At 43.8% G+C, this 144179-nt stretch overlaps 1 protein-coding gene across 2 annotated transcripts; it reads left to right on the top strand.

Annotated features, from left to right (window-relative positions):
• The first annotated feature begins 24272 nt into the window (after positions 1-24272).
• Positions 24273-121806, top strand: LOC147461995 (DUF21 domain-containing protein At2g14520-like). Of its 2 annotated transcripts, XR_015187662.1 has the most exons (13): positions 24273-24943; positions 25081-25157; positions 25234-25317; positions 25390-25503; positions 26409-26495; positions 96852-96991; positions 97077-97164; positions 118676-118752; positions 118859-119019; positions 119223-119506; positions 119722-119944; positions 121246-121292; positions 121371-121461. XR_015187662.1 is itself a non-coding variant. In XM_086509460.1 (12 exons), the coding sequence occupies exons 1-12, from the start codon at positions 24772-24774 to the stop codon at positions 121456-121458; spliced, it is 1419 nt and encodes a 472-aa protein (XP_086365586.1). In that variant the 5' UTR covers positions 24276-24771; the 3' UTR covers positions 121459-121806. The 2 variants fall into 2 exon arrangements, 1 of the variants encoding a protein (XP_086365586.1); XM_086509460.1 differs by lacking the exon at positions 119722-119944 and having other exon boundaries at positions 24276-24943; positions 121371-121806.
• Positions 121807-144179: the final 22373 nt, after the last annotated feature.

The following is a 144179-nucleotide window of genomic DNA, read 5'->3' as shown; positions in this document are numbered from 1 at the left end:
ATGATTCTTAGTATGCATACTACTTAAAAATTTGTGCACAATAAAGAGAGAATTAGTCTTATAAGACAAAAACATTAATCATTTGAAAGAAACGTGTACATTTGGTTACTCTAATGTAGCATTGTAAGCGTTGACAAGGTTCATACTATCCTTAAGCTGGATTCCTTGCATCCATCTAGCATCTTCAAAAGGATAATTTTTGAAGTTAATAAGATACCGTCGGATAATCTTACCATGTCGTAGTACCTTGTCTTCATGCCGAAGAATAGCTCCGGGTTGTAGTACCTCTTCTTGATCTTCGATTTCGGGAGGGTCTTCAATAATTGGTTCATTTGGAGGTTCTCCTTTGTAGGGCTTGAGTAGGCTCACATGAAAAGCATTGTGTATGAACCACTGGTTAGGTAACTTGAGTTGATAAGCTACCTCATTGATTGGCTTCAAAATTTTAAAAGGACCATAGTATCTTTTTGCTAGTTTAGCATAATACTTTTTATGGCTCCACGAAGAGGAGGACTAAACGATCGCCAACTCCTCCCAAGAGGAAACGATTAACCCATAGATTTAGTGTGCGATAATCCACACACATGCGGTATGTACCATCTTTCTTTTGCACTAAAAGGACCGGAGAGCAAAAGGGAGAGGAGCTAGGCCTCACCATTCCTTTGTCTATCAATTCTTGTACTTGCCTCATGATCTCCTCTTGTTGAGCTTGCGAAACTCAATAAGGAGGTTTGTTAGGCGGTGAGCTTCCTGATAGGAGCTCAATTCGATGGTCATCATCCCCTCGTTTTGGAGGTAAGTCCATAGGGATATCATCAATGAACACATCTTGGAATCCTTTTAGAAAGTTAGACAAGTCTAACTCTTCTTGATTCCTACCATTCACCTTTGATGAAACATTAGGATCTTTTTTGGGATTCTTTGACAAAAATCATGTACACAGAAATTGAGCTTTTCATTGATTTATCAAGGGCGAGAGGATTTACAAGTGGTATAGTACGACCAAACTCATTAGCATCTATATACATAGTCTTTCCCCTGTAGGTGAAGTAGATTCTCCTTTCAGGGAACTTCATGTTGGCAGCCATGCGGTTGAACCATGGTATCCCTAGAATAACATCCTCATGCTGGAGAGGAGAGATGAAGAAGTCTTCTTTGTCGACATAGCTTTGGACATGAAGCCTCAACTTCCCAATCAAGGGAGTAACGGAGGCTTGTTGTCCCTTGAAAGCGGCATCGGCCGTTACAGCATCTCCCATCTCAAAATCTTGAATGCCCAACTTGGTGGACAACTCCATTGATATGAAGTTGAGACCAGAACCAGGGTCAAACAGGATGAAAGCATCATGCTCCCTTACCTTTCCCCAAGCATAGGAGAGAGGTGATCCTTTGCAATGAGTATCCTCTTTTTTGAAGCTTCGATAGTGGAAGCTCTAGGAGTCTCATTGCGAGCATTTCTTTTGGGACAAGAACGATAGCCATGTCCTTGCTCCCCACACTTAAAACATTTGTGAATTTTGCGAAAAGTTTCAAGCTCTTCAAGAGAGAGTTTATTTTTACCTTTGTAAACTCCTTTCTCCTTGGACTGATTGTTGTTGTTGTTGTTGTTGGAATGGCCGTGGGAAAAATTTTGCGCATTAATTTTTCCCTTTGCATCACTTTGTCTTTATTTTCCATGGGTTTGACATTCCGTCTAACCCCTTGTTGGAAATTGATGCGTGAAGCAAACATGGTATGGTGGATTACTTCGCTGATAGAGTCAAGCCATTGAGAGTTGACATACTCGGCCATCTCCTCAGGTAATCCTGCACAGAATTGTTGTTTTTGCTCAGCAAAGTCTATCTTTTGAAAGACAGTAGCCTTGAGATGTAAATCCCAAAACTTGTCCACATATTTGTGGATAGACTCATGAGAGAGGAGCCTTAAACTCCGCCATTTGGTGAGCACTTTGTCCTTTGCATCACTTGCAAGGAATTGCTTCATGAAGGAAACTCGTAGAGTTTTCCATGTCTTTGGTGCTTCACCATTGCCTCGAAGACTAGCCCACCATTGACGAGCCGATTTTTGGAAGTGCATAGCTACATGGCGTAGCTTGGAGGACTCCATGAAGCCCTCGTCTCCAAAGGCTGCATCAAATTGGTGGATGAAGGCCAATACTTTGTCAGTAGCACCAAAGGTTCCATCATAGGTGAGAAAAGACATACTCTTTCCTCCCTCTTTGAACTTCTTGAGCTTTTGTGACCTTCGCCATGCAGGGTAAGATTTGCGATGTCCTCCCCTCTTATATTCTCTAGGAGAATAGCCATAGCTTTCATCGGTAGAGGAGGAAGGTGAAGAAGAAGGAGAAGAGGGTGACCTCTTTCTTGGCCTTTTCTTCCTTGGTTTCCTCTCTTCCCTGTTGGAGTGACGAGGAGAAGGACTATGGGTTAACCGTTTCCTATTGGGAGGAGTTGGCGATCGTTTACTCCTCCTTCTTCGTGGAGCCACATCTTCGGAGGAATTCAGGGATTCATTGCTTTCTTGATCTTTGGATTCCTCCTCTCGTATGGGAGAGAGTCTTCTTTTGGGGGTCTCTTCAAGAGGCCTCGTGAGCTCTCTCTCCTCTTGCAGAGGAAAGGAAATTCCATAAGCACGAAGTTGAGTAACTTCGGCTTGCAAAGTGGGGTTGCCCATAGCTTGTTGCAACCTAGTGACAAGATAATTAACAAACATGGGAGCATCATCATTGGCACCTTCATGTGCAAAATCAAAGTTATCAATGTTCATTCTCCTCTCTTGATTATTGTCAGCCATGCTAATTAAACTTACGTGTTTACTTACTGTATGCTTTGGCAATTCAAAACCTTAGTTGCTACTCCTCTTAGCGTTTGAAAATAGGCACTTAAGTATCTACACCCACGGCTCGAATTGGTTAATTATAGAGATTAGTGGAGTGAGTCTAACATAGCCAAGTTGTCGAGGGATAGCTCCTTTCGGACTTCTTATGGCTCAATAATGGTATAGCCATAGGCAAGTCTAAATAGACTCCATTATGAAGTCCAAAGCTCGCGAGGTGTGCACCATATCCCACATAGTGGGCTCAAAAAAACCGATAATAGATCCCAGTCCCACTTACCCTAATATAATTAACAAAATCAACCATTAATAGGCTACTTAAGGACCTCTCTTCTTAAGCAAGAAAAGAGAAACCAAATGCTCTAATACCAATGTAATGGAAGTGGCCTATGAAATTTGAGAGTAGCGGAATTAAGAAAGTAGGTGAAGCACTTTTAAGAGATTACTTTGTGAGCATAGCGGGTGAACTTAATTGATGGTAGCAACATAAACATGGTACTTAGTTAACTTGGCATGAACAATACTTTTGCAAGAGAGAGAGTTTAGAGGACATGACAATAGTTGAGGACCGGATTCATATGGACCCGGTCCCCCCTGAATTAGGCATTTGTATTAGAGTTTCTCCCATCAAGAGAGACTTGGTACAATACAATCTTTGTGTTCTTTGTGACCTTGGTGATGCAATGAAGATGGAAAGCTTGATGCATCACAAACATAACATAACATAAACTTGAAGAAAGCATTAACTATCCCAAGCCTCAGTGCCAAGGCCTCAAACACCTTCGAAGGTGGAGAGAGCTAGCGGGGAATGAGGGTAGGGAAGAGGAAGAAGAAACATTCCATAGGATAAAGAAGTAGTTCCTCACTTATCATTACTCTTCTTGTTAGCATACATAATAGCATAGTAATGGAGATGGACAAGATGGCAAGCTTAAGAATTGAAGCATGACTCTTGGTTGGATTTGCATTCCATAGCCAAGAGTGTTGGTGTAGGCTTTCACTCTCACAAGCTTGGAGAAGGAGGTGGTGTTCCTCAACTTTCACCAAGTGAGAATGGTGTCTCCAATGAGTGTGTGTGATGGTGTATATCCCCCTAGCATCCCCCTTTCTTGCTTTGGGAAAAAATCCTACTTGCTACAAGCTCATTGGACCCCTCTCCCCTTAGCCAATCACATCCAGCATGCAGTCAAGCATATGGGTAGTCTTTTGACAAGTGTCCTCCTTACCCCTTAGAGAGAGAGAGAGCTTGAAAATATCTAGATATTTGTTAGGTGGAAGTAAAAGCTCATTGGACCCCTTTTTAGCCCAACCAATAGCATTCAAGCACCCATGTGGTTAAGCTTAGTGAGAGTCTGACATGTGTCCCATGTGCTCTTTTAGAATTCCCCTAACTTTGAGATTTTTATGCATAGGAAGTTTCTCAAGCAACTTCCTTATTAAGTGAGTAGGTTCTCTTTTTTACTCAAGCATCTTACCCCCCATGCATAGAAAGCTTCTCAAGCAACTTCCTCATTAAATGTGACAAGTACCTCAAGTACCTTAGTCATCAAGCATGACAAGCACCTTAGGTGGAGTTCCCACCTCAAGCACAGCCCTAGCTTGCCTAAGTTTAGGTCGGGTTCCCACCTCAAGCACAGCCCTAGCTTGCCTAAGTTTAGATCGGGTTCCCACCTCAAGCACAGCCCTAGCTTGCCTAAGGTTCTCACCTCAAGCACAACCCTAGCTTGCTTAAGGTCAAAAGGACTTTTAACACTAACCATTGGAGGTCTTTAATGAAGCTAACCTTAAGGTCTTTTAAGCTTCAATAGTTAACCTTGCTCTTTGGCAAACCATCTCTCATTTGGGCCCCTTTACCATTGGCCCCGTGTTGAGATAGATCCGTAAGCACATGTCTATATTCTAACCCTTGTTCCCGTTTGTTATCCCATATTAAATGATCAGTTTAATATGAGAAAATCATTTGGGTTGGTGAGATATAGATATTTGATGACATTACCTCTCTCTTGAAATCATAGTCGTCCTCGACTATGAGGTAAAAGAAATAAAGTCATGGCCATTAGTCAATTTGTCTTAGCGGGTAGAGGATCCCTTTGTACCCTACGACATCATTCCAAGATGGATGACTAATCCATTCGGTGCTTGGGAGACATAGCTGTCGCAAGCATGGCTGCTCTTTAGTCCATTTCATCCTTCCAAGTAGAGTGACAAATTCTACATGGTGTTTGAGAGACGTCGTCATCGGAAACATGATTATTAGCATGCATACTACTTAAATTTGTGCACAATAAAGAGAGAATTAGTCTTATAAGACAAAAACATTAATCATTTGAAAGAAACATGTACATTTGGTTACTCTAATGTAGCATTGTAAGCGTTGACAAGGTTCATACTATCCATAAGGTGGATTTCTTGCATCCATCTAGCATCTTTAAAAGGGGAGGGAGAGGGAGAGGGAGAGAGAGAGAGAGAGAGAGAGAGAGAGAGAGAGAGAGAGGTTATAGAGGGACTAAGAAAAGAGAGAGGAAGAAGGGAGTAGGAGATAGGAGGACTTTAGGGAAGGGATGGTGGTTTCTAGAAGAGAAGCTGGAGAAAGGGAAGGTGGTTAGAGGAGTAGATGGAGAGAGGAGGTGGAGGAGAGGAAAGATTTTGGAGGAGGAGGCTGAGGAGGAGGAGGATGGGAAGAGGAGGAAGCACATGGGTGGCAAGAGGAGGAAGGGGAGGTAGAGAGGGTGGCACTCCAAAACAAAAAAAAAAGCTCGCTCCGTTGAGCTCGCTCGAAGACCTAACTCAAGGCCATCATAGAACGTGGGTCACCCTCATCTGGCTCTCCAAGTATGGCAAGGGTAGGAGAGAGTCGGTCGTGTCCTTGACTACCTTAGCCTTTTGCTTTCTCTTCAGATGATCCTTAGTATTTCCAAGAGACTTTTGTTTTGTTCTTTAAATGGCATGGTGGGATCTGTCATCAACATTTACAAGGTTCACATGGATATTGATGATGCATGCCAAGATGGGGGATGTGAAGCATTGGAAGCTCAACTAAGCAAAGTGCACATGTGTCCCAAATCTCTTTGCCCTTGACTGCAATGATGTTTACAATAGAAACCCACAGGGCAAAGTGTTTATCAAGCAATAGAGATCATCACAATGTGTAAAGGTAGTGGGGACATCACCTCTTCCTTTTGGCCCTTTGGCACCTCTTATAAGAAAATAATATTTGAAAACTGCCAAAAGTGTTTTATTCCTTTGTAGTTTGGGTGCTTCGACAAAAACAAGACCTAGCATGCTTGTATTGTAGCATCCTTCAAGAGGTGTGAATATGTACATGTAGTGAGGGGAAGCTTGTCAACCCCATGCCATAACCAATTCATGTCATAGTAAGAGTGTGGCCTCTTACTTTCAAAAAGAGATTCAGAAGCTCATGTACCATACCTACAGGTGCATCATCCGGTAGGTCAACATCATCCAACGCTATTAAACCCAATTTTTGCAACTAATTACGGGAGAGGATGTTGCAAAGAGATGGAGTAGGTGGATGCAAGTGAAAATTTAGGGAGAACTTTGCATGGCTTTCGTTTTTGTAGGCCGATTGATCTCATGGCTTACTAACTAAGTATTTCTCTTCTTTTTACCTTTGGAATCTTCTTCTTGTGCATTGTAGCTACACGTTCCTGCGCCAAAATCTGAATCCAAATCCTGAGTAGACATTCTTGTAACTTTCATCACTAGGGGCACTCAAGGTCACGTCTATAATGCCATGGCTAGTGTGGTCCGATTCTTCTTCATCTCTAGAACTAATATGCATTTAAGCAGGGGCAAGCCTCTTCCTCAAGGCTTACCTACACAAATACCTGTTACTTCTTGCCATATGGACATGGACCCACTCAAGACTGTAGTACACTCATACACATAGTAAATTGTTGGTAGATTGATGTACATTAGAATGCGCTCTAGAAATACAAAAGTGTGCACAAGGCCGCAAAAGCTTACATGTAGCACTCTCATATAGTGTCAAAACCCCACATTAGCATACATGGAGAGCTATACAACCTATCTGACATCTTGTACAGGACTTTCCTCAAAATTTGGTGAGAACTTGTAGGTCGCCAAGTCTAGAGAGATGTAGAACACGATGTGGACAGGGGTGAGGGATGGTGTGGGTAGGGGTGAGGGAGTGTGTAGAGGGGTAAGAGAGTGTATAAGGGCAAGGGGGGTGGGTAGGGGCGAGAAAGAGTGTATAAGGGTGAGGGGATTGATTAGGGGTAAGGGGGTAGGTAGGGGCAAGAGAGAGTGTAAAGGGGCAAGGGGTGTGTGTAGGGGCTAGAGAGAGAGAGAGGGGGGGTAGGGGCGAGAGAGAGTGTAAAGGGGCGAGGGGGTGGGTAGGGGAGAGGAGAGTGTATAGGGGAAAGTGGGGTGGGTGGGGGGTTGGGGGGGGGGGAGAGTCCGGGAGGGGTAGGGTGAGGGAGAGTAAGGGGTATTGATATTGATGTGGGGGGGGGGGGGGGGATCAGCCTACAAGCTCCTACAAGGCCAGCTAGTGGAAGAATATGCAAATGAATTATTTAACCTAGGGCAGTGTTGCAAGAGTGGTCAAAGAAAGGTACATAGCAGTATAGCAGGCAATCTGTAAATTGATTAAGTGGGCTAGGGCCACAAGGTGGGTTGAAAAAAGGGGTACAATACCAGGTTGAGGTGAGTGAGTATAATTGAGATAGCAAGTACTACCTCATTTTCCAGAGAGAGAAAACCTGATGCTCAAGAAAAAGAACAACATATCCTGGCCTATCTCTTCTATGCTCACAAGGTACTCCAAAGCTTTGTAGTCTTCCTTTGAAAAATTCATAGATAGCATCAGGTGGATGAATCCCAAGCTGACGAGTTCAAGATTTAAAAGAAACAAGCTTCGTTGCCCTTGCAAGAAACTCCTCATGCAAATTTGAGAAAGGAGGATTTGCAATCTGTCGCCACTGGTTTTATCAAAAGTTTTGCAAGTCAATCTTTTGCAAAATCTATGCTTGACTTTGTTGACAATTCAAAATAGGCTATTGTTATATCATGGGGAGGATAGATAAATTGTGGTGTGCAGAGTGGAGCAAGAGGATGGAATTCAATCACACTAGATGGAGATTGCAATGGTGGATGAATGCATGGACAAATAAAAGGCTAGAATGAGTGAATAGATGAGACACATGAAAGAGGAAGTTTGTGTAGTTTGTTGCGATTAGAGATTGGATTACAAGGTTTGAGAAAGATCAAACATAAAAATCAAGCGATAAATACTAAAAAGAGCTCAAAAAACCAACTTACATTATCAATAGAGTAGTGGAAATTAGATAGGTTTAGAAAATGACTTTGCACTATCAACAAGATCAGTCAAGAGAGTACAAGAACTCATAAATGATAACACTATGGTTATGGATGAGGAGAGATGAAGGCGTGGTGAAGAGAAGAATGCTAGGTGATGACAGAGGAAGAAGGACACAAGGATTAGCTGGCATAGAACAAGTGAACTAGGAGAATAGGGATGCCACAATTTTAAAGTTCTAGCTGGGGAGGATAATAGACTCTTTCTACAAGGGGGATATATTCTTTGGGTACAAGCCAATGGACAGAAAATACAACACATTGCCATACCATTTTTCAAGGGTGTGTCCACTTCAAAGAGACTGCTATCTAGGAAGTCATCATCGACACGTGTAGCTTCTTCACCTATTTGTATGCAAGAGAGGTGGCCATCCATGGCGTGACGCTTGAAGGAACACCTCAAAATCAAACTCCTAGAATAGAAGTAGCCACCACCAAACCCATCCCACAACTTGTATCTTATTCATCAGCAGATAACGCAAAGCATGATGATTAGTAATAATGGTGAAGTGAAATCCTGATAAATAATGTTAAATTTTTTGCAAGGCATAAACAATAGCCAAACCTTCCCACTTCTCTGTGTTGTAGTTGTACTTAATTTTAGTGAGCAGACAGCTTGCATACTGAATTGAGCATTCCCAAGTTCAATTCTTTACTAGGCTAAGTCTCAATAGCATCCACAACAGTCTGACGAGCATCAATATGTACATGAAAATGAGAGAACAATCTGGGGCAACTAAAATGGGTGCATAAGTCAGATATATTTTAAGTAAGTGAAAGCTTGTGCCTCAGACTTGGACCACTAAAATGGTACAACAACACTGGTCATGTGATTCAAGAGTTGGGCAACATCAACATATACATACATATACATACATATGAACCAACAATGATAACCTGTGTGGCCTAAAAAGCTCTAAACACTGTTGGGGGTTGTTTGGGGGAGGCAACCTCAGAATGGCCACAATTTTATCAAGTTCAAGAGCTAAAACTTTAGTAAACATTGCATGACCCAAAAGCGTACCTTGAGTGACCACAAAGTGGCAATTGTGAAGATTGAGATTAAAGCGTGTCTCAAGTCACTTGAGGAAGACTGCAAAGCTGAGTTAGATGCTCCTCCAAATTCTCCACTAGAACAAAACATTGAAAGCCGGAGAATGTCAAAAAACCATCCATGAAGAATCTTGAAGATTTGAAGATGATCAGTGACCAATGGATAAAAGATGATGTAGATTGTATGATTGACAAAAGGAGGGGACTTTTCAACCCAAAAGACATTCTTGTATAAATGAAAATACCCCATGGAGGCATGAATGTGATCTTGATGTGGTCTACAAGCCTAACTAATTGTAGCCACTAAACCCATCCATGGAACTTTAAATTATGTGCCCAACCACACCTTCAAGCATGCATCGATGAAAGGTGTTGGAAAGCCATTTGGTAATGTCACCTTGTTCAAAGCTTGGTAGTCAACACATATATGGATTTTATTAAATTGCTTCTTGGGTTCTATGATCATGGGTGACAACCACTCAGAGTGCTTTATGAGCACGATGATACCTTCTTCTTGCATTTTCTCTAGCTCCAGTTGAACAACTTCTACATACTTAGGTCTCAGCTTGTAAGCACGGCCTTTGACTGGCTTAACCTCCTTTACCAAAGGGATAGTGTGGACTCCTAGCTCTAGTGGGATCCCTTCCAAATCTTTGTAAGACTAGGCAGAGTGCATAAAATAAACTCCTTAGTCCTTGAAAGAGTGCATAGAAGAAACTCCTTAGTCAAGTAGCGCAGAGTGATCCCACAGGCTGAGGGTTGTAAGGGTTCCTGAGGTTGAATTACCTAATATGTTCAGGAGAGGGCACTGGCTAGGTTGTCTCAAAACATGAAGACATTATTGCTTCATGGAGTTTTGAGACATCATGAGTCCATGTATGATCAATATTGAAATCAGCATGAGTCTTCTTGTAACCATCCTTGTGGAAACTCATCAAAGGGTACTTCATCAGAGATAGAAGAGAGCTTTGCCTTGGTTGGTGAGTCATACATGGAGGAGGTTGAGAGTTGGGGAAACTCTTGTAAAAGTGATTTCTTGCCTCTTCTTTGATGTTTGATAGGCTCACCAAGCTCATAGGCCTTGACAATAGGAGCATCTGAGTCAACAAGTGTCGTGAACTCGACACCTGTTTTTGCGACGCTAGGCATCACACTAGGCCCGAATAGGTGAAGATGGGGGTATCTTCAAGAAAAGATTGAATATAAACCACATAACAAGGCATAGACTTTGTAGATTTCAACCACTCAAGCACGTCCTCCTCTAGCCTGTTAGGTGGGGTAGATTGTTCCAGCTTGAGGTTGGACTCCAGTGACAATGAACTATGATGCAGCACTAGATCCATGCTCCCTTCAAGAAAAATGGGTGTCCTGTGGGAGCCAGGAGTATGTATCAACACTGCATGATTTCCCCAATAATGTAATTCTTTTGTGTGTCATAGCCTTGATTGGCCAATGAGCCACTAGGGAAAGCCACATTTAACCTGGGGAAGGCAAACCATGGCAAAATCCAAGCTAAATGTGAAGTCATATACTAGGGTTGATTAGGTTTTTCTTGAGCCTTTATAGGCATTACAACATGTTCACAACATATGTGATTGTACAAGTTGGGCTGACCCCAACAACACGGTGGTCTTTGCTCTTGCTGCATGGAGGTGGATGCTAAGGTGTAGAAGCTCTGAGGAGTTGGGGGATCATTAGCATGATAAAAGTTTTGAGATGGAAAAGTGCTCTACATACCTTGCATACAAGGTGTAGTCAGCAAAGGCGGCTTGTAGTTTGGAGGGCCAAGGGGGAAACCATGTTGGATGTAGGTGCCAACCTTTGTTGAAAAGTAGGAGCAAGGCTCTGCTATAGTTTTTTCAATCACTTTAGGTAGTAGAAATCCTTGTCTTCATGTCTAGATTTTTCATATAGGTGACAATAAGCCCGAAGGGGGCATTTGTGTGGAGGATTCCCTAGAGAGTGACGTGAGCTACACTAGACCACACCCTTAGACTCTTGTTGATCCTTGAGCTCTTCTAGCTCCTGATTGATCTAGTCCAAAGCCTCTTGATGTGCAGACTTCTCCTCCCAAAGAGAGAAGGATAGTCTAGATGTCCTATTAGGGAGCTATTAGGACTCTCCATAAGTTGGCATGAAAAATATAGAATGGGAGAACCCATCAACTTAAATGGAATAATAATCGCTACCCATATTGTTGTACTATAGCTTTGGATTTCTCATCACTTGCCCTTCTTTTGTGCTACCCCACTATGGCCACTTACATTTGCATGATCCAACCATGAAAGAAAATTGCATTCCATTAGTAAGTGACTATTATTCTAGGACCCTTTGCATAATAAGTCTTGGATTGCTTTCTATTTGAACATGAGACAAAATCACAAAGCATGCCAACCATAAGATGCATCTAAGCATGTTTAAAGTAAACATCGGGCTTCAAAATAGAGCAAAAGCATTGACTAGAATGTTCATACACTTACAATCTAGTGCAAGAATTGGGTTGTGTGTCATACCTATGATAGTGAGTTGTGAACCAACATAATTACAATATATGGATGTGATAATTTTATATGGACACATTAGCTTGATGAAGACATGTCATACCTATTGGGTTGCATGTCACACCTATGATAGTGAGCTATGAACCAACATAATTAGAATATACGGAGATGATAATGATAGCGGAACACATTATCTTTTTGAAGACGATAAGACCACTTCCTCTCGTGAGTAGCAAATTCATTTATGCTTTAAAACCATATCATTCAAGCCTCCTTGCAATGTAGGTACTTGGTGGATCTGGGAACACATTAGTGCAATCACGATCATGTGGGTTAGATTGATAGACCCAATATTGTAGTACACTAAGTTTACATAGATCATTCATTAGATTTGAGACCAAAATCATGGACATCCCTAATGCATTGACTTTGGCTACTACAATAAAGGCTCCTCTTTAACCTCAAAATCCTTAAGAGAAACATGTTCATAGCTCTTTGAAACAGGATGGGAATGTCGTGAAAGGAGAAGGGGTCACATTTCATGCCAAGAAATTCTAGGAAATACCCAGGAGAAGCACTGTCAACTAGACAATGCTTTTTTTTTTGTGAAGAAAATTAAATCCATATTTGATGGCCAAGCAACTATATCTAATCATGAGCTAAGATGCATGTTGAGCATGAGCCCCATGGCTCCATGTTAATTCACTGATTCCAGCGCTAGCGCACTTGATTTTACTATGCCTAGTCATGCCAAATCAATAAAGTAAAGTTGTCAAAGAATGGGAGGGAGAGATGAGTGAGATCTAGCCTATTGAGTTTAGAGCTAAAGAGAGAAAAGGCACACAATAAATTATTAAAACTATAATATGAATAATAGTGTTAAAAAAATTGAAATGGGGCAGAAAGAAACTAGAGCATTTTGCAGCCAAACTAGCCTATGAAACATCATTCAATTGGCTGAGAATTTTCACATGTGAGTTGAGAAGCTTGGAGGCCATGGCGGAGACAAAGATCGTTCCCTGCATTGAGGAGGTAGGCATAGTGATTAGGTACAACTCCACTGATGCGCTTGCTTGTTAAATTGGAACTTATTTTGACCTTTGATAAGGCCCAAGATTGATGATGGAGAGCATGTGCAAAGGCACCTTCTCTACTATGCCCAAGGGGTAGACAATCCTCTAGTCAACCATTGCCACTGTGAATCAGGTAGGCCTAATAGGCTATAGACCCAATGCCACCATAGTGAGCTCAGGCATCAAGTTGATACCAGATCCACCATCCATGAATACACCTAAGAATTGGCACCCTAGAATAGACACAATGCGATGAGGACTCTTGTGATCAGTGAGGGGAGCAACGACATAGGAGATCGTGTAGGACTCTAAGGGATGCACCGGGAGGTGCCAGCCACTAGACCCATATCCGAGGTATAAATATTGAATGCCTACAAGGGTGTCACTTTGAAGATTTTCATCTAGCCAGAGCATGTTGTAGTACACCAGTGGGATCCTATACCTACTAGAACTTAGCCTGAGGGGCCATCACATGAATAGGAGGTGACGGTTGAGGGATGGTGCTAAGTACTATCAGATTGATTTTTGGAAATGTGAATTATGGTCGGGGGACAAGGTGGTCTTTGCTCCTCAACAACCTCTTCTGGGGTGTTTACATCTGCACCAACCTCCTTGCTCTGTGTCTCCTCCCAAGCACCAACTCCTGCTTGCAGCCCGTGACCTCAACATTACAGCCACTATGTGTTGATTTGTATTGCTCTAGCTCATGTGATAGCTTATCGCCCTCACACGTACACATGATGATACCCACGTGGTTGAGCAGACACCCCCAAGGTCGATGAAGTGGTACTTGCAAATAGACTATTGGTGATGAAATCTAATGACAACCAACTGAACATCAACGTTGCAAGAGATAGAGTGGGTGCCATAACTGTAAGAACTATCAAACGATTCTTCACAAGAGTCAAACCACTGCTTACCACCACAACCATTAGGTTGCCAAGAAACTAGTTTGGTAGCCGAGATAGTCGAATGCTCCCCTTTCCATCCTCAACCTAATTGCTTGCTATCTCTGATTTGGAATTAATTGGCCAAGTTTTGTAATCCTCCAATCATACGAGCACGCTCTGCTCCAAGTTTGATTCCCCTTAGCTCTAATACCACCTGTATAGCTCGCAGTGCAAGGTTAGTGCGTCTCTAATAGACATGGCAAGGGAATGAGGAGTGTGCATAGAGAAGAGGAGAGAGAGAGAGAGAGAGAGAGAGAGAGAGAGAGAGAGAGAGAGAAAGAGAGAGAGAGAGAAGAGAAGATAACACATGGCTACTGCAAAAGTAAGTGCATCATCCTTTTTCAAATCAAAAGAGACACTCAATATGAGTGATTTTGATTGTGATTTTCTTTTATGGTTGGGGCATGCAAATCTAAGCAACGATTCTATAGTAGAAAAATGTTGGAGTGGGAAAAAATTGCAATACAACAACAAGGGAAGCAAGTACTAGAGGAGAAAATTGTGTGCATGCAAAAGTCGGAAGTGATTCCCTCTTGTAGGCAAATGTGGACATCATGAAGGTTAGCTCACAAGCCATCTCTCTCTCTCTCTCTCTCTCTCTCTCTCTCTCTCTCTCTCTCTCTCTCTCTCTCTCTCTCTCTCTCTCTCTCTCTCTCTCTCTCTCTCTCTCTCTCTCTCTCTCTCTCTCTCTCTCTCTCTCTCTCTCTGTCGTTGCAACCCTAAACCTACACGACCCCTCTTGTCTCCCCCTAGGCGAGGGCAGCCCTGTGGGGGGGGCGTTAACTCTCAGCCCTGCCCTGCCCGAGCCAAAGCCCCGTAGCTGGTCGACATAACCTGCAAACAACGTTGCTGCTCACTCTCCTGCTCGTGGAGTTTCGGCAGCAAGTGGGTGCTTCCCGGCTCGGCCCTGTCTCGTGGCGCTCTCCTGCTCGTGGAGTTTCGGGAGCGAGTGGCTGCCCCCGTCCCGTGGCCTTTTGTGCTCGGCCCCAGCAAAACGACCTGCCGACCTGCAAACAGAAGTTTGATTAAGGCTTCATTTCCCCTATTTTTAAATCAAAATAAGCTCATAATCCCGCCTACCACACTCTCAGATCGACAAAGTTGCCAACTAGAGAAGGTATCACTAGCACCGATGTCGTCGTTTGACACTCCCACTGCACGCAAGAGTTTTCTAGCAGTGGCTGCAGCACCAAGGAAGGACCCTGCCGCCCGCCAAGAAGCAAGGTTCACAGCCCTCGAGGCTCGGATTCAAGAACTCATTGGGGAAAATGAGAAACTCAAAGAACGTCTACGCAAGCTCGAAGACGCAAAGGAGGCAGAGAGCCAAACTCTACTTGCAAAAACACAAGAGGTTCAAACCTCACTCACCAAGACTCTCATGGAAACAATACAAAAAGAATCACACGACGCAACATATAAGAAGATCGACAACAAGATACAGGCAGCCATACATGAATGCCGACTACAAGAATTGCTCGGCCTCAAGGTCAGGATTGGGGGGCTCCACCCACCGTGGTGCACCATCGAGGACACCCTCGAGGAGGCAATCTCCAAGCTAAATGACATTCTTCAACCTGTCTACATCAAGCCCGAAACTGTTTCATGGATCAATGACACACATAGGCATGTGCCACCCGAACATTGCATACTCACCTTTAAGGACAAAGATGAGCGTATGAAGCTGTTATGCCAATCTCGACTTCTCAAGGGAAAAAAGCTTTGGATTTCTGCAGAATTGACCACGAATCAACTCAAGAGTAAAGCAAGTGAGCTCAAGAAGATGCATGAAGCACGTAAACAAGGCAAATGGGCAGTCTACCGAAATGGCAAAGCGATCATCCAGGAATTTCGAAATCCTAAGCCGGCTACCCCCTCAGCTGAACCCCCTTAGGTTTTGTTCTCTCTTTTATTTACTTTACCCTCTTGATGGACCCTCAGTCCTTAACTGATATGTATCACGTCCCACTCTAAGAAGAATTTGTTGTAGTGCTCCTTTTTGGTCCCATGGGTCATATATGACCTCCGTGGACGATAATTCAATCAATCTCAATCTCAATCTCTCTCTCTCTCTCTCTCACACACACACACACACACGCATGCACGCACGCACGCACGCACGCACACACACACACACACACACACACACACACACACACACACACACACACACACACACACACACACACACACACACCCCTACAAAGAGCCTTCAAATTCCTAGAATAGGACACTCAAGGGAACCAACCCTCATAAAGCCCAGCATCTTTTAGGGAAATAAAACTTACCCTTAGGCATTGATATGGTCATCCCTTTGAGTCTTTAGAATAAAAAGTGCCATTAAAGGATCCCCCTAGATTGCCTACCTCAAATTCCTACAACTTAAACTCTCAATCTCACCCTCTAGAGATTTACTAAATCTATTGCTATTTAAAAAAATTAAAATGTTTTTACTCCTATCAAATATTTTAACACAAGAAGCAATAAGCCCAACTCATGGGAACATATGCTGATTCTATCACAATTCAAACTAATTAATTTTTGCAACATCTTCCCAATTGAAGCCACTAGGACATGAATAAGATGGTTATAGCATTTTATCACATTGGATTTTAAAGAGCTAAGCTCTGGAGACTGATTAAGCACTAACTTAGAGATTGTGCCAAGTCTAACCACACATCCAATTCATTGATTTTCTCAAGTATGTAGATGTTGGTGGGCCCTAGGACTCCTAACAAGGGGACTTAGTGCCCCCTCGTTTTGAACTACCCTAGCTATAGGATGGATCAAGGGATGCGCACACACAATTCTGTAGAATAAAACACTTGAGGGAACAACCCTTATAAAGATCAACCTCTAGACAATAGAACTTACCCTTAGGCACATACTTGGTTATCCGTCTATGGATCAACAATAAAAAGAACCAAAGGATTGCCCTTAAACTGCTTACATCACATTTATAAGTGTACCAAACGCCATGTAAGAAAGAAATTCTCCATCCTCTATAAGCCTACTACCCTTATCACTCGGGTGTATATGGGAAAGAAGTAACTCTTTTCCAAGAAATGGTGGAGCCATGGAACCCTAGGAATTGATATTTAAAGAATTGGCTATAGAGGAGCTTTATTATGTAAGGGTTCTCACTAGGGATACGTCTACTTGCATACTTTCTGAAAAGTTGCTTTTCCCTACACCTTCTCGAGTCACAAACCTCTAATGGACTACTCCCCTCGCGTTGTTCCATGAAGTCTTTGTTTTTCTAATGCATGTAATTGGTGGATATCAATAACATCAAGGCCCTTGACATTGCCTTCCACAAAGGTAACCCAATTTTTTGTATTTTAATTATGACGGTGGTCGGCAGCAATCCCCACCCTTGCATCTTACAGGACTTGGAAAGAAGAAATCTTAGTTCTATCCACTTTTTGGGCCATGGATTTTTATGCCTTTGCTATTTAACATGTGATATGTTCTTTGCCTTCTATACTACCTTACCCCCTCCCTCTACTCTATAGCGATAGAGATAAGAACAATATGAACAACTACTAGACTATAATGGTTGGTTCTCTTATGGGAAAGTTGTTTGGATATGTTATGGAAATAAAGAAAAGTAATGGGTTGAAAAGAATGGAAAATGTACATATGGAAAAGCACAATTTTAAAAATTATTGATCACCTTGTCACCCTCCAAGTTCTCATGGAGGAAATCATGTTGAAAGGTAAAGCATTGTATTACTGTAAGAGCACAAGCATCAAAGCTCCTCCTTTTTTTAAGTTTGTCGAGCACTATGTCATGCATAACAAGATTTCCATCTTAGTCTAGTCCACCTTCACTCTCATCTAGCTTGGTCTAGTCCACCTTTGCTCTCGTCCAACTTGGTCTAGCTGGTCTAGTCTCTCTTGCCCTTGTCTAGCTAGAGTGGTCTAGCCGAGTCTAGCCTAGCCTAGCCTAGCCTAGTCGAGTTTGGTCCAGTGGATCTTAGACTATCTAGCAAGTTCAAGGGTCTTCATGCATCCAAATAGGCACCGTTGAGGTGCAAGCAAAGTTGGACTGAAGTGGGCTCCGTATGGGGAGTAAAAGCTTGGGATATTCTGGCTGGTCTTTATGCAAGTCGCAATGAGGCTAAAATTTCATTGGTGCGTAAAGAACTGGAGTCGAAGATTATGCATGAGGAAGATGAAATGGAAACTTTCCTTGCTAGTATCAAAGTTATTAATGAGCAACTTATTTGTGCAAGCAAAGTCATTTCTGACAGTTCCCTTATGCAAATTGTCCTTGATGCTTTGCCAGATTCTTACCAGATTTTTGCTAGTACTTGAAGACTTATGACCCAAAGAAATCCTGATGTTATCAAGTTGGATGCATGATGCACATTGTTGTTGCAAGAGTCACTTTCAAGAAAAAACGGGGGTAAACAGCGTGCAGTTGAAGAAGCATGGCATGAAAGGAAGGAGCTCACAAGTGTTTTGTCTAAGGTGAACATAAAGTTATTCCCTTTCAAAGGACTCTCCTCAGAGGATGCAAACAACCAAGCTAGGAGATTTGTATCCCTGTTCTGGGGTAGTGGCCTCAACAGAGAATACGCCTACCTAGTGCTCTTCTCGTCAACCTTGGATGTCTTTGTGGATAAATGGTACAATCAATTTGCTGAGACCCACTTTACTACTTGGGTAACACTAAGGAAAAAATTATGCGAAGCTTTAAGACTAGGTGACTTTCAAGAGCAAGTTCTCAATTAGTTGGCAAGCTTAGTGCTCCCGCTAGATGAAACTCTTGTAAAATTCATGATAAGAACAAAGTCTTTGGTCGCTAAACTTCCCTAGCAACCAGGAGAATTCATCGTCAAGAAGTGGGTGGAGAAGGCTCTTCCCAACAACAAAAACTCCCAGAGAGTCTCTGACCTGAAGCAACTCTGGAGGAGTTTATGAATGTTGCTACTAGGATAGAAGGGGCAAGAAATCTATTCAATGACCCTTCTCAGGTAGAGACTGCCCTAGTTTTCATGGAAATTCCATCTGACCCCGTGATTTCTTCATGTAGGGAACTAGAAGCATTGAAGATCATCAAGCTCTTCAAGGGGAGATACACTTGACATTCTTCTCAACCACATGGAAGATGTTGTACCATTTTAATTCAGTTAGAGGTGCAAACATGATCCCTAGTAATATTGTATCTGTTGCAAAGGATATTACCTTGCATGTGGTTTATATCGTAAAGGCCTACTAGAGCAAACAAAAAAACACCGACTATGTGAATCCAAGAGCCCATCTCTAATTACTCTCCTCCTGACTTTGGACTCTAACAAAAACATCAAAGAAGATTTTGGGGGCTTGCTTCAACACATTCTACATCATCATGATAATTATCTGGCTACACAATGACCAAAGTTTTCTCATCGGTATTCCAAGCACCTCATGGCACTCAGAAGCAAATAGGTGAGGGAACTCCTACTATGGAAGTGTAGAAGGCATGTCAAAAAGGATAATTACGCAGTACCCTTTAGCATTAGGTGATATGTGGACGATGGGAACCAACATTGTGGTAAATAGACCTATACATAGTAGCCATGGCAATAACAAGATACATATCACACAATCAATTGTCCTCAATAGACACACACACACACACACACACACACACACACACACACACACATAGGCGTTGTGTGTGAGTATTGGTGATTAAGCCCGAGAATCCCCTAGCATTGGATCAACATCCTTGATGGCGGCGGTCACACCGGAGCCACATTTTTTGACGACACCACACTTCTCGGCTTTGAGCATCGACAACTACGGCATCGACTCGCTTCTGTCCACCCAACGACAGAAGACAACATCGACGTTCTTATCGTCTTTGACATAGAGAGAGAGAGAGAGAGAGAGAGAGAGAGAGAGAGAGAGAGAGAGAGAGAGAGAGAGAGAGAGAGAGAGAGAGAGAGAGAGAGAGAGAGAGAGAGAGAGAAAGATTTGGCTCTCCTCCGATGTAGCCTCACCATCGCCTTTCCTTCCACACCCATTTAAAGCGGTTTTTCTTTGACAGACCCTTCCTAAGATCCTCAACATCCTAGCCTTGACATAGTAGGAGACACATTGAGAGAGAGTCGCATTGGCGCTCCTCTAGCCCACATTTGGAGCAGCTTGGCTCCACAACATCTCCTTAGGGATAATTTCCCCCCTTTCGGTGACACACATCCGATACATACAGCTCCGACGGACCATTCCAGAGCGGTTTTCCCATTGGCGAGTTTGGCTCTTGGACAACATTTACGACCATAGCTAGCAAGTTGTTCTATGTGTTTGGTTTTTTATCGACAAGTTATTTTGGCCAACGAGGTAGTGTGGCAAATTCTAGGCTATTTTTCTCACATGTTGTGCGATCTTTCCAATGCAGATTATGCGGCATAGGTGTTGTGCTCATGACTGATTGTGTGGGTTACTTTAGGGAGTATTTTTAATCACGGTTTTGTGCAATTCTATTCTATGTATGCATATGCGAATACAACATGAGCTAGTTATAGCTTAAGCTTTTGGCAATTTATGTATACCATATGTTCTTTATGATGCGTTTTTTTGGTGAGATTTTTTAGAATTTTCTCAAGTTTCAAGGGAAACTCTGCCAAATTTATCCTAGAAACTCGCCATGCTTTGTGCATATCTTTAGTTTATTCTCTGATGGTTTAGTGGTCGAGAGTGACTCCCACTTTGACAGTGATTGAGTTCTTACTCTCACTTTGACAGGTTTTGTAAGTTTGGACACTGATTTGGTGTTCTTGTATCCACTCTCGCAAGAGTGAGATGTGCATATGCTTGTGTGGCTACAGATTACAAGCAATCACATGCTTTACACGAATCTACAAGTTTTTGGACCGTTATCAAATCTTTGCCGGCAATTTTCTCGAGGGATGCATTTTGAAGATTGTTTGCTTACCAATTGTGTATATGGTTATGCGCTTTACACTCGGTTGAACTTTTTGTCCCAGCTTAGGCTCACTTGATTTAGTGATATTGTTTATGAATGTAGATTGTGGAGCTGTGTTACACATATGCGAGCATTGGTTTTGATGTGATTGATTATGGTTATGAACGTGTAGTGGTTGAGTTGATCTCCTACTTTGACATTTACGTTTGGCACTTGATATGTGTGACAGTTTTGAGTCCACGATGATGACTCGCGTGAGACAGAGGTCTCATTCATGCCAATTCTTGCATTGTTGGAATTGTGGTCACACATAGCACACTAGGCACCCTTGATGAGGCAGTAGCGGAAATGTATGCGTGATGATGAAAATGAGGTTTTGAGACATGCTAGAGCGGTGGCTCCATATGCCAGTGAAGGTGATGTCATGTTCACCTTTAGCGTCCCTCTTGCTTACATGTCTTCGAGAGGTGGCAATTCTCCCCATTGGTTGTTAGATGAGGATGCATTTTTCCACGTCACACCACATCGTGAATAGTTTAGCCCTTTCTCTAGTGGGAGCTTTAGTCGTGTACACTTGGCCAATGGCTCTATGTTTGACATTGTAGGTACAAGAGATGTTTGCTCGTCATTGTCTAGTAGTGCATCCTATATGCTATGACATGTGTGGTATATTCCTCAACTGAGATAGAGTTTGATCTCAGTGAGATAGTTAGCTGATTATGGGTGTCAGATACTACTTAGAGTGTGGTCTTCTAGATGCATTGCGGATCATTAGTGATTTCTAGGGGAGCTCTCCGTGGCTTGGTATATCATATGCATGTATCTAAGGTATGAGACGACATAGTCTTGGGTTTTGTTGTTGGCATGTGTTGAGCGAGAGATGAGACATGTCTCATTCGCTAGTAAGGTCCAATATGCTCAAGAGATAGAGCATGTTGTTGTGCATGACATGTCAGTAGACTCTGTAGAGATAGACATAGAGCGGTAGTGCTCCAATGAGACATAATAGGTGTTGTCAGAGTCTATGCAAACATATGTAGAGTAGGTTTTCTCCCTAGAGACACATGCAGAGATGATGAACATGGATTTCTTTGATATGCTCATGCTAAAGGCTGATGAGTTGATGCAAAGACACATGGTTTCGCCTATGGACAAGAGGAACGCAACCATCCCAGTGTTAGCGAGTTTTAATGATGCAATGAATGTAGATAGTATTAAGGAGGGTAGTACAACCAGGTTTGCGCAGCTTTTGTTAGCGTTCAAGCATCTCATGTATGAACAACTACTATCAAGGCCCAACCTAGTAGCTACATTGGGAGCATTTGTAGGAGGGATTGTCTGTCGTACGATGATTGACACTAGCATGATGTATTGTGGAGATATGCATACCATATAGAGAGGTCTATGAGATTTACATGCAGGCCATAGCGTGGATACACACGCTCTAGCCTACGTGCGTGGATACGCTTGCTCGCCCATCACTAGAGTTGATACGGTGCATGTAGATCGAGAAAGCGAGCCACCAATGGGCATAGGTTGAGAGAATCTCTCACTTGTTGTTTAGATAGTAGGACCCACTTATTGGCACATTCACCTTTAAGTGGGAGGTTGTTGGGGTAAAGCCAACGTGCCTTTTGCCGGGGGCCGGACACCCGATGCTTGGTCGTCCATTGCCCATACTTTCCTTCTTCCTTGTACATATACAAAAAATAAGGAGCTCCTCATTGAGAGGCTTGCTCCACCCACACAACAATGTGTCTCTTCTCTTCTTCATGTTCCCTATACGCATGCATCCACACACCGTGCACTTTTACAATGCCTCATAAGAAAACTCCGCTAAACTACAAGCATACTAGCTAAAAGGCCTAATACTGACCTTAAAGATCCAATACCAAAACGTAGCAGTATTCATGCACAAACCCTTCAAGACAAACACACACAACCACATACACAAGAAGAGAGAACAAGTTTAGGTGAGAATTGTTTTCTTTGAGTGAAAAAAACTCTCATTATAATATAGGAGTTTGGAGTAAAAGAATGTTAAAAGAAATCATTTCCCACAGTACAAGAAATTACCAAGCAAGCCATTGAGGAGTATACCATGGGAAAAATACTACCTTCCCAATTGCAAGTTGCTAAGACCATGCGAGAGACAAACATCCTACTTAACGCTATATTTGAAAAGAAAAGAATGAATTAAAGGAAATCTTGGTGATCATACAACTCGTATGGTGGGAGCATTTCTCATGCATGGCACGCATATATGCCAACACATCATTTTGGAGGTATATCAAGCTTATGTCCTGCATAAAAATTATGCCCATGCAAGCCATTTGTTGCTTTCAAGATCCAGAGAGATTTGCACCTCAAGATAGCATCAACAAAGTTGTATGGGAGAGCAAAGTATACATAATTGGATAACAGAAGGCCCACATTGTAAATTGAAAGTTGAAAATCGGCCTATCATGTTGGTGCATCACATGAGCAATGATAAAAATTGCATGATACATGTTGTAATGAGTCAATGTCTATTCCTCACGTAAGCATGTTGAGTTTTGAGATACAAAAAAAAAACATCCACTTTGCTACCTCATGAAAAGCACTATAGAAAAGCACTAAAAACGAGAGGAAAAGTTAGCAAAGCTTAAATTGTCACATACATAATGCAAAGAGATTGAAAAAATGCACCAATCCACAACCCCAACCTTGTAAACAATGAGTCCATGCAAGCTTGACACAAGATGCCATGATTGCAAGTCATTTTGACATCACAACAAGATTAGACTCTGCAAGCTTGAGAGTCAAGATGACCATGATTGCATCCACCAACTAAAATCCCTCTGGGCAGACCAAAAATCAGATTCTTAGTTTTAGTTAGCATAAAAAAGGATACTCAACACTATAGCCCATGTCCTTTGGGTGGGTAAAAAAGGACACTACATCGTCTGATTGTCCTATCAAGACTCTCTACCTAATCTTAAGAGGGTTCCCCCATAGACCCTCCACTCGCGAAGGTCTTTGATTGGGAAGTGGATTTGCTTAGAATGAGCACCCAACTCATAGAGTCGACAAAAAGCAAGAACTTTGGAGGGTCATTCCTTGTATCAAACCAACAGAAGCCCGTTAAAAGGCGAAACTTCAATCTCAGGGGTGGTTGAAGCACCCCCTAGCGAAGATACCATAGCAGATTTCGAAGAGGATAGTTGCAGTTGACAACAAGCTATGGGGTACTTTCGCTTTCTTTCAAGGGTTCTCTGTAGGCTCCAATAGCCGGCCTATGGAGGGACCCTCTAAACCAAAGTAGCTAGACAAATATAGAAGAAAGACCCCCATCTACTTAAAAGAAACTAGTACAGCCGGCCGCCTTCGGCAGTCACTCTCTCTTTCTCTCTCCCTCTTTATCGCGTGCACATGAGCTTCTTTCAGTTTTGGAGTTTAACCTTCATGTCGCAGATTTTGACAAGTGCTAAGAGCTCTCCCTTCAGCCATATTATGTTACTTTAGATACTAATAATAATAATAAGAAGCGAAAGTGCGCTTGGGCCCGTTCTTGTCGAGAGTATATTTAAATAAAATCATTCGATTCGAAATATGGTGTCTCAGTCCCGATTGTTGTGCTGTGGAAGTTTCCGTCACTCCATTAGCAATCGCCATTGCCGGAGCTCTGCCATCCTTGGCTAGCTGCTCGTCTCGATAGGCAGCTATCCAATTGGCTTGCTTTCTTTTTTTTCCCATCCTGATGCGAAGTTTGCAAACTCGTTATGGGCTCCGAGCGTGAATGGTGGCCGCTTCTTTTTGCGGTTAAGACTGCTATGAGCATCTGAAGCAAGAGCTTCTCCTCAATGCTTCTATGCTATCCGTTTTGGAAAGATGGGCTGCGGAGAAGCTATTTCCTTCTCAGTATTGTGCACACATGAGCAATTTGTGAATAGAGTGCATCATCACCTTTGTCATCACCATCATCATCATCGGCATCTGATTCAATTTCAGGCTTAACTGAAAATTGAAATTCTTGATTGATACTAAGTGTGTCAAAGGATTGCAAGACTACTTTTTGCAAGAGTTGCGTGACTGCTGTATTCATGGAGGAACATTGCTGTGGACCTGCCTTTTGGCTATACATCCTCATTATTGTAGGACTTGTGCTATTTGCTGGACTGATGTCAGGGCTTACTCTTGGCTTGATGTCTCTTGGGCTTGTGGACTTGGAAGTGCTCACAAAATCTGGTACTCCGAGGGATCAAAAGTATGCAGGTGTGTTGTTGAAAGATAAAGCAACTGTTATTTGGCATTTTTTTTTAACCTTTCATTTATCTTGACATTGTGCCTTCATTTTGTTTCGATCCCTAAAGGCTCAGTTTCTAATGTTTTTTTGCAATGCACATGCTCAGCCAAAATCTTGCCAGTGGTTAGAAATCAGCATCTACTATTGTGCACTCTGCTCGTAGGGAATGCCCTTGCCATGGAGGTAATTTTTTTCTCAAGATATGGAAGCGTCATGTGAGTAATGCTCATAAGGCCTTATGTTATATGCGTCTGAACAGGCGCTGCCTATACTGCTCGACGCTTTGGTAACTGCTTGGGGTGCAATCTTGATCTCGGTGACACTTATCTTGTTGTTTGGTGAGGTCAGTTGTATTGATGATTTGCACCCAGTTTTTACCATATGCTTTCCAATGTTACCTTTTTTCGCTGTTCAGATTCTCCCTCAGGCTGTTTGCTCGAGGTACGGCCTAGCAGTTGGAGCAACAATGACTCCTGTAGTTCGGGTCCTGGTCTTTTTGTTCTTTCCTGTCACGTATCCCATCAGCAAGGTACTTCATGAGCTTGTTCTTTAACCGAATGACACATTGTTAGCGATTTCGCAAGTGTTTTCTGTCCTGAGACTTGGCTTGCTCTTCCTTTGGCCAACTTATTTAAGTTAGTAGTTTCAAGTCCTGGTCTATGTTCTGCTTGCATTTGTGACAGAATTGTCTGCTAATTTTCAAGTCTTTTTTCAGCATTAATTAGCCCAAATTAGACCTGTAAATTTATAGATAGCTTGGAACACTCATGTGTTGGATAATACATTTCTTAAATGGTGAAGAGTTTATAGTTTTCATCATTTGAGGATGAAGTCAATTCAAGTATTTCTGAGCAATGGCTATCAAATGAGAATGAATAGTTTTTTTTGTTTGTTGGGTTTCTCTGCTCTTAATGAGGGACTGGTGGGGTAGTCGTGCCAGTTGCTCCCTGCCGGCTACCCGGGTTTGACACCTGCCACAAATAGCAGCCCCATTTTATTCTATACACAACGGCCATGCTGGAGTTAAAAAGATCAACCTCTTGGTCCCATGCACTCAATTTCTGAGCCAATGCTGGCTTGTCAAATGATCTCTCTCTCTCTCTCTCTCTCTCTCTCTCTCTCTCTCAAAGTATGCTGCTTACTATCTCAGTTTTCAAGGGTCAATACATATATTTTTGAAATTTGAGGGGGTAGGGAAAGGAATTTTACGACACTTATGAGGAGGAAGGATGCAAAAAATAATAAATTGTGGAGTCAACCTTAGGACAGCCACATGTGCAACTGAGGTTGTCTCATGTACTCTGCATTTTTAGCTTTCATATTGTCATTGCTTATACATTTTTAACTCTTAAGAATAGTGCTGCTTTTTCAATTAGCATCACTTAGGTAACTTGCGAAAATCAACTCTTTTTGTGTTCTTTGTGATATGTGCAGCTGTTGGACTTCCTTCTTGGGAAAGGTCATGTGGCTTTATTTCGTCGAGCAGAATTGAAAACTCTTGTTGACATGCATGGAAATGAGGTATTCTTTTGAGTCTATCAAGGGTTTCAGGTCATGCCTACGCTTGAGCTTTTCTCTAGTGCTGATCTGAAGGCGGGGTGCTTTGTTTGGGGGTGGGTACATGGCTGTAGTTAAAGTTTAATATGTTCCCAAATTTTGCATAAGAGCCTAAGGGACAGTTGAGATAAAATTATGTGCTCTAATAATTGAAATCCTTATGGGGGACTGGATGATGTGTCAGTTGGTGAGATACTCCTTGCTGCCAGTTTGGCTACTGTAGACGTTTGCTCTCAAGTTCATAGAAATCATCATGCTGCTATTACTCTACTTTGAAGACTGTTGATGTGACCCAAGATCCAATCTTCTCCACACAATAGTATTACAGCTTGGTGCATCTGGAAGGGTTGTTGTCATTTGCCTGTTCGGAGCTTTGAGCATTCCTTCAGACGTTGTAAACAGTGTGGTCCCTCACAAGACAGGCGGTAACCCATCAAATTGGATACAAACACACAAACACATTGAAAGAAGCACTGGCCCCAAACTCGGTGCCCCTTGTGGGATTTCTGTAATATTTTAAGCTGGGCACAGAGTGCCGGCACAACACCAGCTTAACCAAGCTTAGACACAACATGAGTATTGTTTCCACCTTCGAGTACATGGATAAAGTATGCAGATGTAGTTGTGTCACAAACCGGTGACGTGGCAGGCCCCCGGACAAACACACACACACACACACACACACACTCACACTATGGGTGAACATTATGGAATCTCCCCCCCCCCCCTTATTGGCAAAGTAGGGCCTACATTACTAGCATTGTGCCACCGACTTGGGTATTGGGCAAGGAGCTCGTAAAAAAATATTCAAAACTATCATTACAGAAGGAAGGCGGCTCCTTCCATCCTCGGACCGTGTAAAGGTGAGCTTTCTCCCCTGGCAGTAATGGCATCTGACGGACGAGGCGCTCTCACAGCATGGGGCGGCTCTACTCTCTTCACTTCAGACACTCAGGAAAGCGTGCATACCAAACCTATAAAGGTGAGGGCACTCCTTAGCCCTCACTTAGCTTGAGATTCAGTGTGTATATTGGGTAAACCCGTTCTGTGTTATTTCCGCTTGAAATACCAAAAGCAATGGAGCTTGCTACTCAGTCACCACAGGTATTATAAGTCTTCTTAAACTGTCTTCTTTTCGCCAGAAATCGACTGCTGTTTTTTTTGTAGCATGAGGCCTGATCAAGCTTAATGGTTATTATCCCTTGACCGACTGTGGTTCTGGAGATGTTCTAGCATAGCATATGGTTGCTAAATACTACATAAAGCTCTCAAAGGCTTTGGCAATCGTTTAAACGACTGCAGAATAGGTGTCTTTGGTTTTTTTCTCTCTGACTAAAACGTTTTTTCCCCTAAAGAAAGATTGTAGCAGCATATGGGTAGTGCTACCTACTCTTTTGCCCTCAATTAGGGTGGGACATATTTAGATGGGCTGGCATCTCTTGGGCAGATCAAGGGAAATGACTGGATGTACTAACTAAGGCTTACTTTGATGGATAGTGGTTGTTCTGCTACGGAACCTTGGACAATTTTTTCGTTACTGCATATAATTTTTTTTTTTAATCACCAAGCTCCTATCTACTTGTTTTTTCTGATAGGCCTAGGCATTATTGATGACCTTGGAATCACTTATGCATAGGAAATGAAGGGAGGTATTTTCTGTTTTTGGTTTTTTTTGAAGAGAAAAACTTGTCATAGAAGCCGAGGCTTGCCACAGTATGATGAAATGGCTCTAAAAAAAACCATGGAAAGACTTCACCTCTGCATAAAATTATTAGGTATATATGGGGCAGTATGTTGGCGTGTACAGGTGTATATGGTTGGGAGTATATTGGTTGGCTTGGCTTCATGGCCGTTCTTAAACATCTGTTTCAACTGACGGAAAAATTGGTTTTTTCCAAATATATGAATAGAAGCAGCATTTGAGTGTGAACCTAATGGTCACTTGGCTCGGAAAAAAAACTAGCATGATGGATTGGTTATGTCGCTGTTTTTTTTTATAAAAACTGGTTTTTTTCTGGCTTTTTTCTCAAGCTGTTGCGAGTTATCTCAAACTTGTGGCTTAACTAATCTTTTGACGTTAAAACTGGTTTTTTAAAAAAAGCTAATCTTAGCTTTGTATCATTCAAAACATGGGGTACTGTGTATGGATTCACAATGTGAGGAAGGATGACCTCTTGCTTGGCATAACCCTGGGGTTTTTTTAGGGGAACTACCAATCTTTGGATATTGTGCTCTTTATGAAGGAAAGTATATGGTTTTTTTAGCATGTGGAAAGGAACTGATAAAAAGACGCTACACTTAAAAGTATCTTGGCTAAGATAGAGCTGAATACTGTCGAACTGAATGGAATACTAAGGGCTTAATGAGAAACTCAAAGTTTTTTGAAGGTAAGAATGTGGGGATTACTCTCAACATTGCGGAAAAATTTGACCTCTTTCTCATAAACATAAAAGCTCCACTTGAATAGGTTTTTTTGATACTCTCTTTTTGGAAAGAGAATAGTTGCTACTGTTATTTTTAAGCATAGCTACCAAGCTATGGAGAAAGCTTGGGAAATTGAAGGTAAGTATATGGTTGGTACTCTCAAAACTTGGCATAAATACCGAGATATGACTCGAGAAATGTGGTCTCACGTGATAAGAATGGAGTTTTTACAAAACTATATTGACTAGTAAGTATATGGCTGTTTCTATGAGCTCAAGCATAGCTACCAAGCTATGGCTTAAACAAGTAGACCTCACTGTTTTTAAAAAAAAATCTCTATAACCTAGCTTGTCTAAAGTAATTAAATTCTGTAAAGATGGACATGGATAACAACTGATATAGTCCATTAATACCTGTAAAACACATCCAAGGCTAACTGAATTGTTGTCTTGTTTGGATGGATGCAGGTAAGGACTCTATCTTATCTTGGAGGGTTTCTTTTCTTTGGCAAGCAGCACTTCTGTTATGAAATATCCATTGAAAAACGGGGAAGTTTTTTTACTACCAAACCACATTGAAAGAGGATCTCTTTCTCACAATCTTTGTACTTAGATAATTCTGATACTGAGTTATTTTCGTACAAATCAGTTCATTGATCCTTGGCTAGTTGTCTTTTGAATGTAAAAGTTCAATTATGTCTTATTAAGTAAGATTTAATACAGCTACACACACATCCTATACATAGGGTCTTCCCTCCGGGGATACCGGGATGCTGGCCTAGGATATTCTCGATAGAATAGAGTTCTATATTGGGACCCACAGTCGTTAAAACCTTTTTTGGTAGGTTGGTGTTAGGTGGCCCCTTTGTTAGACTCTCTTCTGGTCCCCTGCTCACGGTTACCATAGTCTCTGACTCAGCCGGTTTAAGGTTTGCAGGACCAAAAAAGACTTTACCTCGAAGACACTTTTCTAATCTTTATATCAACTGTGTTTCAGGACTGCTCACAGTATAGACTGACAGCTCGCATGAGTACAAATCACAACCCTAAAAATCACGCAAAGATCCTTCACCAGATCAAGCTCTTCATAAAAGAACATGCACCAAAAGACTCCATAGCGGCTAGATCTAGACCTTTCCTTCCTAGGAAAGCCAAAACATGTATCACATACTATGGCAAGAAATGATTTACCTTACCTCAATGTTTTTTGCAGACTCTTGTCCTTTCTCAAGGTTTGGAACTCACCTCAGAGCCCCTCTCTGTGGCCTCTTCTCTGGTCCTCAGATGTATTAGCAATTTGGATGCATCACAACTTATTTATGACTCTGCTCTAATTTCAGACAAGAAGCTTTCAGTCTTACATATGTTATCTTTTAATGATTGGGTAAAAATTCTAGCTTCTTTAGACAAAGACCCCATAGAAGGTGTTAATCTACTATCCCAGTACATTGCCCAACTTCCTGTCCTTGCTTCACAATATCAGCAAGAGCTTGCTCTTTTCTCCTCATCTGGTGCTGAGCTGACAAATTTCCTTAGAAAACTCTGTGGACTTAATCCATCATTTGTTTGCACCCCTAATACCCCCGCCATCCCTTCAACAGGTGGAATCTTCTGTCGGGATAGTGCCGCTCTAGAGGCAGTAAAAGAGTTTCAATCTAACCTCTGCTCTCTCAATGATGTCAATCTCCTTGAGATGGTCCCTAAAATCTCAAAAGTCTTTCCAGTCTTACCATTAAGACAAATAGAAATTGAATCTCTCGGGGTAGACCATCAACTCTGGGTTCTACCAAACAAAGCGTTCTTGGCTCCAATTCTCAGCGAAACTTGGGTTTACCTAGCCAACCTCCCTGCATCAACGGTGGAGGACTGCAAACTGAAAATTCTAAAAGGAGGACATTTTCTGGACAAAGGTGAACTAATTAAAGCCCCTTTTAACCTACACCTGATCGATCACTCTAAATGCCCATCGAACACTGGATTGTACATACGCACTAAGGGTAGCATGGAGTTTGCTAAAAGTAATCCGGACTTCTACATAGAGTCTATCTGGAACATCTTCCGACCCTATGTAAAATGTGCTTGCAGATTTCTGGACCCCAAAGCCTCCTGTGAGTCAAGCATTATGTGGTTTGACCATGCTATATGGTTTATCCTCAACCATTTGGAACTCCTATTCCCAGAGAAACCTATTGACTTTCATCTATCCCTCATCTGCTCTTGGCTAGGTGGGCAGGCCAAGCAGATTGTGATTGCTCAAATTGCCTTTAACATCTTCCGAGGACTGATGCATGATATTCTGAAAGAACTAAAAGCTGAGGAACCCGGTCTGTACCTCACCACATATTCAAATTACAAAGGAGTCAAATTCATTACTAATCTGCTAAAACCCTGTATTGAAGAAGATGATTCCCCTGCTTTTAAAAGAGCCAACTCTTTAGCTACTCCCAACTCTTTTACCTCCTTTTTTACACCTAGCTCCTCATCTAATCGAGGAAAATCTCGTAGCATTACTAGAGGGAGAGGCAGATTCCCGGCTATCAGAAGCTTCCCTGAAATCTAACCCTTAAAATATATTGCAGGTATCTACAAATTCATGTGGAAGAAAAGTTCTCAGCAAAGTGGATTCGAATTTTGGAGCCACCTACGTGCATTGTCTCTATCACAACATTCTCCTTGATTGGATCCCACCTAAAAGTCTCTTTTGTGAGTGTTTTGACATATTTTTTGGTAACCATAAACTACTTGACAACATTCTCATTGGATGGAGATATCACCATCCTCTAAAAGGATTAGTTCTTAACAATGACTTTCTTAGACAAAAAACAATCCCTCACTGTACTTGCAATCATTTTTTCGCATTCTGTAGGCATTTTAAAGAATGTGGCTACCATGTCTGTACTCAAGACCTCAACATTATCAACAATACTACAGTCCGAAAGCTCCTTGCCAAAGGACTCAATCACATTCCTAACTATCCAAAAAACCCCAACCTCGCCTTAGCAGCTTTACTTAGCTGCCTCACTGACCTTGTCAGTACTCTCCGACTGGAGATGATAGTCCTACCGGACTTAAAAGAGTTAGTTAAGGAATGCTTCCTTAAAAAAATCTCTCTACTTCCTAGAAAATGGCTTTCTTCTGATAACTCTTGGCTTACACTTCAGTTAGCCATCGACTTTCAAACTATCTCAGAAAATTGGCTAGTAGTAGGGCTTGACAAAAGCTCCAACTACCCTACTATTATGTGTAAACAACTTGCTTGGAAAGCTGCACAGGAACGGGTTGCAGGAAAAGAATTCTATCTTACCATAAAACACCACAAGATATCTCCAACAAAATCTCTATACATCTAGAACAACTAGGCTACACTATCAGTAACGTCAAGTTACCAATACTATTTCCGACATATAAAATCCACAAACATAAATTCAGGTGGATATCTGATGCCTCCAATTGTATCTTCACAGATATCACCAAAGATATTACTCTTTGCCTTGATCTTGTTCTCACAGAATTTGAAATCATCTTTGCAGAAAAACAAAAAATTTGTAAGGATTTTCTTAATATCCAATGTAATCCCCTCTGGCTTACAAAAAATGCTACAGAGGTTACACTTAACCTTCCTCAGCATATTTTTCACATCTTTACAGCTGATATCACACAATGCTATGAAAACATCCCACTGAACGGAGATCTTGGCCTTAAAACTGTACTGGCCAAGGTCATTAACCTAGCATTTACCAATGCCAAAAAAAGAAAGCATTTCTTTATCTCTCTTGCAAAAAAACCCAGATGGATTCTAGCATCTCAATCCATTAACCCTTTACACTTTGATGAAATAAAACTATGCTCCTACATTTTTTGGTTGTTAAACAACTGTATTATTATAGCAGGAGGCGAATGCTATAATCAATGCCTTGGAATCCCGATGGGTTTCTCTTGCTCACCACTTATGTGTAAGATCTACTTAGCTTTCTTTGAATACAAATGGTGCCTGAAAAACATGGAAACCAACCATAAAATTCTCCCACTATTCAAACACACCTTCAGGTATATGGATGACATACTTAGTGTCAACAACAGACTGTTCTCATCTGAGATTGATCAAATATACCCCCAATGCCTAAAAAATTGAGCCAACCTCTATCTCGGAGGATTCAACTCTTGGGAATTTCTGCAAAACAGCCCACTTTCTTAAACTATCGATATCCCTTCACGCCCCATCTACAGGAGGATACGACTTGAGATTCATCTGGAAAAAGGATCTTCTCAAACTACCACACATAGAATTCATCAAAAGAAACAGCAATAGGCTCTACAAATCCTCTATCAGCTCCTGTATTGGACTTCTACACTTAATCTGCTACTCTTCTTCGTCACCTTCCATTGCTTGGGAGGAAATTTGAGTACTTATTAAAAAATACTGCCTGAATGGATTTAATTACAATCAAATCCGTAATATCATCACTCAGGCTCTCATTAGGCACAACTGGCCTGGACTGTTATTCCAAAAAGAGAGTCTTATCACTCTCATTAGGTAGTAGGCCCATACACAATGGGCCTACTACTGACCCATTGTGTATGGTGCCTGGGTTAGGGCGGGTACACACACACACACACACACACACACACACACACACACACACACACTATGGGTGAACATTATGGAGTCTTATATATCTCCCCCCCCCCCCTTCCTCTCTCCCCCCCTATTGGCAAAGTAGGGCCTACATTACTAGCATTGTGCCACCGACTTGGGTATTGGGCAAGGAGCTCGTAAAAAAATATTCAAAACTATCATTACAGAAGGAAGGCGGCTCCTTCCATCCTCGGACCGTGTAAAGGTGAGCTTTCTCCCCTGGCAGTAATGGCATCTGACAGACGAGGCGCTCTCATAGCATGGGGCGGCTCTACTCTCTTCACTTCAGACACTCAGGAAAGCATGCATACCAAACCTATAAAGGTGAGGGCACTCCTTAGCCCTCACTTAGCTTGAGATTCAGTGTGTATATTGGGTAAACCCGTTCTGTGTTATTTCCGCTTGAAATACCAAAAGCAATGGAGCTTGCTACTCAGTCACCACAGGTATTATAAGTCTTCCTAAACTGTCTTCTTTTCGCCAGAAATCGACTGCTGTTTTTTTTGTAGCATGAGGCCTGATCAAGCTTAATGGTTATTATCCCTTGACCGACTGTGGTTCTGGAGATGTTCTAGCATAGCATATGGTTGCTAAATACTACATAAAGCTCTCAAAGGCTTTGGCAATCGTTTAAACGACTGCAGAATAGGTGTCTTTGGTTTTTTTCTCTCTGACTAAAACGTTTTTTCCCCTAAAGAAAGATTGTAGCTGCATATGGGTAGTGCTACCTACTCTTTTGCCCTCAATTAGGGTGGGACATATTTAGATGGGCTGGCATCTCTTGGGCAGATCAAGGGAAATGACTGGATGTACTAACTAAGGCTTACTTTGATGGATAGTGGTTGTTCTCCTGCGGAACCTTGGACAATTTTTTCGTTACTGCATATAATTTTTTTTTTTTAATCACCAAGCTCCTATCTACTTGTTTTTTCTGATAGGCCTAGGCATTATTGATGACCTTGGAATCACTTATGCATAGGAAATGAAGGGAGGTATTTTCTGTTTTCGGTTTTTTTTGAAGAGAAAAACTTGTCATAGAAGCCGAGGCTTGCCACAGTATGATGAAATGGCTCTAAAAAAAACCATGGAAAGACTTCACCTCTGCATAAAATTATTAGGTAGATATGGGGCAGTATGTTGGCATGTACAGGTGTATATGGTTGGGAGTATATTGGTTGGCTTGGCTTCATGGCCGTTCTTAAACATCTGTTTCAACTGACGGAAAAATTGGTTTTTTCCAAATATATGAATAGAAGCAGCATTTGAGTGTGAACCTAATGGTCACTTGGCTCGGAAAAAAAACTAGCATGATGGACTAGTTATGTCGCTGTTTTTTTAAAAAAATTGGTTTTTTTCTGGCTTTTTTCTCAAGCTGTTGCGAGTTATCTCAAACTTGTGGCTTAACTAATCGTTTGACGTTAAAACTGGTTTTTTAAAAAAAGCTAATCTTAGCTTTGTATCATTCAAAACATGGGGTACTGTGTATGGATTCACAATGTGAGGAAGGATGACCTCTTGCTTGGCATAACCCTGGGGTTTTTTTAGGGGAACTACCAATCTTTGGATATTCTGCTCTTTATGAAGGAAAGTATATGGTTTTTTTAGCATGTGGAAAGGAACTGATAAAAAGACGCTACACTTAAAAGTATCTTGGCTAAAATAGAGCTGAATACTGTCGAACTGAATGGAATACTAAGGGCTTAATGAGAAATTCAAAGTTTTTTGAAGGTAAGAATGTGGGGATTACTCTCAACATTGCGGAAAAATTTGACCTCTTTCTCATAAACATAAAAGCTCCACTTGAATAGGTTTTTTTGATACTCTCTTTTTGGAAAGAGAATAGTTGCTACTGTTATTTTTAAGCATAGCTACCAAGCTATGGAGAAAGCTTGGGAAATTGAAGGTAAGTATATGGTTGGTACTCTCAAAACTTGGCATAAATACCGAGATATGACTCGAGAAATGTGGTCTCACGTGATAAGAATGGAGTTTTTACAAAACTATATTGACTAGTAAGTATATGGCTGTTTCTATGAGCTCAAGCATAGCTACCAAGCTATGGCTTAAACAAGTAGACCTCACTGTTTTTAAAAAAAAATCTCTATAACCTAGCTTGTCTAAAGTAATTAAATTCTGTAAAGATGGACATGGATAACAACTGATATAGTCCATTAATACCTGTAAAACACATCCAAGGCTAACTGAATTGTTGTCTTGTTTGGATGGATGCAGGTAAGGACTCTATCTTATCTTGGAGGGTTTCTTTTCTTTGGCAAGCAGCACTTCTGTTATGAAATATCCATTGAAAAACGGGGAAGTTTTTTTACTACCAAACCACATTGAAAGAGGATCTCTTTCTCACAATCTTTGTACTTAGATAATTCTGATACTGAGTTATTTTCGTACAAATCAGTTCATTGATCCTTGGCTAGTTGTCTTTTGAATGTAAAAGTTCAATTATGTCTTATTAAGTAAGATTTAATACAGCTACACACACACACACACACGCTTATTGCTGACGTGGCAGTACGGACATGTGCTGATGTGGCAGTACGGACAGCAGTACGGACCCCCGCGAATTCCGCTGACATGCTGACGTGGCAGTTCCGTACGGACATGGCCGGATTTTGCGTTGGTTGCTGTACGGATTTCCGCAAATCACATTGATGCTTTGTCTGGGCAGATTTTGGGATCAGTTGCTTTTGGAACAAACTGCATTAAGGGTCTAGTTGCTTTTGAGTTTAACTGCTTTTGGGGCTCTTCTTTTGGCATCCCTTGTAAGAATCAAAGAGCCCTTAGGGCCTCACTCTTCAGAGCATCTGGACACAGAGTCTGAGAGCAGAGAACCCTACGGAAGTTGTACTTTGCTCAAAGATTAATATAAAAGAAATAAAGAAAGGGACGCCAGTCTTTGGGGCCAATCTCTCTAGGCACGGAACTATGCCGGGCCGTGTCGACCAAATTGAACTGTGATTTCAAAGTTGTGAAGTATTTTAAGTGATCCTTTCTTATGTCGCGACAAAATCTAGACTTGGGGTGCCCAAGTTTGTTACAGCGGTATCAAATCACGGCCGATTTTTCTTCTACCGGGAAATCCGATCCTTTTTCTCGCGACACTTATGGATTCCAACAAAGATCAGTCGACTTCTTCTGCCTCTGCCAATGCGGGAGGAGATCGCGGAGAAGATTCTCATGAGCAGTTAGAAGACTACGGCCCATCTCGGCTTACTCAGGCTGAGATTGAAGAGATGGAATGTCGACAGCAGGTTGACGAGGCATTGAAGCAGATGATTAAATTTGCTAAGGATCACCAATTTGCAAAATTTTCTACCCAGTAGGCGATGACTGAAGTTCATACTCTGTGGCAGAAAACCACCCAGCCACCAATCAAACCGGCCATCAAGAAGCCTCCTACTCCAAGAATGTTTACTGAAGAAGAAGTCCATGATACGGTCCAGGCCCGAATCAATCAGATTCTGGTTATGAAGAAGCCGACGGAAAAGCAATTGAAGCAACATAACAAGGGAACTAATTTCCCCGGTTACTTGGGTCAAAAGTCCACTTTTGAAAAGGCCAGAAAGCAGAAGAAGCGTGTACGCTTCGAAGTATTGCCCAATTCGTCCTCATCTTCTGATAGCTCGGACACCTCATCTTCTTTCGACTCGAGTGATGAGTACAGGAAAGGCAAGAAACGACGGACAGAGCACATGTTTTATGTAAAAAGAAAACATTTCTACAGAGCCAATCAATATGATCTTCTCGACAACAAGGGCGAAAAGCCCAAAGAAGTCAAAGAGGGAGGACAGGCATTAAAGTTCAGCATTTTTTAGGGTTCCGAGATGCTCCCAAGGCTTTAGCCTTTGTCCAACAGTTTGACATAGCATTTTTTGGAGGCCGCTATACAGAGCACTCCAAGATCAGACGGGCGGCATCCTTTCTGAAAGGCAATGCACGGACATGGTGGTCCACTCTGTTGTTAAGGAAACATGCGCCGACAAAGTGGTTGAAATTTAAGAAATTCTTTATTTCTTCATGTCTTACACAAGAATATAAACGAGATGTGATTACTGATTGGAACCATGTTCGGATGGTCAAGACAGAATCTTTGGATTCTTACTGTGAAAGATTTTGGGAAATTTTTCTACCGGTTTCATCCTTTAAGAAGATCAAAATTATGGAGCAGATTGAACGGTTTTGTTGTGGGCTTCCCAAAGAATTCGAGATTATTGTCTCGAAAGGAAGTCTGACTCTATACAACAGTTGATGGGACACGCGAAGCGGGGATTTGCTATACATTCGGGTAAATTGACTTACCCCTCATATGAACCTTCAACAAGTCATAGCTGAAACAATCGACGAAGAGATAGACGACCTTCACTGATTGAAGACCAAAGAGAGGGCAGGGAAGTGTTTTGAATGTGGAGAACAAGGACATATCGCTACAAGGTGTCCCAAAAGGGCACAGGAAACATAATGACTGGCAGATTGAAAGAACAACAAGACGAGGCAATACTCATTCCAGAACAGCTTTTTAAATTAGCATTATTTTGCTTTATGAATGAAACAAGACTTTTTGGAAACATGATGTTGAATTTTGAATAAAACTAATGTTTTATGAAAGAATTTGTTAATTCTGGAAAAAAAAGAGCAGGATTAAGAATGAGATGGAGCAGTGACAGCTCCTGACTGAACCTGATAACGAATCATGAATCACGGTTGATTCAATGGAATGAATGATTGGACTACTCTGTTTAGTATGAACTTAGTGATGGATTGGGATCCTCGGAAATTATTCTCACACAAGACAGTGCTTGAGGTGACAGATACTTGCACACGATAGTGCTTGAGTCCAAAAAAAATAAAAATAAAAAAATCTCTATAGACATGATCGCAATATGGGATTAGTTAACCCGACATCAATGAAGTCCGGAATGGATCTAGATGTGGTTACTAAATACGTTGCTGACAATCATGGTTTGAGATTTGGAATGAATGTTTCTGTGATTGATTGTCATGTGATGTCCTGTGATGTCATGTGCAGTGATGTGATTGTCGTCTTTGTACATGTGCTAGATGTCTCGTGTCTAGTGCGTCAATACTAACAGTCAGTGTCTACTAAGACAGTTTATGGCCTCTGTCTGTTTTGTAGGCGTAATCGAGGGCGATTACAATTCTTTCAAGAGGGGGGTATGTCACAAATTGGTGACGTGGCAGGTCCCCGAACACACACACACACACACGTTGATTGCTGACGTGGCAATAAGGACATGTGCTGACGTGGCAATACGGACAGATGCTGACATGGCAGTACAGACAGAAGCTCACGTGGCAGTATGGACAGCAGTACGGACCCCCGGAAATTCCGCCGACATGTTGACGTGGCAGTTCCGTACGGACATGGCCGGATTTTGAGCTGGTTGTTGTACGGATTTCTGCAAATCAAGCTGATGCTTTTTCTGGGGAGATTTTGGGATCAGTTGCTTTTGGAACAAACTGCTTTAAGGGACTAGTTGCTTTTGAGTTTAACTGCTTTTGCGGATCTGCTTTTGGCATCCCCTGTAAGAATAAAAGAGCCCTCAGGGCCTCACTCTTCACAGCATCTGGACGCAGAGTCTGAGAGCAGAGGAGTTGTACTTTGCTCAAAGATTAATATAAAAGAAATACCGAAAGGGGTGCCAGTCTTTGGGGCCAATCTCTCTAGGCACGGGACTATGCCGGGCCGTGTCGACCAAATTGAACTATGATTTCAAAGTTGTGAAGTATTCTTTCTTGTGTCGCGACAGAATTTAGACTTGGGGTGTCCAAGTTTTTACATGTTGCCAAAGCGAATTGACTACCAATCGATTTTTTTTTTGGCTTACCAGAACGAGATAAGTCAATTTCGTTCTTAGGAAGTGGAATGCTATTTATAGATGCTCTCTTGAGCGCTTTTTGAGTGCTGTTATATTTTGACACAAGAATGTCTCTTTGAGATGCTTCCAGATGATTGAAATTGCTCTAACGAGAATCAGTTTTGATGGGAGTGCTATGATTATTCAGCGAGCTATGTGGCTAGGCCACTAAAGTAGCAAGCAATCTCCATTAGTAGATTGAAGAATATTGGCATACGGATAGAGTGAACATGGGTTTGCAAGTGTATGATCGGCCAACAGTTACAAGAAGGAAAGAACGAACTTAACTAATTATGGGATAATAGAACCGAACAAGACTTTTAGCATTCCTCTCACTTAGAGCATACTTTTCGAGGATACAACTGGCTAGGATTTTTTCTGCCTGGATGCTTGAGACACGAAAATTTGGTGAAGACACTTTTTACATATTCAGCCAAATTTGGCGAGATGGCAGTTTCCGTTTGCGAAAGGTTTAGATACAAACGAGATGAATGGTCCATAATTTGTACAAGCCCTATGCCCCGAGACATGAGAGATTTTATATTTTCAATTGAAATAACAGAGTAGGACTAGATGTCACGTGACACATCCCAACCCTATGTGTCCGTGGACAAGCTACACCATAGCAGGGTTCCCGTCAGTTCAGTCAGTTTAGATTAGCAGTGATCTGGCACTTTTGTGAGTCTATTCGTAGACCGTGCATGCCAAGTCACTTAGCATAGATGCATATCCTCCGGTTGCACACAACATGATCATCAGTATTCCCTTCAGGATGCATCAGATTAAGTCGGGGGAATTTTCTAGTGCATTTAGCCTATTTTCTATTTTTGGTTATTTTCACTTATTATTTTAAAGTGACTTTCCAACAAAAGTAGGTAGGGCAATTTTGCTAAGTTAATATATAAGCAAACCCAAGTTAGCACTTTCTGGCAAAAGAGGCAGCAGGAGCTTCCCACTCAACAGGCAACTTCTCAACAGTACCCCCTCAGACCATCTAGCGTTTTTGCATCTCCCACCTTCCCTTGGCGCTTTCCCTATTTCAGCCATCGCCATCCAAGTGCTCCTTTGCCTGGCGTTTTTACCCTTTACCAGCAGCAACATCAAGCTTGTACTAACGCTAGCCATCCTTGCAATTCTTCAGCGATTTCAGCCCCAAGCCCAGCGTTTTTGGGATTGCAAAGCATCAGCAGAACCAGCGTTTTACATCAGCTTTCAGCCCTTGAAAAACGCAGCCAATGACAGTGATTACAGCAGGGATTTCAGCCCATTAAAACGCTGCCCTATCTTGCAGATCCTCAGCGTTTCAGCCTATGATCACAGCTACAAAAACGCAGCCAAAAAGTGCATCACTTCAGCGTTTTTATTCAGCCTAGAACCTTGACAAAAACAGAGAATTTTAGCCATACGAATCAGCCCCAAGATCACTTGGAACCATCAGCATTTCCCCCTTTTTGGACAGCAGATAGAAGTAGACCAATTTCAGCCCTAAAGTCATCATCGTCGTCATCAACATAGACCCCATTTGCATCAGTATATGCATCATCATTGTACACCTTTGTGCAATCAAAGTTAGACCACTCTCGCCGACGAGAGTGGGGCCTTCGGAGGAGGGTTTTACAACCTCTCGGGTGTCGTATCTCTTTTCTCTCCTTCTCTCAGTCTCATTCACTTGCACGCACAATATCCACTCACTTTGTTCGTGATCATAGCACTCTCCACAAGACGGAAGGCTCTCTCCTTCCCTAAGAACTAAAAGGAACCTTGAGCAATAAAGATCACTAATCTTGAGAAAATACAACATTCATTCCGCTGCACCTTACACTAGAGTACCATAGACACCTAAATGGATTTCTACGTAGCTTATTTTTCTCGACGATATTGAGGAGGAGGAACGGAGTTAATAGATTGCGGGATAAGGAATCCGATATGTTCAAAAGACTGGAATATAGAGTCGCCTATGTGAGTCTTAGATGATGAGCGTGTTTGGACTTTAATATAATCTCCGAGTGAAAGATGTCCTCAAAAAATCAGAGGAAAACTCTTGATCGAGTAGCTTAACAAATCCAGCTTCTAACTTGTAAGATAAGTAGAGCATCGCAAAGGATTTGTTTCGTAAGTTCGGTGTGTGACTAAGTGATTGGAATTCGTGATGCATCACATGGTGGGTGACGGTAGCATCGAGCAAGGAATATTCCATAGTCTGATTAGATTCCAAACTGAGTTAGAGTTGCACACAAGAGAAGCACTTGAATGAAGATGGGTTTCTAGTCCTCTAAGGCCCATTGTCAAGTCATAAAAAACGGGGCTTCTTGGGCCAAGAAACGAACCGGTAGTGTGAAGTTTTGGACCGGCATAAACGGAGTTTCTTCCCTTCAATTTTGGGGAACCCCTAAAATAGGTTGCAGATCGTTGTGGTGCATCCTTTACATCTAGTGAGGACAGTCAGGAAGAGGTGGAGGATGAGGAAGGAGATGATTCTCAGGACTCAGATGCTTGAGCCTTGATTGTTGTTCCTAGTAGTTATGAGTATGTACTACCTTTTTTTGTATTTGCGGTGATTTATGTATTTGGGACATATGATATATCATGACAGTTCTATAACAGTTTGTATATCTAGTTATTTTTTTAGTTAAAAGAAACTGTGTTTCTTAACCGGTTCAGTCTCGGTTGAATTGCGAAACTGTGTTTTTTCCGTTTTTGTTTCTGCCGTTTCCGTTTCTTTTTGTTACTATGCCCAGTGGAAGCGTTTACTCGGATAGCAAGGAGAGGTCAGATGACTGCAACATCCGCCACTGCTAATTGTTTGGAATGACTGCAGCCAGACTAGTTTTGAAGAAATGCAGTTGCTTTCTAAAAAATCGAGGTGCCCTCTGAGCGCTTATTGGAAAAGTAGATGCTTTCCCATAGAGGAGTAAGGTCGGATTGCATCCGTGATTTCGTGCACGAGATCGGGTTGTGTATGTGCAAGCATAGGTTTTCAGCTTATAAGTTTTTAGTAAGGTTTTACAGGTTCATCCATTTTTTTTCAAACTGACTGGCCGCCCAACTTTATAGTGTGCAGCCACTTCATTAGATTATGCCCAAAATTCTGGTCGCTCCCACTCTTGCTAATTCTGGCATAGAAAATCTCAAGCTCTCTCTCTCTCTCTCTTTCACACACACACTCTTTTTTTTGTAAATCTGTTTTGATTAATTTACCTGTGGGAAACCTCAAATCAAGGAAAACCCACCAAAAAGATCAGATACAAAGGGAAGGACACAAAAGTGCTCTGCGATGCAAAAGTGCTAAAAAAAACATAGAAGAGTTGCAAGGTTTCCACGGATATGTCCCCAATGCAAAGGCAAAATGTAACGATTGCCTGAGCGAAATCTTGGACGATGGAAAAGGATCTGCATCATGCTGGTGAAACATGCGGAGATTGCGACGGTGCCACAAAGATCATAGCGACCAAAATTTGACCCATGCGAAGAAGATGGCAAATTGCTGGAGGGAAGTCATAAGAATGCCAAAAAGCTAGAGTCGTTTGTGGAAAATTGCTGAGGGAAATCGAAGGTGCATACATGCAGAAACGCGGCGAAGGAAAGCCCTGGTGCAACGACACTCCCAAAGTAGATGTCTGACAATCTCATCAGCAACGGAGCAACCGACGCAACGAGAGGAGCTAATGCGACACGCCACAAGGAGAGTTCCAAGTGGAAGAACTCCCAACAAACAACGTCAAAGAAACAAACGCTCCTCAAGTGGCAAGTAAGACTTCCAGATTGCAGTAAGAGCCTGTCTCCACCATTGATCTGATTTGTGAAAATCCCAGAGTGCATTACAGTGATCAGCCAGCCAAGAGTCCTGTATTAGAGAAGCATTGATATGGCGGGTAGAAATCACATCCAAAGAAGTGCCCCATAAATTCCAATTCTGCATACAACATCCACTGGCCAGCGGCGGAATAGGGAGGAAAACATGCAGCATATGCTGAAGCAGGCTCCAAATCTAACGATAACGCAAGCCCAAACCAAAGCGTGCTACCGCTTGAGAAAACGTAACCAAATTTCCAAAAGAATCCACCACATCATCCACCGTGCGTATACCACGACTCGAGAGAAAGTAGGCTTGACGAGGTGACCGATCAATCAGGGTAAAAGAGAACACCCTGCTCCAGTGAATGCTTTCCAAACGCAACGAGTTCCTGCTTGCTACCTGCCATGCCAAGAGAGATGATCTGTAACAACTTCCCAAGCGGAGAGCAAGCCAGAGGTGATCAAGCAACCAAGAATATTACCGACAATCTTGCCAAACACAGTCTCCCAATGACCAAAGGCAGGAATGGTAACATGCAGACATAGATCAACAACCATAATTGTCCATGGTTGAGACTGTAGACTGCAGTGCAAGAGTAGGCAATGACATAGCATTCCTTGCCAATGCATGGCGACGAAGGTCCAAAATATTCAGCCCCCCCAAGATGCTTTGGAGTGCAAAGTTTCTTCATTGCTAACAAACGGAGGCCTTTTTAATGAGAACTAGTGCGCCACAAGTGAGATACAATACTAGACATGAGCAATGAGAGGCCGGAGCGAGGCTAGTGCAACAATGGCAAGTAAAACTCAACATATGCCATCATGATACTTTGCACAATACCAAGTCGAACATGTAGCGGCCATGTAGACAGTTTCCAATAGTGCAATTTGACATTCAATCATTGCATGACCCAATCGATTTGCTGCGTATTAGCAACCTGCCAGCCGATAGGATATCCTAAGTGCCTGACCACCACATGCGGATCGAGAATCTCGTGAGGCTACAAAAGATGATGCCAGTCACAAACAGCAAGAGGCAAGAGTTTAGATTTCCAAAAGTTAATCTTAAGGCCTACTGCCAAGCCAAATGTATCCAGTGCTTGCATAATTTCACGCACATCATCCTGATTATTACGAGGCATGAACAACGAATCATCAACATAGGCCTGCCTTGCAAAGTCTTTTCCATTGGGTAACTTCAGCTCATGAAGACGACCGAGTGAAGTCAAGTGATCCAAATACAATAACAAAGGGTGAGTGGCAATGGTATACAACAAGGCGCTAAGCGGGCAACCCTGTCTGACAGAGCATCCAAGAGGCCAAGGTTCTGTCAGCTCTCCATCAAGGAGGCCTGAAGATCTACTGCAAGCATACAAGAAGTATACGACATTGACCATCTTTGGACCAAAGCCAAGGGTCCGCATTGTAGCGGCAATGAAATCCCATTGAACCGTATCGAAAGCCTTTTTAATGTCTACCTACATTATGAGAACATCCTGTTTTGTATACTTGGCATATTCCATTCCAATTAATACATCAGCCAGTTTATATATAACCGGCATAAGCCAATGCGAAAGCTGCTCATAGAGCGCTTGTTTAGGCAACAACTTCAACAAACCCTCTTTCCAAGACATTGGCAAATCCTGTTTCGCCCACAGAGTGTTCATCATGTAAAGTAAAGGTTCTTTCAGAGGCTCCCAGAACTAGAAAAATTTCCACAGTGAGCCCATCCCAACCAGGTGAACGCCATCTTCCGAGAGCAAGCAATGCTGAGTGCAATTCATTCTCTGCAAAATCCGCCTCCATGGCCAAAGCATCCAGAGGGAGGACAATTGAATGCACTGTAGATAACTTCAGCGGATGCCGCGGGGGGAGTTGCAAAAACAGTCCTAAAATGGGACACAATGGCATCTGCAAGCTCACGCTTTGAGGCTGTCCAAGCGCTTGGTCGGAACATAATCCACTTTATAGTTTGAGAGGCCCTTGAATGATGCAAGTGCTTAAAAAACTGCTTTGAGGCACATCCCTTGTCCACAAACACTCGATGTCGAGCACGAGTCTGCCATTTATCCAATTTTTGTTTATCATTATGCTGCAGACACACCCGGGCCCGACAAAGGGCCGTGGATTCACTTTCCAACAAGTTGATACACAATGCACATGCTTGGCGTCCTCAACATCACCATGTAATTGAAACATGTAATGCTTGCCATAGTCCTGAATTACACTCTGCACACGCACAACAAAGCGAACCCAGGCAACATCAAGATCGAGATACATTTGGGCAACTAAAGGGGGAATAATATCATAGATCATCTCACAAAATGCTTCGTGCGAAAGATATGCATTGTTGGTGTGCAATAAACGTTACTTAGAAAGAGACTGATCATAATGTAGTTGCCCAAAGCGCAACAACATCACAACAGGAGCATGATCAGATAAAAGCAAAGAATGGTCTATGCTCATTTCGCATACAAACTCATCGCATGCCGAGGACATATCACTGATCTAATCTTGCACGATATGCAGAAAAAGCATTATGTTGAAATGTATACCCCAAAACATTAGGATGCAAGAGGGTCCACAAGTCCAACATTCGTGTACATGCAACGAGATCTGTCCAGGCCTGCAATTCTATGCTTAGCATGTGCGAATGTCCTGCGGTGTTATCAGATGAAGCCGGCGCATTGTTGAAATCACCTCAAAGCAGCGCATTGGAAAGCCATGGATAAGAAGATATCTCACGCCACAAAACAGCTCATTGTCCGGAGGTCGTATGTGCATAAACACCACCAAATTCATATATTTGGCCATTGATCGTGCATTGGACCACCATCCAACGACCCCGCTGGATCATTATACGCCAGAACCGGTTGCAACTCATGCCTAACTATAATCAGAACACTCGAAAAGCCCAACAAACCAGCATATGCTATCTAGTATCCTGCAAAATACGAGCATTGCCCAACATATTCATGTTGATTATGCTCTTGCAAAACCACAATGTCTGCCTTATATGTATGTACATAGTGCGAGGTTAATCTCCACTTATCAGGGTTACATAACCCACGCACATTATATGAAATGCATTTAACATAACTATGCATTCAAGAGATATGTACAGAGGCAAAGTAAGGAAGGGACTAAGTTGACGTGCCCATAAGCACATCAACATCACCAGCCCACGACTCAACCACAGTATTCTGCATGCTTGTCTCAGAGGCAACAAAGCTTGCAGGTGCTTGAGAAGTCCCATGAACCACTGCATCCCTGTAAGAGTGCACCATTGTCACAAATTGCTGACGTGTCAAGCCACTGAAGAACGGAGCCGACTTGCAGATTCCGGCCGAGGGGCCTAAACCCTAAGTGAAGAAGCAGAAGCAGCAGAAGAAGTTTTACCAACTTGCAAAGTCTTGCCGAGTGGACTATTTTTAAAGAGAAGTTCTGTAACAAACTTGGACACCCCAAGTCAAGATTCTACCGCGACACAATAGAGATTCACTTCAAAACAATTCACAAAGATGACACGGTCCGGCGTAGTTCCGTGCCCAGAGGTATTGGCCCCAAAGACTGGCGCCCCTTTCGGTATTTCTTTTTATATCAATCTGTGTTCAAAGTACAAAGAGGGCCCACGGGTCTCACTCTTAGGCTCTGCGTCCAGATGCTCTGAGTTGGAGCCCCAAAGGCCACTTAAAAAGGTTTACTTAGGGTTGCTAAAAGCAGAGTCCCCAAAAGCTTCAAACTCCAAAAGGAATCAATTTCCAAAAGCAACTGGGCGTCAAAAATTGCCAAAAGCAGTCAACGTAATTTTCGACAGGCCGTACGGTAGTCAGCGGGAATTGCGGAGATCCGTACAGTCAGCGCTATTTGCGGAATTCCGTACGCCAGCCACATCAGTAGCCGCCTGCTTTAAGTTTCTTGTGTCCCCACGGGTCCCCTTGTCACTTGGCCGTAAGTTGGGACAACTTATGGGGCTGCCACGTCACCAGTTTTTGACATAACCCCCTCTTGAAAGAATTGTAATCGCCCTCGATTCGCTTGCAAAAACAGACATAGGCCATAAACTGTCTTAGTAGACACTGACTGTTAGTACCGGGGCACTAGGCACAACACATCTAGCACATGTACCAGTTGACAATTACATCACTCGACATCATAGGACATCACATGACAAATCACATTCAAATTCATTCCAAATCTCAGACCATGATTAATCGGCAACGTATTTAGTAATCGCATCTAGGTCCAGTTGGGACCTCACAGATGCCTGATTAACTAATCCATATTGCAATCATGTCCATAGAGATCTATGAGACCAAAATGCTGCAGTCATTTCGTCTTTCAGTTCTTGCACTCAAACAAGTCAAGTACAAATCAACCAATATCATTTTCATTTTCGGGAATTCGAGTTTATATTGTCATACAACAGAATACTATCAGCCCAGCAGTATCCTTGAAACCCAAAGGGACATCAGTGATTCTATATCAAAAATCGGGGTAATCTGTTGACAAAGGAGCAGAGCAACTCCCCTCTTGTGCAAGCCCGCTGCGCTAGATTCACCCATGCTAAAATCGGGGTTCTATCTAAACCGAATGCTTCAAGGTAAAGTTCCAAAATCTGAGGAGTATCTGCTAGGTCCTCCTCCTCCATCCACTTCGCATCCAATGCAGTATAGTTCTTGAATTTAACCAAGAACTGCCTAATCACTTTACCTTTAATCTTTCTATCTTTATGTGTCAATATTTGTTCTGGAACCAGTATCTCCTCTCTTTCCTCCACTTTGGGTTACTCATCTGGCTCCCCGTCATCGAGCACATCGCCTTTAAAAGGCTTCAAGAGACACATGAAAAGCATTGTAAATTCTCCAAGTATCGGGCAACTGAAGAGACATCATTTATCTTTTCTTTTATTTGGAAAGGTGCATAGTATCTCATGCTAAGCTTTGGAAAAAGCCGCTCCTTTCCCTTTTTCTTTCTTAGGCGTGCCTTCTCAAAACGTAAGAGCACCCAATCGTCTTCCTTTAATTTCAAATCGCGACGGTGTCGATCTGCTACCTTCTTATGTCTTTCTTGAGATTTCGCTAAAGTCTCCTGGACCTTGGCAAAAGCAGTGTCCAAGTCCTCGTGTACTAGTCGGCTTCAAAAATCTTATCTTTCGTGCTAAGGAAGGGTGGAACCTTCCCTTCAATAATCTCAAATGGCGCCTTCCCCATCGAAGAGTGGATTGTGTTATTGTAGGCAAATTCCACCAAGGGCAAATTTTTTTCCCATTGAGTCTTCTGATAAGAAATGTAAGACTTCAATAAATCTAGTACGACTGAAATTGCAATCTCAGATTGCCCATCTGTGTGCAGGTTGAAAGATGACGAGAACTGCAACCGTGTGCCAATGTTCTCCCAAATAGCCTTCCAAAACAAACTCGTGAATCAGTGATCTCAGTCAGAGACTATTGTCTTAGGCATGCCATCTAATCTGAATATATGGGCAATGAACAGTCTCGCTAAATGATCTGGCTTGACTGTTTTCTTCACTGGCTGTAACAATCCCTGCGCTTTATGCGTGTCAAACTTGACCTTTTGGCATACCAAGCAACTATGTACAAAGTCTTCTTGAGTCTCGGCCAAAAGAAATAACGCTCCACACCTTTCAAGGTGGTGACAATGCCGCGGTGACCCGTAAAAGGTGGACAATGGCATTCAATTAGAACCTTTTCCCTCAACGGCTGTGTAACGCACAACATCGTTTTCTTTATGAAGTAGCAATCCCGCATGGAATATCCCGCTACCGAATACATCATAAAAATCTGGATGTGTGGCGTACCGATCGACCATGTCCGCGAAGCTTCTATGATGAATCACGGAAATAGCCAAGACTAACGGCTTCCGGGACAAAGCATATGCCACCAAGTTCTTCTGTCCCTGTACATGGACAATCTGGAAGTGAAACTGTGACAAGATGTTAGCCCACCGCATCTGCTTTTCCGAAAGCTGCTTTTGTGACAAGTAGTAGCGTAAACTCTGATGATCAGTGAAGACCGTAAAATCGGCTCCGAGTAGGTAATGTCGCCACTGAGTAAGAGCATGGATAACCGCCAAAAGCTCTTTCTCATAAATCTGTGTTGTCAATTCCGGCCTTGAAAACAATCGGCTCTCATAGGCAATGACATGGTCTTCTTGCATTAAGACCACACCTAGACTATGACCACAAGCATCAAAGTTGGTCCCGTAGTCAATTTCTCTTTCAAATTCTGAAAGGCAGTCACCTCTTTGATGAGCGCGCAGCAGTGTGTGCAAGTGATAGAGCACACGAAGAAGTGCATGGCTTGTGCTTTGGAGAGGGGCGAAGGCTTGCAGAGCAGAGGGCGCTAGGGAACGAAGTTGCAGAGAGAGAGAGATAGCGCTACACGATTTGGGAAGGGAATAAGTAAGTGAGCAAATGGGCTCACTTTCCCTTTATTAAAAGTATAGGACCAATGTAAAGTTAGTGGCCAACTTCAATGTGAACTTGGCTAAAGGTTAATAACCTTTAAAACTATACACAAAGAGGGCCATTTGGGCCTTTAACCCAACAACCTCCCACTTAAAGGCATAAATGGCGCCTTTAAGCTACGTGACTCCCACCATCTGTATGCATAGCTGATGTTGTGCTTTGGATAAGCACTTAGTGAGAGCATCTGCTGGATTTTGTGATGTATGGACCTTAACCAATGTAATAAGGCCATCCTCAAGCACTTCTCGAATTAAGTGGTACTGCACATCAATATGCTTTGTGCGTGCATGAAACATGGCATTTTTTGCCAGACATATGGCACTCTGGCTATCACAACCAAGCATAGGTGCCTTGGCAGGCAAACCAAACTCACTGCATAGACTTGCTAACCAAATAGCTTCTTTAGAAGCCTCAGTGGCTGAAATATATTCAGCCTCTGTAGTAGACAACGCAACGATCTTTTGCAATCTAGAACACCATGAAACAACACCTCCTGCAAGGGTAAACACATAGCCACTTGTGGATTTCCGTGTATCCACATCACCAGCCATGTCAGAGTCACGAAATCCCTTCAATTCCAATGGTCCTTTACCATAGCAGAGGCATTTGTTTTTAGTCCCTTTCAAGTACCTCATAATGGACTTCACTGCATCCTAATGCAACCTGCCTGGGTTAGCCATAAACCGGCTCACAACTCCCATTGCATGGGCTATGTCAGGCCTAGTAGCAACCATAGCATACATGAGTGAACCACAAGCTGAAACGTAAGGCACAGTTTGCATATCATTGGCTTCTTTCTTTGACTTGGGACAATCATCCTTGGAGATTTTGACATATGGCTGTAATGGCACGCCAAGAGGCTTTGCTTCAACCATGTTAAATCTGTCCAGCACCTTTTCAATGTACTTTTCTTGTGACAAATACAATATGCGTTGGTCCCTTTTCCTTCTAACACGCACTCCAAGTATATGTTCAGCTGCCCCAAGGTCTTTCATTGAAAATGCAGATTTCAGCTGCCCTTTAAGAGCATCAACAGTGCTTCTTTTCTTTGCAGCTATCAACATATCATCCACATAGAGCACAAGAATGATAGGGCTGCCATCCTCATCAGGTTTGGTATACAAGCAATGGTCTGCATGGCTTCTTTTGTAACCTTGTTTGAGCATGAAGCGGTCAAACTTCGTGTACCATTGTCTACATGATTGTTTCAACCCATACAAGCTTCTATTGAGCATACATACCAAATGTTCCTTGCCAGGAATAACAAAACCCTCGGGTTGCTTCATGTAAAGCTCTTCCTCCACATCACCATGCAAGAAAGCGGTATGTACGTCCATTTGGTCCATTTCCAAATCAAGAGCAGCCACTATGGCAAACAATACATGCAAAGTGGTCATCTTCACAACAGGGGTGAACACTTCCTGAAAGTCTATGCCCTTGGTTTGAACATATCCCTTTCCAACTAGCCTTGCCCTACACTTGGGTTTTGCATCAACTGTCTTGATTTTATACACCCATTTGTTAGGAATAGCCTTCCTTCCTTTGGGCAATTCCACCAAATCCCAAGTATGATTAGCATGCAAAGCTTTAATCTCTTCCTGCATAGCAAGCTCCCACTTGTCGCTGTGCTCACATGTCTTTGCCTCTTTATACGCAAGAGACTCTCCCTCATCTGTCAACATAATGTAATGCAAAGAGGGATCATATCTACTCACGGGCCGTCGTGGACGAGTAGACCGCCTCACCCAATGATCCACATTATCCGGCAATGGGTTTACATCAGGTGGCATGATAAAATCATCAACAATGGGCTGCTGTACATCATTTTCAGCAATATTTTCAGCATTGTTTCGTGGCTGCAAATGCTCTTCAGGAGCCTCGATTTGCTGCCCAACATCTTCTGGCTCAAACACCACTGGATCATCTACATTTTCAGCCATATGTGGTGCATCCTGAGGGTCAATAATAGGCCTAACAGGTGGTTGGTCATGCTGAAATTTGACCCTTTTATGGTCATGCTTTGAGGCACAATTGTTTTGAAGCAGCTTTGCCTCATTAAAAACAACATCCCTGTTGCGCACAACCCTTTTGAGCTGAGGTAACCAAATCCTGTAACCCATTTTGCCTTCTTTACCATATCCCATGAAAAGGCCTTTAATGGACTTGGCATCTAGTTACTCCTCAACTCAGGTGTAACAAACTACTGACGTGTCAAAGCCTAAAGAATGGAGCCAGCTTACAGACGATGTGGCTGTCCGAGAGCAGAAACCCTAACCCTAATTTTTGCAAAAAACCCTAACTGTTGAAACCCTAATTTTGGAAACCCTAACCCTAAAACCTGCAAACCCTAATTCTAGAAACCCTGACCCTAAAACCTTCAAACCCTAATTCTAGAAACCCTAAGAAGAATAAGCAACAGAAGAAGAAGTCCTACCAACTTATGGGGACCCTGTCCGATGGGGCCCCAAGTGACATAAAGGCATTAAAAATAAAGCAAAACACACTCAAAAGATTTTGCACATCAAAATATGATGATGTGGCACCTGTACGGACGTCCTGGAATTGGCGGCGGATTTTTAGGGAAATCCGAAATTTTAGGAAAGTGATTTTTTGGGGTCAGCTTTTCATATTTGATGCTTTTAGGCTTTGGGCCTTTAAATATGAGCCTTGGGGGCTCTCTCTGACACTTTTTAGCGCGCAGATTGCAGAGCAGGTGCTCTTCGGCTGTTGTACTTTGTGAATCGGCTGTAATATAAAGAAATACCAAAAGGGGCGCCAAGGTTTGGGGCCAATACTCTTTGGGGTGGAATTCTGCCACTCCGTGTCGCGTGTCGTCTCTCTCTCTTTCAGTTCAGTTGTTATTGAAGTGCTAAAAGTTTGTTCAGTCTGTTCTTTTCTATTGGCACGTGGTGCCCGCCTTGTGACAGTGGTATCAGAGCATCAGGCGTGTGCTTTTTTGAAAGCATACCGGTCCTACAAAAGAGCAGACAAAGCTATTGGAATTTTACCGGACTTATTAGTCACTCCCACCCTTACTTCATCGCGCATCGGGCGCGCTCCCTTCTTCATCGCTCATGTCTTACAGGGCATAAGCCAATTAAGATCACTTGTAAGAGAAGGATCCAGATTTGTTTCAAGTCACTGTTTTTCTTAGAAGCAGTGCCATGCAGATGTTGATGTCTACAGCTACCAAGCAGCATACTCCAAGTACTTGGCAATCTGAAAAAAAAAAAAAAACAATTGCCCGAAGTTATATGGTTTCTGACATCTTCCTTCGAAGTGCAACTTTTGGCAGAGTGGGGTATCTTGAAATGCTTGCCATGGAAACCCTAGCAGATTATAACTTGAAGTTTCTCGACATCTCCCAGTAGATGTCTCTTCACGAGCAGATGACCTTGGAGGTTTAGTGTGATTGCTATCTCTTGGGACTACCATCGCCGCCAAAGAAACACTAGCTGTCCAAGAGCTGATGGACCATGCCGTGCTCGGCTACGACCTCATGGAAGGAACTTAACCCTAATTTTTGGTGCAGGCTTCAAGATGGAAAGTCAGTCGACTTTTCGAGCTCGACTAATGTCGAGATTGCTTTTTAAGTTTGAGTTTCGTTCGATCTTGTTTGGTGATCCTGTTTGGAATTTGTTTGAAATGGATGGTATCTGTTTTGAACCTATTTTGGTGCCGATTTGAATTGTTTGACTTTGCTTTGATACTGGTTTCAATGATTGGTGATTTTACTCCCGGGTAGAGAAGTGAGAAATACTGTTTTGGTATTGTTTGAACCTCGGAATGACGCAGGCCGATGCCTGGGGAGCGTTTCATTGTATGTTTGAAAACCTCCGAACGACGCAGGCCGATTCCTGGGGAGCATTTGGTTGTATGCTAGTAAAATAATTGTTGTTGTGACTCTCGGCCCGGACCTGGATGGTTATGCGGGAGGAGTATTAAGAAGTCTGAGCAGTGGTTACTCTCAGCACCTCCAAACGAGGCATGCTGCGGTCTGGGGGGCATTTGGTTGTAAAACGCCTCTATATCTCTTGGCCCGGACCTTTTTAGGTTATGTGGGAGGAGTGATGAGGGAGTCGTTGAATATCTCCCGGCCCGGACCTTGTTAGGTTATGTGGGAGGAGTGTTTATCGGCGGCTTTATGTTTCTATGTCTTGTAACATGCATATGTGAGCATTTTTGTTGCATTGTGATGTGCCAACCACTGAATATTCCTAATTGGATGAGATTGCCTGGGTATGTAATTTTAGTGCATCAAGACACCCGTGGAAGATCAGTACGGTCTGGGTGTGATGGCTAATTTTACTACGCCTGAATATCAAGAGTTCCGATCTGGACGAAAGGAGAAGCTAACTCCTTGATCAAAACAGTCGATAGGAGCAGCTAACTCCTTGATCAAAAGAGCAGAAAGGAGAAGCTAACTCCTTAATAAAAAGAGCAAACTGATGTCCCTCGCAAAAACCCTAACCCTAATTTTTGCAAAAAACCCTAACTGCTGAAACCCTAATTGTGGAAACCCTAACCCTAAAACCTGCAAACCCTAATTCTAGAAACCCTGACCCTAAAACCTTCAAACCCTAATTCTAGAAACCCTAAGAAGAACAAGCAACAGAAGAAGAAGTCCTACCAACTTATGGGGACCCCGTCCGATGGGGCCCCAAGTGACATAAAGGCATTAAAAATAAAGCAGAACACACTCAAAAGACTTTTTACATCAAAATATGATGATGTGGCACCTGTACGGACGTCCCGGAATTCGCGGCGGATTTTTAGGGAAATCCTGAAATTTTAGGAAAGTGATTTTTTGGGGTCAGCATATTTGATTCTTTTATGCTTTGGGCCTTTAAATATGAGCCTTGGGGGCTCTCTCTGACACTTTTTAGCGCGCAGATTGCAGAGCAGGTGCTCCTCGGCTCTTGTACTTTGTGAATCGGCAGTAATATAAAGAAATACCAAAAGGGGCACCAAGGTTTGGGGCCAATACTCTTTGGGGTGGAATTTCGCCACTTCGTGTCGCGTGTCGTCTCTCTCTCTTTCAGTTCAGTTGTTATTGAAGTGCTAAAAGTTTGTTCAGTCTGTTCTTTTCTATTGGCACGTGGTGCCCGCCTTGTGACAGCAGGTCTAACATGCACAAAAGCCTCGCAACCAAAAATGTGTAAGTGATCATATGAAGCAGGCTTGCCAGACCAAACCTCTTCAGGGATGTCACCTTTCAAAGACATGTGCGGGGATCGATTGCATATATGGACTGCAGTTTTCAAAGCTTCTTCCCAAAATCCATGAGAGAGATTAGCTGTGGACAGCATGCATCCCACCCTCTCACAAAGTGTCCTATTGAATCTTTTAGCCACACCATTAGAAGAGGGGCTGTATGGCACAGTAAGCTTCCTCTTAATGCCCAAATTTTCACAAAATTTGTTAAATTCAGCACTTGTGAACTCCCCCCCATTGTGCGTACGCAAGCATTTTAGCTTTCTACCTGTTTGGGTGGTCACAAATTCATGAAATTTCTTAAACGCAGCAAAGGCTTCATCCTTAGATTTAAGCAAATAAACCCAAATTTTCCTAGAATGATCATCAACAAAGGAGACAAAGTAGCATGCACCTCCCATAGACTTAGTAGGCATGCTACATACCTTTCTTTCGAACCAACAACACCAGAGAGTAGTAGGGTGAAGTACTCGGCTGGATAAGACCCTTTTCCAAGAGGTCTTTCACTTGGTTCATAATCTCTTCATTCTGGGCTCGGCTCACACCGTAAGGTGGCCGGTTCGGTGGTGTGGTTCCAGGTATTAGTTCAATGGTATGATCCTTAGGACGAGATGTTGGCAACTCGCCTGGCAGGCCCTCAGAAAAGCAATCGGCATGTGTGTGGAGAAAATCTTGGCGTTCTTTATCAAGTTCAGACATATTCGTTCTGTGTTCATCATTTAACTATTTCAAATAGATTGAGTAAACAAACAGGCTGGATTTCATTAATTTGGAAATGGCCGAAGTCGATACAATAGGGGAAGACTCGCCCTTCAGTTTCACATCAACTACAATTTGTTGACCCTTTTGATTTGTCGATGTCGCTTTCTTTGCCCGATAATCGACCATGGCGTTGTTCTTATGGTACCAAGGGACTCCAAGGAGGATGTCACTACCTTCCAAGGGCATTATGTAGAAGTCCTCGTTCCCCAATACCCCTGACAATGCAACCGAAGTTTGCCAATGACGTGTAATGGCTATGTCCTGTCTGGGTGCCGCTAGATCTGCCTCTGTTGGTGGTCTCATCCGATCGGGTGTAATCTCGAGCCGCGCTGCCAATTCAGGTGAAATAAAGTTTGCCTTGGCTCCTCCATCAAAGAAAATCAGGGCTTCTTGATCTTTCAGTTTGCCCCAAGCTCGGCAAAGTTCTGTACTTTCATCAATCGTGCTTGGGTCAGTATCCATGCAATCTGGAACCAGTCCTGCTTTCATCTTGCCTTTTCTGCCACGGCATGTCTTCATTCTGTTCTTGGTGTGCCTTTTTAGGGCACTTCGCGGAGACGTGCCCATGTTCCCCGTATCCAAAACACTTCCTTTCTTTGATGTAACTGGCCCTCTCTCGAAGAATGAGCCGGGGTCGTGTATCCTTGTCTTTCTTTTCTTGGGAACTCTTTCTCTTTCTACTTTCGTTGTTAGAAGTCTGTTGGGTTCTCTGAGTCAAGATCTCACCAGTGGGGTAAGTCAAATTTCCTGAATGTATCGCGAAACCCCGTTTTGCATGACCCATCAATTCTTGAATAGAATTAGACTTTTGTTCCAGGCAGTAATCTCGGATCTCTGTAGGGAGTTTGTAGCAAAACTGTTCAATCTGTTCCTTAAATGAGACCTTCTTAAATGAAGAGGTTGGTAGAAAAGAGTTCCAAAATCTCTCGCATTAAGCGTCCAGAGAATCTTCCCTGGTTATCCGAAGATAATTCCAAGCGGTTCATATATCTCGTTCGTACTCCCGAGTCGGCCAAGAAGTAAAGAGCCTTTTGAATTTCAACCATTTAACTGGAGCTTCCTGCCTCAGAAGAAGAGTGGACCACCATGTTCGAGCATTTCCCTTAAAGAAAGATGTAGCCCTCCTAATCTTGGAGTGCTCTGAGTAATGCCCTCCAGGAAAGCTATGTCAAACTGTTGAATGAAGGCCAAAGCCCTTGGAGCATCTCGGAATCCAGAAAAAGAGTCAAACTTAATCGACTGTCCACCTTCTTTAAATTCTTTTACTTCATATTGGTTGGCTGTGTAAAAATGCTTCTTCTTTGCATAAAACATGTGATCGTCGGAGTCCGAACTGTTTGAGGATGACTTCTCTGTAGAACTGTCAGAAATTGGGCGAAATCTAGGCTTCTTTGCCTTTTTCTTGCCCTTTCCAAAGCTTTGCTTTTTGCTTCGCTTTTTACCTTTTCTGTCTCCTTCGCTCGAGTCAGAAGAGCCAGAATAACTGTAAGAAGAAGAAGAAGAAGAAGAAGAAGAAGAAGAAGAAGAAGAAGAACTGGGTAGTCCTTCAAATCGTACACGCTTCTTCTGCTTTCTTGCCGATGCAAAAGAAGATTGACGACCCAAATAACCCGGGAAGTCAGTTCCTTTTTTGTGCTTTTTCTCGTGCTTTTTGGATTTGTTGTTTGCGTTCCAAAGCCGGCTAATCCGTGTCTGAACCACCTCTTGTAATTCTTGCTTTGTAAACATCCTCGGAGAAGGAGATTTCTTGATTGCCGGTTTGATGGGTGGTTCTCTGGCTTTCTGCCATTGGGTGTGCACTTCTGCGATGGATTGCTGAGACAAAAATTTTGCAAATTTTGGATCCTTTGCAATTCTAATCATCTGCTTTGTTGCCTCGTCAACCAGTTGTCGACGTTCCATCTCTTCAATCTCAAACTAGTAGGCCGAGGTGGGCCGTACTCTTCCTCTGTTTGCTCATGAGAATCTTCTCCGTGATGTCCTCCCGCATTCGAAGATGCAGAAGAAGTCGACTGGTTTTGGTTGGAATCCGCAAGTGCCGCGAGAAAAGGATCGGATTTCCCGGTAGAAGAGACCACTGTAACAAACTTGGACACCCTAAGTCAAGATTCTACCGCGACACAATAGAGAATCACTTCAAAATAGTTCACAAAGATGGCACGCCCCGGCGTAGTTCCGTGCCCAGAGGTATTGGCCCCAAAGATTGGCACCCCTTTGGGTATTTCTTTTTATATTAATCTGTGTTCAAAGTACAAAGAGGGCCGACGGGTCTCTCTCTTAGGCTCTGCGTCCAGATGCTCTGAGAAATGAGCCCCAAAGGCCACTTTTAAAGGTTTACATAGGGTTGCTAAAAGCAGAGCCCCCAAAAGCTTCAAACTCCAAAAGCAATCAGTTTCCAAAAGCAATTGGGAGTCAAAAACTGCCAAAAGGTGTCAGCTTAATTTTCGACAAGCCATACAGCAGTCAACACGAATTGCGAAGATCCGTACAGCCAGTGCTATTTGCGGAATTTCGTATGCCAACCACGTCAACAACCGCGTGCTTTAAGTTTCTTGTGTTCCTAGGGGTCCCCTCGTCACTTGGCCATAAGTTGGGACTGCCACGTCACCAGTTTGTGACAAGTTCCTGCCAACTTATGGGACCCCATCCGATGGGGCCCAAGTAACCCAAAGATAGCAGTCAAAAACTGCCAAAAGGTGTCAGCTTAATTTTCGACAAGCCATACAGCAGTCAACACGAATTGCGGAGATCCGTACAGCTAGTGCTATTTGCGGAATTTCGTATGCCAACCACGTCAACAACTGCGTGCTTTAAGTTTCTTGTGTTCCTAGGGGTCCCCTCGTCACTTGGCCATAAGTTGGGACTGCCACGTCACCAGTTTGTGACAAGTTCCTGCCAACTTATGGGACCCCATCCGATCGGGCCCAAGTAACCCAAAGATAGCAGTTGATGACATGTGGCAGCAGTACAAATGCTCCGCAAACTGTGTTGATATGTTGAGGTGGCAGCCTGTACGGATCTTCGCGATTTGCGCTGCCGACGTGGCAGTTGTACGGATTTCTCAGCTTTTGGGCTAGTTGCTTTTGATTTTCAAGCTTTTCATGTAAACTGCTTTTCAAGGCCAAGGGCCTTCAAATAAGTGCAGAGGGCTCAGTCTCTGGCACTCTTTTGGGTAAAGGTACAGAGCGCGAGCAGCGGCATTGTACTGAGTTCAAGTAATATAAAGAAATACCGAATGGGGCGCCAAGGTTTGGGACCAATACTCTCTGGGGTGGAATTCCGCCACTCCGTGTCGCGTGTGCTCTCTCTCTCTCTCTCTCTCTCTCTCTCTCTCTTTTAGTTTCACTTGTTGTTGAAGTGCTAAAAGTCTGTTTAGTCTGTTCTTTTCTTCTGGCATGTGGTGCCCGTCTTGTGACAACCACCTTATTCCATGCATCCGCAAGAGTGCGATTATCATTACAAGAAAGAGGTTTTTGCCCTGCAGATTTTACTTCAAGAGGTACAATAATTACGAGAAGAAAGCTGCGAACGTATCTTAACGGTCTTCTTGGGGTTATTCAAGGAGATCCTTCCGCCGAGTCCACATTTTTCCCTTTGTTTTTGGTTTCAAGAGTAGATACCGACCTTGCCTTTATCCACAAGTAAGGCATCAGGCAATGTAGAAGCTGCAACATCGGCAGATCTGGGATTAGAGACTTCTCTCTCATTCGAAACCGCAAGCTGAGGGACATTTGAAGGAGGGGTTTACAAAATAGGCTCAGAAGATTCAGATTGCATGTGTCCAAATTTCCCACAACGAAAACATGAATTTGCAAATTTTCCCATCTGAGTTTGAAAGGAGTTTCCCAATGAGTGGGTCCCCCGAATTGACAGTAATACCCTCAGGGGTGGGAACATCTGTGTCCCAAAGCACACAAAAGCGATTTGTATTGGCATCGAGTTTGGGAGGACAAATCACTTCTCCCAAATGAGAGGCGAGTATAGGAAGAAAGTGGTGCCAAGTGCGTGGAAAATCAAGGATTTCCACCCATACCGGGCACTTATGACGGATTAGGCTTTGATAGTCCTTGGTAAGTGCCCACGGCAGTACATGTGTCATGTGAGTGCCAAAAAATAGAGGAGACAACTTAGGCAACATGTTACGGGCATCAGTGTCTGCTAGCAATCCTTTGGAACCAAAGTAAACGCCTCAAACCGCCTGACGTTTAAGAAGGAAGTCTACCCACTGACCCACGTCTTGTGCAGTGGACATCTTGCTCAGGAAGAAGAGATTAACTGCATTCAAAGCATATTGTGCCACTGGGTCCATCAATGCCAGAACAAGAATGAGCATTCCGTTCACCTTCAAAATCCTCTAACAGCCAGGCTTGGATTTCATCCATTTCCGAAGACTCAGGTGCCATCTGTTCTCTGCGTTTGTATGAGCTAATAAAGGGTGCACCAAAATCTGACATACACTGAGAACCTGGCGTTTATGTACTACTGACAACTAAAAACTAATGATTTTTTTTTTCTGTACGCTGTCCACAGTACTGTACCAAAAAACTCTTCTGTACACAAACTTGCTTACTGAAAATAAACTGCGACTTAGCGGGAGATATCAGCACACGCTTTCTGTCGCACAGAAACGTGAAGATATGACTATCTGTATAAGATCCACTGAGGGTTGGCTGTGCAGAGGTTTATTAGCTGAGCAGGAACTACAAATCTCACAGGAAGAGCAAGTTGCGTTGAGGGCTATCTGCACGAAGGAATAGCAGGTCACGCAAACACAGATACACAGTCACACCCACCCACACACACGCACAGAGCTGACAGAGTCTGCCGACCACCCAATACTATAGACGAAGGCGAGAGCACCGCAGAGGGCGGCTTTAGGAGTAGCGGGAAGGATTGCCAGCACAAACAACACACTGTTGCGAGCGCGCAGAGGTCACTCCTCACACATACACACACCTGATCGGATATCCCAAATGGCGTACTATAGCTGAGGGGAAACAATCTCCCCGGGCCATAGAAGCCTATGCCAATCAAATTCCTTCAGAGGCACCAGCTTAGATTTACGAAAATTAACATGCAATCTAGTTGCCAAGACAAATAAATGCAGAGCATGCATGATTTGTTTCACATCCTCCTTAACGTTTTTGGGCGTGAAAAGAGAGTCGTCAGCATATGCTTGGCCAATAAATTGCTTTTGAGAAGGCAGAGCAAGACCATATAGTTGACCCAAGGAAGTGAGGGCCTCAAGATGTAACAACAAGGGGTGCGAAGCAATTGCATAAAGCAAAGCACTAAGAGGACACCCTTGTCTGACTGAGTGCCCAAGATTCCAAGAGTCCGTGATAGAACCACCCAACAAACCCTACAAGTGCTCTGAGCATACAGGAGAAATCTTACCGTTGAAATTTTTGGCCCAAATCCCAGCCTTTGCATTGTTTCTGCGATATAATCCCATAAAAGAGTATCAAAAGCTTTTTCAATATCACCTTGCATAACCAACACATCCTGCTGAGTGTATTTTGCATATTCCATGCCTATGATGACATTCGCCAGATTGTTAGTGATGTGCCGGCGAGGTATGAAACCATACTGAGATTGATGAAGCCCTTCATGCAGGTAATCCTTAACACCGTTGGCTATCATTTTGGCCATCAATTTGTATAATACTGGCATAAGGGTGATAGGCACCCAATGGGAAAATTGTTCACAAAAGACATGCTTTGGCAATAACTTGAGCAGCCTCTCCTTCCAAGAAAGGGGTACATCTTGCTTTTCCCAAGCCGTATTCATCATTATCAATAAAGGTTCCTTAAGGTATTCCCAAAAGGATAGGAAGAACTCAACAATAGCCAGTCCCAACCAGGAGATTTCCATCTCCCTAAGTCTCTCAGACTTGCATGCAACTCTGCCTCAGTGAATGCAACCTCCAAATCTTGTGCTTGCTGTACAGAAATAACAGGAGCAACATGTGAGAGGAAAAGATTACGTGCCTGTCTAGCTTCATGAGTAAGAGAGGCCGGAGCTTCAAAGATCTTTCCATAGTGCACAACCAAAGCCTCTGTCAACTGTCGGGATGAAGATGTCCACTCTCCAAAGGAAAGCTTAATTCTTTTAATGTTCTGAGAGTGACGAGAATGATGCAAGTGCTTGAAAAATTGTTCGGAAGCACATCCTTTATCAACAAAAGCATGTTGCCTTGCACGCGTCTGCCATTTAGCCAATTTCCGCTCATCACTATGCCGTATAGCAGTACTGGCTGAAACCAATGCATTAAGTTCAGTTTCCGAAAGCGTGGAGGAATTGGCCATATGCATCAATCTTTGATAAGTGTCTCTTGCTTGCTGTACATCGTCACACATTTGAGACATATAATACTTGCCATAATCGCTAACAACACTTTGGATCGGCATCACAAAGCGGAACCACGCAGCATCCATATCTATGTACATATGGGAGAGCAAAGGCGAGATTATGTCCACAATAATAGAACGGAAAACCTCATGCTTTAGATATGCATTATTGACATGTAAAGTCGTCTTTTAGGCAAAGAAGCAATGGACCAATATATAGGAGCATGATCCGAAAGGCATAAAGTGTAGTCGACCCTCATATCACATACAAAAGTATCACACTGCTGTCTGTGAAAAAGATACCAGCAGTCAAGGCGAGCTCGATAAGAGGATCGAAGATTATGTTGGAAGGTAAATCTTGAATCCCCATTATGCAAAAGTGGCCACAGATCCAATGCATCACAGGAACGCACCATATGGTCCCAAGCCTAACATTTGATACGCAGCATGTGTGACTGGCAAGTAGTATTATCGGCAGCCGCTGGTGCATTATTAAAATCTCCACAAAGAAATGCATCTGAACGCCAATTAGAAGTCGTTAAAGCATAAACCCCTCCTAATTGGAAGACTTCCCCATTAACAATACATTGAATCACCATCCATCTTCCGCTTGGGTCATTATAAGCAAAGTTGGCTGTAATTCATGCCGATCAAGCTTAAGCACTCCCGAGTAATTTGCATTGCCTGCATAGGCAATCCAGTATCCCGCAAAATAAGAAGCTTGACCAGCAAAGTGATGCTGATTATGCTCTTGAAGCACTACCACATCCGCTTTACATGTATGTACATAGTGCCAGGTTAGCCTCCACTTGTCATGATTGCATAAACCACGCATGTTATATGAAATGCATCTTAACGAACCATGCATCCTATGAGATATATACAGAGGACAACAAGGCAAGAGAATCAAGTGGAAGTGCCCATGAGCACATCCACATCCATTGTAGAAACAACCAAAGGTGGATCACAACCAGGGGTAGCAGAGAAGGTCTGAAGCGCTCCCGGCAAAGAAGCCGATTCTCCTTGTAACAGGGCTAAAGTGTCACTTCACAGGACAGACAGACAGTTGGACAGTTAGTTACAGTTGGTCTGGTTCACACTGGACGGACCCTCTGGGCTGAGGGGTGACACGTGGCAGGGTACAGACGGTGGTCTAGTGGACATCGTGGCCAGGTCACCACCACCACTCAGTTTGGAGATAGACTTAGCTGACTGGACATTTATGAGCCATTGGTGGCTCTTTATGGTTGTACATATGAGTAGTCGTTTTGGGCCAGTGGCATTATCTTGTACGTAGTCGTCTAGAGTGAGTCTATGCACAGAGCACTTCTTCACCATCCCTGCACATCTGAGCCTCGACACCTCCATTGTACCTATGAGTCCTGGGCTGGAGCTGAGTGTGCTGCCACGCCAGAATCTGTATCAGTCTTTGAGATAGTCGAGTCATATGTTCTGGTCTGCTGTTGTGTTTTTGTGAGCTCTGTTGATGTCTATTGTTTCCTTTCTGTTCAGTTTGTTTGAGTGAGATTGTCACGCACATTGCACTGAGGACCACCCACTGTAGAGAGCACGACACATTATCTGCGCTACATGTGCTCTCATTTTGGCGATCACGGTGGGACCTCAACTGAAATCTCACTCTGTGAGGTGCAAATCTTGAAGCTAGTTAGGTATATCTAGCTTCGCCTACCTTGCCTAGCTTCGCCGACCTTGCCTTGCACGGTTCTCCTATAGCCTGGTCCAACTGGTCTAGTCCCCTCTCGCCTGGTCCAACTGGTCTAGTCCTCTCTCGCCCTGGTCCAACCTGTCCTCGTCCCTGGTCTAGTCCTCCTCATCCCTGGTCCAGCCTGGTCTAGTCACTTGCCTGGTCTAGTAGAGTCTAGACCAGTCTTCAGCCAGCCAGTTCAAGGTTTTCTTGCCCGAAGGTTAGTTGGATTGGTTGTCACTGCATGACACATACAAGGCGGTCAGTCGAGCGTCAAAGCACACTACTGAGCCCTCTGAAGTACTATAACAGAAGACGACCTTTGGTACCGAGTAGAAGTCCATCAACCTCATCACCTATCCCTCCACATACATCAACCATTCCTTCATCCGCTTCCACATCTTCCAGATCTCCTTCTCCAGTAAAGCTCTCTCCTATTCTGCTATAGGCTACTGAGCTACAGGCTCAGCAAGGGGCCATGGAGCCGTTGGCTAGCGTTTTGGCTAAGGTAAACATCAAGTTCCCTACATTCAAAGGACTCTCTTCAGAAGATGCTGACGACCATGCAAGGAGGTTTGTATCTCTCTGTAGGGGTCGTGGTCTTAACAGGGAAGATACTTACTTGGTACTCTTTCCATCCACCTTGGATGGCTTAGCAGACAAATGGTACAGCCAGTTTACAGAGAACCATTTTGCAACTTGGGCAGCATTAAGGCAACAGTTCTGTGTAGCTTTCAGGCCCGGTGACTACCAGGAGAAGGTGTTGGATAAGTTAGCCAACATGGTGCTCCAGCCAGAGGAGACTTTTGCAGAGCTTATGACTAAGACCAAGTCTCTGGTTGCCAAGCTTCCTCAGCAACCCGGAGAATTCATGGTGAAGAAGTGGGTGGAGAAGGCGCTTCCCAAAACTTCTCAACAAAAACTCGGAGAAAGTCTCCGGCCCGACGCCACTTTGGAGGAGTTTATCGCAACTGCTACTAGGATAGAGGGGGCTAGGAAGCTGTTCAACAACTCCCCTCACATAGAGACCTCCTCTGTGTTTCCGGAAAGTCCTGCTGATCCATTGACTTCTTTACGTAGAGAACTCGAAGCCCTAAAACTACAACGCGCTCTTCAAGAGGAGAAAAGTATCTCTCTTCGCTAGGAGAAACCCCTGCATCTTGAGGCTTTGGATCAAATCAAGAGAGAGCTAGAAGAGCTTCGGTCTCAACAGGAGACTAAGGCTATGGTATGGTGCAGCTCGTGTCGCTCTCCAGGACATCCTCCACAGGACTGTCCCCTGAGAGCTTATTGCCACTTCTGCGAGAAGTCTGGGCATGAAGACAAGGATTGCTATTATACCAAGGGATTACGGCAGATACAACAAAGTCTAGGTCCTTCTCTCCAACAAGGGCTTACGCCTGCATCAAACCTGGTGTCACCATATAGCCATTAGAACCCGATGCCACCTCTGCTGACAACACCTCCTATGCAGCAAGGTATGCACAATAACTTTGCATCTCCCAGCTTCTATCATGCTAGTACTCCTTCAGTTCCCCAAAGCTTCTGCACGTCAGCCTCTGGTCCCATGCAGCAAGGGAAGAGACCACCTCGCCCCTCAAATAGGCCAATTTTGTGCTACAGGTGCGGGGAGTATGGACACTATCAGAGCAAATGTCCCTTACCAGAAGGGTCCCCTCCTTGCCGACATTGCCCTGAAGCTAAGGATCACTATAGTAAGGATTGCCCAAAAAAACGAGCGTCCACATCTACAAGCACAAGCCAACAAGAGTTTACATTTCCAAATCTTAACCTCATCACAGTAAGCTCCATTCCACAGGCACCGCCTTCCACTCTTGTAGTTGCCTCTCAAGAAGGGTTGAAGCAAGTGGAAGAGCCGGTTGGGGTGCTCACACGGGCACAGAGAGGTGCTCTTGGGCTCAGCCTCCCTGGTGGTCCAACCTTTCCATCTCCTGTCACACAAATGAGTCAAACTCCAGTAGTAGTTGACAAACCAACAGGTAGTGTCAAGAGCCAACCTACCTCGCTTCTATCAGATATTGATGATGCTTTCATCAAAGCAGTAGAGGACTTGCAGAAGCTTAAGGTTCCAGAACAAGCTCTAATCAAAGGTAACAAGCCCACAACAGAGTCTATCTTGAAAAAAACTTTTCAGCAAGTTTCCCTGTACGACATGCTTCGACTTGATGCAAATTTTAGAAGTGACACCCTTTCCATCATCCAATCCCTGTACCCTGGTGCAGGGCCTGCCCTTGGAGTCCTACATGATTTCATATCCAGCTGCTCCCCTCACCGACTATAAAAGTCCTCGTCTCACTGTGTCTATTCTTGGGCATCAATTCTCAGGCGTCATAGTGGATGGTGGATCTGGGATCAATCTGATGCTAGAATTTACTATGTTGGCCTTAGGTCTGCAGCCTAACCGCCCTGCTCCCTTCACTGTTACATTGGCAGACCAGAGGACAGTCTACCCTGTGGGCATAGTAGAGAAGGTGCCTCTTATGATACAAGACTTCACATTTAGCTTGGATTTTGTGGTGGTCAGTCTTCCTCAAGTGGAGGGAGGATTTCCTTTGCTGATTGGTCGACCATGGTTGAGGCATACTAAGGCACTTCATCATGATTGGGGCAACGACGCCATGTGGATACGTACTCCTGGCTCATCCATGCAGCCAATTGGGCTCGAAGGAGGTATGGATCCAGTGGTTCATCACAGCTCATTGTCAGTACAGTCCAACCCCGACCCTGAGCAGCCCATCCCTCCTGACGGGTATGACGAAGACATGCTGCAGTGGTTGGAAGCTACCGCCTGGATGCCATGTTATATGGTCTATATTCAAAACTCACAGGTGCCGGTAACACTCTCTCTTCCAACTCCTCAGGAGGACACAGAGGTCACAAGTCCTACACTAGACAGTAGTCCTACAGCAGATAGTGAACCAGTCCAAGAAGTGAGTGGGTCAGCTCTAAATTCTCATGATTCAGATGATCCTCCTATGGAAGCCCTCGGCCTCGGAGAACCTATCACACATCACCGAAGGGGGAAAAAATCTCCTCTGCATGAACTCGCCAATGATTCTCCCCTTCCTCTTAACATCTCCCAGGTCGGATGCCCCGCCCACTCTAAAGCACCCGGTTATGTCTGTGTCTGAAGATTTACCCTTCGAGGAGCTTCCGCCTGGATGGTTACAAGAAGAGTATGCGGAGTTTCCAATCTATCAAATGCCAACACATGATGTCTCGAAGCTCCAAGAGGCAGCTCATGTTTCAACTTCTGAAGTACCCTCCACAATTACACCTCCTGACCCTGTCAAAAAAGTCAAACCTGGGCGACCCTGACAACGCTCAGCACGTCCTCTTAGCAGCATGGTTATGGGAGCATTCCGCATTACTTGACCAGGTAGTTTCTTTTATTCACTCTTTTAAGGATGTTTTTGCTTGGTGCTCAATGTTCAACCCCAGTGGAAAATTTAGAGGAACACCTCGCTCAGCTCTTTGCTGTCTTCCTCAGGTGCAGAGAGGCACAACTAAAACTCAATCCTAACAAATGTCACTTTTTGGTCACTGAAGGCACACTTCTAGGCCATGTGGTGTCTGCCAAAGGTTTAGCACCAGACCTAGAGAAGATCGTGGCAATCTTGAAGTTACCACCTCCTATCAATCCGAAAGGTGTTCAGAGCTTTGTAGGCCACACAGGATATCATCATAGGTTCATACGGATGTATGCAGAGGTGGCTCAACCATTGACCCGACTGACTAGTGCTAGTACCCTTTAAATGGTCAAAACCTGAGGTTCAAGCATTTGAATACCTCAAAAAGCGCCTCACTAAAGCACCTATTTTAGTGGCTCCAGATTGGTCTCTTCCTTTCCATGTGCATACGGATGCCAGTCAACTGGTTGTGGGAGCTGTGTTGACTCAGCCTAGTAAAGAGTACAACCTGGATCGCCCTGTTCACTATGTAAGTCGCCTGCTCACCAAAGCAGAGCGCAACTACAGTACCACAGAAAGGGAAGGTTTGGCTATGGTGTATTCTTTACAAAAGTTTCGTCATTACTTGTTAGGGGTTCACTTCACTATCATCACAGATCATCATGCGCTACGCTATCTTCTAAATAAACCCCAAGTTGCAGGAAGAGTGGAGATGGCTACTCATATTCCAGGAGTTCGACTTCGAAGTAGTTCTTAGTCCAGGCAAGCGGCACGTCATGGCCGACCATCTCTCTCGCATACACACAGGTGAGCCCAATATTGGGGTTGATGATGATTTTCCTGACAGTCATCTTTTTAAGGTGGACACAACCCCAGAATGGTATGGAGATGTGTTACATCTGCTCTCTACTGGCCTATATTCTGAGAATGCTTCTCCCTTGCTAAAAAGAAGACTCTTGCTGAAGTCTAGACCGTTCTCTTTGATTGGTGGACAGCTCTACAAATCTGGGCCAGATGGTGTGCTGCGCAGGTGCGTCTCCCCTCATGAAGTAGACCACATTCTGGAGGATGCACACAGTGGTCCTACAGGTGGACACTACCCTGGTCACATCACGGCACAAAAAATCTTACAGACGGGCTTGTGGTGGCCCTATATATTTCGAGATGCTATTGCTCATGTCAAGATTTGTGATGTCTGTTAGCGATGTGTGCCTAAGCCTAGCAAGCAATCAAATCGCCCTCTCCAGGTATCTATGGGGTGGTTGCCCTTTGAGAGATGGGGTTTGGACTTTGTTGGTCAAGTTACTCCATCTGCTCAACCAGGCAATCGTAAGTATCTCTTGGTAGCAACAAATTATGCAACGAAATGGGCCGAAGTGGTGGCTACCATCGACTGCACAGCCGCCACTGTTACAAAATTTTTGTATGAAAATATTTTTTGTAGGTTTGGGTGTCCTCTGGAAGTCACCAGTGATCGAGGTAGTCATTTTGTCAACGACTTGATCTCCACTCTCCTCACGAATTACAAGATTTTTCATCGCAAATCTTGCTCTTACTATCCTAGAGCAAATGGGCAGGCTGAAAGCACTAACAAAGTGCTAATCGCACTTCTTAAGAAAGCTTGTCATCTGCATCCAACCTCTTGGGCTCAGGCTATCCTCGGCACAGTTTGGGCTTATCGCACCTCCTTCAAGGCAACCACTAACTACACCCCATTCCAACTAGCTTTTGGCTTAGAGGCAATTGCACCATATGAGTTCAACTCAGGTTGAGCAAGAGTGGGAAGCGTTCGTGTCACAGCTGGGAGTGCTTCAACAAACCTCTCTCGTCTCTCAATGTTAGAAGAAAGCAGGAGATTAGCTTCACATGCTCTCCAAGCCGAGCAGATTCGCCGCAAAGCGTGGCATGATCGCCATCTCCGAAGGCCGAAAATAATGCAAGGCTCGCTGGTGCTACTCTATCAAGCTAAGTATCTGAAGAAAGCTAAGAAGTTGATCCCAACTTGGCAAGGGCCATTCAAGGTTCAGGAGACTTTGCCACAGGGGGCTGTGCAGGAAGGCGTTCCTTTGCCACTGGTAAATGGATCAAGAATAAAGTGCTATCACTCACTTGCCTGACTCTATAGAATCTAGTTGTGTTATAACTCCCACATACAACTGTATGATTGTCCCGTCTCAATTTTCGGCTCTCCATCGATCCATTTTCCCTCTTCTCAGATTTGCCTTATCTCAAGTTCTCATCTCAGTTGTAATCTGTGTTATCGTAAAAATTCTCTTGTTGTATGCATGCATCAAACTCCTTCTCACCTCACATTGACACAATTCGAATTGGATTCCAGCTACTCTCGAATTTTTTTCTTTTTAATTATTGGAATTCACAAATAGATTGGATAATCAGCTTCGTGTTTCTCTCTGTCTCCGTGTCTATCTGTATCCTGGGTATCTCTATCTTTGGTCCTTACAGCTTACAACTCTCTCTCTACTGACCCCTCTCCCTCTCCTTGTGGATTCCTTCAAAATGGAGACGTACAACTCTAATAAGATAGAATATGGATTTTCTCGATATTCTGGCGCATCTCTCTCACACTGCTCACACTCTCTATTAATTCTGCAGCATCTACACTCTCTATCCCTCTCCCTCTCTATGTCTCTCTCTCTCTCTACCTTGGACTCCAAGCCGCTGCTGCAACTAGTTGCTCCTTACTATATTGCTTCCTGCTTTCGCTTACTGCTTCCTGCTTGCTTACTGCTAGCTTTTCTTTTTCACTCGCCCCTACCCAATATTACTTTTTGCCCTGCTTACTGACGCCCCTACCCTCCCCTTACTCGCCTCGTCCCTACCCACCCTCTCCCCTACACAATTTTCCCTCACCCCTACTTACCCTCCCACACCCCCTCGCCCCTACCCTCCCTTACTCTCCTCGCCCCTACCCTACCCAACCCTCGCCCCTACCTACCCTCACCTTACCCCTCGCCCCTACCCTACCCCAACCCCCTCGTCCCTACCTACCCTCCCCTTACTGACTCGCCCCTACCTACCCTCACCTTACCCCTCGCCCCTACCTACCCTCCCCTTACTCCCTCGCCCCTATCTACCCTCTCCACACCCCCTTGCCCCTACCCTACCCAACCCACTCGCCCCTACCCATCCTCCCACACCCCTTGCCCCTACCCTACCCCAACCCCCTCGCCCCTACCCTCCTCTTTTGGACCTCGCCCCTACCCACCCTTACTCCCTCGCCCCTACCTGCTCCTATGGCCCTCGCCTCCACCCTACCCTAACCCCTCGCCCTACCCTCCTCTTACTCCCCTCGCCCATACCTTACCCAAACCCTTCGTCCTTACAAATCCCCTCGCCCACCCTATTCTTCCTGCATCCATCCGCCTGCTCATCGCTTTCATCGCTTTTTTTGAAAGTGCCGCCTACTCGCTTATTGCTTAATCCTCTCTTTTTTAAAGTGCAGCCTCTTGTGAAATCAAGTTATTCCAAGTACAGCGCTACATCTCTGAATCTGGGAGTTTCAGAGTTCACCCTACACACTGCCAAGCCAGGTAGCTAGCTTTACGGTGGCTGGTACAAGCAAACAAGTTAGGAAGAAGAAAGCTCTCTCTCCAGAGAGGCCAACTGAGACATCCCAAAGTTTTGCAGAGGAAGAGGATGTGGATACCTCCTCACCGATGTGTCCTCCACTGATCACAGTGATGAAAATTACAAGGCGTGAGACTCAAGCTCTGCTTCCGACTCAGAGTCTTCTAGCAAAGAGGAAGAGGAAGAGGATGAAGAAGAAGAAGCTGTAAAAAATCAAGAGAAGAGGAAAGCCAGCATGCAGGTACTGAGTCATCAAATTCCTCGGCCTCCGTCCAAGACCCAAACCAAGTTCACTTTGAACTTCCATCTGCAGCAACCTCATCCGTCTCTTCGAGAAGTCTAATCGAAAGACCAGCTACATACGCTAGGTCTGTCAGCATTAGCAGACACCAATCTGCCTGCTGATATTCCCATGGATATGGTGCATGCAGTTCTCAAGTTTTTTCCCAAAGTTAGAGGACACCCACTGACTGCTACACGCATTGGTAACGCTTTGGGGATGACAACCTTTCCTGCAGTCAAACCGGCTACGAGAACCTATTCACAACTTTCGAAAGATGCGACAATCGAGGCATGCAAAGAGCTACTTAGTACGAGTCATGCTGACTATGCAAGGAATAAAAAGCTCTGGGCCATTTTCAAGTATTACTTTTTGGTCAGAGATCCTAAAGTCAGCAAGGGCAAGGGCAAGGGCAAGGGCAAGGGCAGATGTGACGTGCCTACTATATTCTTGCATTGCGAAGGGCTATACTGCCTCATCCACACCATCCCGTGTGGCTTTCATCAAATTCTATTTACCTCTTTACAATCGTGGGCAAAAAGATTCAGAGCTCAGGTGCAATCTGTGCAATCTAGCTTTCAATGCTTTGCAGCTCCCATGTTGGCCTTGGTCATTAATATACCTGTTAGTCCTATGGAGGTGGATGCGGAGATGCAGCGTAAAAGCTCTAAGGGAAAAGGGAAAGATATTGAACAGACAATGGATCTCCCTAAAAAGCCAAAGAAAAGAGGGCAAAGGTAGTGAAGGACACAATAGAATCTTTAGTATCCCTGCCAGTTTCGGAAAGCCAACAGCTTCGAGTGAAGCAACCTGTTCGACGTTCCTCGCATACGGTCGCTACTGATTCGATGGTACGTTCAGGTGGTGCAGATCACACTATGCATGTCACAGCTGTGGCTTCTACAGTGTGTGTTCCTCTCTCTACTGCTGCTATTTTTACCCCTACCACAATGACTAGCTCCCACGTCCCAGTGGCAGTTGCTTCTTCTCCTATGCCTAGTCCTGCTGCAACCACTCCCACCATCTCTACTCCGACAGAGAGGCATGCGCCCAGTCCACGACGAGCAGTCCCACCAGCTGTACCACTTGCCAGCTCTCTTCACCCTGACACTGTTACAGGACCTTCCACAGAGTCGGACTCTACATCATTTTTTCGGCTATCTGAGGATATATTGCAGGAGTCTAGGCAAGCCATTGCCACCATTGAGCTTGGAGCAGAGCGTTTAGCAGCCACACACCAACGTCACGCAGCTACTTACGCAGCTATGGAGGGAGCTCTGAAGGTTGCTGAGAGCGCCATCGCCGATAGGGATGCGACTATTTTCGCACTCCAACAGGCCCTGAAGTTAAGTCTCAAGTGATTAGTGACCTTCAAAATCAAGTACAAGGATTTAGAGAATTGCTCTTACATGAAAATAGGACAATATAGCCTACGATGATGGGTATGGGATATGGGTGGACTGGAGCAGGTACACCAGTGTAGCATGCAGCAATGGGTCCTTCTCAGCAGTTTATGGGACTTTACTCACAGACTCCGGTTCCCGTTCAGTACTACAATCAACAACAACAGTATCCTCCTCAGGGGTTTCAATCGTCACCATTGCCTCAGATGCAAAATATGACTTGTTGTGACGGAGTTGCTGGAGCACATCGCCATGGCTGTGTTACTCGACGTCCTCAGTACACTACAGGACAGGTGCTACCATTTGCCCAACAGCAGGTGGCTGGTCATTTCCCAGGAAGCAAACTTACTGACAGGAGAGCTCACATACAGCAGGGCCCCACAATCGATTTGATGACTCCACCTCTAGAGGCTGATACTTCGGATGCAATGGTGGCCACCACTCTATCTCTTGGATGACAGATTCAAGAGCTCACCAGTGTACATACTAGTAGTTTTCTTGCACAGTTTCAGTCTTCCTCTCACCGAGACGGTGAGCGGTCTTGTAGCGGGCAACCTGTAGCAGGGCTACAATGTCACTTCACAGGATAGACAGACAGTTGGACAGTTAGTTACAGTTGGTCTGGTTCACACTGGACGGACCCTTTGGGTTGGGGGGTGACACGTGGCAGGGTACCGACGGTGGTCTAGTGGACATCGTGGCCAGGTCACCACCACCACTCAGTTTGGAGATAGACTTAGCTGACTGGACATTTATGAGCCATTGGTGGCTCTTTATGGTTGTACATATGAGTAGTCGTTTTGGGCGAGTGGCATTATCTTGTACGTAGTCGTCTAGAGTGAGTCTATGCACAGAGCACTTCTTCACCATCCCTGCACATCTGAGCCTCGACACCCCCATTGTACCTGTAAGTCCTGGGCTTGAGCTGAGTGTGCTGCCACGCCAGAGTCTGTATCAGTCTTTGAGATAGTCGAGTCATATGTTCTGGTCTGCTGTTGTGTTTTTGTGAGCTTTGTTGATGTCTATTGTTTTCCTTTCTGTTTAGTTTGTTTGAGTGAGATTGTCACGCACATTGCACTAAGGACCACCCACTGTAGAGAGCACGACACATTATCCGCGCTACACTCCTGTAACTGCTTCTTTATATGACCGGACCACCTTATCCCATGCCTCTGCCAAAGACTTATTATCATTATGAAGGAGCTTCGTTTGCGATGCAGTCTTCAACGGGGGCACATAATTTCAAGAGGAGGCTGAAGCTCGAACCTTGATCGTCTTTTTTGGGGACAATCCAAGCATCTTTCCCTGTGTTCTTATCTTTGCCATTTCCTATCCCTTTCTCTTTTTCCTTCTCTTTTCCCCCTTCTGTTAATATCGTAGAAGGGGTTGCAACATGCATCAACACTTGTTTCCCTTTCCCCTTACCCACAAAGGAGGGCGTTGCTGAACTCGAAGCACCACTGTGTCTAAATTCCGGAGGGGACTTTGAAGGTGGAGAAGACTGTGCAAGGCATAATGCCGAAGGAGGAAGCTGCAAGTGGGGTTCTAGACATTCTGATTGCATGTGACCAAACTTGCCACATCGAAAACAAGAGCCGGCAAACTTGCCCCATTTCAACTTAAAAGGGCGTTTCCCTACAAACGGGTCACCTGAATTTATCATTATACCAGTTGGTGTGGGGACATCTGTATCCCACAAGACGCAAAATCTATTAGTATTCGCATCCAATTTGGGAGGGAACACCACTTTTCCCAACTGGGCAGCCAGAAGCGGAAGAAAGCGACGCTATGTACGAGGGAAGTCCAGCACTCCACCCATACTGGGCATTTATGTCTAATGAGACTCTGCTTGTCCTTAGTGAGAGCCCATGGTAATACATGCGTCATTTGTGTGTTGAAGAAGAACGACGACATTCCAAGCAGGCCCTCCCTGGCCTCACTATCTGCCAACAAAACCTCGTAAAATCCTTGAGCTCCAAAATAAACCCCACGAACCGCCTGGCATTTTAGCATGAAATCCACCCATTGTCCTACATCCTGTGTCGTAGGCATTCTACCACGAAAGAACAGTATAACAACATTTAACTCATATTGGGCAACATGATTCATCAATTGCTGAAGAATCACACCTTCCTTCTCAGGTTCCGGACCCTCCCAGGCCCTACATGCGTCTTGAAAATCTTCATGCAAGCATTCCTTGATGAGGGCCATTGGATCATCTGAAGAGGAGTCCATCGCTTTGCGTCTTTTATAGATGCATGAGAAATTTGTCATGGAACTTGAGCACTCTGATATTTTCCAAAGCAATTTGACCCTGTAATGAGATTCCGTTTCTTTGGCCAACTGAGGAAGCGAGAAGACTGAAACCCTAACCTAAGGGATGAGGCTGTATACACTCAGAACCTTTTTTTTTATAAAGAAGGCTAAACACACAGAGACACACACACAACAAGGCAAAGCACACAAATGCTATACACAAAAAGGAGAACTGACTGCATAGGGCTCTCTCTCTCTCTCTCTCTCTCTCTCTCTCTCTCTCTCTCTCACACACACACACACACACACACACACTTTTTTTGTAAATCTGATTTGATTAATTTATCTGTGGGAAACCTCAAGGTGAGGAAAACCCACCAAAAAGATCATATACGAAGGGAAGAATAGTGAAGTGCTCTGCCATACAAAAGCGCTAAAAGTAAACATAGAAGAGCTGCAAGATTTCCAGGGATATGTCCCCAATGTCAAAGGCAAATGTAACGATTGCCTCAACGAAAACTTGAACAATGGAAAAGGATCTGCATCATGCTGGTGAAACATGCGGAGATTGTGGCGGTGTCACAAGGACCATATTGACCAAAATCTGACCCATGTGAAGAAAATTGCAAATTGCTGGAGGGAATTCGGGAGAATGCCAAAAAGCCAAAATCGTTTGTGGAAGACTGCTGAGGGAAATCGAAGGTGCATACAAGCAGAAACGCGGCGAAGGAAAGCCCTGGTGCAATGACACTCCCAAAGTAGATGTTGGACAGTCTCATCAGCAGCGGAGCAACCGACGCAACAAGAGGAGCTAATATGATGCGCCGCAAGGAGTGTTCCAACTGGAAGAACACCCAGCAAAAAACGCCAAAGAAACAAACGCTCCTTAAGAGGCAAGCGAGACTTCCAAATTGCAGTAAGAGCCCGCTTCCACCATCGATCGGATTTGTGTAAATCCCGGAGCGCATTACAATGATCAGCCAGCCAAGAGTCCTGCATGAGAGAAGCATAGGTATGGCGAGCAAAAATCGCATCCAAAGAAGAGTCCAACAATTTCCAATCCTGCATACGGCATCCACCGGCCAACGGCGGAATAGGGAGAAAAACATCCAGCATATGTCGAAGCAAGCTCCAAATCTGGCGATAATGTAGGCCCAACCCAAAACATGCTGCCGCTTGAGAAAAGGTAAGCAAATTCCCAGAAGAATCCACCACATCATTCACCGTGCGGATGCCACGACTAGAGAGGAAGTAGGCTTGACGAGCCAACTGATCAACCAAGGTCAAAGAGAACGCCCTGATCCAATGAATGCTTGCCAAACGCAACGAATTACCATCTGCTTGCTGCCTGCCATGCCAAGAGAGATGATCTGTAACAACTTTCCAAGCGGAGAGCAAGCCAGAGGTGATCAAGCAACGAGGAATATTACCGACCATCTTGCCAAACACAATCTCCCAAAGGGAAGTCTGCCAATGACCAAAGGCAGGAGTGACAACATGTCGACATATGTCAGCAACCATAAGTGTCCATGGCTGAGACTGCAATGGAAGAGCGGCCAATAACATAGCTTTCCTTGCCAATGCATGGTGGCGAAGGTCCAAAATATTCAGCCCGCCAAGACGCTTTGGAGTGCAAAGCTTCTCCATTGCTAACAAACGGACGCCTTTCTTATGAGAACTGGTGCGCCACAAGTGAGAAACAATAGTAGACATAAGCAATGAGAGGCGGGAGTGAGGCCAGTGCAGCAATGGCAAGTAAAACTGAACATAAGCCATCATGATACTTTGCACTATACGAAGTCGAACATGCAGCGGCCATGTAGACAATTTCCAATGGTGCAATTTGACATTCGATTGTTGCATGACCCAGTCAATTGTTGCGTATTAGTAACCTGCCAACCGATAGGATATCCTAAATGCCTGACCACCACATGCGGATCGAGAATCTCGCCAAGCCATAAAAGATGATGCCAGTCATAAACAACAAGAGGCAAGAGTTTCGATTTTCGAAAGTTAACCCTAAGGCCTGCTGCCAAGCCAAATGTATCCAAGGCCTGCATAATTTCGCGCACATCATCCTGGTTATTATGAGGCATGCGCTTAGGTTTAGAAATTGTGTTTGCTTTACCCTTAGGTTCATTGTGTGAGTTCTTTTCCGAGAGACTAGATGAAGATTGGTTAGAAGGGTTACCATTCTTACCATTCTTATTGTTCTTACGGGTTTTGAGAAGTCTGAGTGGAACTTGAGGAAGTCTTGTTTTCCTTAGGCTTTCCCTTGTTGTTCTTCATCTCCTGCGCGAGAGCAATCGCTACCACCTTGTTGAGATCGATTGGATCGAGTACCTCGACATCAAACTTGATATACTCGTCCAATCCATAAAGGAATGCCTCCTTGCGCTCATCATCCGATTTGCATAATTGGGTACCGAGCTGCAAAACACGATTAGAGAAAGACATAACGGGCATACCATTTTGCTTGAGACCGCGCCAATCGTCCTTCAATCGTGTTAGGTACTGGGGTGGCATAAATCGCACCTTGAGCTTGTCTTGGAATTCATCCCAATTGAAGGAAAGGGGCGCGTCTTCGTCGGTTGTCTCTAGGTGCGTGGCCAACTGTGCCTCTTGCCATGCGTGGTACCAATTAATGGCATCACCGGCAAGGTACATAGCTGCCGTCAAAACCTTGCTATTTCCTGTTTTCTTAGTTGTCGCAAAGTAAGTATTAAATTGATGCAACCAAGAATGAATAATAGTAGCATCCATCTTACCGTCATACTTACTGAACGTCAACTTCTCGGTGACAGGGTTGTTGGAGTCCGGATCTCGGCTTACGCCATTGGATGAACCACTAGCCTCTTTGGCCGGCTCGGGTTTCGAGGTGAGTACCTGTAGGACCGACTCTTACATGCATTGGTCTCGCAACGCATCATGCTAACTCCAAGGTCGCTCTTTTCTCTTCGCGTTCCAATCCAATTCCGCTTTTCTTTCTTCATGCTCGCGATCCAAGATTGTCTTTCTTTCGTCGCACTCGCGCTCCAAGGCAACGCGATTCGCTTCTTGTTGTGACATCATGTCTATCATCAACTTGACCAAAGCCTCCATCGGATTTGGTACAATCCTTGGCGTAGATGGGAAAGGGGGAGGGTCGGAAAAACCTCCTGGTGGGGAAAACTCTTCTTCGCCACTCCCCTGTGCGAAGTATCCATTCCGCTTCGGATGATGCCCATAAACTGAAGTCTTGGGTTCTTAAGTTCACGAGGAACTTGGGTTCTTGTGGTTCTTGGTGTTCTTGAGGGTCTTGATGTTCTTGAGGTTCTTCTTTAGCTTGCAATCTGTGTTAGAGAAGGATCTTATCCTACCCAAGCTCTTCTCTTTCCCGTGGGCGCACCCCTTGGCGGCCTTGCGCTCACACCAAGGTTGCTTTTTCCCACCTCACGTCGATTGGCCGGCTGCTAAGTGCACGGTCCACTCTCAATGAGTGAAAGAGAAACAAGGGGAGGCTGGATAAGCCCTTCTTTCTTGGGTTTCCTGTCTCTCTTCAAAAACACGATTAGGGATCGACACGCCCAAGTGGACTTGGGTTACGTGCGACCGTAACAAGCAAAAAAAATTATTGTGGTTCTTTCTTTGAGTGATACAAAACATTGCCAAAGCTCTGATACCAATGTTAGGTGCAGCGGAAGTGAATGTTGAACTTTGCTCAAGATGAGTGCTCCGAATTGTGCTCAAGGGTTCCTTTTACTTTCGAAAGGGAGAGCCTTTCGTTCCTTTAGTGAGAGAGTGCAAATGATCACAAACAAAGTGGATAAACATTGAATGAAGGTGTTGAGGCTGAGAGATAGAGAGAGAAGAAATACGACACCAGAATGTTGTCAAACCCTCCTCCGAAGGCTCCACTCTCTATGGCGAGAGCGGTCTACTATTGATTGCACAAATCTCTACAATGCTATGGACTTGCCCACGATGTCGACGATGACGAGACGGGCTGAAATCTGAAAACACTAAGGGCTGAAATCTGCAAATCTTGTATCTGCTGAATTCTGACTCTATGTCGGTGATGGCGATGCGACGACGCGGCGCTGAAAACGCAGATGCTGAAATCTGCGTTTTCCGGGCTGAATCTACAACCGCTGGCTGATCTGACCGTGCGGCGAGGATCTGCTATGGAGAGGTGAGGTCTGCGAGGTTTGGGGGCTATTCAGCGGTGTCTATCTACTGAAAATGCAAAATGCTGATGCAAAGGCTGAATCTGTCGTAGAGAATCTGCAAAATGCTAGGTTGACTGCACGATGCAAAAACACTAGGGCTGAAATTGATCTGTTGCAAAAACGCTATGGTAACTGCTGTGTATCTGCTACCGCCGATTGATCTGTAACTGCAAAACGCTGGGGCTGATCTTTGATGAAAACGCTAGTTGTGCTCTGCAGAAAACGCTATGGGTGTTTGCTGCAAAAACGCTAGGTGTCTTGTTGGGGTCTTGCTGAGAAGTTGCCTGTCAGACGCTGGGTCTCTGCCTCTTCTGCCCAATATTGCTAGCGCTAGGTTTTTTATATACTTGCTTGTCAAAATTGCCCTATCCAGTTTCCCAACAAATTCACTTATTAATAATAATTGAAAAATGGCTAAAATAGGGAAAATAGGTCTATGCACTGTAAAAAAGCTCTTGATGGGTTATGACTGTAATCTGATGATCATGCTGTGTGCAACTAGAGGATACGCATCTACTCTAAGTGCCTGGGCATGCACATCTGCGAACAGACTCACAAAAGTGCTAGAACACTTCCTAAGCTAGGCTAACTGAACTGAACTGAACCCATGTCATGAAGTAGCTTGTCCACGTACACATAGGGTTAGATGTGCACGTGACAATCCATCTTGGCGAAACTTCTTGAATTTCACACAAAAGTCAGCCCACGTCGTAGGCTTTTTTGTCATGTCGCGCCACCAGGTAAGCACCTTATTGCGCAGATAAAGAGGAATCGTTTGAATCCTCCGTTCATCATGCTCCCCATGGAGATCAAAATACGTGGTCCATTGATGAAGCCAATTATTCACGGCTAGCTTCGTACACTCCTTCTCTTCTCCTGAGAAATTACTGGTTTTGTACGGAATCGTGGCGGTAGGATCACCCTGTGAACCCCCAAAAGCATCAACTTGCATCCGCTATTGCTGGGGATGGGTTTCGTCCTTAGAAATACGCGCAATCGTTGACTGCGTTGTATTTTCTAGAGCGGTAAGTTGGGCATTAAGCCCTTGCACTGCCCCTTCAAGAGAGGTCAAGCGAATGTTTGTGTAAAAGTTCGTGTTTTTCATAGAGTGGATATACGTTGGTTGAGGCTATGGAAAGTACCCGTGATCCATGTGCATAGAGCATGTGTGAATGGGATTTGAACGTTACTTGGGGCATCGTCATGCTGTGCATCTGAGCTCGAGGAATCCATGGCAGAATCCGGTAAAAAACTGAGAGTTTCACGCGAAAACGGGCCTTTTCTGCACTTTTCGATCGCGAAAAGTCATACTGAGGAGGTCTACACGTCAGTGTGAGCGTCCGGAGGCGAGCAGGTGATGGCGGGAGCGCGTGAGTGCAAGCAGATGGGAGAGAGAAGCGGTGGGAGAGAAGCAGGAGAGCCAAAAATGAGGTTTCTGTAAACTTCTCTCTCTGTAAGTGACTTATTAATGTTCTTTCAACTTCTCTCTTTATAAGTGACTTATTAATGAAACAGAGGTTTCAGACTAGTTTTTCAAAAAAATCCCAAGTGTCCACATTAAAAGGGTTCTTGGCCATATTTTTAAGAAACTCACTTAAGTGAGTTGAAACATTTTGAAAAAGAAAGAAATTGTTGGCATTGATTTGCAAGACTGCCGCGTGGTGAGTCGTGACCCGAAAGAGGGTGCGCGTGTAAATGGGAGGGAGGAGGATCTGCTTGCGCAAGCTCATGCTCCACACACTGTGGATTGCCAATTGAGCGCCCACGCTGGAAAAGGATCTGCCATGTTAGAAGCCAAGCCACTTTGGAAACCAATGCAAGGTCTCTCTCTCCCCTATCGTCCTCTGCAGGCTCGGATTAAGCAAACAAAGAGAGGTAACTCTCTCTCTCTCTCTCTCTCTCTCTCTCTCTCTCTCTCATAACAGGTCTTGAGTTCAACTCTCCTCGTCGGATAGATCTTTAAGGTCTCTTGGGATAGTTTCCTACGACATTTAAATTCTCTTCTTTTTCTTCTCTCTCTCTCTCTCTCTCTCTCTCTCTCTCTCTCTCTCTCTCTCTCTTCGCATAGAGGAAGAGTATAGAGAACACAAAAAGTACCGTGTTCTGAATTTTATCGTAAATCAGCAAATTAATAAATAACCCTCTCAGAAAAATTATTGAAAAAGCTCCCAATTTTCAGCATTTCCACCTGTTAGTTTTCTGCAACAAAGCATTAATTTTCACGTGCACACATGCTTATGAGAAGAGAAAAAAAGTAATTTCAACAGTTAGTCAATAAAATTACTCAAAATTGAGGTTATCCGACTCGAACCGATCTATAGGTGTGTACGTGGTCCTTCCTGCAGCCAAGCTGACTCTGATACCATGAAACGAACACGCGCATGAGGATCTCCCGGCTACACGGACCGCCTACAGACACTCGTCGATCGAACCACCCGACCATAGATGGTGGCACCTGTCACCAGCAGGTGTATTTTTCCTGCTGCCTTCCGTAAATAAGTATTAGATATATTTATTTTATTTTTACTTGTTTGTCTCGGAACCCTTGAAAAGGTGCAAGTGGACATTGCATGGCCAGTGTGAAACGGCTGCAGCCAAATGGGTTTCTCACATCGGGGATCTAGGTCGGTCAGACAGGGACTGCTCGGGCCAGTTAGCACTGAATTCTGATGAGTATGGAAGCTCCTGTGTGCCAAATTGGAATTTGGGCCACTCGTCAAGTCACTTCAACTTTATAAGTTGAAAGGGGCCAGTAAATTAACCCACATTGTAGATGTTGGTCAAATGGTAATCTTCAATGATGGTCAGGAGACCGATAGGGACGCCATGGAAGCATCTCCTAAAATTTAGGGAACTGCTATTTTTGATCGGAAAATGTGTTCGCGTCATTAGCTCTGGAATGACAAGGGGAACATTTTATTGCTATTCTGCCAAGTCAACTGACGCACCAGTTGAGATATTTTTAGCAGGGAAAGCCCAAACTCGGAAATTGGGCGACGTGTCAGCCTGTGAGCGATTCTGCCACTCTGTGAGCGATTCTGCCACTCTGGGAGGCAAAAACGAGCTGCATGTCAACAAAGGGGGCGCCATTTTCAGCCCCAGGTGGATTGTAGCAGGTACAGAAGCTATGGAATGCTTACCTTGCCCTCTATGCATAGTATGGTGACGGGAGTGATGCCCCGCACGCTACATACTGCTCTCTTTCTCCCCTACGTACAGTATGTTATGCCCCACTAGTGGGCTTCTCATTTGACCTATGTACAGCTGTGGGGAAATATGCTTTCATGCCGAGACAAGAGCCTCTTTGCACAGGAACCGGTGTAGCTAGCTGCTGCACCAAAGCAGGTCCATGAGAGGGTGATAACCTCTCGATTGCGTAGTAAATTCAGCACTGTTTGCTTGCTGTTTTTACTCTGTTTTGAGACTGTTTTGTGCCTGGGATGCTTCCAGAATCAAGGGGCACCAAGCCCAAGGTGCAGGGAACAGTGTAGGGACCGTTGTGTGTCCAAATCAAGTCAAAAACAGGACTGAACCAGAAATTACAGCGACCTGGAATTTACTGTTTTGTGCTCCCGACTGAGGGATAACGCCAGTGGGATAGAGTCTTGAGCTTGGAAACCAATTCGGATTAATTTCGGTACCGTTATGCGGCCGAAATTTTGTCGAATCAGGAGCGTACTAGCTGGATGCAGGTGCTATCTTCCAGGGACTCCCTTTTTGTAATTCCCTCTCTCTAAATTAAAGAAATACCGAAAGGGGCGCCAGTCTTTGGGGCCTACAGGGTGTCGGTCTCGTGTGCGCAGTGACATTCTAGTCGTTGGACGCAACTGTGTTCTCTTTCCTTTTCAGTGCTCTGTGTAAAGTTAACAGGTAATTGAAATAGTACCGCCCTCTACGTTGTACGGGCCGGTTATATGGTTCCATCGCCGGGATAGTCACTTTTTCTTCAAAAAGTGCAGCGTGGATTGTTGTGGGTGAAAGCAACACAGAGCTTGTCGATATGGCAGAGAAGAGAGACCAAGTACCTGAAGAGGGATCTTCCTCACATGGCACAGAGAAAATTCCTTCAACTCTTCAAGAAGAGGACAGGTTGTTTAGAACTCAACTGCGTTGTTGCATGGACATGTTTCAGCAGTTGGCTAACAAGCCAAGGATGCAGGAATTCTTACAGGCTCCGACACAGGGTTTTCAGCCTCCTACACAGGGCATGACTGAGCCGTTGCAGGAAAAGGAGATTTCCAATGCGCAGAGGACTCATGATGCTCGAGGGAAAGCCCATGTGGTTGAGCAACTAGCGGTGTCCAATGATCCAAAGCAACTTGCTTTAGCTGGACAGGAACCGTTTGTGAATGGTCAAGGGAGCAATGAACAGGCTATGCGTCAGACCCTTCCATTACCTAATACTTATCCTGGTTATTTTGGAGGTGGTTCAGTGTTTCAAGCTATGGCTGGACCTTCCACAGGTTATATGCCAGGGAATGTGTTCGGGACAATGCAAACAGGCATGGGTAACCCTATGTACGCGAACATGGGTGTCCAACAAGGTTTCAGGGTGCCTATGGCCAATTTCGAGTGCGTGGAAGACAATTTGGTATGGCTGGTTTTTCGCAGCCATACGTACAAAATGCAGATATGACAGGGAAAACAGTTGATGCGAGTGCTAGAATGAACACTCATGGAGCACCACTGTTACAGGCACCTGTTTATGATAATGTGGCTCCTTTAAGTCAGCCTAAGGATTACAAGGAAGGTGGGCAGTGAGTGAAGTTTGAAACTTTCAGAGGAACTGAGGACCAATTAAAGACTTTGACCTTCATACAGCAGTTCGATGCAGCTTATGCTGGAGGCAACTTCACGGAATCTTCAAAGATACGCAAGGCTGCCACTTTCTTGAAAGGGAATGCGCTTCAATGGTGGACCGCAATGTTGAACCAAGGTCAAGCCCCAACAATGTGGGTCCAATTCAAATAACTTTTTGCGCCTGCATGGTTGACAAACACTTTTGAAGTGGATGTGATGACGGAATGGCACGAGTTGAATGCTAAACAATGTGCGAATCTGGAAGAGTACAATAAACGGTTTTGGGCCACACTATTGCCAGTCACCTCTTACAGGTTTGTGCCTTTGTCAGAACAAATTGAGAAGTATTGTTGCGGATTGCCCAAGAAAATCAGGGACTACTGCACAAAGACTACTGTCATGAATATGTTTCAATTGATAGAGAATGCAAGAGTGGCCAACAATCTGTCGAAGGGAGATTCCTATGGATTTAATAGCCACAAGAAAGGGGCCCAGGGCAAACAGTTTTCAGCCAAGGGCAATGTTGCAGCAAAGCCTTCTGAGTCTCCTGCAAAGAAGCCCTCCACTGAAGAAGCTAATACGTCCAAGAAGCAGTCTAAATCTTCTTCGGAACGAGGACAAGGACAAAAAAGGCATTTTTCTGGCAAAAATTTTCAAGAAAGGAAAGCTCTTAGGGAGGCCAAGAAATGCTACATTTGTGAACAGGAAGGACACTTTGCAAATGAGTGCCACAGAAGAAGTCACAGGATAAGGATGACAAGTCAGACCATAAAGGGAAGAAGCCAAAGCCGAGTGCAGGACTTGTTCCAGATTTGGTTGGAGACCAGCCAAACACAGATGCCACGGAGCTGTGCAGAGCTTGGGGCAAAGTTAGAGACCAAACAATGCTGGTTTTCTTTGATCCAGGAGCCCGTGCAAATTTCATATCACCAGAATTGGCATCAAAGTTGGGCATTCGTGCAGAGGAGATGGGTATGACAGGCGAAGCAGGTTTGGCATGGCCAGGACATTCAGAGCTTGTTACTCCCATTCTGGGAAAGCTTCGTCTGCACATTCAGAGCTATGTGGATGCGGAAGAATTTCATATTATGCCGCTTGAGGGCTGTGATGTGTTATTGGGTATCCCATGGTGTTACAGGTTGCATGCTATGGTGGATACTTACAACAAAAAGATTACCCTTGTACATAGAGGAAAGACTCATGTCCTTGATGTAAAGCTTAAAGGCGAGTCTGTTCCAGTTGTTTCTGCTTCTGCTATTTCATCTGTAATAAAGAATCATCTTTCTGCGTACTTGATCTTTGCAAAAGAAGTACCTCAAGTTGTATCTAATCTATCTACCTTAGATAAAGATAGGTCAACTTTTTTGAGTGGTTTGAGTGATTGTTTTTTGGACTCTTTGCCACGGGAGTTACCTCCTGAGAGACCTGAGGATCATACTATAGATCTTGTGCCAGGTTCTAGTCCACCGAATAGACCACCATACAGGGTTAGTGTAGCCCATCAGAAAGAGATTATGGGTCAGGTCAACGAGCTTTTAGAGAAGGGGCTGATTCAGCCCAGTTCATCCCCTTTTTGTTCGCCTGTACTCTTAGTGCAGAAGAAGGATGGTTCATGACGCATGTGCATTGACTATCGCGCCTTGAATAAGAATACCATCAAGAACAGGTTCCCCATACCGAGGATAGATGACATTCTTGATCCGCTTGAGGGAGCGTCATTGTTTACAAGAATAGACCTAAAGAGCGGGTATCATCAGATACGCATTACACCAGAAGATGTCCATAAGACTGCGTTCAGGACAACATTTGGTCTCTATGAGTTTCTTGTCATGCAATTTGGTCTCACAAATGCTTCTGCCACATTTAATAGAATGATGGACATAATTTTTAGACCATGTAGAAACTTCGTGGGTACCTTCTTTGATGACATGATTGTCTACTCAAAGTCTGAAGAGGAGCATAGGGATCACTTGACCGCAGTTTTCAATGAGCTACACAAGAATAGGCTACTCATTAATGCGAAGAAAAGTGAGTTCTTTTTGCAAGAGATTCACTTCCTTGGGCACATTGTTTCAAAGGATGGGGTACGCATGGATCCCGCTAAAGTGGAAGCAATTAGGTCATGGCCAGACTTGAAGTCCGTACATTACATTCGAAGCTTTCTAGGCTTATGTTCCTATTACAGGAGGTTCATCTGAAATTTTGCTGAGATTGCTTCTCCACTCCATGCACTGCAAGGAAAAGGAGTTACTTTCAAGTGGACAGCCAAGGAAATTTTAGCGTTCAAACACTTGAAAGAGAAGCTGACTTCAGATCCGGTAATTATTTTGCCAGATCTTTCTAAACCTTTTGTGGTTCAATGTGATGCGTGTGGCCATAGTCTTGGTGCAGTTCTAATGCAGAATGGCCGAGTAGTCGCATATGAGAGCAAAATTCTTTTGAAGACTGAAAGGAACTTGCAAGTCTATGAGAAAGAATTGCTGGTAGTAATTCATGCTCTCACTAGTTGGAAACACTATTTGCTAGGGGCTGATTTTGTTGTCCAAACGGATCATCAAACCTTGCGATATTTTCTTACATAGACGAAGTTGTCTGAGAAGCACATGCGATGGGCAAACATCTTGTCAATGTTCCATTTTCAGATTGTGCATGTGCAAGGGAAAAAGAACGTGGTGGCTGATGCGTTGTCACGAAAGCCCCATATTTCAGCAGTGTCAATTCCGTACCATTGTGAACTAGATGAAATGAAGACACAATATGCTGACGATTCAGATTTTGCAAGGATCTATGACCAGCTTGTTGATGGGCAACATCATGAGCACTATATGCTTAAGAATGACTTTCTCATGATGCATGGAAAGTTATGCGTTACTAAACAGTTACGGCCAAAGATTTTGATGGAAAGTCATGCTCCACCTTATGCTGGGCATCGTGGAATTGATGCGACAGTGAAAGGGGTTGAGGCATTCTTCTATTGGCCAGCTTTGCGTCAAGATGTTGACACATTTGTAAGATCATGCTTAGTATGCCAAAAAGTCAAATTTAACAGACAAAAGCAACCGGGATTGTTGCAGCCATTGCCGATCCCTGATAGGCCATGGGAAAGTATAGCAATGGACTTTATCTTTGATCTTCCAAGGACGCAAATAGGAAATGATGGGATTTGGACTATCATTTGTAGGTTCAGTAAGCAGGCCCATTTCATTCCTGTTAGGAAGAAGATAAAGCCAGAACACATGGTCAAGATATTCATGAGCAATATCTTTAAATATCATGGGATGCCTCAGTCAATTGTCAGTGACAGGGATCCACGTATGACGAGTCTTTTTTGGAAGGCATTGTTTGAGAACATGGGCACTACGCTCAAGTTCTCTTCTTCGTTTCATCCGCAAACTGATGGACAGTCAGAAGAGGCAAATTCTACTGTCTTGGACCTGCTCAAATGTTATGTCTCAGAGCACAAGGCAACTTGGGAACACCATCTCCCATTGGTTGAATATGCTTACAGTAACACTGTGCATACGTCAACAGGTAAGGCACCATTTGAGATAGTGGAAGGAGGAAAGAAAGTCCCGCCCATTTTGCAGACTAAGGACAAGATATTTGAGGCAGACAAGTATGTGCAAGATATGGATGAAACATACAGGAAGATAAAGATTGCTCTTGAGAAGACTCAGGCTAAGCAAAAGAAAGCTGCTGATCGTCGCCGTCGTGAACTTGTATTTTCACTTGGTGATTGGGTACTTTTGCGCTTTGAAAAGGCCAGGTTAAGGAAAAGGAAAGGCAAGGAACGCTTGTTTCCTAAGCTGAGTATGCGATATTATGGTCCTTTTCAGATTTCAGAAAAGATCAGCGATGTAGCTTACAGGTTAAAGCTACCAGAAGGCTGGAAAATACATAATGCTTTTCATGTCAACCTTCTAAGGCCCTTTGTTGGTGATGTGCCAGAGAATATGCTTGATGAGGAACAACCCGAAGTGGAAGAATTGGATGAAATCCTTGTTCCTGAACAGATATTGGCACATAAAGAAAGAAAGGTTAGAGGAAAAGTTGCAAGACGCTATTTGGTGAAGTTCAAGAACTATCCATCGTTAGATGCCAAATGGATGGAAGAGTCTGAATTGGTTGATTCACCTCAGCTATTGCAATTGTATCTTGAAGCCTTTCAGATGGAACCCACAGTGACTTGATGCAGCCTTTTTGGAGCAAGGCAAGAGCATGGTTCATGATGCTCAAGAGAGTAGTTAAGCAATTGTATCTACTCGTTCCATACAGAATTTAGCCAGAGAAGTTTGTGCTCAAGAGTACACTAGAAGACTTCTATGCTTGATATATGTGTCGTAGCCAGGTTGGTGGGATTGTTTAATCGTCCAACGCTACATTTCCGGAAGCATGTATATCTTGGATTCCCATCATAGAATATATGTGATATCAGGAGATATCCGCATGTATTGTTGGCATGCAAGCGAGATCGGTTGCAGTATTTCAAGGGTGGGGTGTGTCACCAGGAGGTGTATTTTTCCTGTTGCCTTCCGTAAATAAGTATTGGATATATTTATTTTATTTTTACTTGTTTGTCCCGGAACCCTTGAAAAGGTGCAAGTGGACATTGCATGGCCAATGTGAAACGGCTGCAGCCAAATGGGTTTCTCACATCGGGGATCTAGGTCGGTCAGACAGGGACTGCCCGGGCCAGTTAGCACTGAATTCTGATGAGTATGGAAGCTCATGTGCGCCAAACTGGAATTTGGGCCACTCGTCAAGTCACTGCAACTTTATAAGTTGAAAGGGGCCAGTAAATTAACCCACATTATAGATGTTGGTCAAATGGTAGTCTTCAATGATGGTCAGGAGACCGATAGGGACGCCATGGAAGCATCTCCTAAAATTTAGGGAACTGCTATTTTTGACCGGAAAATGTGTTCGCGTCATTAGCTCTGGAATGACAAGGGGAACATTTTATTGCTATTCTGCCAAGTCAACTGACGCACCAGTTGAGATATTTTTAGCAGGGAAAGCCTAAACTCGGAAACTAGGCGACGTGTCAGCCTGTGAGCGATTCTGCCACTCTGGGAGGCAAAAACGAGCTGCATGTCAACAAAGGGGGCGCCATTTTCAGCCCCAGGTGGATTGTAGCAGGTACAGAAGCTATGGAATGCTTACCTTGCCCTCTATGCATAGTATGGTGACGGAAGTGATGCCCCGCACGCTACATACTGCTCTCTTTCTCCCCTACGTACAGTATGTTATGCCCCACTAGTGGGCTTCTCATTTGACCTATGTACAGCTGTGGGGAAATATGCTTTCATGCCGAGGCAAGAGCCTCTTTGCACAGGAACCGGTGTAGCTAGCTGTTGCACCAAAGCAGGTCCACGAGAGGGTGATAACCTCTCGATTGCGCAGTAAATTCAGCATTGTTTGCTTGCTGTTTTTACTCTGTTTTGAGACTGTTTTGTGCCTGGGATGCTTCCAGAATCAAGGGGCACCAAGCCCAAGGTGCAGGGAACAGTGTAGGGACCGTCGTGTGCCCAAATCAGGTCAAAAACAGGACTGAACCAGAAATTACAGCGACCTGGAATTTACTGTTTTGTGCTCCCGACTGAGGGATAACGCCAGTGGGATAGAGTCCTGAGCTTGGAAACCGATTCGGATTAATTTCGGTACCGTTATGTTGTCGAAATTCTACCGAATCAGGAGCGTACTAGCTGGATGCAGGTGTTATCTTCCAAGGACTCTCTTTTTGTAATTCCCTCTCTCTAAATTAAAGAAATACCGAAAGGGGCGCCAGTCTTTGGGGCCTACAGGGTGTCGGTCTCGTGTGCGCAGTGACATTCTAGTCGCTGGACGCAACTGTGTTCTCTTCCCTTCTCAGTGCTCTGTGTAAAGTTAACAGGTAATTGAAATAGTACCGCCCTCTACGTTGTACGGGCCGGTTATAGCACCCCCGTGCTAGGGCTAGCGTAGGAGGATGTAGGCGTGCATCTCTAAGACCGAGCGTCCCATACCACCCAAGTCTCACCTCCTCGAGGTGACCTCGCGCACTCCTAGCCTTACGGGTTAACCACTGGCACTCTGCGAGTGGGGGTCGATAACCACAAATGAGGCCTTGGCCTCCCTTTTATGATAATGGCCGGCCACACTCGTTGGGTTCACACTACGTTTGCCCGGACACTGGACGTCCATCCCGAAGGCGTCTAGGCTAATCCCCTCTCCTGTAAGGGGGACATAACAGTATTTAAATGTGTGCATTTGAACTATTAAGTTAGGAACTGTAGATCTACAAGAATTGATAAAAGCCATCAAGAGTAGACATCTCTGATGTGTCATATGATGGGTGACATTAAGCATTGCAAAGGAGTTGTTCCATAAGTTTGGTGGGAGAGATCGGAAAACGGATATTCTCGATGCGTCACATGATGGGTGATGGGAGCATCGGATGAGAAGCTCTTCTTCTCCAGGTTGGTAACAAAATCAGGGAATGTTTTTTTTTGTGGCGTCCTTGCACACTCTCCATGCATCCTTGATCGTGAGTTCTAATTTTCCTATATTATGACCGAGTTTCTTTGCATCTTTCTAGGAGTTTATTTTCACCCTTCTAGTACTTGTACATGTAATGCACGAGCATGTCTTTTAGCTTCCTCTTGCAGGGTGGCATTCATCACCTCCATCTTATTACCTGGCACAGCATTATGTGGTTTCACCACTCAATTTTATTGACCCCTTAAACTCAATTTGCATTCTTCTTGACTGCTCCCTTAGTTTGTTTAGCTACCTCGGCAAATGACTTGACTTTTTTCTCTACATGCGACTTCAACTGCTTATTTCATTTTGTAATTGGGCGTCATGGCCACGCCTTGCTCTTCACCATTTTTCTCCATGTTCTCTTTGCATGCTGCCAATTCCTTTTCACAGGTCTTGAATCATCTTGTCCTTCTCAACCATTTGCTGCCTTCGTTGTAATTGCATTTTCTTACTCATCTTGGTTTACTTTAGAGTCTTACAACGTCTTGCATTGCTCCTTTCAACATTTCATCCCTCAATGTCTCATATCTTGCACTCTTTTGGGCAAAGAGCCCTTTTCTTTTGAAGCTCTTGTCCCATGATAGACATGTTTATTTTATATATGTCATATGTTATCATAGAGGCCTTCTATCTCATTGAGCTATCTTTCCAAGCTGTCAAGAGCCTGGGGCCATGGTCTCTAGCTATGTGAGTAAATTGTTGTATTTTGTAATTGTAAGAGAATATAGCCAACTTAAACAGATTTTTAAAATATTAACCGGGGGTATTTAGGTGGTGGGACAAATAAACGCTATCATACTACTTAACCAACTTAGATGTCTGGGCTTGTGGCAAGTACTATCCATTTTGCAGTGGGTAAAGTCAGCGAAGTCAAAGGTCTTGGTAAATACGTGGCTTTGTTGCTCACCCATTATTTACACATAGCCATGGGAATGGTTGACAGGCCAAGATATTATTGTATGATTCATATCTGCTTAGAAAATTAAAGGTGGTGCCATTTGTGAGACTGAATGTTACAGTTTTCACATCTCTGGCTGATATGTTGCATGCACTTTTTTCAAGGAATGGCAATCCTTTTCAGATGGCTCATCGATGCGCTCTCTCTCTCTCTCTCTCTCTCTCTCTCTCTCTCTCTCTGCCTTGCAATCCCCCCGCCCCACAGGTACAGCAGGCAGTCAGAAATTCGCAGAATTTTTTAGTGCAGAATTTCAAATATTGCAGATTTTTCAGAAAATAGCAAAAAATAGTAGATTTCAGAATTTCAGAAAACAGCAGAATTGAGAACTTACTGAATTTCAGAAAATTGCAGAACTGGTAGAAATTGAATAAAGCGGGGCTTGGTTGTAATTTGCAGAAATTGTAGAAATGTATGCCATGTATGCTTAATGTGGGAACATGTATGCATAATGTGGAAGTCCTTGTGCGTATAGGTCTCCTTCCACCGCAAAATTTCCTCTCGTTTGTTAACAACGACCAAACATGAGGAAGCAGAATGACAAGGCCGACCCCTTAGAAGATGCAGTCCAAAAGTGCAAAGAAGAAATGGCCGAGACCATGAACAAGATCAATCGCCACCTATTAGGGACAATAAAACTGCTCGAAGATCGCGTTTTGGCCGAAGAAAGCAAGATCATTGCAATGGGAGATCGTGTGACGGCCCAAGACGAAGAGACAAGACGAGGAGCTCGCTGAGGCACGATCACGAAACACGCTTGAGGAGGGAGAATTGCAACCCTTTGTAATAGAAGAACTCAACACAATCAAAGAGCAAGTGCGAGCCATCAAAGAGGGGGAAGAGCAGCATAAAGAAATGATGACCTCTTGGGTGGACGTTATCACAAAGACTCAACAGAAAGCAAATGAAGTTGAGAAATGGATTGAGGTTGCTAAGAAAGGGAAAAGTAAGGAAACAACATCCACACCCACCATTATCAGACGTGTACGCTCTCTACATGTGAGAATTTGCGGCCTTAAAGACAAGGTAATGTAGACGAAGAGGTAAAAGAACTCATGGCTCTGATGGGAGTTCATGAGCCGATGCACTCAAGAGCTTGGAGAGTGGACAACAAGAAAAGTGGGAGCGAGGGGGAAACCTTGAAAGAAAGGGCACTTATCCTTCGTTTTCCCTCCATGGAAGCGAAGGACGACTTTTTGAAGAAGAGACCAACTCTTAAGAAGATGGGCATCTTTCTTGGGGATGACCTTACTCTCTCACAGGTCTCCCATATGCAAGAGGTAATGCCAGAAATTAGAGGGGCAAGGAAAAAAGGTAAGATTGCTTTTTACCGAGATGGAAGAGTGGTGATATTGGAGCCACGCTCCACATGACGGTGTTAGACCTATGGGACCACACTCAAAGTTGCTACCTGTGAATCGTAATGGATCTATGCGTCTTTAATGTGGGTGCTTTTGAGGAGAGTTTTAACGGGAGAGACACCATCTTCTACTCTGAGACACATCAGGCCCGTGGGCAGTCTATGCCTCACATTAGTGGATACAGATGGGAGACAGTCTGTAGACAAGAGACATGATCAGAGCACAGAGGGCAGGGCTCAAGAGTGGCAGTGTTATTCAGGGAGTAGTTGTAGCCATTGATACATATAGCTCGTAGGGATGAGCAAGCTAGGTACATGTAGGTGAGATTGAGAGCAGAGACTGACAGATATCTTTACATTGCTATTTGCTACTTTCTCCCGAGTACGTCAGTATATGCACCCTAGAGGACAGTCCCCCTTCTCTATTTTGGATGATGACATATGGGAATTCTCTAGAGATGGTGACATTATCATTCTAGGGGACTCCGATGCTAGGACTGCCCATCATCAGATAGTATTTTATGATACTTCAGAGGAGATGCTGAGAGAGCTGGATATTGCAGAGACGGACCTATCCAGGACTATCACAGGATGGGGAACATACTGAGTATGGATGGCACTTGATAGACATGGGGACTGCACATGGATTGGCCATCTTGAATGGCCTACAGAGATTTCCCGCTGCGGGAGGTTTTACATGCTTTCCACATAGACATGGAGCCAGCACACTGGATTATGTCATGGCACAACCAAGCCTCATCTCTAGTATCTAGGATCTCATAGTTGGGCCCAGACCTGTTGGGGTGGCAGTGGATCATGCTATTGTGTCGTTGACCATCTCTTTCTAGTTCAGTGTAGCACACAATCCACGGGTAGCAATCCCTACTCGCTACACCTTCAAGCGGGAGACGGATTGTGTATACATAGACGGGATCTACAGACGTCTATGCATTGAGGAGCCAGGGCGACCTCTGGAGGAGCTTACTACTATACTGACATAGACATTACATGATGCAACAACAAGGCATACCCACACACCCAACCTGAGCATAGACGTCGTTCTGGGAGCATGCCTCAGAACAGCTGGTATGATGAGGAATGCCGCCGGACTAGAGCTAGACTTAAGAGGGAAGTGCTTTTGGGAGACATCACTCATAGACAGTCATAGATTGACTTCTGACGCCTAGTGCGGCGGAGGAAAAGGGCATTTTTGGCTGGACTAGAGCAGGATCTCTATCAGCTATTCTTGAGTTAGGACTCGTGTGAGGCATGGTGGCTCTTTCATGAGCTGTCTCCCCCCCCCTTGTCATTACCTCTATAGAGACTTGGGGTCAGTATGCATCATCGTTGTACACAGTTTCTGAACAGCCTCCCCTTCCCAACCCCCCCGATCCATGCCCACACACATGTGCTTTTTTCACCGCTGAGATGGTGAAGAAGGCCATCGACAGGATGAGGACTGGAAGAGCATATGATCATGATGGCTGGCATATGATCATGATGGCTGGGTGGCTGAGCATTTCATGCATGCCAGAGATCTACTAGCAGAGCTTCTAGCAGTCATGTTTAACCGTGCCATGCGTGAGGGCTTGCTTGATACTGGGAGCCTATCTACGATTGTACCTATCTTCAAATCAAGAGGCCCTATGGAGCCTGGGAATTATCGCACTATCGTGATTGGACACACATTGGCACGGTTGTACGCATCCATTCTGGAGCAGCAGCTGAGTAGATGGGCAGAGAGAAAGGGAATGTGTGCATCTAGGGTTCAAGAGAGGTTTTTCTACTCTTGACCATATCTTGATACTTAGGGCCATCATCGAGGAGGGCAGATCGCGTGGGAGACGGATCTATTGTAGCTTTGTGGACTTCCGCAAAGCATTTGACACAACAGTACCCAGAGCTGGACTGATGTGCAGATTACAGGAGATGGGAGTAACCACAGAGCTCATTTGGGGGATCATGGCATTGTACAGATCAGTAGCAGGGCATGTATGCACCTCAAATGGTCTATCTACACCGGTTCACTCCACTATTGGGGTGAAGCAGGGCTGCCCGCTCTGTCCTACTCTATTTGGTATGTGTGTGAATGAGGTTTCTGACTACATTGAGAGAGATGGGGATAGAGGTGCACTGCTGGCAGGGACATGGATTCCGCTATTGTTATATGCTGATGATATTGCGTTGATCTCCGACTCTCCGGAGGGGACCAGTAGCAGGGCATGTACGGACCTCAAAGGGTCTATCTACACCGGTTCACTCCACTATTGGTGTGAAGCAGGGTTGCCCGCTCTCTCCTACTCTATTTGGTATGTATGTGGATGAGGTTTCTGACTACATTGAGAGAGGTGGGGATAGAGGTGCACCGCTGGCAGGGACATGGATTCCGCTATTGTTATATGCTGATGATATTGTGTTAATTTCCGACTCTCCGGAGGGGATGCAACGTCACTTGGATGCTGTGCATAGGTTTGCCCATGAAAGTGGTTTGTCTGTCAACCTTGGTAAAACCAAGGTCATGGTATTTAATACCACTCCACAGTGGATCAGGAGGTCAGCGCCCGCATTCACATACGGCCAGAAGACGTTGGACCAGCATTTTCAGAGGAGAGCAACAGAGACTAGATTGATCAGAGCCCATTCGGCATTGGGTAGATTGGAGAGGATGTGTTCACAGGTTCAGTTTCAGGAGCCTTGGATGAAGCTCTGGCTCTTTGTCACTTTGGTGGCTTCTGCATTGCTTATGGAGCTGAGATCTGGGGGCCTTCATTGGATCATCACGGGAGGACAGGTCGTATTGATGGATGGGGGGACATGGAGAAGCCCCTGGTCTCTATGATCTCGCGGCTCATTAGAGCCAAGGCTTCAGTACCACGTGCCATTATCCGAGCAAAGCTAGCTATCCCCTTGCTCTCGCCCTCCCCTTGTGTCCACATCTCTTTCTCACTAGTTTCTTCCCTCGGTTTCACCCATTCTCTTCACCGCACCAGATCTGTCTCCTTGATACACCGCATGTGGGAACTTCTCAGAGACAGATACGCCTGCCTTGCACTTGAGTCCTCTCAACAGTTAGCGATGCAGGGAGATGCAGCATGTTGGTATGGGGAGATGACATCATGGTTCCAAGCCCATGGGTTCTGTATAGACAGATTGCCCCCCTTCCAGTACTCACTGGATGCACCCTCTTTGACTCTTACACAGTCCGAGATCACGAGGCTCATCCGCCAGGACCTGACTCAGGTAGACACTAGGAGGACATGGATACAACCATCACAGGAGCTGGGCACGAAGATGGCTTTCTACAGAGAGCATCTTCTCCAGCTTATGGCGGACGGTTTTGTGACAAGGCCCAGATACATGGACACCCACTTGTCTCATGGGATACGGTGTGCTATTGGCCAGATATGCACATCTTCACACCAGCTGCGGATCGAGACTGGGAGATACAGTGAAGTACCAACAGAGGCCAGGACATGCCCCCTGTGTGACATGGAGCTTGAGACAGAGTTACACTACACATGCCACTGCCCCGTCTACTACGAGATACGAGGCCGCTTCCACCGCTTGTTCAGAGAGGGCTTTGGACAACTCTCCAAAGTCATGAGGTACAAGAACCAAAGATGCCTGGTTTTGTTTCTGCTCGAGTTGCGCAGACACAGAGAGAGCGTGATGAGAGGAGAGGCCAGCCAGTCTCAGAGACACATCACAGACTTCTTTAGAGCAGATACTGGACACCCGAAGGAGCTACTACCACAACAGATCTTGTCGCCTCACACCAGAGGCCACTGATGGACCGAGCGACTGAGTTGGGGAGATCCAGACGCCCACGACAATGGAGGACTACATAGCATCGATGGAGGCTATATCAGAGGATTCGGATCACTTTGGCCCGACATGCACGACGCCAGATCAGACTGCTGACCATGGAGGAGATTGATGAGATCCGCCAGCGACCAATGCTGGATCTCTTGTGACTTGTGATTTAGCTATCCTGACTAGCTGCTTAGTTCACACCTACCAGCTTAGGATTTCATAGTATTTATATTTTATCATTTTGTCATTTCATTTTGTTACTCTGACTTTGTATCAGATCCACCACATTGTAACGCTCTGGTCTCATAGGTCATTTTGGCCTTTTGAAGACGTTAATATAATACTTCATTTCATCTCTCTCTCTCTCTCTCTCTCTCTCTCTCTCTCTCTCTCTCAGACAGAAATCGCAGCTATTTTTCTTATCAATTACTGAATTCAGGCTGGAAAAGGAGGTGAACTAACTCATGATGAGACCACCATCATTGCTGGTGCCTTGGAGCTTCACCAAAAGATGGCAAAAGATGCGATGACACCAATTGCATCCACTTTCTCCATCGATGTAAATGCAAAGCTTGATATGTATGGCAGTCTTAATGCTCTTTCGACAGACACTTGAAATTTGACATTGGTAAGTTCATTTCTGAGGTTTTGCTGTCTTTTTCAGGAGTACAATGACTTTGATAATGACAAAAGGGCATAGCCGAGTTCCCGTGTATTCTGGAACACCCACCAACATAATTGGACTAATTCTTGTGAGTGTTTTTAGCTTCTTGCCTCAGTCAGACAGCTAGGGCTCATGATTTCACCGTCTTGTGGGCAGAAGTCAACACAGGAGATGTCTAGGTGAATCGGTGTCTCATTTGTATGCACAAAGAGTGGGATTTATTCGTCTCTTTTGTCTTGTTTTTCTTGGTATGGTCAGGAGATTTTTAAAGTCTCTTTGGTCTGGGTGCTGCATCCAAAGGCCTTTTACTTGCCGCGGGGTTCAATTGGGTGCAGTGCACATGAATGTTTGTTACTGCACTATAGGCAAGAATTCTTCCAATCATGTCAAGATAGATTTTATAAAGCACTTTTTAAGCATGTGCAGTGGATTTTGTAATTTTCAGGAGTCATCCTTTATGTATGATTCCACTCATCTCTTCTCAATTGGTTGCATATTGCCATTTTTTAAACAGACATTCAAGGAGTATACTGCTACTCGTGTTACTTCCATTCATGCTTGCATCCTTTCCTTGTTTTGCACCTTGTCTGTTTGGTTTTTGCGAGGTGAATCTAAACAGTCTTCAGTTATATGGACAAAATCTTGAATTTGGTTTGTACAAGATTTGCCAGGTTTTGTTAGAACAATCTAAGGGATTTTGAGGATGATGCCTACATTTGTACACTTGATAAAACAGTAGAGGCTCACCCAGTCATCATTGAAGGACTATCTTACGAACGAGTATTCATTGCTTGAGTTTTGACTTGAAGGTTGTCAAGGCTCAACTGCGCTACAAGAGGTGCAGTTCTGACTTTAGATTAAACTCTTCTTATAAAGGCCACTTACTGTACGTGCTATGGACTGAGATAAGGTTGATAGACTAATAGAGATGACTGACTCTTGATGGTGTATGGCGCTAGTCTGGATAGCCTCCAAAGAAGATTAGTTAGAGTGGGCCTCCCACTCATCTCTCTGTCCTGCCAATACGTGAGATCCTGTAGTTCTCTCCTTTTGGTCTACCACTTGAGCCAAATCTTTGGACCTCCTTTCTAAGCCTTGTCACTACTTTGTCGAAACATAATCCCCTCTACAACTAAATTCACTTTAGATAAGAATTTTTGGATCAATTTTTTTTTGAATGACCAGTGGGATGTATGATTAAGTTGCTTGGGTAAAAAACTACAAATAAGTATCCGGATGTAGTGTATAGTGCGCAAAGTACAAGTGCGTAGATGAAGATGGGTGCACAAGAGCAGAATCATCACGCTACATAGTGCAAGGGAGAAGGCAAGCGTTCCATTAAAGCTTCAACACCCGCACCAACTACTCACACACACACTTTAAGTCACAGTGAGAGAGAGAGGTAGCCCTCAAGTAGATTTTGCGCAACTTCCAAGCTGAGGTGGCCGTATTTGCCTTTTTGCAGGCTCTGTGCTGCCAAGTGTGAGTTAATTTTCCTAGTACCCACCGACTTATAAGTGTAGCGAGGGGGCCTAAATGACTTTGAACTGAGCCTAGACACTCTTTTACTGTTCGGATTCCAGTGCCGATCGGCCCGACCATCTTGTGACGACCTGCCCTTCTCAAAATTGCGGGTGAAACTCTCGGCCGTTGGCCGTTCGTCGGCCATTTCACACTGACCACGCAATGTCCGGCGATTTGTGACTTCAAAAAGGGGGTCCCAAAAATTAAATAAAAATCATCGGAAAGAAACTAACAACTAAGGTTAGCAGTTGCCACGTCCTCGTGACAGTATTTAGCAGCTGCCACACCTTGGTGACACACCCACTCTGCAATTTTCCAGGATAGTTTTGAGCTTGCTCAACGTAGAATCTGTCACGAAAGTGATGATGTGGCACATAACCTAGAAGGGGAGAGAGGGCAATCATACAACCATGTTGATGTGGCATCCGTACGGAATGTTTCGTAAATCACACCATAAAATACAGGCCAAGTGGCAATAGCTTTTCGGCTTATTTCTGGGCAGCTTTCGGGAGTGGCTAATTTTGGCCTATTGGAGTGCAAGTTTTTTGGAACAGTTGCTTTTGGCAAGGGGCCTTTAAGAAGTGCCTCGGGGGAGTCTCTAGGAGATCAATGTTTGGGCACACATAGCAGAGGACTCTCCTCGATAGTTATACTCTCCCGGCTTTTGTGCTTGGTTCTTATCAATACAAAAAGAAGTACCAAAAGGGGTGCTAGACTTTGGGGCCAATGCATCTGGAAGCAGAACTCTGCCGCTTTGTGTCTTGACTACTTTTTTTGAAGTTCAAGTGTTAAAGTTTCTGTTCTGTTCATGTGTGTCGCTGAGAATTTACCGTCTTGTTAGTGCCAAGCGGGTTACAATGGTATTGGAGCTTTAGTCGATTCTTCTTCTCCAGAGGATCCTGTCTGATATTTGCTGCACAAGCTATGGACTCTGATAGAGAGTTTGAGGAGGAACGGGAGCAAGTTCTTGTGACAGTTTTGTGGGAGGAAGACGCTAATGGGAATAACGATTCGAACAATCACCGATCCACGGAGGAAGAGTTTGATGACCTACTTGACAATTCTCTTGAGGAGGATTAGAAGGCTAGAGATCTACACCACCAATTGCAATTGAGCACTTGTACGAAAGAAATTGATAAAGTTTGCACATGACCCGATCTATGCGAAATATGGCATAAGACTACGAGACAACCCCTTAAGTCAGCCATGAAAACCAAAACAAGGCCGAAGATAGATAGGGAGTGCTCTCTTTTGACAGAAGAGGTATTGAACGCAGTACGACAAAAAATCTGATGAAGTATCAAAAGCACTCGAAAAAGGGATGGAAGTCCGAGTCTTTTCTAGGATACTTGGGCAGACCGTCTACTTTTAAAGAACTTGTAGAGAAGGGATCTAAGAAGCGACATCGTTGACATGTTCACTTTGAAGATGACACCAACCCTTCTTCTTCCTCTTCTCACTCTTCTAGTAATTAAGATCGATGAGAGTGAAGGAAAGCGGAAGTACGAGAAGAGAAAATCCAGAGGAGGTAGCAAGAGCTACTGACGCTCAGATTTTGACGATATCTCTTCTGATGACTCAGACTTTATACGAGGGAGAAAGAACTATCGACGCTCGGAACTTGACACTACCTCTTCTGACAACTCAGATTCCTACACTTTTGGCAACATCTTTGACAAGAAAAGGAATCACTTGCTAACCTACATATGACAATTTTGAATGGAGAAAGAGACAGAAGGAATTTAAGGATGGGTTCAAAGCATCAAATCTGAGAGTTTTTCCAGACATAAGGATACCCATCAGGCTCTATCATATATTCATCAGTTTGATAGTTCCTTTTCTAGGGGCAACTTCTTAGAAGCCTCAAAGGTTCGGAAGATAGCTTCCTATCTCAAAGGGAATGCTCATACATAATGGCCCACTCTTTTACTACATGGTAGGGCGCCAGGAACTTGGGTGAAGATAAAGAAGTTGTTCTCTCTCTTTGGCTGATTCCCCACTTTGAAGTAGATGTGTTAATTGCTTGGAATCACTTATAGATGAAAGAAGAAGAAACATCTCCACCTACATATTGGTGTAGGTTTCTACCATTGGCTTTTAGAAAAGTCTCTTTGAAGGAGTAGATGGAATATGGACTACCTAAAGAAATACTGAGATATTGTTTCAAGCAACGGTCTTCAAGTTTTAAGCAGCGCATGGAACAAGCGATGGGTAGTTTCTCCTTACTGACAGAGTCATTGACTTATCCGACAGATGAGCCAATGACCAAGGCTGTTGAGAAAGGGGCCTCCAAGGATAAATAGAACTTTGAGAAATCCCAAAAGAAGAAATCCTCTACCCCTCAGATGTATGCTGAGAAAAATGCCGAATACTACAAGCAAGGTAAGTGCTTAGGGTGTGGAGAGATCGGGCACGTTTTGGCAAAGTGTCCAAAGGAGGAGGAGAAGAACAAAGACAAACTAGAAGCATCAAAAGCGGCTGAGGAGCGAGTAGAGAAAGGGAAATTCAAGGCAAGCCTTGTTCTAGATTTCATTGGGACGTCAAAGAGTCAGTTTGATCCCAACACTGAGCTCTACAGGACGTGGGGCAAGGTGCAAGACCAAAAAGTGCTTCTTTGATAGTAGAGCCAAGGCGAACCTTATTTTGACAGAGATGGCGGCTCGACTAGGGATTAAATTTGTAGACATGGGGCCACAAAAGGATGCAGTTCTGGCGTCACAAGGGCATGTAGTCGCCGTAACTCGTGTCATTGGGAACCCGGCTACATTGTCAGGGCTACTTAAGGCACAAGGACTTCAACATCATGCCTTTGGGAGGGTGCGATGCTCTATTAGGGATGCCGTGACACACTCATAACAAAGTGGTCATAGACTATGGGGCAAAGAAAACCAAGTTGAAGAATAGGAAGGGTCGGGAAATACTGATTGATGTAAAATTGAAAGGCGAATTAATGCCCCTTTATCGGGTTTGGCCGTTTCAAAATTAATGATATGAAGTCTTTTTTTTACTCTTTTCTTTTTTGTGCAAGAAAAAAGATCCTTTCATTAGTTAATGATAACTGTCCGAAGGCTACAAACCACCTCTAGGAGAGGACTACAACCGAAACATGGGGAGACTCTCCGAGTGAGAAAAAGATATGTACAATGAAAGCTAAATCACGAGATTAGAGGAGGAGGAAGCCACATTGGTGGCCGGGAGTGCCATCTGGGCGCACCCTGAACCATGGGGAAGAAAGGCCTTGGGCCCCATAGTCGCAATAAAGCCTCTTGGCACTCCCGCACGCGGTCGGAGCTGCCATGAAGTCTCTCAAACTGACCCCTGAGTGTGTGTATCAGCTCCAGCCAAATGTCCCTAAAGTTTGTGCTGGTGGAACAGGCTGAGCCTCGAAGATGCGAAAGCAGCGGGCCCGCCAAATGAACTAGAGTGTTAGGATGCAGATGAGCTCCCAACACCACTCTGTCTCTGCACCACTCTTGGGGGATGAGCTATGTGGCAAGGTGTAGTGTAGCTCGACCCTCCTTGATCACAATCATCCTGGTGGAAGCCAACTTGAAGTGGAGGGTTGGGCCCGTGATTTACTCGATCTTTCTCAACAATGTGGATGATAGTAAGGATTCCAATTTGTTAGAGTGAGTCAAAGCGGAAAAGTTTTTTGCGAGCTCAAGCTAATTGTTTTTCTGAGGGTTTACTTGGTGAGTTACCGTGTGAAAGACTAGAGGATCACACCATAGATGTGATTCCTAGTAGTGCTACAAATAGACTCCCTTACAGAATGGTACATAGAGGAAAAACTCATGTCATTGATGTAAAGCTTAAAGGTGAGTCTGCTCCAGTTGTTTCTGCTTCTGCTATTTCATATGTAATAAGAATCATCTTTCTGCGTACTTGATCTTTGCAAAGAAATACCTGAAGCTGTATCTAATTTGTCTACCTTAGATAAAGATTGGACAATTTTTTCGAGTGGTTTCAGTGATTGTTTTTCGGACTCTTTGCTAGGGGAGTTACCTCCTTAGAGACTTGAGGATCATACCATAGATCTTGTGCCGGGTTCTAGTCCACCGAATAGACCACCGTACATGGTTAGTGCAACCAAGTAGAAAGAGATTATGAGTCAGCTCTGATTACCGCGCTTTGAATAAGAATACCATCAAGAACAGGTTCCCCATACCGAGGATAGATGACATCCTTGATTGGCTTGAGGGAGCGTCACTATTTACAAGGATAGATCTAAAGAGTGGGTACCACCAGACACGCATTAGGCCAGAAGACGGCCATAAGACTGCATCGAGGATAACATTTCGTCTCTATGAGTTTCTTGTCATGCCATTCGGTCTCACAAATGCTCTTGCCACGTTCAATGGAATGATGGACATAATATTTAGACCACATAGAAACTTTGTGGATACATTCTCTGATGACATGATTGTCTATTCAAAGTCTGAAGAGGAGCATAGGGATCACTTGACCGCAGTTTTTAATGAGCTACGCAAGAACATGGTACTCATTAATGCGAAGAAGAGTGAATTCTTTTTGGAAGAGATTCACTTCTTTGGGCACATTGTTTCAAAGGATGGGGTACGTATGGATCCCGCCAAAGTGGAAGCAATTAGGTCATGGCTAGACTTGAAGTCCGTACATGACATTCGAAGCTTTCTAGGCTTATGTTCCTATTATAGGAGATTCATCCGAAATTTTGCTGAGATTGCTTCTCCATTCCATGCACTACAAGGGAAAGGAGTTACTTTCAAGTGGACAACCAAGAAAATTCTAGCCTTCAAACACTTGAAAGAAAAGCTGACTTCAAATCCAGTAATCATTTTGCTAGATCTTTCGAAACCTTTTGTGGTTCAATGTAATACATGTGGCCACAATCTTGGTGCAGTTCTAATGCAGAATGGCCGTAGTCTCATATGAGAGCATAATTCTTTTGAAGGCTGAAAAGAACTTGCAAGTTTATGAGAAAGAATTGTTGGCAATAATTCACGTCCTCGCTAGTTGGAAACACTCTCTGCTAGGGGCTTTTGTCCAAACAGATAATCAAACCTTGCGATACTTTTTCACACAAACGAAGTTTCTGAGAAACACATGCGTTGGACAAACATCTTGTCAATGTTCCATTTTCACATTGTGCCTGTGGAAGGGAAAAAGAATGTGATGGCTGATATGTTGTCACAAAAGCCCCAAATTTTGGCAATGTCAATTCCGTACCTTTGTGAACTAGACGAAATGAAGACACAATATGTTGATGATTCAGATTTTGCAAGGATTTGTGATCAGCTTGTTGATGGGCAACATCATGAACACTATATACTTAAGAATGACTTTCTCATGATGCATGGGAAGTTATGCGTTACTAAACAGTTGCAGCCAAAGGTTTTGATGGAAAGTTATGCTCCACCATATGTAGGGCGTTGTGGAATTGATGTGATAGTGAAAGGGGTTGAGGCATTCTTCTATTGGCCAGCTTTACGTCAAGATGTTGACACATTTGTAAGATCATGCCTAGTATGCCAAAAAGTCAAATTTGACAGGCAAAAGCAATCGACATTATTGCAGCCATTGTTGGCGCTGATAGGCCATGGGAAAGCATAGCGTTGGACTTCATCTTTGATCTTCCAAGAATACAAACATGCAATGATGGGATTTGGACTATCATTTGTAGGTTCAATAAGCTGGCCCATTTCATTCTCGTTAAGAAGAAGATAAAGCCAGAACACATGGTCAAGGTATTCATGAGTGATATCTTTAAGTATCACGGGATGCCTTAGTCAATTGTCAGTGACAGGGATCCACATATGACGAGTCTTTTCTGGAAGGCATTGTTTGAGAACATGGGCACTACGCCAAAGTTCTCATCTTCGTTTCATCCACAAACTTATGGACAATCAGAAGAGGCAAATTCTACCGTCCTGCTCGCTCTGCTCAAAACGATCCAAAACAGAGAGTTACAGCATGCTGTGTTTTTTTGCAGGTGTAGAGTTTCGCACCTGAACTGCAAGCCTCGGGGTGGTCATACAGTAGTTTGGGCACCTGTCAGTGGCCGAAGCATGCTGAATTTCAACTACAGGTCACCGAAAAGCTTGTAAAATGCAAGGGACTCTGTGCTAGAGGTGTACTTTTGACCTACAGGGGTTTTGGCGTTGTTATGCTACCGAAATCACGTTGGAAACCTTCGATTTCAGCCCTTGACAAGTTTGAACAGCTTGGTGAGAGTTTGATCCAAGTGTTCCGATTGTTTATTTTCAATTGAATAAAGAAACCAAAAGGGGTGCTAGTCGTTGGGGCCTACAGGGTGTCGGTCTTCATGTGCGCAGTGACGATCTAGTCATTGGACGCATCTGTGCTCTCTTTTCTTCTCAGTGCTCTGTGTAAAGTTAATAGGTAATTGAATTAGTACCGCCCTCTACTGTGTACTGGCCGGTTATATAGTGCCACGTCAACACTTTGCGACATAACCCCCCCTTAAGAGGAAACCTCGATTGGGTCTGCAAAACACAGTAAATAGTAAATGGGCTTTGCCAATGACTATGCATACATGCATTTGACTACTCAAATTATCCTCTAGCACAAAGAACACCGGTCACTGAACAATCACATTCGCAAAAGTACCCCCATCCAGATCTCATACATGAATCGTGATCATTGTGAATATTTAGCCACTATATGTAGATCATGTTGACCCCTAACATATGTCTTGATGCACTAAATCTGGTCGTCTAATCATTCCTAACACCTCATTGGTTCCATGTAAACATGCCAATGAACATCCCCACAAGAGAGTATAATTAGAAAACATGCATTTGCACATATCCTCATTCACACTAGATTTCGGATAAGGGGCCATTGTCATATAGTTCAGTGTTCACATTGAACATTTAGATACAAACAATCAATCTAGTCATCTCATCTAATCCAAAGGTGTTGATGCACTAGGATCACTATCTAGCCATCTCATCCTTCTGGAATTGGTGATGCACTAAGACTAGTATCCATTCACCTCATCCATATATTATTGTCAATGCACTACAATCACATTCACGTCTTAGTCTCCAACAAGAACTTAAACCTAAATTGTGAGTTCAATGAATCATTTAACCATCACATCCAAATATGTAGTAGATGTCGAGATGCATTTAATTCATCGTATGAATTAGTATCACCCCTAGTGATGACTAGAGACAAAATGCTGCAACCATTTCACCTTAAATATTGAAACAAATACTCATTTGCAAGATAAATGAAATCAATCAATCGCTAGCATATAGAGAAGTTTCCAAGCAGATACGGTCAGCCTACAGTATCTATGATTAATCTAAAAAGACATAGATACACGTACACCACGTACCAACTGAAAAGAAGAGACTGGAATAGACTTTTAGCACTTCAAAACAAGAGAGAGAGAGAGAGAGAGAGAGAGAGAGAGAGAGAGAGAGAGAGAGAGAGAGAGAGAGAGAGAGAGATGATGAAATGAAATGCTATATTAATGTCTTCAGAAGGCCAAAATGACCTATGAGACCACAAAGTTACAACATGGTGGAATCTAGTACAATGTATGGGTGCTGAAAAAAATATAAAAAATCCCTACTAGATGGTAAGTGGGGGGGGGGGGGGGGGGGGAGGCTCATACAATATGTGATACAAAGGCTGATACAGGGCTGAGAGAAGTGATACAAGGGCAGATACAAGAGTGAGCATGATATACAATCCTCATCAAGATCATAGGAAGTCCATCATCGGTCACTGGCGGATCTCATCAATCTCCTCCATGGTCAGATACAAGAGTGAGCATGATATACAATCCTCATCAAGATCATAGGAAGTCCATCATCGGTCACTGGCGGATCTCATCAATCTCCTCCATGGTCAGTAGTCTGACCAAGCGTCGTGCATATCGGGCTAGGGTGACCCGAATCCGCTGATGTAGTCTCCGCCGATGCTGTGTAATCCTCCTTAGCTGTGGGCGCCTGGATCTCCCGAGCTCAGTGGCTGGGTCGATCAGTGTGCCTATGGTGTGAAGGGAGTATGAGCTCTACTGTGGTTGCTGCACATCCGGCTGCACAATATCTGCTCTACAGAAGAAGTCTGTGATCCGTCTCTGAGACTGGCTAGCGTCTCCTCTCAACAAGCTCTCTTTGTGTCTTCATAGCCATAGCAAGAACAATCCCAGACATCTTTGGTCCTCATACTCCATGACTCTAGAAAGCGGCCCAAAACCCTCTCTAAACAAGCAATGGAAGCGACCTCGTATCTCATAGTAAATTGGGAAATGGCATACAATGGCATACATAGTGCAGCTCTGTCTCAGCCTCCGTACGACATAGGGGACATGTTTTGGCCTCTGCTGACACTCCGATGTATATACCAGTCTCCACCCGAAGTTGGTGTGAAGATGTGCGTATCTGGCCAATAGCACACCGTATCCTGTGAGATAAGTGGGTGTCCATGTATCTGGGCCTCACCACAAAACCATCCTCAGTGAGATGGAGAAGATGCTCCCTATAGAAAACCATCTTCGTGCCCAACTCTTGTGTCGGCTGAATCCAAGTCCTCCTGGTATTCAGCTGAGTCATGTCCTGGCGAAGGAGCCTGGTGATCTCGCACTGTGTAAGAGTCAGAGATGGGGCATCCAAGGAAGGGGGGTAGTCTGTCCATGCTGAATCCATGTAGCTCAAACCATGATGTCATCTCTCCATACCAGCATGTCATGTCTCCTTGCAAAGCTAACTGTCGAGAGGACTAAGGTGCTCTTTGGGAAGGTCCCACAAACGGTGTATAAAGGAGACTGAGCTGGTAAGCTCCTCAACCGCTATTTGGGGGGGGGGGGGGGGGGGGGGGGGGGGGGGGGGGGGGGCTAGCTGTGCTCGAATAATGTCATGTGGTACTGAAGCCTTGGCTCTAATAAGCTGTTCAATCGTAGAGACCAGAGGCTTCTCCATGCCTCCTCATCCATTAGTGCGACCTTTCCTCCCGTGGTGGTCCATGGAAGGCCCCCATATCTGAACTCGGTATAACAATGCAGAAGCCACTAGAGTGTCAAAAAGCCAGAGCTTCGTCCGAGGCTTCTGAAACTGGATCTGTGAGCACATCCTCTCCAATTCACCCAATGCTGCATAAGCTCTGGTCAATCTAGTCTTTGCTGCTCTCCTCAATGAAAATATAGGCCCAGTAAAGATCACTTCCAGTTAAGTGTAAGCATATGTATACTCCACTGTCTCATGACCGTATGTGAATGTCGGTGCTGATCTCCTAATCCACTGTGGGGTGGTGTTAAACACCAAAACCAAGGTTGACAGACACACAATATTGTCAGTATATAACAATAGTGGAATCCATCTCCCTACCAACTAGGCACCTCTATCACCATCTCTCTCAATGTAGTCTGAAACCTCATTCACATACATACCAAATAGTGTAGTAGATAGTGGGCATCCTTGTTTCACCCCGATAGTGGAGTGAACTAAAGTAGATAGCCCCTCTGACGTGCGTACATGTCCCACTACTGACCTATATAGTGCCATGATCTCCCAAATCAGCTCTATGACACTCCCATCTCCTGCAGCCTGCACATCAATCTAGCTTTGGATACTATGTCAAATGCTTTCCGGAAGTCCACAAAGCTGCAATAAATCCGTCTCTCATGCCCTACCCTCCTCAATGATGGCTCTGAGTGTCAGAATGTCATCAAGAGTAGAAAAACCTCTCCTGAACCTTGCCTGCCTTCGGCTCATACACCCTCCTGCTCTGCTCATCTACTCAGCTGCTACTCAAGAATAGATACGTACAACCGTGCCAGTGTGTGTCCAATCATGATAGTGCGGTAGTTCCCATGCTCCATAGGGTCTTGTGATTTGAAATAGTGGATAATCTCCAAGTCAGGCAGGCCCTCACACATGGCACGGTTAAACATCATCGCTATAAGCTCTGCAAGCAAATCCCTCGCATGTATAAAATGCTCTGCTACTAAACCATCATGATCATATGCTCTCTTGGTTCTCATTGATATCCTATCAATGGCCTTCTTCACCATCTCAGCGATGAAAAAAGCACGTGTGTGGGCATGGCTCAGGGGGGTTGGGAAGAGGTGGCTGTCCAGGCACTGTGTACAAGGATGATGCATACTGGCCCCAGGCTTCTGTACAAGTGATGGCAAGAGGAGTGGAGTGCTCATGAAGAGTCTCCATGCCTCACCTGAGTCCTGACTCAAGAATAGCTGATATAGATCCTGCTCTAACCCTGCCAGAAATGCCCTCTTCTTCCGCCGCTCTAGGCGTCGGAAGGCAACCTATGACTGTCTGTGAGTGATGTCTCCCAAAAGTACCTCTCTTTGGAGTCTGGCTCTCGTCTCTCGACACTCCTCATCATAACAGCTGTTCTGGGGCATGCTCCCAAAACGTCGTCTCTGCTCAGGTTGTGTGTGTGGGTATGCCTCTGCTGCTGCATCATGCAATGTCTGTGTCAGTATTGAAGTGAGCTCCTCTAGAGGTTCCGTGGCTCCTTAGTGCACAGGTGTCTTATATCCCATCAATATAGATAGAGTCCGTCTCTCGAGTAAAGGTGTAGCGGGTAGGAGCTGCTACCCGTGGCCTGTGTGCTACACTGAACTGGAAAGAGATGGTCATCGACAGAAGGGCGTGATCCACTACTACGCCAATAGGTCTGGGTCCAACTATGAGGTCTTGGATACTAGAGATAAAGCTAGGCTGTGCCATGACAGAATCCACTGTACTAGCTCCATGTCTATGTGGGAAGCACGTAAAATGGCCTGCCAGCTGGAAACCTATGTAGGCCATTCAAAATGGCCAATCCATGTGTAGACCCCATCCCCATGTCTATCAAGTGTCATCCATACTCAGTATGCTCCACGTCCTGTGATAGCCTAGATAGACCCATCTCTGCAATATCGAGCTCCCTCAACATCTCCTCTGAAGTATCATAAAATACTGTCTGCTGCTGAGCAGTCCTAGCATTGAAGTCACCCAGGATGATAATGTCACCATCTCTAGAAAACTCCCATATGTCATCATCAAAATATCAAAGGGGGACTGCTGTCCTCTTGGTGGTGCATAGACAGATGTACTAGGAGGAAAGTAGCATATAGCAATGTATAGGTATCTAAGTTTTAGGCCCCTCGGCCAACTCCTGTAAGTTGGTCAAGGTTAGGGTTTTTATGTCCTAACCCCCTTTGTCTTTAGGTTAGGTTTTAGGCTCCTCCGATGTCTTCAATAAATTGGTTAGGGTTAGGATTTGGAGTCCTAACCCCCTTGCTTTTCAGCTATGCCATTTCAGTAGTTTGTGACATACCGGGCCCCCTCTTGAAAGAAGAGTGCAAGAGGATGTTCTTGCGCAAGTACGCGATGGTACTAGACCTTGTGGAAAGCTAGTCCATGTGACATTTTGGGGCATAGACCACAAGTCACAACGGCAAGCCAAGTCCATGGTTCCGCGCATGAACTCAAGGTCCAAGAACACCTAGGGAGAGGTGTCATATGAGGCGTATGCAAACTTTGCAGATAAAGTACAATGACTCTTTGAGCGGTCCAAGGGTGACAACAGGCTAGGCAAAACACAACCACAAAATTTACCCACTCCCTAAAATGTGCCCCTAGGAGATACCACAACTTTGCACAAATAGGTGATAAACTCTAACAACATCTCGAGGACTCTTTTGGTAAAGGGCGTTGGAACTTCATTGTAGATTAGTTTAGAGAGCAGAAGTCGACAAAGACTTTGATTTGGTTTGATAGCTTCTATGAGGGAAATCACCAGGGGAGGGCATATGACTCGTGAGGAACAATGTAGGCAGTATGGCACATTTTGAGAACCTTTGTATGTGACAAAACATCAAGAATTCATAACAGCAGTCTCAAGAAATAAAATTAGGTGAAGTTTATAATGTTGTGAAATTGAGGAAATTGTGAGAATTTCCAGACTGAGGTAGTCTTGGACTGATGTACCCATTACTTTTTGCACATTGCCCATGAAGAGTACTTAAATGAGTGGAGGTTGGTCCATGGGAGTCAGGAAGGATTTTCCCACTTCATTGATGATGATATTATCGATTTTAAAGGGGTAAAATATGTTCAGATCAGATCTACTCAAGGATGGAGTCACGGTAAGTGTCCAGGGACCAGCAGATTTATGTGCAAACACGGTGAGAGTGGCCAGCCAAGATGGATGTCTGAAGATGTCAGTGTGAAGATGCTGAGAGTGGTCAGTCCTGTATAACAGAAGTGCTGGACCTAATTGTGATGACAACCACCACTATTGGAGAACTAGTCAGTGAGGTTTGTATAGCATGAGGTCACCCCAAGGGGTTGAGACCTGGTAGTATGGGTTGCGTGTGGCTAGATGTGTCCACATAGCCATGAGATCCCTCTTATTCATCTCACCAAGTGAATGGCGAAAACTGAAGTAGCAGATGTGTGATTGTTAGTGAGTTGTGTAACGAAGGCAAATGCAGATTTACTTGAGTGGGCCCTCAATAGATGAGATTACCATGTAAGTGGGATGATGGTCATGATAATTATTTGGTCATGAGAATTATTTGAGCTCTTTTATGAACTGTAAATTGGTTGGCTCATATCGATAAATGCTGAGATTTGATTTCACTAAAGCTGGGTAAATCATATTTTGTCTCTTGGATTGCTTCTGCTATGTAAATCAATCTCGTATTGTTTTGTCACCTCTTAGTTTGCTAAAGCACAAAAGGTGATTTTACACTAGTGTGGTTTCTTTTCTATTGTTACACTTTTAGTGTATGCAGTACAGATAGATTTAAATAGTCATATGTATGTGTGGTGACAGTCATACAGATTTTTTTGAACTTTTTAATGTACTGTAAATTTTTTGGCTCATGTTAAATACTTGTTGAAAGTTTATCTCACTAAGGTGCCTTGATCATAATTAGTCTCTTGGATTGCATCTGCTTTGTAAATTAAATTCTTATCTTTCTTTCATCTTGTAGTTTGTAATGACAAGAGAGGATTTACCTTTGTTTAGTGCCTGCTCTATTATAACACTTTAAAATGTGCAGTACACATGGATATGGATATACATGTGCGCATATGCAAATTTTTTGCCCAACTGTCAACTGAATTATTTAATGTTTGGTTTGTATGGCACACAGTCTCGCTGTTGCGTGTTCACGCCTTGAACCATGATACCATCTTCCTCTCTTGACTGTGAAGCCTGTTTAAACAAGCACACAAGATCCTTGGTGCTCTTGATGTTTATGGTTACTATAAAAGAAAAATCCTATGCACAAGCTCCTTCACAAATGCTTCTTTTTTTTTTTACCGAGAAAAAGATCCTTCTATTAGTTAATGAAACTGCCCATAGGGCTACAACCACCTCTACTAGAGAGGGCTACGACAATCATAAGGGGAGACTCTCCCAATGAAAAAACAGCATATGTACAATGAGGCTAAATCAGGAGATGGGAGGAGGGAAGAGCCACACAGATGGACGGTAGTGCCATCTAAGCACACCCTGGACCATGGGGAAGAAAGGCCCAGGGCGCCAGAGTCGAAGGAAAGCCTTTCTACGCTCGTGCATGCGGTCGGAGCTGCCCTGGAGTCTCTCAAACTGTCCCCTGAGAGTATGGATCAGCTCTAGCCGAAGATCTTGAACTGTCTCTGCTGGTGGTACAAGGCGAGCCTCAAAGATGCTGAAGCAGCGTGCCCGCCAGATGAACCAGAGTGTCAGGCCGCAAACGAGCTCCCAACACTCCTCTCTCTCATTGCACCACTCTTGTGAAGTAAGCTTTGGCTGGAGTGTAGGTTGACCCCCCTGCATCACTATCATCCTGTTGGTGGAGGATAGCTCAAAGTGTAGTGCCGGGCCCGTGAGAGTGGACGAAGCCGCTGCCCCCCAAGTGTACTGCCGTGCTGTGGAAAGAGCTGGCATCAGCCGAAGGACACGAAGCCAAACCTGCTGTGCCATAGGACAGTCCCAAAGACAATGACGCTGACTCTCCACAGGATGGTCACAAGCTGCCGAGAGACCACTATGTACAAGCCAGCTCCCCACTGCTGTAGCTCTATGTGCAACCAGCCACTGGAACAAAGTGACTCACCGCGGTTGTCTGGCGTACCACAACCTCGCCCAAAAAACTGACAAGAACTCAGCTGTGAGACCCTCCTTCTGCCAATGAGGTGCTGCAGCAGGATGAGCCTCTCTCCGCGCTGCCAGTATGTGACGTCCTAGTCTAACAGTGTACTGAAAGAAAGGGACACCTGGATGGTCGATTGAGGTGAAAGGGTCCCTTCAAAACCACCCTCCAAGATCCCACTGCACTCGTGCTAGTGGACAGCTCTCTCAAGCTGCTGGGTCAGGATCTATGACACAAATCCTCCCACAGATGCCCACAACTCGGATCCTCTGAAAACAACACTCTGCCACCTGTGTGGCCTCTATTGAAACTCTGTGTAAACAACCCTCACCCTGTAGCTCAAAAAACAGGGAGGCTACAGTCTCTGAGCAAGCCTGAATTGCGATGAGGACCTCTAGTTGCGTGAATGCCCCCATCAATCTGAGCGTGGCTGACTCGAGAGGTGTGAGCCACTCAGTTGGTACTGCCTCTGTGATATCCGGACACATGCTCTGCACCCCTCTCATGCCCTGTGGCTGGATGCTCTGAAGCTCCTCTGACAAGCCTGGAAACTGTAGCTAGTCACCTAATGTGCATGCTGGACACTCTGCCATGGGACCCCAAGAAGCATGAGGCCTACTACCAACCAAGTGGCCTCTCTGAGTGCTAACCATGGGGTTTCAAACAAGGGGCTGTCTCAGGCGCTCCTCCGTGCAAGTGGGTTGGTGCTGCTCCAAGCCTCTCCGAAGCTGCTCCCAGAAGCGGAGCAAACTCACAGCAAAATGGTCCTCTAGTCTCCTGCTCAGGCCAACTTTGCGCATCTCTGTGAAGATCCATCTGGTCGAAGGTCTCCAAGAAGGGCCTCTAGCCTGAGGCACTCTAGCACTAAGCCGCTGAAGCAAAAACTCCTTCCATGGCTCCTCTCTTGGAAGCAATCCTCTGACAACAAACTTCCCAAGAAGGGCTCTGCTCTGCTGTGCTGGATCTATGATCCCCAAACCCCCCTTGAGAACAAGGTAGAGTGATGACCTGCGAGGCCACTTTGGCCCGGGCTATCTGAGTGTCGCGCCCTGACCAAAGGAAATTCCTGATCAGCCTCTCCACCTGGTTGATGCAGGAACTCCAAAAGATCCAACAAGATGTGATGTACCACATAGTAGCCAACAACACGTGGTTGGCCACTACAATTATGCTTGCCAGAGAAATTCGTGCAGAGCTCCAGCGTAACAGCTTCCTCCTGATTGACAGGAGGAGGGGAGCAATTTGCTGCTTAGGAGACAAGTCTAAGCAACCTGACAGCCCATGTATCGAACTGCAGTCCCTAGGGGAATCCATCTGAAACCATCACCTGTCAGCCAATCATGAGCACTACCAAACGAGAAAGCTAGTGTCTTTCTCCAATTGATCAGTGCGCCTGATGCACAACAAAAGGTCTCAAGAGCCTGTTCACACCTGTGAAGGTTGGCCTCCTGACCCTCCAAGTACAAAGTGAGTCGTTTGCAAACTCAACATCCAGTAGCTCGTCGCCCCGAATAGGGAGCGCTAAGCCACATAGACCAACCTGCACCAAAAATCTACTCATCGCCTTAGCATAGAACAGAATGAGGAAGGGGGCAAGAGGGCAGCCCTGTCTGACCAAACTTGTGAGCCTCAAACGATCACCTCTACCATCTACCAAAAGTACCTGACTCTGTAAAGAGCTGACACACCTCTGATCCAGGCATCTGAGAAGCCCATCCTGCGTAGAGTGCCCTCCAAAAAGTCCCAGTCAACTCTATCGTAGGCCTTCTCAAAATCGAGAAGAAGTATCACCAGATCCTCGCCAAGGAGGCGTGCGAGGGCAGATGCCTCTCAATAAGTAAAGATGTTGTCAAGGATACTACGCTCCTCGACAAAACCTGTCTGTGTCCCATGTATAATGCCCTCTAGAAGTGGCTGAATCCTCAAACTCAGAGCCTTGGCAAGAATTTTGTAGGCTGAGTTGAGGACGGTGATGGGATGCCACTGTCGAATCTCATCCAAGGAGCCACCCTCCTTGGGAACGAGGTATATCAGGCCCTCACTCGTGCTATCAGGCATCTCTTCTGTGTGTAGGATGTACTAAAAAGTGCTGCAGAGATCTGAGCCAAGCAAGTCCCAGTACTCTAAGAAAAAGCAAGGAGTTCAACCATCCTCACCTAGATAGCTACCACGAGGAAGTGCTCTGAGGGGCGCGTGGAGCTCATCTAGTTTAAGAGGTAGCTCAAGCCTCTGGCGCATCTCCTCAGTCACAAGACAAGGCATTTGTGCCCAAACCTGCTTTCTGCATGCATCTTGGCGCTCTGATTGAGGCTCTGCTGACAGCAGGTCATGGTAAAAGTCAGTAGCAACTGCACGCATGTCCTCTAGCTCTAAAGCAACTGACCCGTCAAGCCTCCTCAACTGTGACCCTGGCATGTGCATGTCGGGGTCCCACCGTCTCAAAGAAAGCCCCTGTCACTCTGTCACCCACGTGGGTCCATTGAGATGCCTGTCGATGGAAAGCAAACTCATGGCGCCTCTTCTCTGTGCTGGCGAGCTCCTGGCGAGCCTGCTGCAACTGCTCCTCCAACCAGGGACTGCCTGGATGTTGCTCCTACATCCTCTGCAAGGAAGCAACGCCCCGTCGGAGACGCTGCTCCTCCTCTCTCGCTGCAGCCAACGGGATGTAGACTCCTGAAGAAATAGCCAACTAAGTTGAGCAAGTCCAGAGGCCACTCTGTCAATAGGAGAGTCCTGCATGTCTAAGCACTCTGTCCAAAGATCCACCACTCGCTCTCTGAGCGTAGAGTCCAGCAAGACCCTCTCAAGGATGTGTAGCATCGTGCTCCCCCTCCTCTGTCTATCTGTCACTGCGAGGATCACTGGTGCATGGTCCGAAAAAGAATTCCCAGCCAGAATGCAAACTGTCCCACCCTAGTCCTCCCTGCCAGAATTCACTCCTCCCACTTTGCGGTCCGAACGAGAGAATGCCAGGCTGTGTAGGGGCCTCACAAAGCTAGAATGCTGCCACACATCTGAAACCCGGTTATACATAACCTCTCCCAAGCTGCCAACTCAACTCCATGCACAGTAGTATGGCTACCTCCAATCCTGTCAGAGGGGTCCTCCAACGTGTTGAAGTCACCCCCAATGCACCATTGCTCTGTTTTCGGGAGAGACTCTACAATGTGAGACCAAAACTCTGCACGTGCACTCGCCACATTGGGCGCATGGATGTTCAGGAAGCCCAAGAGGCAACCTTGAACATGCATAGTGATCCACTGAGCCCTGCCAGACACAATAATCCCTCTGTCCACAATGGCTTGCTGCCAAGAGTCCGCAATAGTCATACATACCCCTCCCTAGATGCCACCAGGTCCAAATGCAGTTGACCAAAATGTCTCATACCGCCCACGCAAAAGCTAACCACAACGTCTAATGCGGCTCTCATACAGATGATGCTCCTGTAGCATAAGAAGGTCAATTTCTCCTCCCACAAGGCATCACTGAAGCTCCTGATGCAGTCGGCCGCTCTGGCGCTGAAACTGGGGCCCACTTAATCCCTGCACGTTCCATGAGACGATCCTCATGGGGAGCGAGAGAGAAATGATGCTGCAGCAACAACTATCCGTGCTATCTTTGAGGATGGGGAGTAATCCGCATCCGAGAGTCCCCGAGATAGGCGTGACTGCAAAGAGTGTCTAGCCCAAGCCCAAGAAGAACGAGCTGTGCGCAAGGCAACCTCCTCTGTCCAGGAGTCCTCATGTATGTGTACATAGCATGGGGGGCTCTGCGTGTCAGCAAAGAAGTGAACCACAATGTGTCTACATCCTGCTGAGTCTGGAGGTGTCACTGAAAACTTGGCCAACGGCCACAGAGTCTGAAGCAAGTCTGTAACCCCAAGGTCTCCGATGTGATGAGAGAACTCGAGGGTCTGTGCCTGCAGCCACTCCAACACTGAGTCTAAAGTCCACTCAAGCTGGTCCCTGCCGCATAGGGGAAAAGAGAAGCCAACCGCTGAGTCTAGGGCCTCTATCCCTCTAGCTGCAAGGAACATTTGATGAACTCTGAAGCAAATTGCCTCAAAGTCTAGTGAGGGATCGCCGAGAAACCGTGTAAAGTCGTAGGCAAAGAAATCCCAACGACGACGAATGTCGAAGCTCATCAGTCCACGAGGAACTGTTGCAAAGGGGGACGTCTGCACCAAAAGGGGGGTTCGCAAGAAAGACCGTCCCTCTCTCGTCAAGCGACTCGTGGCAAAAGCTCTGCCAAGAGATCTCCTAGCAGCCGAGGATGGTCCTTTCCCCTGGGACGGTTGTGGAGAAGGAGCGGGAGGAGATGTGGAAGCAGGGGGGCTCGTGGGAAAAAGAGGAGAGGGGGGGCGCAGAGCGGCAGACGAAGGAGGGCGAGATGGAGAGGCGGAGGGAGGAGGTGAGGGGAGAGGGACGGAGGGGAACTCGGGGGGAGGAGGGGTTGACCGAGGTGAGGTTGAGGTGGAGGGTGGAGCAGGGACCTCGTCCTACTGAAGAGGGTCGAATCGATTCCTTGTGGGAACCCACTGCTGCTGGACTAGAGCCTGGGGACCACTCTGAGTGCCAGGTTGGCGTGGTGGCCCCTGTTGACGTCGACCACGAACCTGTTGCCAGCCCTCCTCCGCTTGAGCCACAGGCTCGGAGGGTGGTTCTACCTGCGTACCCTGTGACTCTATTTGCTGTTGTTGGCCAGCCCTTGAAGGCTTGGGTTGAGCCTGCGATGTAGGTCGGGGTCTCCTCCGTGGACAGGCCTTCGCAAGGTGGCCCATCCGTCGACAACTAAAACATTGATTCGCGAGGCCCGAATACTCCACACTCTGACGAAACCAACCTCCACTCACCCAAGGTAAACCTTCGGGAGAGTGTGGGTGTCCCGAACCAGAACACGTACTGTGGGGATGCCGGCCGCCTTAGCAGCAACAGAGGCTGCTGTGCGAGGTGTCTCTAGGATGGTCCCAATCGCTGAGCCTATCTTGGAAAGGAGCGGAAGGTACTCCCTCCGCAGGCCAGGGAAAGCAGACTGAGATGAGCATGTCTGCCTCCTTGACAAGAACGTTGGTAGCTGGGTCGAAACCGTGGCGCCACTGTCGAAAGTGTGCTCGAACTGCTCGGATGGCCAGGGGGCTCATTGCGATGACCTTGGACGCCATCTCTGGAGTCTCAACTCTATCTGGTAGTAGCCACGTCCGAGACGTTGAACATCGAGGATCTTGCCCACCTCTGCGAGAAGGCAAGCTTGAAGGAGACCGCGCACCTCTCCTTTGCTGGGTTTGGTGCCGAGAATCTTGTAGATAATAGAGGTGGCTTGAAGGCGGGCCACCTCTGCCTCTAAGCTCGCTTGCTCTGTCGGTGACAGAGAAAGTCAGATGGTGGGTTCTGTGGGGTCGGGCGAGGGGCTGCAGTGGAGTCCCTCTGTGGCGGAGCAGAATCCTCCATTTGTATCTTCTGCTGCATGGGCGAACGAAGGGGAGTTGAAGGCGTCGAAGAGAATGAAGTGAGTCGGTGCCGCTGTGAACCAGCTCCGATGGACACGAGGTGGGGGTGGGGGTGGGGGACTGTGGGCAGGCTGCAGGCAGCGTGAGGAGGGGGAAGTGGGAAGCGGGCGGTCAGCTCAGGCAGGGCGTGCAAGGGCTGGCAGCGCGGGGCTGAGGCGGGACAGGTCAGCGCGAGGGGGAGCTGAAGGCGATGGCGAAGGTAGCGTGAGCAGCAGCAGCGAGCATCCGACTGGGTCAATCAGTGTCCTAGTTACCTACCCATCATCACCGCAAATGCTTTATTTTATAGAGGGTACTTCAAATTGTCTTCATTTGGTATTGAATGCCAAATTCATGCTACATATTTTGCCCATGTTACTGTGCTTTTAGCCTTTTTGGTATGCCAGGCCTTCTTGCTTCTTTTCAAACAGCTTGTGACTTCCAATCTACTCCTGTATGCTGTTTTGGTTCTGATTGCAGGTGAAGAATTTGCTCACAACTCGTCCTGAAGAAGAGCTACGAGTTAGACAACATGCTACGATTCGGAAGATTCCACGGTGAGATTATAGGAACACAACTGCCTGCTTATTAGGCAAATTCCTTCAGACGTGAAGGGATGTGAGGCTTGTTAACTGTGGAATGATGCTGGCTTTTATGTTGAAGGGTGGAAGAAAGCATGCCATTGTATGATATTTTGAATGAATTTCAAAAAGGACATAGTCACATGGCCGCTGTCGTAAGGAAACTGAACAGAAGCAAAGAAATGAATGGGCTGCGAGAAGGACGATTTGGTAGTTCAAGACAGAACAGAGCTGCCACTCAAGGTGTGCTGGGTGCTTGGGTTTAGACGCTTGACGTCTCTGCTCCAACTGGCTTTTATTTTCATGACAACTGCTGTAGTGCTAAATTCAAATTTATTTTTGTTTGATGTTAAAAAAGATAATTTGTGATCCTTCTGCCCACGTACAATCATTAGTTAGGCCAGGGAAGTTAAGCAACCATAACTGAGGTTTGATTTGTTGGACAGGTCAGTCTGCAGCTGTAGCATTGGACATAGTGGAAACCGAAGATCTAGCAAACACTGGGAAAATGGTGGTGCTAAAGAGGAATCCATTGGCCGGAGCTGCAGTCTCATTATTGAGAAAGGAGAGTGAAGGAGTTGAAGGTGGGGTTCAAAAGAATAAAAAGTGGGAAAGAACTGGTCAAGGAGACCTTTTGGAAATTGGGGAAGAGTCTTTACCCAGTTTTCCTCAAGATGAGGAGGTCATAGGAATCATAACCATGGAAGATGTCATTGAAGAACTTTTACAGGTAAATTTCGTTTGTTTCTCTCATCTCTTTCTTCTATGGGTGCCGCTTTATCAAGCTATTTTGTGTGTCCCATTCATTGTTCTGTCTATGAACTTCTTGGCTTTTAACCTTTCTCAAAGGATTGCTGTTCCCTCTTGCCACTTGTTTTGTCATGTATGTGGATGAGGCTTCAGACTACATGGAGAGGGAGGGTGATACCCCTTTTGTGTATGCAGATGATGTTGTTCTTATTTCAGATTCACAGGAGGGGATGCAATGCCATCTTGATGCTTTACACACATTTGCGTAGGATACTAGTATGTCTGTTCAACTTGTGAAGACCAAGGCTATGGTATTCAATACTACATTGCAATGGGTTAGGCGATCAACACCCAATTTTACTTATGGACCCCACAAGACAGACATGAGCGACCAGCACTTGAGTCATTGCGACAATTGGTGAGTGAAGTTGATACTTCATGTTGGTTTGCACAAATATCATCTTGGTTTGAGCTACATGGATTAAATATGGCCAAGTTGCCCCCTTTTCAGTATTCCCTAGATGCACCATCTCTCACCCTCACACTTTCAGAGATAAGCAGGATTATCAGACATGATCTCATGTAGCTGAATACTAGGAGGACTTGGTTGTCTCCGTCAGATGATTTGGGGATGAAGATGGCTTTTGATTGAGACCATGTTCTCCGCACGGCAGATGATGGGTTTATCTCATGCCCTAGTAATATGGACACCCACCTATCTCATCACATTAGATGTGTTATTGGACAGCTGCGCACCTCATCTCACCTGCTGGAGATAGGACTGGCCGATACAGAGGTATACCCCCAGAGGAGAGATTATCCCCGGTTTGCCAGAGAGAGCTAGAGATAGAGGAGCATTATATCTGCGAAAGAAATTGCATATTCAGAGAGGGCTTGGGCCCCTTATCCCGCATCGTGGATTACTATGATGAGAGGTGCCTAGGTCTCTTCTTGCTAGAGATCCGTAGGCTCAAAAAGACTATCCTCATATGAGCAGAGGACCTACACATAGAGGATCCATTTAGAGGTAGATCACTACTTTTTACAGAGGGATTACTCGGGATGGTCCACCAGAGGTTACCAAGTCACACCCTCATTTCTGGATCAAGCCATCTAGCTTGGCCACTCATGATCGTCAGAGGATAAATCTGCCAACAAAAAAGCAGTCAGCGTAATCTGCGCTCTGCCACGTCAGCAGGCCAGCGTAAATTACTGGATTCAGTACAGCTGCCACGTCAGCAGGCCAGCGTACATTGCGGGAGTCCGTACTGACAGCCATGTCATCACGTCTGTGTTGTGTGTGTATCCGGTCACTGCTACGTCATCAGTTTGTGACATAAACTACTCTAATATCTACTTAGCTACGTCCTATTTCGTTACACATATGATTGTCCATGCAAGAGATGACTTGGACAATTTCATACAAGTTTTGGAGGACATGCTGCCTTCACCAGTAAATGTTTAAAGCCTAGCTTTTCGTATGACTGTCCATGCAAGAGATGACTTAGACAATTTCATATGAGTTTTGTCAGATATTTTTGTGTGCTTCCCTTTTCATGTAGAGTTCTTCTTATGTGTAGTTCTAGGCAGGGTGGCCACAACATTACACATTGCGTCAAGAGAGTTTCAATTGTGCGTTTGTGTGAAGTAAAATTTTTTCCCCGCACTTGCTAGTAGACAGTTACTGGAGGTTGCTGACTATCAAGCTGATTGTTGCAGGAAGAGATATTAGATGAGACTGATGAGTATATCGACGTTCATAACAAGTAATGCTGCTTGATTTTTCACCTTTAACTGCAAGAATATGTTGGTTCTACTTTTGATTGAGCTTTATTGCAATTCAGGATCAAAGTGAACATTCTACCACCTGGAGGAAGGTCACCTTTGTCGCCATTGTCATCACCAATGTCTTCTTTCCAGCATACTTTGTAGAGAACTTTGCAAACTTGTAGAGAACCATCGACTATCATCTGGTGCTCAATTGTCTTGACAACTTCAACTCACATGGGATTGCATGCAGGTGCAGATATGCTTCCAAGGCACAGGTTCTTGCAGCCTGAAAGCTGAGATGGGAGCTTTTTAGTTGGGGCACATGCCAACTAGCCTTGTTAATTTTTTGAAGCAGTGGCAAATAGGTCGCCGAAAAACATTATGTCTATAAAAGAGTGACATAAGACTGTCTCTAACCAAACCTTAAACTAACTCAATATTTTGTAGTGTAATGAGCTTACTTGTAAATTTGAATAAAAATGGACAAAGCAAGCGGCTTTCGTTCTTAAACTTTTATAAGCTTCATATATAATTATGAGTCGGCTAATTTAGTTGTGTTAAATCCGCAAGGGTTTGATAAAGTTGATCATAGCTAGATTTAGTATGCATATTTTGAATCAAAGTCTTTGGTACGGTAGAGATCGCAGACACCTCAGCTTCTTTATGAATGACTATGTGGCAAACATGACTGCTGGTTCCCTTCAAACTATTTTGTCCAACCTATCATGGTCTTGTTGCACTTTGTGATGGGTGGGCTGCTGTCAATAAGCTCCTCTTTCTTCTACTTCAAGCCAGGCTAGGGTAGCAGATTCACGTGCACAAAGATGATGATGAAACCCCGAATCTCTGTGTATAGAACTCCTCTAGAGAATCTACATGACATAGACACCACTATGTATCCAACAACGATACAGTGTCGTCCACATATAGCATTAGGGCAATAGAAAGATTTTAAAGAGATGCACCTCGACCTCCTTTGTCGACAAATTCCAATATCTCAGTTTTTGTGCACCTTGTATGCTCATAGTTGTTCCTTCAACCCGTGGAGACCAATTGGTGCTCTTAGTTCCAATGTTACATTTTGGAAGATCAAGATGATGGTTATTTAGACTGTATAGTAGATTGGATACACCTATTTCCAATGTGTTGCATTGGGTTCTTAGCGTGCCTCCCTTTACATTAGATTGTTTTGCTTTGACTACTTCAAGAATGTGTGAAGAGGAGAAGCTTATTTTTTCTGTGATTAACAAATTAAAACAAAAAGGTTGGGTGCAATGCAAACATAATATGATAATCTTATGAAGAATGGCACTTGGTCTTTTTATAGTTTGCTTCTTGACAAAAAAAACATAGGTATTTCAAGTTTAAATTGCAATCAGATGGTTGTGTTGTCTGCTATCAGTTTAGACTTCTTGTGAAACGTTATGTTCACAAGAAAGGCATCGGTTAAATGAATCTCTTACTCCCAACTTTTTGTATGATTTTAGTTTGTAGCATTGAACCATATTTACCAGTAGGAAATCTATTGTGATATCATTTGAAACTCAGATGGGTTGTTTTGCTACCTCATGCCCTAAATGTGAACCACCCATTAAAAAAAAAGAGAGGCCACAATATATTGAACTGTCCCTTGAGCAAACACTTATCTATTTGGTCCACAACAATAATGGTTGCACATCATTTTCCACGAAAATATCTTGAATAATTAAGATTCACTTATTGTGGATGATGAGAGCCATAGCCTTCCTATGTAACTATAATCAACATTTTGGCACTATTTTCTTCGCTACTTAAAGCCAAACAAGCAAGGGACCAATTAAGGATTTTGGCCATGCCAAGTATCATGTGGAGTGAGTTTGCAAGGCTTTAAGGGGAAACCTATTATGCCAACGTACATAATAACTAGAAGCAAAATGCATATGATAAAGCTTTGCTTCTGTTCATACATCATGTCATCTCACCAATTTTTCCTCTTAATAGCACCTTTTGTATCGGGGATATATGATCTTTTACATTTCCATGCCTAGCCCAAACAACATTAAACTCTTCCAATAAGTACTCCCCACTTGATGAGCATGGATAGTGCCCATAGTGCAACCACATCCATTCTTTGCCATAAACAAAAATTGTAGAAATCCCTTTGGACTTTGTTATGCATAATAGCAATGTTATGCCTTTTGGATTGAAAAATGCTCCTCCCACATAGTAGAAATCGGTTCAACACGGGATTGAATTTATTTAGCTGCATTCATGAGGATATTTTTTTATAACTTTAGTGCTTTAGTAAAGGAAAGGATCATATCAGACACCTTAGCCAAGTATGGAAGAGGTGCACAACTACACATAAGCACGACTAAAATCTCACAATGAGGTGAGGATCTTTACAAGCATGACACATATATGGCACTATAGAAATTTTTACACAAGACAACATAGTGAGGATCTTGCAAGCATGACACATATATGGCACCAGACAACCGCTACAAAACGATACTTTGCACTAGAATTGCCAAAGGCTCATATGTCATTCACAAGGGGGTGAATATGTTTATATACATAAGAGTAACAAAGCTATTGCAACGATATCGTGGTTTTATCAACACCACATTCTTGTTGGTCTCCATTCTCTTTTCAAACTGCAAAAATTCAGCCAATGAATTTTTTTTCTAGCAAAAAAGTTGTGCTTTAGAAAGTGCATGGAATCAAGGCTTTCCCTGCTGACATGTTTATTTGTAGTAGATAAGGGAATAATATTGGGATATCTAATCAATCAACAAGGGTTACAAATTGATGAGAAAAATGGTGAGTGCTATCCTGAAGGCACCAAGACCCCCAATGTCGACGGGCAAAATGGCATAACATATTTTTTGGGTTCTTATCCCATTTGTTATCCTCTAACCGAATTGATGGGAAAGCTCAAAGAAGTACATGATTAGATCAAGGGGGAGTATTCATCACATTGCAAATATCTTAGGCATTGTGTCAATCATACAAGCACTTGAATGGGAGTACAAAGAAGTACATGATTAGATCAAGGGGGAGTCTTCATCACATTGCGAAGATCTTATGCATTGTGTCAGTTGTACAACCTCTTGAATGGGAGTTAACTTTTTATATTTTTATGGGTGTATTACATAATGGCTACTTGCTTAAAAACTAACAAGATCATTCTTCACGTAGACCTTTTGGAAGTGATCCATGCTCTCAATAGACTCATACACTACATTACTTGTGTCTAACCATGTCATTCTCCTTGTGCGCCTTTAGGCTTTGTTGTATATGGTCAAAGATTTTGAACTATCAAGAAGAATGGAAAGATGGATTGTGCTACTATAAGAAATGAAGTTTTCACTGATCCACAGAAGGGGAAGAGCCACATGGTGGTAGACTATCTCAACATGATTAAAAATGGAGAACCGCTTAAAGATAAAAGAAAGAAATTATTAGATGTAGGGATCTTTCAAATTCAAATAGTGAATATGATATCTTAGCATAATTGGATAATATTGAAGTTCCTAGCAGATGGGATATTTCCACAATACTGCAATAAATACACGAAAAGGATGCTAGCTTTTAGTAGGAGGCCATTCCTTGTTATTGTAGGAGTGATGTACAAGAAGGGGATAGATGGAGTAGTCAGAAGATGTGTACCTAAAGCTAAACAATAGATTGTTCTCAAGGAAGCTCATGAGGGTATACCAAGAGGACATTTTTTACAATAAATAACATGGAGGAAATTTATGAATGAAGGAATTCCACTACCTAGATAGAATGCCTCATTAACAATTACTCTCAGATGTTTTCAAAATGGGGGATGAATTTTGTGGGACCTATCTAACTAGCATAAAAGTACACTAGAAATAGATATATCCTAGTGGATACTGGATAATGTAATAACGGGGTGAAGGCAACCTTATTAAAGTACAATGTATCAACAAGTGTGATCAAGTTCACATACAAGAACATGTTGACCAAATTTGGTTGTCTACTTGAAATTACGTGAGAATAGAGAGGATATTTCCTCGTTAATCATTCAGGTGGTCCACAGGATGGTGGATAAGAAGTTTATGATGTACTACCTAGCTAGAAATGCACAGACTAAAACTCGCAACGAAACCGTAACATAATTCTAAAAAAGATAGTTTAGGAGAACAAGACAAAGTGGGATCAACATTAAGAAAAATATGGATTTTTCTTGGCCATATAAAAATCCATAAATTTTAAGGATTAAGGTTAATCTTGTGTATAGCTAAGGGGACAAGAGCATTCATTATGTTACTTTTTCATAGGCTTATTTGGAAAAAACTTAATGCCTTGTAGGAGGTGGACTTAGAAAGTCCTTTTTCTATCTAACTATCTGAAAGTGAATGGGGCAAGGGAGTTTTCATTGAAAGCCACATGTTTGGATGAGCAAAGATTGTCACAAAAATGTCGTGTTATTGAATGTTGACCATTGGGTGGATGGCTATTTGTACCCATACAACCTTTCGAGTGCTTCCATCCAACATTCAATAGCTTCTCTATGTTTCTTCAATATGTTGGTAGAGGAGAGGAAGGCTTGCTACTAGGTTATTCCAAGCGATTGTCAATGTATAGAAATTATGCTTTGTGTTGGTAGATGCAAAGCATGGCGATTCAACTGAAGACATTGGCTTCACAATTAAAAAATTGTTCAAAGCGAGAGGTTGCAAATATCCAACAAAAATAAAAGAGAAGGAAGCAAACGAGAGTGACAACCACAAGGTGATTTGTCTTCTTAACTTGCTTTTTTGTCTCTATTGCACGCTACCCAATCACACTGAAATTATTTTTAATTTTGAAATTTTATTCAATATGTGTGTGGCAACATGACCCAAGAAGATCGAGTCAACCTTTTCACTAGTTGTTTCAATACATGTGATATGCTTTGCATTTTTTGTTCATGTGGTGGGAAGCACACTAGTGATGTGGTCACCAAGGAGTTGATGTACAAGTTGGCAAATGTAGTTAGTGAAGGTGTTGTGCAAAATGCTTGTGGAACATCTAGAATTAGTGCTAAGGCTTACAAGCATATTTTTTAGGTCAATGAACGACGCCCTACGGGAGTAGGGCATTGTGGGGAACCTACTCTCAATTTAAGTCAATAAGTACAAGGTAGATAAAAATTCTCAAGAGATCTTCTTTATGCTTTGAGAGAAAAAATATGTATTGTTGGTGCCTTAAAAGTATAAAGAATAGTAATTAAGTGTTTGACTTTAAGCGTACACATATAAAAAATAAAGAAGAGTTTGAGCTCTTTTTATTGTTAATATACATAAAATAATAATAGATTACGATGAAAATCATATTCTATCTTTATTTTTGTATAGTGTTTGGACATACTAAACTAACCTTACTAAACAAATTTTTTAATGCCCTTATCAAATAGTGATTAGATAAAAAATTTAGTGCATAGAGCTAACTCGTAAAAATGGTAGCATTAGAAAAAAAGTGATAAAATCACAAGGCCTACCCTGAGAAGAACAAGGGAAGGTTAATACCATCATTGCAATCTTTAACAAATGATAAATCACGAGGCTTGCAGATAGATGATCATCCACAATAAACCAAATATGTACCTTCAATGACCAATGGGATGTTATTGGTTAATTGCTTTGAAATATATCGTGGCAAGGGGAGGGACTTTATGTTGGTTACAAGCGTGAGCGCAAGAAATATTTGGAGACAAGGTACTTGTATTGACAAGTGAGAGGTACCCACTATATTGACAAGTGATAGGTACCAGCTAATGCAAGCTATCCTTTGAATCTTTTATTCTCTCTCTCTCTCTCTCTCTCTCTCTCTCTCTCTCACACACACACACACACACACACACACACACACACACACACACACACACACACACACACATACACACAACTCTCAGCAGCTATGGACGATTCACCTCCCCCATGCTTTGATCTCTCGCGTACGCTCTCGACTCTTAACTCTGGACACGTGCTCTCCTCTTGGCTCCTTTCTCGACACTTCAGTCTCCCTCGACCCCCTGTGCAGCACATGTTTGTCTCCCAAACGCAGGGCGAGCCTGCATGTAGGCTAGGTAGGTTCATGAGTATATATCCTCTCCATGATTAAGCGGTGATGTGAATATTGCTTGTAGTTGTAATGAGTAACTTGTGCCTCCACCAACCAATCAAAAAATTGTGGATTTTTAAAAATAACCTGCTATTTTTCATCAGCAAAAAGGGAAACCATCACTAAGGCCTCACCCCTTTGGGGTAGGCCAAAAAAGTGCATATACTCTTACTTCTAAGTATGCATAGAATTATTTGTTTGTTTCATGCATAGAGTCAACATTTAGATGGTAGGTTTGAAAAAAACATGAGCATACTCTTACTTTTAATTAGGCCTTTTTTGGTGGTTTGAGCATAGGCTTTTACTTCTGTCAACTCTTTGTCACTAGTAATTTAGGAGCCAAACTCCATGCCAAGTCCTTAAATTTTGTTTTATGACAATATATTAAGCATTAGCAATGCTCTATGCCAATGCCACAATTACTGTTTTATGACTTTGTTTCTGCCATCGTTATTTTTCTAATCTGCCCCATAAGGATCTAAGCGATTTGACATATAGCCGTGCCTTTTCTTGTCATCTAAGTGATCTATAACATATAGCCATGGCTTTTCGTTTACTTGGCATCTTGTTAGCTCTAGCTGACATTTGGCTTTGACTACAAGACAATACAATGAAACTTTTACATTTGGCTTTGGAAAAAATACCTTTAGTGCTTGAATGATGCAAACCTAGTAATACTTAACTCTAGGATTGTGTTGTTGTGTATCCTCACCTTCTTATGGCACTCAATGCTAATCCTCAATCCATGACAATGCAGCGTACACACTTAACCATGCTTCTGTTCTCTCAAGTCCCTTGCCCATTTTATTAAAGTGATATAAATTATACCAACCTAGTTCTTCCTTCTCACTAATTTCTCTTTTGGGTAAAGTATTTCATAATCCAAATCAATCCTTGGAGACATGCGTCCAATATTAAGGTCTAAAGCCCCACAATAAGAGTCTTTTTGTCTTCTACCATAGCCTCATTGCTAGCAAATCAAATCAATTCTTTGCATTCTCTTTAATTTTCTTTGAGATAATAATATCGTTAATGTGGTCTTAGTTGATTTTTAAAAAAAATACAAAGCTTTTATTTTAAATTATGGAATTTTATTTTATTTTCCCAAGATTGCATCGTTGAGGGTAGACCAATGGATTGGGTGTGCTGAGATTGAGTTTGTGCCAAAACGAGCCCTCTTTATAAAGCCTGTGTATCGATCGATAGCCACTAAAATTATTCATCAATTCGTGATTTTTTTGAGTATCGTGAATAATATAATAATATCCGTATTGTTTAATTCTAATGAATAAATGCAACACAATGCAAAAGACACCAAAGGGTAAAGCTAGTCAAAGAATCTCGAGATATTTAGAGAAGAGGAACAATATATTTGTGGACCTCAAAAAACTTAAGCAAGCTCTATTTTGATTCTATTAGGTACCTCATGAAGGTGACAACATTAACTTGAGGATTTTAGATAATTTTTTTCAATATGGAAAATAATGGCTAAGGTCTTTTCCTTGTATACCAAGGTTGCCTTTGTGATGAAACTTGATAATGAAATCTATAAATCTCACGAGGTTGAGCATCACTCGAATGAACAAAGCCCTCTTGTAAACCAAGCAAAGGGATGTAGCAGATGGGTCTCTCCCACCCTATCCTTTAGTGTGCAATTAGAGAGGACATATGGTGGTTGGGTGCTATTGAGGTGCCCAAAAAGATCAATGTAGTACTTTCATGGATTTTCTAGAGAAATCCATGGGTTGTGGAAGTAATACACTTCCATGAGCACGAAGGCAAGAAATGAGAAGTATCTGTATTGAGATGCCTCATGCTTAATGAGCCAAATTGTGCATTGAAAGGCAAGAGCTACAACCACACTTTTCACTTTTGCTATTGAAGCTCTACTTGGCTCAGCTTTCAGAATAAGTCTTGTGCAAAGGTCCAAGAGGTCTACACCATGGTAGAGAATCTTCTCAACTGTATCGGTTGTCATGGTGGTGATGTTTCAATTTTTTTTCCATAAAGAGGCAAAAACGGTTTTGTGAGCGTGTAAATAGAGACTTTTGAAAAATGCTACTCTTTGCAGAACTAGCCAAGTTGACACTCAAAATAGTGCAAATAATCTTTGGGAGTTGTGGAAGGAATCATACTAAATTACGACTAACAATGACTACAATATCGAGCTTGCACACTAGTGCAATCAAGTATGGGTAGCCCTTGACAAAATGGTCAAGTAGACGGGTCATACCATGTACTTGACAAAATGTTCAAGCAAATGGGTCGTACCGGCACCACAGAGGAGTGAGAGAGGAGCAACACCAATCATTTCAAGTGGTGTTGGTGGAGTTCATAAAGGCATTCACCCTAGATTGGGTGACATACTTTGTTTGCGCATGGAGCATCTTTTCATGCACAAGTACGAACCACTTCAGGATTTCACCACCTAGGGAGAGAAATCCCATTATCAAGCTAGGGTGGTGTACTTTGAAAATACTAGTCATGGCGGGGTGTAATGTAGTCCACTCATTTAGAAGAGATATTCTACTACATGATTTTTTCTTGTAAGCTCTTAATGGAGTGTGTATGATAGTACAAAATTTCTAGATCATCGAGATGCAGGTAGTAACTGGCAAATCTCACAAGGCCTTGCCAAACATAAAGCATGATTCCAACAAAGAGTGCAGCAAGGGTTGAGGTACATGTATGGCCATTAGATCCTCTATGGAAGTAGATTTTCCTTAAGTAGAATTTTGGCATGGAAAACGTTGCTTATAAAAATAAAGCTCATAGTGTGAAATGGCCATTTTAAATATGAACCTTAGCACTAGGTTGGTAACCTAATAGGACATAAAAGTGTCCTTTCAGGGTTTTGAGAAAAAACTCCAAAACCATAGTAGATCCACTCATTTTGTAAAATCCTTTCATGAGGTTATAGTTCAAGGCCTACTACACATGGAAAAAATAAGAAACTTGTAAAATTTCTCATCTTTTCGTCACACCAAGCCTCCAAAGTTGATGGACCAGTACATTTTCATCAAAACAATCATTTCTTACGTTTTGTTGCATAAAAATAAGATTAGGGATTTTTGTAGGACTTGAGATAAATTCCCTAGTTAACTTCAATGGGTTGGTGATCAGAACATATGATTGCTTCTCACTCACTTTTTTTTTTTTTTGCCAAAAGAAATAGGTACAAAAAAGTTGAATTTTTACCATTCTGTAAACCTATCATCAAAGTTTCTATAGCCACGCTCAATACAAATAATATATGCATGTTTTCTTAGTTCCCTATTGTCCTTTAGGTTCATAAGGATCCATGGAGCATATCAAAAGAATAATAAATCTCTTACCAAGGGGAATCTTGGGGACAAAGATGAAGTGCTAAATACAGCAAACATGAAAAAACTGGGTTCAACATTATGAGTTGTAGAATCCCATAGAAACTATTCAATATCTAGCCAGATTTGATCCTTATGACTCGATATGGTTACTACCTACAAAATGCATGTAGTTGTCACAAGAAACTAACAATATTGAAAAAGCTATACTTGATATACTAGAATGCTTCGTTTTCTTCTATAATTGAAAAAATCAACCATCGTTGTCTACTATGAAAAATAGGGTATTAGGTGCCCCAAAACTCAAGGAATATTAGCTTTATGTTACAATATGTGACATAGAAAATCAAAACTGCATTTGGATATCATGAAAGCCACCAAAAAAATCATAGAAGAGCTAAAATTGGCTAAAAAACAGGATTTGACAATTTTTGTAATTTGGTCATAACTTACAACTTTAACATTTATTTCTCCCTAGAAGCATCAGGACATGTTGAGGACTACTAAAGATAGTTCTCTAGCATTATAGACCTCACAAACATGAATTCTAGAGTGGTATAGTTGCAAAAAGTTGAAAAAAGCCAAAAACAGGACCTGTTTTTTCACACAGTTTAGGCTGTAAAATGTTGTGCAAGGACAAGGTTAAAGATGGAATTGATATTCCAAAAAAATGTCGAGTTTTTTTCAGCTCATGAGACAAATTTCTAGACAGATAGCACCTCAAAATCCATTTTGAAACTCTTGACATAATTCAAGGAAAATGGTCACTTAACAGGACATAAAAGTGTCCCAGGACATAAAAGTGTCCCATTACCAACCTAGTGTTAGTCATACTTCACTTGCTTCTCATTCTCATTGGTGACCTCCCCACACAAACACAAAGAAAACCACAATGAAGAATTCCCCACTTAATGCAAACACTTTTCAAGGGCAGAAGTTGCATTGGATAGACCCACCAAACAAACCATGGACATGGGGGTGAACACTATGCTCCTTGTCCACTTTTGGCCACCGAACACGTCAAGGAGAGGGCCTCTTACAACACCATCAATCAAGGGCAAGAAACTGACGAAGAGTTGAGAGATGAATAGAGCTCTATAGATTATGACAATGAGATAGCCACGAATGATTGCATGAGGTGCCACAAGACCAAGCACACTAGAAGAAACAATGAATAGTGTGGAACGACAACAAATCAAACACAGAAGGGATGTGGGTGCATGCAGACATTCGGTGCCCTCATTGAGTTGTAGTAGGAGACAAGACGGTACCATGAGGAAAGACCCTACCATGGGGACTAGGCCTCTCCCCACATAGCAAGATCATGGAGGAGAGGTAAGGGGCAAGGAGGAAGACTCAAGAGAAGCAAATGTCATGCCAATTGTTGCAAATCTAAGTACTTTAAGAAGCACAAGCATCGTGCACCATGTAATGTGCAAGTGCCCCATTGATAAACTCAATAATGTAATGTGCAAGTGCCCCCTTGACAAAATCAACGATGGCAATGGGTTGCAAGGGCCTATGCAGAGATAAGGAAATATTAGAATGAAACAAATTTGTTAATTTGTTGAATCCCCTTTGCATGCTCGATGAAGGAGTTGTTGCAATGTTGTGGATTGGAATAGTGTACATAAGCCTCAGCCTTGGTGCTTTGACTTCTTAGGTTTTTAGGCCCCTCGATTGTCTCGAACATGGTGGGGCTTAGTAGAGGATGGTTGCATGTATATCCTTGCACCTTTGCCAAACTCTTGTGTCACCCACTCATCATATAAAGCTCTTGTGTTTTGGCATACAAGTCCATGAGCTCATCCTTTGGAAACCATTGGGGGATAGACATTTCCATATAAACCTCTTGTGTTGTACAATAAGAATGGAAGGCTCATTGTACAAGGCAAACATGTGGGAAAAATTTTCACTCTTGATGTAGTAGATATAGAAAAGATGAAAGCTGCCATGTTTACATGAGTTAGGAGTTGTTGCAGATATCGACATGTTTGCATGAGTTAGGATTTGGTGCAGATATCAACATGTGGCATAAGTATATTGGGCATACAAATGTGCAAAGATTGAAAACTATGCCAAGTTAGGATCTTGTGACCAGGTTTTCTGGTGTGTAAGATAGCCAAACTGCATAAGGTTTGTGAGGGTTTTCAATTTGGAAAGCAGGCAAAGGCATCATGTCGTCATGACAAGCATGTAAGTAAAAATGTGGTGGAGATAGTGCAATTTGATGCATGGGGTTCGACAAAAACTGGGTCTATGGGTGGATGAAAGGTTAGGATTAGGGTGGCATGATTAGTGTAGCATTCATAATGAGTAACTAGAGAGAGTAATAGGAAAATAACCAAAGTAGAAAATACTTGATAATGAAATGATGAACAACACTAGAAAGTATTTACAATGTGTGGCAACTTTAAGTAGTAGAAACATATGGCTAGGTGCACCTCTCAAGGGTCAGTAGTATCTTGTCGTCCCAAGGGTCAAACAAAATCTCCCAAAGGCCAAGAGTGGATCCACAAATTAGGGGTCACTTTATGCAAGTGGCGGATGATTGGGAAGCTCCTTGGACTTTTTTGCAACTCACCATGCATGTGTGTTAGGCCATGTGTCCCCACATGCTCACAAGATGCCTAGACTACTAATCGCATAAGAGTTGGTACCTATAGAGGTTTGGAGAGGTCTAGGGAAAATGCCATAATCCCAAAAATTGTCTCTTTAGACTTTGGACTATACTTAAACAAGCTGGATCGAGACTCAATGCCACACAGGCTAGTAGTTACACAAAGTGAAGTAGTCACACAGATTGAAGTAGCCACACTGGTTGGGGTAGTCACATAGATTAAGAGGTGGTCTCAACTGATATGGTGTCACATAGGCTAAAGAGTCCTCCCCCCAAACAAAGAAGGTAGAAGACCATCCATATTTTCTACAATACATCAATAAATTTATTATAATGATCAAAGGTGGCACCAACATGGAGACAGTTCTCCTCCTCTTTATCTTCTCTTCATCTTCATCCTTTGCAAGGTTGAATTTGACTTTATCTCTTTTGTAATGATCAGAGGTGGCACCAACATGGAGACGGTTCTCCTCGAGGCTCTTGATCTTCATCTTCATCTTCATCTTCATCCTTTGCAAGTTTGAATTTGACTTTATCTCTTTTGTTGTTGCTACTAGTATGGACATCTTTGAAAAAAAAAAACCTATTTTGCCACACATATAACGCCACTTCTTGTTATTTGTCCTAGTTTGATGAAGATGTCGTCCTAGATGATGATGCAATGAAAGATTCTCTAGTGGTTGAAGTCTTGTTTGCTTGCTTATAACACCACTTCTTGTTATTTGTCCTAGTTTGATTAAGATGTCGTCCTAGATGATGATGCAATGAAAGATTCTCTAGTGGTTAAAGTCTTCTTTGCTTGCATATTTTCTTCTTCAATTAATGCATTGATAAAATTTTGCAAAGAATGCGTTGAGTCCTTTTGTTCAAGCACCATGAATGTTTTGGAACATATCAATAGCAACCTTATCTTCCTCAAGGATCTGGCACTCAATGTAAGTTAATTGAGTAATGATACTCATTAGCCTATTCATGAGGCTTGAAATTTCCTCCCCTTGATTCATTGTGAGTTTGTAAAGGTTCTTTTTAAGGCTCATCTTGCTCATTTCTTGTTTGGAGCAAAATTTTTCCTCTAGATGATCCATGCGTGGGTGGCCGTGTTGCAATTGTCAGTGAAGTGCATATAATTATCATGGAGTGAAGTGATAATCATGCCAAAAGCCTGCTCGTCTTTGGCTTGAGCTTGTGCTATTTGGGCTTTGGTAAGTGTGCCTTCAGCTATAGAGGGCTCAATTGCCCATGGTTTAACAATATATCCTAGCTTTTTGTGCATAAGGTAGCCGCACAGCTTGTCTGCCAGGCGTGAAAACCCTCTGCATTGAATTTTTGGGTTCCCTTATTCCCCACAGTGTAAGTAAAGAAATCTTAGCTATTGGCGATGTGCTAATACCAATGTACTTCATGAAGGAGAAAAGTGAGGTGTTTACCCACTTTCAAAATTTCAATATTATGGTTCAGAAATAGACGGGGAAATATGAACAGTGCCTGAGGTCAGATGGAGGGGGGAGAGTAATTCTCCAATGAGATTAGAATTTTTTTGAGAAAGCATAGAATAAGGATTCAATTTTCATGAAGGTATACTCCACGTCAAAATGGTGTTGTTGAGTGGAAGAACATATGCATTGCAATGACAATGGTGCGTGAGAAGAGTATGCCTGATTGTTTTTGGAATGAAGTAGTTTTTATGGTTGTATACATTATGACATGCACTGCTGCTATGCATAATATGAAAATTGATGAGAATTTTACTTGTAGAAAACTTGATTTTGCACATCTTAACTTTTTGATGTATTGCTTATGTGCAATGCTGGATAAGTTGCAAACAAAGTTGCACCCAAAAGCTAAATGTATGTGTTAATTGGGTGTTCCCTTGAGTAGAAGAACCACAAACGTTACGACCTTGTCACACGTCAAGTAAGGGCCAATAAGACTGTTGTGTCTTATGAGTTAGAGAGCTGCTACACCGATGTAAAGGATAATTTTGGGGCTGATATAAAATGTTGAGAGTCCATGAAGTGGAATTTTACATGAAAGATTAAGTCCTATAAGTTCATCAAATATATCAAGGAAGAGAAAAAAAAAGGTTGATGATGCCCCAAGGTTACTAAAGTTGAGTGCAAGTCAAGATGATGGTGATTCAATTGGTTGAGAGCAAAGTCTTGATGAGGAGTTTGGTATACCCTCTATAAGAAAATAGGGCACCTAGCAGTGATTTTTGAACCACATAGATCTAAGAAATTAAAAAATCATGTGCAAAGATTGGTTTATAATAGTTATGTGGCTCGTAGTTTTGTATTTATGCCAAAGATTGTGCAGGATGTAGAGCCGACTTGTTTTGAAGATGATATTGAAAATCTAAAGTGGATCAAGATGTGGCTACCCTTGATGCTAATACGACATGGGATTTACTGCCATGGCTAAAAGAAAAGAATGTGGCTGGACGTAAATGGATTTACAAGGTGAGTCACAATTGAGATGGCATGATGAGCATGTACAAGGCTAGATTGGTAGCACATGTGTAGATCTCTTATATCCTCATATCCCTATGGCCACTCTCCATATACACCCCTTCTTTCAAGTCACCATGCAAGAATTCATTCTTTACATCCATTTGATGCAAAACCAAACCTTTTGCTACAACCACTACAATAATGGTATGGAAAGTAGCCATATTAGCTACGAGGTTGAAAGTCCTAATAATCATTAATATAAATAACTGCATAAAGCAAGAGCTGTGCGACAACGCCAAGAATTTCTCACAAAACGAAGTATACGTTGTCGTGCTGTGACACGTACATAGTGGGAACGCATGCTACAAGATCTATCTTGTAACTTTTTAGATACATAATTATCTTTCCTATAATGTACATATGCATATTTAAGTATAATAATAAGCCTTCTATCTCATCCTATTATTTTTCTCAAGGGTAACCTATCCTTACTTTACCATCAGAAAATACTATGGGAAAAGCATCAATAGCTCCGCCTCTTTAACTTGGGGCAAAAAGCATTGATTCTTTATTTCTACTATCTCATTATCATCTCACACCCTAGCTAGATTCTATATCTAGGGTAAACTCCAATATATATATTCTATGTATTTTTTATACTTTTCTTATATTTCTTTTTAAATAGCTACTAGGAGGGAATCAAATCCTAGTGGGACACTAGGTGGCATGATTTCAAAGATACACTTATTTTAATGCATTATTGCAAGCATGATTACAAAACTTTGTCAAGGAACAATGTCATGCTTTCATATGGCATGAGGTGTCCTTTGGAATTAAATGAAAGTCTAGGCTAAGGGGACCACGGGAAGACTTTTGCTGCCAGAAATAGACCCTATTTTGATGAATTTTTTACACAAGGTTCCAATCTGAATTGGAAAATGATTTTAAAACGAAAATCGTAGCTAATGAGCTGAAGGTTCTGCCCATATTTTTACTTTTTTATTTGGAGATACGGTTGAGGGGATATGATCAAAATACTGAACCCTAGTCTGCCCACATCATGCAGGGACAACTCATTTCCAACTTTTCCAATTCCTATTCACACTGGCTCCTCTCTTCTTGTGTAAACAAAAAGATTGTAGGTAGCTTAATCTACTTCATAATCTCATGACTAGACTTGAATTACACAGTTGGGTTGGAGAGTCAGTTTATGTAGTTTTCAAGAGTCACACTTAGATACAGCTAGGTGATATTTTTATGCAATCTTTTATGAGGCTACACACGGAGGTGTAACTCTACAATACCCATATGCAGATTGTGTTGGTTGTTTATCTAATTGATGATCTACCGATAAGTTTATGTTCTCACTTAGAAGTGTTGCTATCACATGGTGCAGTAAGAAGCAACCCATGGTTACTTTGTTGAGTACAAAGACTGAGTATAGGAATGTTGCAATGGCAAACATGTGAGGTAGCATTGCTGGAGATCCTACTTGGAGAGTTGGGCATATATATCTAAATCATTTATTACGACAACCTTAGTAGCATACAGCTTGCATGGAACCTAGTGTTCCACACAAGGCTGAAGCAGATTGAAGTGCACTGCCACTTCATCAAAGATAGGGCCTTGGTTGGTGATATCGACCTTAGCTACATAGGACAGATGAGCAGGTTGTAGACATCTTCATGAAGTCCCTATACGAGACATAGAAGCTGAGGTGATTTTGAGCTATTCTAAGAGTATGAGAGATGGTGTAAATCCTAAGGAGTGTTGAGATATCAAGATAAACACATGGTATGTCTAGATGGCATCTCACCTACATTTAGCATTGGCACAAGGTAGCACATACGATGATCAGCGCAAGTGGTACTATAGGTGGACTTCACAAACTTGGTCTACGTGGCGAAAGTGATGGCATTGCTCTCTTGGGTTGTGTGTGTGTGTTGAAGTGAAGAAGAAGAATCGGTTTTTTTACAGTGACGAAGAAGAAGCAACTTTGTGCCTCCTTCAAATAATGAGGGAGAGCCAAAGAAATAGAAACAATGCATATCATACTCATAAAGCGTGATATGCAAATAGGTGCCAAAATGCAAAGCTAGAAAACATAAAACTTCAAAAGAAAAAAAAAAAAGGTACAAACCTTAAGATGTAGTTCACGCTGACACAATGCTCTTACAAGATGGATACCCAAGCAACTGCTTCAAGTTTAGGGTCACTACCAAGGCATAGTTGGATTTGGCTTCCCAAGAAAGCTTTCAAAGCTCCAAGTTTGAATGCCCCAAAGCATGTGCCTAAGAAACAACCAACCAATTAAAAAGGCCACATAGCTACATGTTCAACATGGTTGAATACTTTGCTTAGTGCCCAATTAATTAGGAGCCAATATCATTTCAAAAGATATTCGACATATTCAACATGGTTGAATACTCTCTTTAGTGTCCAATTAATTAGGAGCCAATATCATTTCAAAAGATTAATTAAGAAAATGCTTGATAAAGAAGCAAGTATCCATGAGCTTAAGGCCATGCAATAAAACCTCTTTGAGCTTTGCTTCAACCTCACAACTTGATTCCACAAGAGTACCAAATATTGGAAAGGAGCAAGGTAAAGATAATCGAGCAAAAAGTGGAAAGATTCAGAAACAAACTTTTAAAATTTACTTTTCCCTCAAAACTTGTCAACAAAGAGTTTAGCATTTCATAGCCAAAATGCGCTTAAATGTTTGATCCAAAGCTTCAAGGCATATCTACTTTATGCAAATAGTTTTGCATGCACATAAAATTTTATATTTTTTTGTTTGATCTCGAGCTAAAGACTTGACCGTATGTAAGTCCTAATACAATACTCATGCTTGATGAGATGAGCATAAGAGTCCATCTGAGAGTTCCAACAATGATGGACACTTACAAAATGTAAGGAAGTTGGAGAAACCAAGCCTCTAGGGACTCATACTAACTAATATCAAAAGTGCTAGATGTAGTTTGTATACAGCCCATCAGATGTCTTTCTTACACCGTGCTATCCTTATTGTATATCTCTTGAGTGTGGTAAAAGGGTCTCTTACCATTGTACAAAATCCATTGAGCATGCTTTTATTGCTCAACCTATGCACATGCGTACTTAACACTCCTCAACAATCTTGACCTCAAAGACAACATCAAAGGTTTCTTCTCCCTAACTAATCCTCTCAACAAGTAGCCATGCATTTTTTGCGGACCTGGCTTTTCACACGCATATGAGCACGCTAACACTAAATTTGAGAGGGATAATCACAATAAAAGTATCATATTGTAACAAAAAATTCCATAATTTGAACCGGCTTGAGAACCTTCTTGCCCAAATTTGAGCCGGCCATTTTTCATTTTGAACATGCTTTGGATAAAGCAAACCTATCTTTTCTCGAGCCTCGAGTCCAACACCTAGCTACCCTCAACTAAGACCCCTCGGTATCAATACTCGCTTTATGGCACGACTATGTGTCAAAGAATGGAAAAACATTAGGCGGGTCGATGCCAATGTCTCTTACATATGTGGTTGGAAGTATGCTCATGGAAGGAGGCAACTACATATGTGAATGCTTGAAGTGCGTTTGGAGTGTCGGTGCCAATTATTTCTACCGTTTTGCCGCTCTTTTAGCCCTTGATGTAATATGAGGATATTATTGTAAACTTCAAAGATTGTTAAGCGACAAAGCAGATGAACACACAACATAATCTCATGATAACCCAAAATCCATTTTGTACTTTCATCTGACAAAGATGTATTGTATCATCAGATGCAATCCAGAAATAGCACTAAGGTCATGTGCTATTTCTAGCGGATGCTGCTTAGCCGATGCCTTGAAGATAGTGTATTCTCTATGTGGAGCACCCTAATCATTTGGTGTAGCATCAATAGTAGCAACAATAGCAACAAAAAAGTATAGATGAGTTTAGAGAGCAGAGCAGTCCGTAAGCAACACAATGTGCAGAGGTTATACCTCCGACAACCATCAACACCACCATTGTAGTTACTCTCAAATCTGCTGCGAGCACCTTTAAATAAATTTATTTATTTTTTATAGAGAGTACAAGAAATTTGAAACACACGCACACACCCTATGTACAACGGCCTCACAAGTAGGGAGAGAGATGCATCCCATCACAGGCACACACCCGCACATGGGAACAGTCCCTAAGGACTTGGAACATGTCTTCATGTCACCAAGGGGGGATTGAACCCAAGACCTTAGGCACAGAGGCTATGACTCTACCAACTGAGCTAGCACCCGTTGACACGAGCACCTATTTTGAAATAGATCATCCTTTCAAGAAATGGAACCAAATGACCTTATCTTGCAAGCAGTTGGAGCCTATTAACCCTCCCTCATCAAATCCTCAACTGCAGCCTCAACAACGCATTGTTCTGCCTATGCAAGACACACACACACACACACACACACACACACACACAGAGATCTTCTTTAGTACGTGAACTATAAATGGAAGGCCTAGATACACTGCCGAATCCTTTCTCAAGTTTTTGGGAGGACACAAAATTACAGCCATTTTTACATTGGCTTGAAATTCACTTTGACGATATTCTAGGAAATTCCTCTAGGTTGATCTCAACCGATCTTTGGAACCTTGAGCTTACATAGTTTTGTGTTGAGATGGACTCTGGTCTAACTTTTTGGATAGAACTAACTATCCGCTCATAATCATGCGATGTATAAATTGGTTCCAGCTTCATGCTGCCATTTTTATATATTTTGAACGGGGTCGGTGTTTTTTCTTCTAGAAGGAAAAAGAAAAAACCCTTTCACTGGATTTTGAACAGGCAGTTTTAAGTTTCTGGCTCACATGCACAACCAAGGCCTATGTCAGTTCATGTTTTGGTTTGTATCTGCATGACCGTCAGACATTTGTGTGCGTAAGGCACACACGATGATCGAACGAATTCAAGGGTGTGGAAGTGAGCATGTCAAGGTGAGCTCATATGATGGTGTGGCAAGTTGGGACGTAAGTTTACTGGTCTCCAATGAAGGACACCAAGGGATTGTTTGTTGCAGGAGCCGATGTTGGTGTGCGTGCCCTTACCAACCAGCAGAGATGTGTAAGTTTTATTTTTCCATGCTCTCCAAGCTTTATAAGTAACAAGAATCAACAAAAAGTTGCCATGTTATCATATCCTTGTGTAGACAACTTTTTGAAGATGGTTGAAGACCATTTGATAATTAGAGCCAACAAGGACACTTCCACTTGGGCTTTGGTTATCAGATGGTCTTCAACCATCTTCAAAAAGCTATCTAAACAAGGATATGATAACATGGCAACTTTTTCTTTGATCCTTGTTACTTATACAACTCGGAGATCATGGCAAAATAGAACTACCATATGTTCGCTGGTTGGTAAGGACAAGTATAGCTACGTCGGCTCCTCCAACAAACAATCCCTCATTGTCCTTCATTGGAGACCAGTTCCCTGATGTCGCAAGTAAACTTGTACCCCAGCTTGCCATACCATCAAATGAGCTCGCCTTGAATACTCGCCTCCACACCCTTAAATTCGTTCGATCGCCATGCGTGCCTTCCGCACACAATGTCTCGCGGTCAGGCAGATACGAGGGGGGCACACCAAAACAGGAACTAACATAGGCCTTGAGTGTACTTGCTGAATCACGAAACATCGTCTTTAACCGGTACGTGTTGTGAAGAGCGAGCTGGAGGGTTGTAGGACTTGATTTCACCACGACAGACGGGCTATCTTTAACCAGGTGGTAGTCGCGAGGCATATTCCCTACGAGGCCTCTATTCACAAAGCCCATTCCATGCACCGTGCTAAAATGTAAATAGCTGGCTATTTACAGTAAAAACCTGTCCAAACACACCCTTTCTTCATCCCCATCTGATTCAATACATGCCTCAATGTAAGCCTCTTCTGAGGCAAGCCTCCTCAACCAGCTTTCGTCATCAACAGCTTGTGGAAGGTCAACTGCATATATGACAACAAGTTCATATGGTTCTTCTATCCCTGGCATGGCCATGTACTTTCAACTTCAAGGGAGCTTGCCATGTCATGAGAGGTAAAGCATCCTCCTATTGTGAACCATGATCAAACTTCTAACCCATACGAAGGGCTAAGACACTTACATAAAACACATAATCAAAAGGACACATAGATAAAAGAAGAAGAGATGCATTATGCACGTCGACACACAATTTCCAAATAAATAAAAAAAACCACCTTTATGATCAAACCACAACATTTCACACAAGAATGTTTTTTTTTTTTGGAGAAAAAGATCCTTCTATTAGTTAATAAAACTGCCCATAGGGCTACAACCACCTCTACAAGAGAGGGCTACATCAACCATAAGGGGAGACTCTCCCAATGAAAAAACACCATATGTACAATGAGGGCTAAATCAAGAGATGGGAGGAGGGAAAAGCCACTCAGGTGGAAGGTAGTGCCATCTAAGCTCACCCTCCATCTAAAACCCTCACCTGGCAGCCAATCAGGCATAGGAGCTATGCCAACCCAAAAAGACAATGTCTTCCTCAAGTTGATTAGTGCGCTTGATGCACAACAAAAAGTCTCAAGAACCTGCTCACACTTGTGCAAGTTGGCCTCCTGGCCCTCCAAGTACAAATCTGAGTCGTCTGCAAACTCAGCATCCAGTAGCTCATTGACCCGAATAGGGAGCGCTAAGCCACGTAGAGCAACTTGCTGTGAAACCAAGAATCTGCTCATCGTCTCAACATAGAGCAGAAAGAGGAAGGGTGCTAGAGGGCAGCCCTATCTGACCGAGCGTGTGAGCATGAAACGGTCTCCTCTACCTCTTGCCAGAAGCACCTGACTATGTGCACGTCTGTAGAGAGTTGAACACCTTTGATCCAAGCATTTGAGAAGCCCATCCTATGTAGAGTACCCTCCAAGAAGTCCCAATCAACTTTGTCATAGGCCTTCTCAAAATCGAGAAGAAGTATCACCAGATCCTCACCTCGGAGGCGTGCGAGGGCAGACGCCTCCCAAAAAGTGAAGATATTGTCAAGGATATTGCGCTCCTTGACAAAACCTGTCTGGGTCCCATGTATAATTCTCTCTAGAAGTGGCTGAATCCTCAAACTCAGAGCCTTGGCTAGAATTTTGTAGGCTGAGTTGAGGATAGTGATGGGCCACCACTGCCGAATCTCATCCAAGGAGCCACCCTCCTTGGGAATGAGGTAGATCAAGCCCTCACTCATGTTGTCAAGCATCTCTCCTGTGTGCAAGATGTCTAAGCCCAGCAAGTCCCAGTACTCCAGGAAAAAAATGGGAGTCAAACCATCCTCACCAGGACAACTACCATGGGGAAGTGCTTTGAGGGTTGCATGGAGCTCCTCTAGCTGGAGAGGCAGCTCAAGCCTCTGGTGCATCTCCTTAGTCACAAGACAAGGCATCAGTGCCCAAACCTGCTCTCTGCATGCATCTTGACGCTCTGGCTGAGGCCCTGTTTGACAGCAGGTCACGGTAAAAGTCAGTAGCAACTGCACGCATATTCTCTAGCTCTGAAGCAACTGACCCATCAAGTCTCCTCAAGTGGCTGACACTGGTTGCACATGACGAGGTTCCACTACCTCAAAGAAAGTACCAGTCACCCTGTCACCCACTAAGTCCACTGAGATGCATGTCGATGGAAATCAAACCCACGACGCCTCTCCTCTATGCTGGCAAGCTCCTGGCGAGCTTGCTGCAGTTGCTCCTCCAACCAAGGACTGTCTGGATGCTGCTCCTGCATCCTCTTCAAGGAAGCAACACCGCGTCGAAAACACTACTCCTCCTCCCTTACTGCAGCAAGGCGGGCCGTAGACTCTTGGAGAAAGAAACGACTAAGCTAAGCAAGTCCAGAGGCCACTCTGCCATCAGCAGAAGATTCCTGCGTGTCCAAGCCCTCGTTCCAAAGAGTCACCACTCGCTCTCTGAGCTCGGAGTCCAATAAGATCCTCTCAGGGATGTGTAGCATCGTTCTCCCCCTCCTTTGTCTATCTTTCAATGTGAGGATCACTGGTGCTTGGTTGGAATAAGATGTCCCAACCAAGATGCAAACTGACCCACCCCAAGTCACAAATGCGGTCACCAGCGTAGAAGCGATCTATCCTAGATAGATTCACTCCTCCAACTCTGCGATCAGAGTGAGACAAAGCCAAGATGTCAGGGGGTCTCACAAAACCTAAATGCTGCCAAACATAAAAAACGCTCATAGTCATACATAGCCGCTCCCAAGCTGCCAGCTCATCCCCGTGCACCGTGACATGGCCACCTTCAATCCGATCAGAGGGGTCCTCCAACATGTTGAAGCCCCCCCCAACACACCACTACTCTGCATGCGGCAAATAATTCACAACTTGAGACCAGA

This window comes from Adiantum capillus-veneris, chromosome 3 (assembly GCF_014529385.1).
Source record: "Adiantum capillus-veneris isolate H3 chromosome 3, ASM1452938v2, whole genome shotgun sequence".
Classification (NCBI taxonomy): Eukaryota; Viridiplantae; Streptophyta; class Polypodiopsida; order Polypodiales; family Pteridaceae; genus Adiantum; species Adiantum capillus-veneris.
Note: the sequence above shows the minus strand (reverse complement) of the source record. Positions and strands in the feature narration are given on the sequence as shown.

Excerpts from the sequence above, each read along its gene's own strand:
- LOC147461995 (XM_086509460.1), top strand. The coding sequence starts at position 24,772 with ATGGAGGAACATTGCTGTGGACCTGCCTTTTGGCTATACATCCTCATT. Across the intron at positions 24,944-25,080 it reads GAGGGATCAAAAGTATGCAG|CCAAAATCTTGCCAGTGGTT; the intron begins GTGTGTTGTTGA and ends GCACATGCTCAG. Across the intron at positions 25,318-25,389 it reads TTATCTTGTTGTTTGGTGAG|ATTCTCCCTCAGGCTGTTTG; the intron begins GTCAGTTGTATT and ends TTCGCTGTTCAG.